This window comes from Phyllostomus hastatus, unplaced genomic scaffold, assembly GCF_019186645.2.
Source record: "Phyllostomus hastatus isolate PE091 unplaced genomic scaffold, TTU_PhHast_1.1 phas_contig_150, whole genome shotgun sequence".
In the NCBI taxonomy this organism is placed as follows: Eukaryota; Metazoa; Chordata; class Mammalia; order Chiroptera; family Phyllostomidae; genus Phyllostomus; species Phyllostomus hastatus.
Genome location: NW_025333611.1, coordinates 32,310,185 through 32,422,641, shown reverse-complemented (window position 1 = coordinate 32,422,641; position 112,457 = coordinate 32,310,185). Strand labels below are relative to the sequence as shown.

The following is a 112,457-nucleotide window of genomic DNA, read 5'->3' as shown; positions in this document are numbered from 1 at the left end:
GGGGGGGGGGGTGAGCAAAGGCATCGGGTCACTGGAAGCCTTAGGGCACTGCCACAGAGAATCCAGAAGGGGCCCACAGCCCCCGACTGCCAGAGGACCGGAGATTGAGCCCGGCCCCAGACAGAAGCTGGGCTGGAGAAACACTCAGACAATTCCCCCCACGGCTCTGTGCCCTGCGGTCAGCTGCCCGGTGGTCAGGAAAGACGGCAGCATGGCAGGCTTCCTTTGGACACCAGCGGAACCACGGCCCTGCCACCGTGCCCCTCCTCACAAACAAGCTGCCGCCCAGAGCAGGGCTGGGGCGCTCCTGGTGTGTCCATTACCCAAAGAAAGGAAGAGAGGCTCTTGGCCACTCGGGTCTCAAAAGGGGCATCCCTAGGATGGAGGCAAGTCAACCTGGTGTGACTCGCCAACTACGAGGTGGGTCCAGAGAGACTTCCGCCGAGACCCTTGACCTTCCTGGGAGCGAACCTCAAAATGGTGCTTGATAACTATTTGTGATCTCTCTCATGTCTGAGATTTTGCTAATTCCAGATGAAATGGGACTACGATTCCACTGTGGAATTTCACTTGCAGTTCCTCTTAGCTTAAGAAAGCAGCATAGAAAATTTCCATTTTGACCCCAGGTGTTTCTCTGCCCATCCACCTGCACCTCACCTTCCGTTATTTCCATCCCCATCCCGTCTCGCTTTCTGACCGCAGGGCTGCGGTCCCATCAGCCGGAGCCCTGTCACTGTGGACGGCGGAGTGGGGGGAGGGCTTCAGTTGCCTTCTGCACCACTATCAGCTTGTCTGTAGGGGTGACTTTAAGAAACATCTTCTGCTGTTCACCACAATGTCCCAAACCCAACTCCACGTTCCAAAGCAAGCCTTACTTTGTTTACTAGGTAACAGACAGAATTGAACTTGGCGTCTAATTTTAATTAAACTGAGATAAGAGGCTTTGTAAGCAGGGGCCCCAACTTTTGTGAATGAATCGAACCCCCAGAAGAACCATTAGCCTTGTGTGAGGACCTTTGTTTTGTCTGGTCCAAGGACTTTGGTCTTTACTCATCAGGATTCTGTGCTGCTGTTCTCACCTTGCAAAGAGGAGGAGGGTGGCCAGTGCCCAGAGGGCTGTTTGCATCGTTTCCTAGGACGTTTCCCCATTCCCAACAAGGTGCTTCTCATACCCTGCTGGGGGCTGTTGCTTGCATTACTGGTACCTTTGGTACAAGTATCAGATATTCTACTTGATGATTATGGAGCTCAATTAAAAAAAAGAGCCAAGTAAACTGGACTTTCTTAGCATTTGTTCCTTCAGTGCAGTTACTATTTCTATCTCCTTAGTTGCAATTCAACAAACAACCTGAGTCCACAGGTAAATCTCGATCTGATGGACCAGCTGTGACAGAGCGGCAGGATGGGTTCTGTCAGGAAGCTAGCTCGTCGCCATTCTGCACGTGGTTCACGGGAAGGCTGAAGGGGAGGCTGTCGAAAGGTCTTATATCTGCATTTAAGTCTCAAAAGGAGCTTTTGATCATCATTACCAAAATGGTTTTTTTCTTCTCTGATTGGCTAATGATTGCTTAGTGTTGTTAGTCTTCAGTACTGTTACGTCACTGCTTCTCCTAAATGAAAAACCCACCCTAGCCCCAGAAAAGGTGTGGAGCTCGTCACAGGTTCAGATCGCTGCCCTGCCCCCATATCTGCTGAGTCAGGCTTTGGTGGGGTTTTTCCTGTGTGTGTGTGTGTGTGTGTGTGTGTGTGTGTGTGTTAAAGCGCCCCAGGAGACTGATGCACGCTAACGGAACCCTGATGGAGGGAAAACCAATTGGTCGCCTTACTTTCCACGTTTCAACAGAGGCAGCGTCGTGGAGGTCCGGCGTCGGTGTGCTCACAGTCGTCGCCAGTCCCACAAGGCAGCGTAACCCTCGGTGCTGCAGCAAAGGTCCCGTGGGAGCCTTGTACACAGGGAAAGTTCCATCATCTTCCCAATTTCAAAGTCTAATGAGTAAAATGAAAATTACAATTGGACGGTTAAAATGGCACTTGATACTAGAGTTTTTCAGAGTCCAGGATGGAGTTTTATTTTTCTACTCCTGACAGTCAAATCTGTAGGTAGGGGGTGAAGGGGTTATAATAGAACATAATAAAATAACATACAAACACAATCCAAGAACATTTACTATCTATTGTATTGACAGTTCTTTGTAAAATATATAAAGGTAAACAGAAACATCTTTCTATAAATTATGCTTAACAATCTGTATACACTGTAAAACAACTGTTGAAACCACACTAAGATGCTCGTGCAAGCAGCGTACAAAGTGCAGACAGGGTCAGTGATGAAGAGTGTATTGCCACCTCACCACGGCAGCACATTCTGCATTTAGCCAGGTCCTGGAGGCCTCACCATGGGAAACACTGATCACTTCGGAGTCTCTTGGCTACATCTGCCCACGTGCTGCGGCCTCAGTGTGGCAGCCGCCTGGGTTCCGGTGAGGAGCGGCACCGGGGACTGCAGCCGGGAACCATGCAGAGCTGGCTGGCCGTTCCCACGTGAACCCTCATGCTTGCTAGTGAAAAGGTCCCAAAGACAACTCGGATGGCAGACACTGTACCCTTTTTCCTCCATCCATTTTTTTAGACTTTTTTTTTACCTCCAAGGAAATTTTTTTATCCTCACCTGAGGACACAGTCATTGATAGTTAGAGGGAGGAAAGGAGAGAGAGAGAAACACGGATTGGTTGCTTCTTGAACCTATGCTGACTGGGGAGAAACCCACAACCCAGGCATGGGCCCCAATCGGGAATCGAACCCGCAACTTTGGTTTACAGGATGATACTCCAACCAACTGAGCCACGCCGCCAAGGGCTTACCTCTAATTTTTTTAAACATTAAACCTAATACTCCCTCCCCTATTTGAAGTACATGCTGAAGAATTCATCCACTCCAGTAGAGGTTTCCAAAAACAGTTCTGTGTAAAATCACACAAAAGCCTTTCCCATTTCTGCCTAATCAGTTTGGGGTGAGAACACCCCTGAGACAAAGTGGGCTTCGCATAAACTTGCTTGCTTGACTGGTTACTTCGGACTCTATTCAAAAGTGTGGTCAAAGCCCCGAACCACCAGTGGTCTTACATGTACCAGCTACTCGATGTTCTAAATTACTAAGACACAAATTAGTTGTTTCAGAACTGCATCTTCGATAGACTGGAGATGCCCTTCCCATGCAGGGATCGTTGTGTCCTGGTGTGGGGTAGGGGGCTGTGTGAGGGTTCGGGACTGGAGACGTGGTTTTAACAAAATCCCTGTCACTTTGCACGGAGGGACAGTCCCACATTACAAGGACTTGTTCTTTTTCACTATTTGGTTACAACGCCCTAATCTGCATTTCGAAAGAAGGGCAATGACAGAAATAACCAGAAGCATCAACAGGGAGCTTTGAGAATTTAGTCTTTCACTGAAGATTTATTGTTTTCTGAATCCATACTTACATCAAAATATAGCAAAGGCTTAGAGAAAACCTCTAATTTCCTATTCACTTTAAATTAAGGAATTTCTATTTGCTACTCTCTACTTTTCATGCTTTCTTGGAATTTTTTTTTTTTTGGAGCTTCACCAACTTTTAAATGTTTAAGATGATCCAAACATTATTCACTAAAGAAAATGAACACAAGACTTTTTGAGAGACTTCCTTTATATTAGTTATTATCAGTGCACTACAGTAAAAAGTTATTTGGCAATGAATTCTTGCAAACTTCAGTCATATACGTGACTGACAAGGCTGAAACGCCACACTGGCCACACACCACTTACAGTCTACAAAACGTGAACTTTTCTCCCAAATCATATTAAGTAAGAAGTATACTGTTTGTGTTTAATCCTCACCAGAGGATATGTTTATTTGTTTTAGAGAGAGAGAAAAAAAACACTGATGTAAAAGTATAGTTTTTAATGGCGGGACTCGGGAAGATGCTGGATTTTGAATGTGGTTGATCAAACCATTTTGCAGAAGGCGAGCAGCACCATCATCAGCACAGCGAGGACCCTGTCGTAGTGACTCATGAGGCGTCCACGTCCTGGAAAGCGCCGTAGAGAAGTGTGAGCCGGCTGAAAACTAAGCCGAAGAGACAACGTTCTGCTCAGACGTTGTGAACCTCAGCACACGTGCGGGGTGCACAGGCACATGGAACTGGAATTTAGATCTGTGCGGCAGTGTCTGAATTCACGCGTGTTTGGCACTCAGAGACACTGGGTTAACTGAGCTGCGGTAAAGAATGTTTTTCATACGCAGTAGTCCCCCCCTCGTATCCATGGCTTCACTTTCTGAGGTTTCAGTTACCAGTGGTCAACCATGATCTAAAAATATTATATAGGAAACTCCAAAAATAAAAAATCCACACATTTTAAACTGCACACCACTCTGAGTCAAGCACCGTGATGAACTCTCATGCCGCCTGCTCCATTGCACCCAAGACGTGAGTCATCCCTCCGTCCAGTGAGTCCACTCGGTACACACCGCCTGCCTGTCGGTCACTCAGCAGCTGGCGCAAGTGAGGGTCAGTGCCCGGGCCCCACTGACCCTCTTTTATTTAACAATGGCCCCGAAGCACTGGAGTAATGGTGCTGGCATGTGGATATGCCAAAGAGGGCCACACAGTGCTTCCTTAAAGCGAAATGCTGTGTCTGTATTGCGAAAACAAAAGAAACACAGCACAGAGGGCTCAGCACCATCTGCAGTTTCAAGCACCCGGCTGTCTCAGAACTTGTCTCTGTGGGGTCAGGGGGCATGACTGTGCTTTAAGAAGTGTCTGTGCCCTGATTCAGAAAGTGCTGTACTCTCCATTCTAAAAAGACTGAGGTAAAGACAACAGGAATCTATCAATTTAACCAGTTACCCCAAAATAAAATTAACAGTAGTCATTGAAATAGGTGTGGGGTTAAGAATCTCTTTAGAAATACAAAAGTGGACTAAGACTTTGTACTTTTAGTTTTAGAATTAAGATTTTAAAACATCTTTTGGACGGCGCCCAGTGTATAAGGAACCAAACCTTCCCCTGCATACGAGTATTAACAAGCCCATTTTCCCACCTTGCAGTGGAGGCACAACATTAATCTGCACCCCCAACAGGGCCATCCATCTTCCCCAAAAGGCGCTCCCCCTCCCGGGCGCGCATGCAGAGTGCCTTCCCCAGTCCCCCAGGTGCTGCACCACGCCCTGCCGCCCTCCTGAGCGCCAGGGCTCGGGGTGAGTGCCCGAGGAGCCTCGGAGCTGGAGCGCCGCCCCTGGCTGGGACGCTGCAGGTCTGTGTCCCTGGCGTTCGAAGGACAGATGTGGCTGCTACATGCAGCTCTTTTTCTAGGGGTTCAGGCCACACATCAACGGGAAAACACCCACAGTTTAGGTACGGCCCACAAAGTGGCTCTGAGTTTCTTTGATCCCAGAGTCAGAACCAGAAAGAAAATTCTGGAGCAAGGTGGTTTGTACCAGAAAGCATTGCTCCCCTCCTGGGGAAACCAGTAAGCTTCTGCCTTTATACCAATTTATGAGACACACAGTTGACTTCTGAAGCATCACAATAGATCTTAGGAAATAATACTTGAACTGAAGAAACACACCATCAACAAGAGGCAGTCACCTTCAGTAAGGTCTAGTTCTGTGTGGTCAGGGCATCAGAAGTGAGGACCTTAACCATATCAGGCCAAATAAACCCAACCTACTTTTCCCATGGTGCTACTGATGTTTCTAAGCAGGGAGGAAGCTGAAAGTAAAATAGAATAGCCAAAGTACTACACCCACGGGTCATGTTCAGAAAGTCCCTTCTGGTCAGGACCCTCAGTCCTTGTCCGCTCCTACCTCCCATCGCTGACGAGAGGACACAACAAACTGATTTGGACAACGGCTACAGAAAACACTAATTTTAATATTTAAATTATCCTTGATGGCATTGGAACAATATATCCTCAATGCAATTGGTTAAATACACTGTAAAATCTTGGCCTGTAACCAACAGAGAAATCTTAAGCTTAAGAGTCTTTAAAGATACATACTTGGCACTTATCTTTCATCTGATTTTACTAATTAGGGGGATCTTAAATGGAAAAAGGACTCAGTGTCTTAGGAAATTAGAATGCATTAAAAAGCTGGCCACACTTTTGTTGGTGAGGCTGTCAGCGAGGCTCGCGAACACGATCACATGACCAGCGTCACCTCTAAAAATAAAAGCCTTTGTGCCACACTGTGAGCAGCTGGCTGAGAGCGACTGAGGAAAAGGACAATGAAACACAAGCATTCTTTTTCTTTCCAACAAGTAAAATATGGCGAAGGATGCAAACGAGGTTTAGGGCAGGAGCAAACCCCTGCAACCTGCAGGACTGCTGCAGCAGGACAGGCTTTGCTTCCCCTCGCGTCCACAGGCTGCACGAGGACCCACAGTCACTTGCCCTGGGAAGTGCCATGAACTATGAACGTGGGGAGACTGGTGCCTGTCACCACGTTTGGTGACGAGGCACAGAGGACCAGCACACTTCAGAAAGAGACAACAGGAACACAGCGACAGGGGCCTCTGCTGCAGCGGGCGCCGTGTTTTCCTCCAGAAGCAGTCCCATGGGGGCTGGGCCACGGACCCCCGTGGTGCTGGGGACGGTAGTGTTGCTGCAAAAATGTACCGGATCAGAGAGAAATGTGGTGTGAGGGACAACCAAGCACAGCCCATCTCCTGGCAAGTGCGGACGTCTCCAGGGCTGGAACACTGCTCTAAGCATCCTGAAGCAGACCTCTTTCTCGACAACTACCTCACATGTATAATGTAAATACTCCAAGTTTCAGAGCACGCTGGCTAGGTAAGACACTAAAACGGAACACCTGTCCAGCAGTGATGCCAAACATGAGGGTCTGTTTTATTGCATGACGTTTGCATAAGAAAAAATACCAAAACCTGTAAGGCATCATGCAATCATCAATAAGCTAATTATTAACTGTACACTCCAGGTAGGTGAGTGTACATAATCTAAAATTGAAAAACTAGTTCCAAAAAGTACATAAAAATTTAACATGATGAGCTTTTAATTGTGGTTTATATTTGTAGTTTCATATTGTTAAAAACTGCTTCAAATGTCCTGCTGGGAAGCTGCTCTTTATAAATGGTGCTGGGGGGCATGTCAGATTACAAAGAGTAAAAACTAAGTATCTTCGTGGAATTAGAAAGCTAACATTGTGATAGTCAAACTTATTTGAATTGGATTTCAATTCTCATTCAAATTAAGTTGATATAATATTAATAATCTAAAAAATATCTGTTTTCTAACCAATGAAAGTCTATTGAATTCAAGTTATGCATGGTCAGCAATCAAATCTCGGAGCAGGCCTGTGTGGCGGCGAGGCTGGACCGGGGCTGCGGCGGGGGCCGTTAATCGATGTACTGGGCCATCCAGCGGAAGCCTTCTCCGTAGCCTTGCCGTTTGAGCACACTGCACATGAAGACTTCTAGGGGCCGGGCGTTCAGTTCTTTCAGAGGCACGTTGCCCTGGAAGAGAAGACAGGCGTCATGCTGGAGACCCCTCATGAAACAAAAGCTCCGCTCCCCAGGAAAGGGGCAGTTCGCATGTCTCAGAACAACAGGTGACAGAGATGCAGCCACGGCTGGCACCTGCGTCCTCTCGTTTTGCTTTAGGACAGATGGGACAGAGGTCGGCCTGTGAGGCACACAGAATGCAAAGTCTTTGACTGGCCTGGAAAAAGTTCAAGTTACTCAAACCGGCTTCACAAATATTAAGGATGAATATTCTCTGAGTCAAGGTTTTATGACAAAACAAGGCATTTCCTAAAATTAATATGGAACTGAGTTACTAAAAGTCCCTCTCCCAAACAAATACTAGTAGAAATGAATGCAAAAAATGCATCTTTTTAAAGCATACATTCAGAAAACACTAAAACACTCCTCCGCCCAAGTTTACTTATGTTCTATTTTTGTCTCTAGTGAGTTCAGGGCCTTAACACTGAACTGGAGGCCTAAATACACTACTGGTATGTTTAAGCATTCAAGCATATTATTTGGTAGTGAATTCTGAAAATTTATTTTTTTAAACTATTTTTAGAGAGGGAAGGGAGGGGGAGGGAGAGAGAGAGAGAGAGAAACAGAAACAGAAACATCAGTGTGCAGTTGCTGGGGGTCATGGCCTGCAACCCAGGCATGTACCCTGACTGGGAATCGAACCTGCGACACTTTGGTTCGCAGCCCGTGCTCAATCCACTGAGCTACGCCAGCCAGGGCTTGAAAATTTATTTTTTTAATAATTTGAAAGCTTTCATTTAGTTTCCTATAAACATATGCTTTGACATTTTTATCACCAAGAGAAGGTCTCATTCAGTGGTAGAAAGAAAGCAAGTGAGGACATTAAAAAAGGCCAAAACATTTCAATGACAGGCATTTTTACTTAAGTGTGGGTGGTATACAATGTTTTATTAGTTCTACTAATGTCAGGTGTACAATATAGTAATTCAACATTTGTATACTTCACAATGTGGTCCCCCCACTAATTCTAGTCATCATCTGTCACCATGTAAACTTATCACAATATTATTGGCTTGTTCCCCTTCACCTTTTTCACCCAATCCCCTGCCCCTCGCCCTCAGCAACCATACCTTTGGTGTCTGTTTCTGCTTTGTTTTGTTTGTTCGTTGTTTTGTTTTGTTTTTTAGATTCCACATAGGAGTAAAACCATACAGTATTTGTCTCACTGATTCACTTGGCACAGCAGCCTCTAGGCTCATGTTGTTGCAAATGGCAAAATTTCTTTTCTAATTTCTGCCTAACACACACACACTGAAAACAGGAGTGTATATATCTTTCCTAATTAGTGTTTTCAACAAATGCAGATAAATACCCAGAAGTGGACTTGCTGGGTCATACTGTAGTTCTACTTTTAATTTTTTGAGGAACCTCCATACTGTTTTCCACAGAGGCTACACCATTTAACATTCCCATCAACAGTGCTCAAGGGTTCCCTTTTCTCCACATCCTTGCCAACACGTTATTAACTTTTTCTTAAAATTAAAAAAAAAAAAGATTTTATTTATTTTTAGAGAGTGGAAGGAAGGGAGAAAGAGAGGGAAACATCAATGTGTGGTTGCCTACTGCATGCCCCCTACTAGTAACCTGGCCTGCAACACAGGCATGTGCCCTGACTGGGAATCGAACCAGCAGCCCTTTGGTTTGCAGGCCGGTACTCAATCCACTGAGCCACACCAGCCAGGACTATTTGTTAACTTTTTGATAATAGCCATTTTGACTGGTGTGTGTGTGGTTTTGATTTGCATTTCCCTAATGATTAGTTATGTTCAGTAAATTATAGTTTTTAAGAAAAAAAAGATAATCAGCTTTTGTAGTTGAACAATAGCAATGTATAAACACATTTTGTTGTACACATGAATCTAATATAATGTTATATGTCAATTATACCTTAATTTAAAAAAAAATGAAGGCAGACTGTACCAATTAGACTAATAACATGATTACTGTTAGGGGTTGAAATAAACTATTTCAGAAGATAAAAATATACTGTTGAATGAAATATTCATACTTGTCAAACTTTTTTTTTACCTTTCCTGTCGTCTGACCGTATAAACCAAACATCTCTCGTAACCGCTCTTCACTGATGGCTTCAGGTCTGTCGATCTTATTCCCAAAGATCAGTATAGGCACATTAGCAATGGTCTCATCTGTCATTAGTGACTGGAAACAATCAACACAGAAAGAAACACAAAATGTCAGCACGAAACCCTCCGAAGGACTGTTCTGACAAGACAACAAATGGGCATGAAGGACTCGTTCCCCGTCACAACGTGCCAGTTTTGCCAACTTTCTCTGGCAAACTCTTCCTCTGTTGAAAGTGAGCTCGGTGAACCACCAGCTCCATTTTTCCGTCTCCCTAAGGCTCCTTCTGTAGATGCTCGCATTGCTTGCTCTGTGCATCAGGAGGTACAGGGACGAGAGCCAACGCCTTGAAAATGGGCAGACTGGTTTCATTTCTAGTTCTGCTGCTTCCAAGCTGGGAGATCTTGGACAAGTAGGTCTCTCTGAGATTCAAAGAGAGTTTAGAGTAGCAGCACCTACGTTATGGAGGTGCTTTGAGAATTAGGATTAAATGAGGTGCTATACGTTGTGTATGGCATCAGGTGGCAACTCAGCAACTCCCTGACCCTGTTTCATGACCACAGAGCCTACCTGGACTTTTCACACGAACAAGAATCTGTGTGCCGGTTCTGGGCAGAGGCGTGGGCAGGCCAACCTTCAGACAAATCATGGGCCTGCTCTCTCTGAGGCCCTTGAAGTAGCACTGGCCTTGCCTGCTGCTCCTGAGCCCCTTTTAGAAGCATCTGATCCAGGGGAAGTAGCTACACACGGCCCTGCTCATTCCTGGCAGAGGTGACTAAGATAGTCTGTTACACCATTTCCAGGTTCTAGCCAACTCCTTAAGAAGCTGGCATCCTAGTATGACCAGGACTCAAGATCAAGCCACTCCAGGAATGGAACGACATGACATGCACTCCGGGGGCACACTGCACAGAGGGAGCGCAAGCCTTCAAGAAGGAAGTCTGCGTCGGCACTTCCTCAGCAGCTGCTCCCTCTGCATCCTAAGTAGTCACCGAGCTCCACCGACTGCCAGGAGGTACACTGGAGACCACAGAAAAGCTGCACCCTGACACCGAGATTGCCAACCTATTTTCTCAGACTTCCTAGCCATTCGACTGTGTTTCATTGTAATCATTTAACTTACATCAAGTTCTTCTTTTGATTCTAACAGCCTTTCATGGTCTGCACAATCCACCAGAAATACAATGCCATTGATAGCAGGAAGGTAGTTTTTCCACACTCTTCGAGCTAACAAAAACAATCAGGAGTTAGATTTCATTTGCCGGTCAAAGCTAGCAGGTGGTCTGATGCAAGTCCGATAAGATACCAAGTGTAACACCCCTTAGCTGCTGCTCCTTCACTATCTACTCGAGTTAGTCTTTTACCCAGTGTTGTCAAGTTCTCTCCGGAAGAAGAAATGTCAGGCTTTCCTTGACTGTGGGCAACTCAACGCTTTACTCTGCCCCATGTCCCGTCTGTTACCAATGGACAACGATGCTTGTTAAGTTCATTGGAGAACTGCTACTATTTTCCTTTGCATATTCGTTTTTTGACATTTCTAGCTTATCAGTTTTTTTTGTTTTTGCCAATGGTAAATTTGGAGTCAGTGGCAGAAGGAAATTAGTACCAGGTGTAGACTTAAGTTAAAATAATAAAAACAAACTGTTCCATTCATAACAGAACTTAAAGTCTATAGCACCATTAGGGTAGTTATTTCCATGGCATTCTTTTCTAGAGGAGAAGAGTTTTTGGGATACCTCAGAGGAAAAGACCTTTTTTCTCTGGCTTCAGTATTATGACATATCTTAAAAACAATATAGAAACGAAGTCTCAGATGAGCTCCAATAGGATCTAATTCCCTCTAAGTATTATATTCCAGAAATTACTTTATGTGTATTTCAGAAATTAACTTTATGAAATTACTTTATGCGTATTTCAAACAATCATTATGTCTCAGATGTGCTTTCACTAACCACATCACTTAAAATCTTTTCCACTATTTCTCATGAGGTTTTTAGAAGGCCCACCAACTTTGTACCGTTCTTCATTTGTGAATTACTATGTGCTGGATACCACCAAATCCTTTTGCAGATAGAAAAAATGAATAGGGTTTCAGTCCCAGCGAGTTTGGGAGAGGAGATAAGACAGTTATCCCAAACTTGTAGACATGCACACAGGCGCCCTCGGAGCTGTGGAAGTGTAGAAGGGAGCACTCCCAGCTGCATGCAGCTCATCGGGGAAGGTAGCAGCCCTCGCCCTGGGCCCTAAGGTGGGTTGCTCATGTGCAGATGGGGGTGGCATGAGCAAAAGCACAGAGGCAGGAGAACACTGGGAGGTTTCGGTTTGGCTGGAGTAAAGAGAATGGAAAGGGGAACCGTAGGAAATAAAGACATAAAAAGTAAACTGGAATTGGATCGTAGAGATCCCAAATGCCAGATCTATGAGTCTGGCCTTTAATTTGTAGGTGAAGACTTAGCCAGTGAAGGTTTTTCATACAGAGCAGTGACAGTCACTGTGTGATGGGACAGTGGGTGAGAGGCGGGTTAGCGCAGAGAGAGAATGGAGGCTCAGTTTGACTCGCTTGCTTCACACCAAGAGCACCTCCAACTTAAACTGACACGGGGTTTCATGAAAAATCACTCTTTACCTTTAAAACATTTATCTGGGGGTAATAATTCCTAAATGTTAAGTCTACTTCGGCCTTGCTTGAGCAGAAGGAGGCTTCATGCACTGGAACATCACGGTCACCTTTTCATTAGGTTAAAATAAAGCCACTGTAAGAGGAACAGAATCTTACCTTGAACATGTCCTCCCAAATCAAAAGTTGTAAAGGTCATGCCAGCAATGGTTAATTCTTCTGAAGCTAAATAATAAAAAATATATTTTTATAACACGAAAATCAGAAATCTATTCATGGCATATATTGTTTAATGTTTGATTTATTTTAATGGCAATTAAGGTCAAACCAAACATTCAGGAACTAATAAAGGAATTCTTGTCGGACTTAGGTGTACTCCAGTTCACAGTGACCCCGTGCCAGCAATGAAGGGGATGTTCAGTGCTAGTGCTCACTGCCTACCACAGATCCACCACTCACGTATCTTTCCTTCCCCGTTTCTCCTGTTGGAAACCTTAATCTATTCAGACAATTATTTTTTGTGAATTCAAGTGACTCTTCCAACCTAACAGCTTTTCCTGCAAGTCGAGTTGGCTTAAACGATGCAGGTGAAATACACGGTGTTCTCTCATGGCTGTCAAATTTTACAGGGGACAGTCTTTAATGACAAACACAAGGATAACAAAAGACAGTTGGCCATTATTTCTTCAAATATTTTTTCCGCTCCCTACCTTCTCCTCCTGGGACTTCAAGAATGGGTCTGCTAGATGGCTTGGTATTGTCCCACAGTGACCAAGGCTCTGTCATTTGTTTGTCAGTCATTTTTCCCTCTGTGCTTCATCTTCTGTTTCTATTGCACTGACTTAAGTTCACTGGCCTTTCCTTCTGCAGTTCTGGCACTAGTTTGCTGTTAATCCCATCCAGGGAAAATTCCATTTCAGATATTCTATTTTTTTATTTCTGGATGTTCCATTTGGTTCTTTTATATCTTTCATTTCTCTCATTATGTTCATGTTTTCCTTAAATACTTGAGCACATTCAGAACAGCTCTTTTAACTTTCTTATCTGCAAATTCCATCATTTTTGTCACTTCTGGATCTGTTTCTACTGATTAATTTTTCTCCTGGGTATGGATTATACTTTTCTGCTTTTTTGCATGTCTAGTAATTTTTTGATTGGAGGGTGGATTTTGTTATATTCTGTTGAAGAAAGTGGCCTTCGTTCTGACAGGCAGTTAAACTGACCGCAGATCAGTTTTTAAGCTTTGTTAGGGCAGATCTAAAGTAGCCTTTACTTTGAGGCTACTTTAACCCATTACTAAGGTCTGATCCTTTTGGAGTTTCTACCAAATGTCCTGTGCATTCAACCAGATCTCTCCATTCTGGCTGATGGGAACATGAATGACTCCTGGGGCCGTGTGAGCACTAGGAACTATTTGGCTAACATCTCCATATAACCTTTCCTCCAGAAACTGTTCTATGGCCACGTGGAGTTTTACCCCTATGCACGCACAGATTGGTGTTCAGCCACAAAAAGTCCTGGAGTTCTTTCTTTACAGAGCTCCTTCCTCTCTGGCACTCTTGCCCAGCAAATGCTAGTCACCTCTGCCTCTCCAAATGCTGGTCTCTGTCTCCTCAACTTGGCAAGACTTCTGGGTTATGTTTGGATGTCCACTCCCTGCACCGTGGTCTGAAATGATCTCCTGTGGTAAAGCTTGACTAAATAAGGGTTTGCTTTCCTTCTCTCAGGAGTCACATATGCTCGCTGTTGTCCCACATCTGAAAACAGCTGTAGTATAGATTTTTGTCCAGTTTCCTAGTTGTTTACAGTGGGAAGGTAATTCCAGACTCTGTTACTCCCTCATGGCCAAAAGCAGAAGTCTCCTACAATACAATGAAAGGTTCAGTGTAATTGTTTACTACTCAGTAACTGCTGAGGCCCCAGAGTAGTTTATCTTGTTAAAAATTCTGTACATAGTGTGCCAACTGAATAAATAGTTAATGCAATTCGTGGGCCAAGTGTGTTCCTTTCCATAAGGAAAAGATAATGCTTGGATGTGGTTTTCAAACTTCCTCTATGGTTATACTCCCTGCTTTATTTAAAAAGTCCCAGTGTGATTAACTAAGATACAGAACACTGTTAACATCCCAGGAGGCTTCCTCTAGCCCCTTGCCAGGCAGTCCCTGCCTCCACTCCCAGATACAACTACTGATCTGAATTCAGTCACCACAGGTTAGTTTGGCCTGTTCTCGAATTTCATATAAATAGGACCATACAGTATGTAATTTTTTTGTAACCAGCTTCTTCCATGCAGTATAATGTGCATTAGTATGTGCATCAGTGGTTTATTCCTCTTTCATATTGACTAGAATTCCACTGTTTACCCATTCTTTTTTGATGAATTTCTGAGCTGTTTCCAGTTTCTGGCTATTACAAATAAAGCTAGTATAAACATTCTTGTACAAGGATTCTGGTGAACATATGTTTTTACTTCTCTTAAATAAATACCTAGTAGGGGAACTGCCAGATCACAAGGCAGATATATGTTACTTTTTTCACGTATACTTTTGGTTAACTGAGAGATAGGAACTGAAGTGAACGTGAGCGCAGGAAGGCTGAGACAGCAACTGTTTCGTGCCCCTGCTTTCACCCCTGGCACTCAGAGCGACGTCTAACATAAAGCAGGTGCTCGGTAGGTGTTTGTCGAATAGACACAAGAGAGCAACATCAAAAAACTAAAATGTGACTTACACCTAATATAGTCTCTTCCAATGCTGCTGTTTTGCAGACAATTTTACAAACTCAATTTCACCATGATCAATTTCACCATGATCGATTTCCTTGAACAGTACTGTTCTTGTATCACAATCTTACTTGCCAAGCCCCACTCTCTCCTCCTAATATAAAAAAAGATTTGTCAATTTTATGAAATCTTCCTTTCCCAACTTCACTAATAGTTTTATAGATAAAATGGTACTTTGTTCTGTCCTGTTCTCACTCCTTATTTTTTGATTATTTACCGAACCATATAACTATCATATTATCTGTTTTTTGGTCCAGTTCTCAATGTTACACTTATTATTAACACCACACTCATTATTCTATAATCAATCTGTGGATTAAATTGTCTTTAAACTCTGTATCTACTTGACTCATAGTCTTTTCAACAGTCAAAGTGAGATTCCAGTTATTGATAAGTTTCTTCGGAATAACTTTGTCAGTTTAACTTTACTTTTTCAAAAGGTGCCTATTATACAACCTCATATACAGGATGGTATGTGTTAAGTCATTGTTCATGCAAACAAGGCTATGGTGACTTATGCAGCCTCAGTGACATCTGGTTGGACAGGCCTCAATTACATCACAGTCCCTGAGACAATAACTTTTTCATTCCTCTAGCTGAAGAAGGGTGTACTAACTGATAAGAACATATGAGTATTGTTTCAAGATTTAAATATATTCCCTGGGAATTGGGTCACCTACTATTTACTATTTAAAAACAGGTCAAATAACCTGATTATAATTTATCCACCAAAAAAAACCCCAAAACAAAAACAGTTTTGGTTGGCATCTACAAGTCAGTATCGCAGACAAGTAACAACACTGCATGGGAGAGGGTGCTTACTGGGATGTAGTGTCGGGACGTGCTGGCCGAGTCTGTCATCTTTTAGCATGTGCAGCAAGGTTGTTTTTCCCGCATTATCCAGTCCGAGAAATACCAATTTACCAGTTTTCTTATATAATCCTGTAGAGAGAGCTATGATTAGTCAAAGTAACATCTGACACAAGTTGTCCAAATAAAATGACCTTCAGTAAAAGTACACTACCAGTTTAGTTATTTAGATACTTTCCCTAATTACTCTAGATTTTTTATAAAGAAACACCTTTTTAGCCCTAACTGGTATGGCTCAGTTGGTTGGGCCTCGTTCTGTGGGAAGAATGGTCACTGGTTTGATTCTGGTCAGGGCACATGCCTAGGTTGCAGGTTAGGTCCCCAGTTGGGGCATGTGCAAGAGACAACCAATTAGTGTTTCTCTTCCTTTCTTTCTCCCTCCTTTCTCCTCTCTCTAAAATTAAACAAAGTGTTTTTTTTAAAAAAGAAAAATAAGAAACACCTTTTGAACTTTTAAGACTTTATAAGCTGGCCTGAATAAGCTTGGATTTGTGACCTAATTTTAGTTTTGAAGAGCTATTTTAAATGTATTATAATTTGGGAATTCAAATAATTATAAAATTAAACTTATCTGCAGTGCCAAAATGCCATCCCCTTGACAATTTTGGGGAAAATATATGTGTCTTCTACTAGAGAAACATTCATAAAGTAGTTGAAATCATGTATTTATGAAGTTAGATCAAAAGAAAAATTAAAGCAAATTTGATGGATGAAATTAGGTATTTTGACAAAAATCAGTGAGTATTTCAGTGAAAGTTTGGTTCATTGTCAAATTTTCCTTAGAGTAAGGTTAAACCATTCACATGATTTCATAAAACTAAGAAAAAACAACAAAAAAGCACATAATTTCAGATGTATCAACTAAGCATTGATAAAGTGATAAAAAAGACAGCAGTGACCAAATTGTAGTAGATGGGCATTTACTGCAAAATTCCACATTGACTTTTATAATTTTTCTTCAAAGACTTTTTGTTTTTAAGAGCAGTTTTAGGTTTACAACAAAATCGAGAGAAAGGCAAAAATTCCCCATATACCTCCTGTCCCCAAATATTATCAATGTCACTCACCAAAGCGATATCTTTTCAACCAAGGATGAACCTCTACTGATGTATCATAATCACCCAAAGTTTACCTGAGGGCTCACTCTTGGTGGTGTACACTCTGTTTGGACAAAGGTATGATGGCACACCTTTGTCATTATACCTCTATAATGTCACTATAATATGATACAAAAAACTTTCAATCCCCTGAAAATCATCTGTGCTCTGCCTGTTCATCCTGCCCCAACCCCACCCCCGCTGTCCGGCAACCTCCGACTGTTTTTGTCTCCATGCTTTTGCCTTTCCTAGCATGTCATGTAGTTGAAATCTCATAGTATGTAGTCCTTTCAGACTGGCTTCTTTCACTTAGTAACATGCACTTAAGAGTCCCTCATGTCTTTTCATGGCTTAATAGCCCATTTCTTTCTTAAAAAAATGATTTTTATTCCATATTTTTATGGAGAGGAAGGAAGAGATACAATAAATCATTAAACATGTTTGTACAACTGCAAAGCCCACACTCATAACTACTGAGTATATTATAAAGTGGCTCTAGACAAATCAGTATTTTTATACATGTAGGCTTAAATGGATAATAGAAATGGGCCAGCATTACCTAAAAACTGTAGCACACTGCTGAAACCGCTGTAAATCCAGTCAAATATAAAGGACATATCCAAATCTTACAGGGTCTGGAAAACAAAAGTGTTTGAATTCAGTAATCAGCGTTACAAGCCAATATACACTAAATACCAACCCTACAACAACCTTACTGCAAAGAATTAAACACTCTTATCCAGGCTAGTCTAACCTAATCTATACTGATGCATAAAAACCAAAATGCCATTAAAATACCAAGGAGAGACCACTTTTCGTCCATCTGAGGAACGAACGTGAAAAAGAATTATAATGACCAGGACGATAAAAGGTGTGGTGAAAGAGGCATCGTTAGAGACAGTATAAATTTCTACAAATATTTCTCAAAACCAATTTGGCAATAATATATCTGTTGATACCATTTGACCCAAGAATTCTACTTTTACAAATTGTCCTAGATATGGAAAAGCTTTACATATAAAGATGTGCATCAAAGTGTTACATAAGAAAAATTTGGAGATAATCTAGTTCAAATTAAAGTAATTATCATATGTATGACCTATGGAATATTTACCAAAATGATGGAGTCGGGGAGGAAGAGCCGGAAAAAGAAAAGAGAAGAAAGTGGATGACAATGAAGTTTCAAAGCCTAAAGGAGTAGGCTTTGAAACCCCTTTTCTAAGGGGCTTCAAAGCCCCTTTTTCTATTTCTTTTGGTCTTTTGGAACAGCTGGAACGAAGTGGTTAACTTCTGGCTTTATCTTTTTGCATGTTTCAATTTTAGTTATATCACTGAATGCTTAAAAAGATCTTAAATCACAGTAGACAATGCAATGTGTAGTTCAACTCAGCATTTGATTGACATGTGCTTGATAAACTAATAATGCTAATATGGATATTAAGAGAAAGAAGCCTCTTGAGAAAAGATCACATACTGTATATAAAAGTATACCTTCAGGCCAATAAAGTTCATTTTCTATAGCCGAACAAAAAAACTCAGGCCCAAAACTTGGACCAAATCCAAAAAGCCAACGGGCTGCACTACTGCTCACGTTCTTAGATAGAGCGTGGCACACAGCACTGCTCTCTCTGCCTGCTTCTCATTCCCGCGGGCTGCCAGTTAGACACGGCCGGGCCCAGCAAACCAGAATTCCTAGAGGGTACGGCGTTAAGAGACCGCATCGCCTGAGAGTAGGAGACAGAGAACAGAGACAGCCTACCCCCATGCTGTGCAGGCCTAGCAGTGTTGACCAGGAGATGCTGTGAGTCCTGGAAACAGCCTCTCACTCTCACTTGAACCAGCATGAGCAGAATTTTGTTCCTGCAGCAAGATGGCTCCTGATTAAGACAGCGACTGGTAAATTATGAAGTTTCATGTGTCAGGATCACAAGAATGAGATCTACAACAGCAACTTACATATACAAAAGTCTAATAGTTCTTGTTTTACTCCAGTTGAAATTATACCTCCTTTTACTATTATCATTCTACATCACGTAGAAATCAAAAATTGTAGGTGGTTGTCTGTCGGAAAAAGTCCAGCCATTGTTAATATAACAAGAACGGTTTGCGAGACAGTGACGTAACCTGGCAGCCAAGGAGAGTGGACTGGAATGTGCATGCATGAACAATGACGACTTCACTGTACTAGGCAGTGGGGACGGTACATGCCACTGTGTACTGTGTGGCTGGAACATTCAAAATGACTCAGTGAGTAGAGCAACAAATCGGCATCAAATTTTGTGTTAAGCTTGAACGTTCCTCCATGGAAACTATTTGGATGATTCAGAAGACCGTAGCTATAGGTAACTGGTGACCAGTAGCTTCATCACAACGCACCTGCTCATGCATCATGTTCATACAGTGTTTTTTGGAGAAACATCAAATCACCTAGGTGACTTAGCCCCACTACAGCCCAGAATTGGCATCCTGTAACTTCTGGATTTTCCCAAAATTAAAGTCACCTTTGACAAGGAAGAGATTTCAGACCATCAGTGAGATTCAGGAAAATACAATGGGGCAGCTGATGGCAACTGGGAGAACTGTGTGAGGTCCCAATGTGCCTACTTGGAAGAGGACTGAGGCATCATTGTCTCCTGTGTACAATGTCTCTTGTATCTTCTTTGGTAAATGCCTCTGTTTTTCATAGTACATGACTACATGACTGGGTACCTTCTGGACACACGTATGCTCACAAGTCTTGCTTGTCTCTAAATCTCCACAGTCCGTTCCCATGGTTCTATGGCGACAAGGAGCAACTAAGGAAGTTTCTTGCATGATGTTTGGCCCAAATCCTGAAGACTGAGTAAGAATTTACTAAAAGTTTGTGAAGGTTATATCATGTGCAGAGGTGCAAAATTAAATGGGGGCAGCAAAAAGTCAGGTATCATTAGACAATATGATTGAGGTTAAACCTGAAAACTGAGAATAAAAATCAATGGGTCCTAATTAGTGAGGCAGAAGCCAAAGTGATAAACAAATGTGAGACAAATCTAGGCATTTGGTCTTCATGTTCGCCATATATATAAAACAACACAGAATCCCTGACTGGTGTGGCTCAGTGGGTTGGACGTCATTCCACACAGCAAAAGGTCACTGGTTTGATTTCTGGTCAGGGCACATGCCTGGGTTGTGGGTCCGGTCCCAGTTGGAAGAAACACCACAACGATGTTTCTCTCCCTCCCTCTCTCCCTTTCCCTCTCTCTTAAAATAAATAAATAGAATCTGAAAACAAAATAAACAAAAGGATACAAAATCAATCTTTCATTTAATATCACAAAGCAAAACAGACAAAAAACAGCTACCCCTTACTGAAACCCCATAAGCATTATAGTCTAATTCAGGGTGTCAAACTCATTTTCACCGGGGGCCACATCAGCCTCTCTGTTGCCTTCAAAGGGCAAATGTCATTTTAGGGCTGTATAGATGAACTACTCCTTAACTAGGGGCAAGGAGCTTGGCGCTGCCGCCCAGTAGAAACAAGGTGGAGGCCAGATTTGGCCCACAGGCCTTGTGTTTGCATCTGTGGCCTAGAGGCTATGAGCAGGGGCTCTGGAGCCACGACGTCACCACTTACTGTCTGCCCTAGGCAAGTTACTTCACTTTCCTCACCAGTAAAGTGGGGAAAAGAGTAGCTACCTAAGGACGGTTGTTGTGAAGATTAAATAAATTACTGTTACACATCCGGCATGGAGTAAGCATTCACTATTAGCTTGCTGTTACTGTTATTCTACTACGTGGCCCACAGTGCCAGGTACTTTACATACGTGTGTCACCACTAACCACCCCAACAGCCTTTCAAAGTAAACACATTACTATTCCCATTTTACAGAAAAGGAAACTGAAGCAAAAATAACAAAAATTCAACTGTTAATGATTGACACATCACAGTTTCAAACCTGGGTCTTTCTGACTTCCAAGTCCATACCCTTGCCCATGTAGCAACACTAAAGCTTACAACAAATAGATTTAAAGGTCAAATTTGCTTAAAGTATTATGTACCATTTTTTAATCTCTTCAGCTCATGACTCTGACTAACATGTAACCCTTCTTCTCCCTCCCATTCCACACCCAGTTACCAACTTCTGTGGAGGAGTCTCAAACTTCCTTTGATTCCCACAGGAGTTGCCGAGTTGAGAGCCTTATGTCACATTTCTAAACTGCTACCTTAACCTCAAAATTTGTTTCTACCCATTTGTATACACCCTCAAGAATGGCTTCATCAAAATGTCATCTTGGGCCCAGACCGGTGTGGCTCAGTTGGTTGGAGCACTATCCCATAAACCAAAAGGTTTTGAGGGGTTTGATTACTGGTCAGAGCACATGCCTGTGTTGCAGGTTTGGTAACCGGTTGGGGGGTGCATGAGAGGCAGCCAGTCAGTGTTTCTCTCCCTTCCTCTCTCCCTCCCCCCTCTCTAACATCAATAAGCATGTCCTCAGGTGAGGGTTTTAAAAAAAGTCATCTTGGCACGGGCCAGTGTGGTTCAGTTGTTTGCAGCACCATAACCAAGGGCTACAATTTCGATTCCATGTCAGGGCACATGCCTAGGCTGTGGTTCAGTCCCCAGTCTGGGCACTCGTGACCCTTGGTCTGGCTGCATGTGGGGGGCAACCAATTAGTGCCTCTCTCTCCAAATCGATATTAGTCTCTCTCCCTTCCCCTCTCCCTAAAAAGTGTCCTTGGGTGGGGATTAAAAAGAAAAGTCATCTTGGACTTGACTTTTTGCATAGTCAGGGTGGCTCTAACTCCCCGTTTGCTGAGGACAGTCTCAGCAGCTATCTCAGTGTAATTATTAATACCGCCTCTTTTCACTATCAAAATTGGTCCTGATTTTGGTGTGAAATTATGTGGTCACCCCATACATGTGGATAGAGAGCCACTGGAGGGTTGTAAGCTGAAAAATGATTCAGTCAAACTCCTAGTCCATTATTCCAGAACTGCCACTGTTTTCCTTCCAAGCTTAGTACATATTACTTCCCTACTTGTAGCTTTTCCTGGGCCAAAGTAAACCACTTGCTACTCACCGCTGGTGACCTATATTTTACCACCTTAAAGCCTCTATGCATTGTCCTTCCCAACATCAGAATATTCTCCCACCACCTCTGCCTAAAGTCCTCCTGCCTTTAAGCACTAGTCAAAGGCTACAGAAGTGAGCCATCACCCAAGATGGCCTCTAAAGGACAGATGGGGTGGAAGAGCCAGCGGAACCCCTGAAGGGTCGAACTATAAGAGGCAGTGGCAAACTGGAAAGGAATTAAGTGAGTACCATCATATACAGCTGCAGAGATGTCATGGCTGGCTTTGGTGACAAGGAGACAACCATTGAGAACATGAGCAGCCCGAGGTGGTGCCGTAGGACAGGAGAGCCTATCTCCACAATTCATTAACTATGTGACCCTGAACCAGTTACAAGTTTCTTCTGCAAAATCTCTCGGGCTGTTGTAAAGACCACATGAGATACAATGCACAAAGTCAGTATTTAATACTTGGTTGCTGTTTTTAAGAAGTGGATGAGATGGAGGTTAATAGATACAGGCAGTGAGGAGAGATTTCTCTTTCAGAATGGTCTAAGTGAAATGAGGGAAATGAGATTTTCTTCTTAAGGAAGGGTGAGGCTCAAGTATGTTGATAAACTGAAGGGAAGAGATTAAAGACGGGAGAGAAGGAGAAGGAAGGAGTTGACCAAAAAGGGCAAAGTTTCAAGAAGAGCCTGGACTGAGAGCACAACGCTTCCTCCAAGATTACAGGAAGAGGCAGGGAATGTATAGTGGAGCTGGCAGGAAGCTGACTCCCAGAGGGAAGAAGGGGTGTAGAGAATTAAAACCGTCAGAGCAGTGCCAACCTGCACTGATTTCCAATCTCTGCCCCACTCCTCCCCACCCTCACTCTCCAGCAATGCTTAACTTTAGAGAACACTGAGTAAAAGAGAATTAGGGACTTTCAGAATAGAAACTAAAAAAAAAAGAGAAAAGGCCTGGCTGGTGTGGCTAAGTGGACTGAGCACTGGCCTGTAAACCAAAGGGTCACTGGTTCGATTCCCAGTGAAGGCCTGGGTTGTGGGCCAGGTCCCCAGTTGAGGGTCAGTGAGAGGCAACTACACATTGATGTTTCTCTCCCTCTCTTTCTCTCTCCTTTCCCTTCTCTCTAATAACTAAATAAAATCTTAGAAGAAAAAAAAGAGACAACAGGAATTTGAAAGTACGAGTGAGACATGAGAACGTGATCTGATCAGAGTTCAGGCTGGGTGGACAAAGGTATAAGGCAGACGGTGCATGGGATGGGGATCAACAGTGGGGTTCTCACAGCACAGAACTGGGGAAGTCTTTAGTGGGAAAGCAGGCCCAGATGCAGTAGAAGAGTGAGGGAAGTGAAAGGTGGGCTACAGCTGTGCTAGCAAAGTGGGGTTCGAGAATTCAAGAGAGGATGAAGTCCAGGTGGTGGCAAGCTCCAAGGCCTGGCGCTGGCGTAGAGAGCCGAGGAGAGCTGGGGGGAAAGATGGGGAAGCCAAACCATAGGATTCGCTGTCCACGCTGATGGGCAGTGGGATCATCTAGAAGAAGACAGGGCTCTGCTACAGAACCCAAGACTGAATCAAGTAGCCAAGTTCTCACTAAAGAGGGCTTTGGTAGATGAGAGCTATAAGGAGGGCAGAATGGGGTAAAACTTGAAGGAAAAAGGTTTTTTTGTTTTTTTGTTTTTCCATAAGGATGGTGGCTATTTGCTGCTGTAAAATTTGTCCCCGGAGAAATAATGTAATAACCTATATTGGGAAACTCTGCTTTAAAAGATAATGAGATACTTATATTTCTATAAACTTGTGGTTTCCAAGAACATTAAAACAAGCTAGGAGCTTTCATTAGTCATTTTAAAATAGAGGTAAAAATGCCCGACTAAGAATAAAAGTTACTTAGCCACAGATACCTGAGCCCTGAGAACAGGTTACACAACACCATGAACACCCTATTAAGACATGTGAAGAGCAAAGGTCAAGAACAAGGAAACACATACACGTCAGCAGATTTATTTATTGCATGGACACCAAACAGGAAAAGGCCTTATGCAGGTTAGAAAAGTGATCTGCTCAAGTAACATGAAAATCAGTGCTAAGGGTGTAATGGCACAGAGCCTCTCGGGTTAAAAATAACTTCCCAAAGCCTCGTTCCATTAAACTTATATGGATAATTCCATTGGTGTGAAATGTCCACAACAGGCAAATCCTCAGAGTGAGTAGATGAGTGTTTTTCAGGAGGGGAAGGGGCAGCCGGCAGTGACTGCTACTGAGTCCAGGTCTCTTCTAAGGGTGATGAAATACATGTTCTGGGGTCACATGGTGGTGGTGGCCGCACAACACTATGAGTGCACGAAGGGCCCTGCACTGGGGTTATAGGGTGAATTTATGACACATGATCTCAGTACAGCCATTATAAAAAAATCAAAGTCAAATTTACACATTTATATGACCTTTTAATATTGACAAGTGTATATAAGTAATTAGGCAGAACCAGTTAGGTATGTACTTTAAGGGAAAAAATACACATAACACAACAGGATACAGATACTCCAGAAAGCACAGCTGGGGGAAACTAAAAGTTAGGGTAGTCTAAATACAATGGATACGATATCAGAGTGGATTATACAATTAATAATAAGTTGGAAAGTAAATAATGGTAGAGCTGAGGTAAAATGGATACAGTACCGATTCTAGAATTTAAAAAATATAGATTTAATGTGTGTCTTTTGAAGTATCAATACTATTATTTCATTCTGGGAAAATCACTCCCCTTGGGCCCCAGTTTTCTCCTACATATAATAAGAACACCATCTGCTTTACAGAGTGGTAAGAAGGATTAAATATGATAGTGCACTTGAAAACACCTTGAATAATATACACTATAAGGTAGTTTAACTCATTCAGACTACATTCAATGAACAAAACTTTAAATGTCAATTTTCAAATTAACTTCAACATTAACAACTTTTAGTATGAAAAAATTTGTAATGATATTCTGATTTTACTTTAAACAACACTGTCATTGACTGGCTCCAAAATAGGCACTAGACTAGTTTCTTTACACTCCAAGTTAAAAAAAAAGTTTCACTAGAAGAGATTAATCATAATTTTCTACATAACTGTATCAGATTTATGACTAAAACATGTACAAAATCTGTAAGATGGGTATACTATCTGTAAGCTAATTTAGGAATTATACACACCTTTCTCTTGAACTGAAATACTAGAAATATAAAGAAGGCCAAAATCTGGCCCTGGCTGGGCAGCTCAGTTGGTTAGAGTGTCCTTCCTATACTCCAAGGTTGCGGGTTCAATCCCAGGTCAGAGCACATATGAGAATTAACCAACAAATGCATAAATAAGTGGAACAACAAATTGATGTTTCTGTCTCCCTCTCCCTTTCTCTCTCTCTAAAAAAAAAAAAGTCAGTAAATAAAAATGTTTTTAAAAAGAGGCCAAAAACTCTTCCTGACCATGTTTTGCAGAATTTCAGCAAGGCCCTGTGTAGATGGTAACCATGTTCAATGTCTCAAGACACTGCTGCTTTATATTCTCCCCTAAAATTGTTAGATTTCCTTCCTATGGCCTTTAAAGCTTTGAAGCAGTGATGCACATAAACTTAAAAAAACATTTTAGTATTGAATGCATAGCACTCACAATAATGGAACAAGACCTTTTGGCTCACGTAGTTAAGAACAAGTACTCAAGTTTCCGATGGGGAAAAGTGGCACTCCATTGAAAGATGGTTAAACCGTTGACAAAAAGAAATAGTAGGACTTTTTTAAGAGGGAAAAAAAAAACTATGTTATGAAAAAAGCTGTGAGTCTGAGTACTGAACTTGCTTATACTAAATTAACAAAACGAAAATTGACATAAGCAACGACAAATTCGATCCTTTAAATACTTTTAATTGACGCTCTAAAAGCTATGCACAAGGAAGAGAAACTTCAACACTGCGATTTGAAAACGATTTGCTTAGTAATGTTTTGCAGAAATAATCTAAATGAGTTTCAGCCAAGAGAAGAGGGTGGAGAAATAATGAATCATTACTATAGAATTTTGATTTGTAAGCTTCAAATGACATGGCAGTGACTTTTATTTCTGATAGCCTAATCTTTTGACTCAATTCTTGCTTGAAATGCAGGGAAAAGAAAGTTAAAGGTACCTTATTTAAACTGCTAATCTTCACAATTATTGAAAACACTCTTTTAACATTTCTAAAATAAAGACAATACCTTCCTTTTCTGCAAACTCAAGAAATGCCCATGAACTACATAATCTTAAAGTTTTTAAAGTTCAAAATATTTTGGTGACAAATGCAAATCCACTAAACAATATTACAAATTGCTTTGATAATCACCACTAATCATTGACAAATTGTAAGTCTTCCTTTACTCCTCATCTGTGAAATAGAAGTGATACTACCACCTTCCTTAGTGGATTGTTGTATGTGTAGGGCCTTACACACAGTCAGTGTTCCTTTCTTTTTCTTTCATTTGTTTCAATGTGACTTACTCTTAACTCATACTTAACACTGGACACAGAACATTCTTCAGAGTAAGACATGTAGTAATACAAATCTTGATATAAAAACATGCCAATGATACTAGTCTTAATTTTTCAATATAAAAGGATTTCTATCTTCACCTGATTTTGCCCCATGTACCAAATACCCTAAATTTCTGACGAGTGTGGTTCTTTTAGCCAACGGTGTCAGAGTTTTCGCTGCTGTCAAAACAAATTTCTGTCTTGTTGTAAAATCTTGGAACAATTTACAAATCATTACAGCTTTCCCCGGTAGTGTATCTTTTCCCCGCTAAAATGGGAGTTGGCTATGGGAAGACACTAACTGGGGGACCTGAAAACAACACACCATGTCACAGCCTCTCGAGCCGTCAAAGGTTCCCGCCGCCCTTACCTCGCCTGGGGAGGAAACTGAGGCCGAGGGGAAGAAAGGGCTTGCCTGCAGTTCAGAGTCATCTCGTTCTTCCTGAAATAACCTGCGGATGGACAGCAGCCGTGTCCTGCCAGAGGACCATCACAGTGGCCCCGCACATCAGAAAAGGAACCCATCCTGCCTCGCGCCGCCTGATTCCGGGGCGGAAAAGGGGCACCCCTCCACGGGCAGCGAGGCTGGGTGGGCCCTGACCCCCCAAAAGTCGCCTGCCTAGAGATCTACAGCTGCTGCCCGCCGGTTCTCCTGGGAGGAGAGGCCATCACTCACCTGCGACTGGAGAGAATGCAATTCCTTAGTTTGGTGTCGAAACCGAACCTCAAAGCGCGGTGGCTGATGGCTGCCAGGGACCAGCTCGCGTCAGCTCCTTCCCGACCGGCAGGGTGCTTCACTCTTGATTGTCCGCTGGACTGCGGCACCGCCCGGCCGAAGTTCCGCCTCGAAAGGGTTCCGCGCCAACCCAGGCTGAGCACGCCCCTGTGAATGGGGGAGTGCCTCCCTGCAGCCTGGCCTTCCCACACTGGGCCAAAGGGGCTTCAAGGGCCAACGGGCCTAAGCAGAGAGGGAAATACCAGTCTCTAACTTGGGGAAATGATCCATGCCATCATTTTTGAAGAATACACTTTTAAAGTATACCTGTTCCTTGAATCCACAAGTGATTTACATAATATAGCTAAGTGCCAGGCAATACATTGGATGCTGGATATTGAGCTTTAACAAGACTATCTTGGCTCTGCAGTTCATTGCTTATAGATTAGTGTTCTGGTACCTTCCTTGGATGTGTGTAAAATGGGAGTATTTGGGTGCCTTGCATGGAAGGTGAGATGACAGTGCTTCTAAGATTGATCTTGTGACAAGGTCCAAACTTGTATTTTTATATAAATTTATTTGAGCCAAACAGGATACAACCAGAAGCAAGTTCTCAACAGACTGATGAAAAAATGCTTTCCAGAATGACAGTTCAGAGTTTCTTTCCTGAATTTGGAATTAAGAAGGGAACATAAGGAAGATTAAATGAAGGTGGGAGAAAGCAAGGTGGGGGTTGGATTACAGGGTAGTTAACAAGATTCTGCGCTCCCTTGAGGGTGATTATGCCTCCTAGTTGTCTGAAAGAAAAAGGATTACTCTGGCGTTTTAAAAATGTGTTAACCTAGATATACAAGAACAATGTAGAGCAAACAAAATGCCTTTGCTTGCATAAGGCAAAGAGTAAACCTTATATTAAAGAGGTTATGTGCCTGGGGCATGACTACCCACCATGACCTTCCCAGTTAGGAATTTATGATTACATCACCCTATGAAATTACTTTCAGTAAAACCCCTTTTTTATCCAAACTTTCAAGCCTAGGATTCTAAGCTATGAGAACAGAAGGAAGAGCTGTTTGGAGACCAAATCACATTATTCAACAGATTGCCAACAAGGCCTGTAACTGGCTCTGATGGAGTTTCCCCTTTCTGCTCATCTCAGGAAATGCCTCACTCTATGCCTCCTCCCTTCCCACTCACCATTCCTTCTGCCAGAAAGGTTTCTCTAGGCTTCTCTCCACCTAGCGAACTCCTGAACACTATTCAGCTCTCAGCACAGACAGTCCTCTCTCATCTAAACCTCTCTCTCAGACTTGGTCAAGTCTTATTTTACAGATTTCCCTAGCACCTGGACAACTTTCCTCATCCTTGAAATTATAATTGTACATCTAAGTACAGTCATACCCCCGCTCATTGCATTTTGACAAGAAGAAAGAGGTTTCAGTACTTAGCGCTTGCTTGGGACTCATCACACTTGCTAGAACTTGTATGAGTCATGACACCACCCTGCCAGAGAAAATGCTTCATCAATCAGTACTCATCACTTTTGGCACTTGTCACTAGTTCTGGAACTTGTCACTAGCTCCAGAATGAATTAACGATGAGTACCAAGGCACCACTGTATCTAGGTTTATTTATATAAACCTCTCCCTCAGCAAACATTCTGTAAGCTTCCTGAAGTAGGGACCCCATCTGCCTTTCCCCCTCCTGAACCTATTGTCAGAGTCTGGCACACAATAGGTGCTCAGTACATATGAGCAAGTGATTCTTCATAACATGAAGGACTCTTAGGTACATTTTTGTCCTCAAGGGGTAGAAGAATTTTCCGAGAGTCCACTGATCTGAGTTACAGGATCCTGTTGTTCTAGTCTGCCTTCCCTCACCTACTTTCGAAGTCAGTTTGGGTTCATAGGTGGCCTGAGGCACTTCACTGGGCTTCTCAAGATTACTCTGTAGCTCTTATCTGGATGGCCTCTCTTTCCTGACATTTCTGGCATTTTAGTCAGCCTTTAAAAAATCTAAATTATGATTCATATTGGCTTCAGCCACATATCATACAATAATTGGGAACGGAGGAATGTGACAATAAGCAAGACATAGTGTCATCACTCAAGGACATTTTGGTTTGGCAGGGAGGTATGTTAGGTCACAATCATGAAAGAAGACGGGGGAGAGAAAAGGTAAGAAAGTACTGAGTGGTGGTAGGGGTGAGAGAGAGCAGAGGCAGGAAATGCCAGTACTTGAGGAAAGCCTTAAAGGATACATGGGATATGTTCCCCTAATCATTTTTATGATTATTGTTTGTTATAAAAGTAACATATGGTAATTGTAAAAAGTTTGGAAAAACGAGACAAATAAAATGGAAACAAAAATCACCCCCAGTTATATCTCACAAATATAATCAATTTTATAAGATTATAATTATATTATACATAGTTTTGCAACACATTTAAAATTCAAATTTTAATTATTTAAGATGGGCATTTCCCCATATAATTAAGTATTCTTCTAAATATGAATTTTAATGGCTGCATTTTTAAATAGAGTATAATAGTTAAGAGTACAACCTCTAGCTTGAGACTCTGGTTCTAACATTACTAGGCACTCAGAGTTTCAGTTCCTGTATATGTAAAATGGGAATTAATATGGAGAAAGGGTGATGTATTCTAATGAGAGAATAACACAGGAAGGAATAGAGACGGAAAAAGCACCAGGTTTGACTGGATTTGGGCTGAACTCTCAGGGACCTTGACTCCTAAACTATTCAGCCTTTGGGGGATTTTGAGCAGAACAGAAACATGGTCAGAGTTGTGGTTTTTGAAAGTTTGCTCTGGCAACATCGTGCGGGTTGAATTGGAACAAGTCCAGACTGAAAGCTGAGGTTGGCAATGGGGCTGCTAGTCATGCAGGTGAGAGGTTACACGGACCTGCTTTGGGTCACTGGAAACAGAGACATAAGGAGTCATGTGTGAGAAAGGGTAAAGGTTGGAACCTCTAAGATTTTATGATGGAGTGCATGTTGCTAGAAAAAGTAAAGGAGATAGTAAAGGTCAAAGTTTTAACTTGGATTAGAGAGTCCACTGTTTCCACTATGCACTTTACCACAGACCATTGTTGGCTCTGACTTGGGTTACAACTCTATTCTTTGCCTCCCAATCAATTATTCTCACAGCTATGGACTAAGTTTTGAAAAATGGATTCATCTTTGAGCGTGAGTTGGTTCAATTCCTCCCCTTACACTGCCTTATAAGGCTCTCACTGCTCCGCCCACCTCTACTTCTTCAGTCATATCTCCTGCCATTCTGCCTTGCTCACCACAGCAAGCTCAGTGCTGCCTCTGGGCCTTTGTAGATGCCGTTCTGTTTGCCAGATCCCTCCTTCTCCCCATCTTCTTTGTATAGATAGCTAGCTTCCCTCTCTTTTATTTAAAATTTTTTAAAATTTATTAATGAGAGAGAGGGGGAGACATCAATTTGTTGTTCCACTTATTTATTCATCATTGGTTGCTTCTTGTATGTGCCCTTACTGGGGATGAAATCCACAACCTTGGTGTATCAGGGCAATGCTCTAACTAACTGAGCTACCTGGCCAGGGCTCAGCTTTCCCTTACTTTAGATTGTAACTTAAATATCCTCTCCTGGCCTGGCTGGTGTGGATCAGTGGATTGAGCGCCGGCCTGCGGACTAAAAGATTGCTGGTGATTGATGTTTCTCTCCCTCTCTTTTTCCCTCCTTTCCCCTCTCTCTAAACATTTGTGAACAAAATATTTTTTATTTTTTTAAAGATTTTATTTATTTATTTATTTTTAGAGAGGGAAGGGAGGGAGAAAGAGAGAGAGAGAGAGAAACATCAATGTGCGGTTGCTGGGGGCCATGGCCTGCAACCCAGGTATGTGGCCTGACTGGGAATCGAACCTTTGATGCTTTGGTTTGCAGCCCATGCTCATTCCACTGAGCTATGCCAGCCAGGGCTCTGAATAAAATATTTTAAAATTAAATAAATATCCCCTCCTGTCCTAACTATCTTATCCAAATCAGATTTCTGCTTGCTAGTCTCTATCTTAGTACCAAATACCTCACTAGCACTTACTGATTTTAAACTTAAGATATATATTAATTTACAGTTTAATTTCATTTCCTCCAGTGTAAACTCCATAGAAGGAAGAGACTCTGTATGTTCTATTTTGATTTTGCTTGGTATTTAGCACAGTGCCTGGCATAGAGAAGGCATTTAGTCAATATTTGTTGAATGAATTAGTTAATCAATGAATGAAAGAAAGAGCTGGTGAGGACATTCAGCAGAAAATATGGGGAAAGATAGGTTTAGAGGGGAAGCTGCATTTCAGATCTCTGCTATTAGGGTGCCAGGGTGCTCATAGAGGAGGTGGGGGCAAAAGGATGAATCTTGGGTTAAGGGAGAAAAAGGATCGGCTTTTGATATTGTACCTCCGGTGCCTCCCAGGGAAGACGGGCCTGACCAGAGGTTGACACTATTTCAATTACACTACTAGGTTTGCATCAGATGGGACACCAGGTAGCATAATAATTAAGAACCTAAAAGAATAAGAGACTAACATAGTTTAGTAACAAGTGCTGGTGATGTGGTTTAGCTCTAAGTGCAATACGACCTTATAGTAGTTAATGAATGAAGGTCAAAATAGTCAGAATGGAAGATTAGAAGAAATCACACTTTAAATTTATTTATTTAAAAGTGTTCATAGAACACCTGTGAAGTTTGGGACCCCAAACCAAGTGCTGAGAACACAGAGGTAAAGATGACACAGTCCCCGGCCTCTACTCCGTAACATCTAAACAAGGAGGCAGATGTGAAACCACAATGATTCCTGTAGAATTGACAGGATATGTATATAATTGTATTCCACTGAAGAAAGATAAACAGAGATTCAAATATATAACAATAATTAGAAGTGCTATGGGGGAAGCAAGATAAGGGGAATAGAGAGTGAGCAGGGAGGGTATGCTGTTGTCTAGGGTGTTCAGAGACGACCTTTTCGATAAGGTGATATTTGAATAAAGGCAGAGGGGTTGAGAGATCGAATTACATGGGTGTCTTGGAGAACAGGGATCCCAGATAATGGAAGTAAATGTAAAAGTCAGGGGCTTCCAGTCAAGATGGCAGCGTAGGCAGACATGGCTCACCTCTTCATACAACCACATCAAAATTACAACTAAAATATAGAACTGCCATCACTCAGGAATGTCAGAAATTGAGTTGAATGGAAGTCTAACAACTAAGAAATTGAAGAAACTACATCCATCCAGACCAGTAGGAGGAGTGCAGACATGAAACGGGCTGGTCCCACACCAACATGGATAAAAATTCAGAAGAAATATCTCAGGAGCAAGGAGTCCCAGACCCACACCAGGCTCCCCAGCCCAGGATTCCAGTGCCAAGAAGATAAGTCCCCACAATGTATGGCTGTGAAAACCAGTGGGACTGAGTCGGTGGAGGAGGCCACTGGAGCCCTAAGCAGTTCCTCTTGGGGAACCCACACATGGACTCAGCAGCCCCAGGGTGGCAACTTGAAGGGCACCGGTGATATATAAGGAGAGACTGAAGTGTCTGGCATCAGGGTGAGCAGAGGACATTATTGCTTTGCCGAGCCTTCCCCACGGACAGAGCCAGTAGGCTGGTGCCATATCTGAGACTCAATCAACACTAACACTGGCTAACACTGTGTGATCCAGCTTGGAAATCCACGGAGGTTCTAATCCACCCAACTTACCTGCCCACCCAAACTGCTTTTCTATATGAATGGCTGGCCTTGGTTCCTAAATCCTATCAAACAAGCAACAGCTGGCTTCAGTGAGCCCTAGTGTCAGCCAGAGTAGAGTCACAGCTTGGCTTCACCTGGGAATCTCCAAGCCCTGCACAAGTAACCACAATCTCAGATTGCTTTACAACCCAGACAATGTGGCCCAGGCAAAACACAGATGGAGGTTGACCTTGGCCTGAACCATCCGACAAAACCCAGGGCCAATGCACCCAATGGATAGTTACCGACCATGTTGGAACACCACCACCCTGCCCCTGCACAGCTGACCCTCCACAGAGGGCAGAGGTTGGTGGTTACTGTTCACAGCTACTCCTTGCAGCTGACTGGTCTGGATAAATCCCTCTGATTGATCTGTGAACAGCAACCAAGGCTCAACTACAAGAGGAGGGTGTACTCAGCCCACACAAAGGGCACACCTCAAGTACTCAGCTTGGGTGATAGGGGAGGCTGTGCCACTGAACTCTACAGAACATATACTATATGAGACCACACTACCAAGACATAAAGTCAAAGCAGCTCTACCTAATACATAGGAACAAACACAGGGAGGCTGACAAAATGAGGGGACAAAGAAACATGGCTCAAATGAAAGAACAGAAAGAAGCTCTAGAAAAAGAACAAAACAAAGTGGAGATAAGCAATCTATCAGGTGCAGAGTTCAAAACATTGGTTATAAGGATGCTCCAAGAACTTAATGAAGGCCTCAGCAGCATAAAAAAGACTCAGTCAGAAACAAAGGATACACTAATTGAAATAAAGAACAGTTTACAGGGAAACAACAGTAGAATGGATGAAGCCAAGAATCAAATCAATGATTTGGAACATAAGGAGGCAAAAGACAACCATGCAGAACAATGAGAAAAAAAAAAAGAGTAAAAAAAAATGAGGATAGTATAAATAGCCTCTGGTACAACTTTAAGAGGTCCAACATTTGCCTCATAGGGGTGCCAGAAGGAGAAGAGAAAGAGCAAGAAATTGGAAATCTATCTGAAAAAAATAGTGAAAGAAAACTTCCCTAATTTGGTGAAGGAAATAGACATGCAAGTCCAGGAAGCACAGAGAATCCCAATTATGATGGATGCAAAGAAGCCCACTCCAAGACACATCATTATTAAAAGGCCAAAAGTTAAAGATAAAGAGAGATTCTTAAAAGCAAGAGAAAACTTAGTTACTGGAAGGTTGCCAGATGGGAGGGGCAAGGAGGAGAATGAGTGAAGAGGTAATGGGATTAAGAAATACAATAGGTAGTTACAGAATAGCCATGGGGATGTAAAATACAGTATAGGAAATGGAGTCACCAAAGAACTTATACACATGACCCATGAACATGCAAAATGGTTGGGGGATGACCTAAGGGGTGCTGGGTGGAGGGGCGGGGGAAGGGAAAAATCAGGACAAGTGTAATAGCATAATCAATAAAATATAGTTTAAAAACACCAAAAAAACCCCCCAAAAGCAGGCTTGAGTGGCAAGAGAAATAGCAAGTGTGTCTGGAGTGGAGTGAGTGAGAGGTAGGGTAGAAAAAGATGAGCACAGAGGAGTAGCAAGACCAGGTCATGTGGGGCCTTGAAGGCCATGGGTAGGACTTTGATTTTCCTTAGAATGAGATGAGAAAGACCATGCAGACAACCTTTAACTTGATGGAGCAGGCACATGGAGCAACAGATTTTGGGGTACAGGAAAATAAACAGAATCAGTATTTAGGAGTTCAATCAACATGTAGGATACATCAAGAGAGGGAAACCAGAAAGGCTATCCCAACAGTTCAAGTGCAAGATGAAAGCAATCAGTGGGCAGAGAGAAAGGCGAAAACTACACAAAGTTGAGGTTTTCAAAGAAAGCAATAGGATTGACTGGCATGGTGTGAGATGAGTGTACTTGTCCTGCAGCTTTGGAACTACTGACTTCAGATACAAACAGATGTCCTGTCAGGGGCAAATGAAGCTAAAAGAACTGTTCCTAAAACAGAGCCACAAGAGTTTCAGAACAAACCTGTTGTTTGTAATTGAACTCATTGTTTGCTTGTTTGAAATGGAACAAATGTTTAAAAGTAATTAAGACCAGCCCTGACCAGTGTGGCTTAGTTGGTTGGGCACTGTCCTGCAAAGAAAGGGTTTCTAGTTGGATTCCTGGTCAGAGCACACGCCTAGGTTGCAGGTTCCATCCCCAGTTGTGGCAGGGACAAGAGGCAGCTGCTCAGTGTATCTCTTGCACATCAGTGTTTCTCTTCTCTTTCTCTCTCCCTTTCCATCTCTAAAAATAAATAAAATCTTTTTTAACAAAATAAAATAGTTAAAGGCTTTAAAAAAATTTTCCCACTCTGTTTATCAGCTGACAATTCAACAGTCATGAGTGGGCAGGCAAAGGGGCCCTGCTGTGAGCCTAAGTCCACTTCCATGTATCAGTGACCTCTCTCTCTCTCGTCTAAATAAAGAATCACCTTTAATGGAATGTTCTTTGCATAGTGCTGTCTCCTGACTCAAACACTTTGATGTCACTTTATTGTTTATTTTCTTTTTTTATTGATTTGAGAGAGAGAGAGGGAGAGGGAGAGAGATGGGGAGAGAAACATTGATTTGTTGTTCCACTTATTTATGCATTCATTGGTTGGTTCTTTTTTTAAATTCCTACCTGAGGGTATATACTTACTGATTTGAGAGAGAAAAACATTGATGTGATAGAGAAACATCCATGAGTGATCAGTTGACTCCCATATGTGCCCTGCCTGGACCAGGGATCCAACCTGTAACCTAGGTATGTGCCCTGACCTGGGATGGAACTCCCAACCTTTTGGTATATGGGGTGACACTCCAACCAAGTAAGCCACCTTGTTAGGGCCATTGGTTGATTATTGCATGTACCCTGAGGATGGAATCCACAACTTTGGCATAGGGCAGCATGCCAGCGAACTGAGCTATCCAGCCAGAGTTGAAGGCTCTGAAAATAATGTACAGAAAATCTGACACATATGATATATATGAAGTGTGCAGATGTGACAGAATGGTTCTGTTGTTCTGGAAAATAGGATAAAAAAGTTGAATGTATTACTAACATCAGTTTAGAAAAGTGTATGGTAGTGTGGGGTAGAATAGGTAGTTGACCAAAGAAACATCAGTACCCTTAACAACTGGTAATAGCACTACAATTTTTTATTGATATTTGTGTGACCACATTTTAGACATCAGAGAAGGATTTGACAATGTGTGGACAATACTAAACTTTAAAAATAAGCTGTCTTACCTCAGTTCCTTAAACTTAACTTCCTATTGTCCCTGAGGATGACAAATGCTGCTTTTCTTCTCAGTATTTTAAAGGTGACTACATTAAAAATGTAAACAAGAAGACTATACTTTCAGGGATCATTTCTATAGTTTGTTACTAAAAATGTAAACAAAAAAATTAAGGAACTTAACTATAATTTTGGGAGGAGTAATAGCAACATGGGTAGAACAAATTTTAGGAAAAAAAACATTGTTTAATTATTAGCAAATTATTTGTATATTTAACCTGATTTAACCAATGAGGTTATTTACTTTTTTAAATGGCTAATCCTCTCCATCAGGTTTTTTTTTTCTTCCCTCTGAACACAGATACTGCTTAAACAGAACAAAGTTCAAAGAAGCTTGATTTAGTTAAATCAAACTCCTGTGCCAAGGTCAAAAAAACCAAGATCATTAAGGAGTTACATAAAAATGAGAAAGAAACTAATGCAAATTTGAGACCAGAATTAAGCATTTGCCCATTTGAAGAGTCACTTGATTTTCTGTCTGACCTCAGGAAGGTTGCTTCTCTTTGAGGTCTGTTTTCTCTTTAAAAGACTGAGACGTTTGAGCTTGTGCATCTTTTTAAGTGTTCTCAGGCTGTATGATTTGGGAGTTTGTGATGGGGCCGTATGATCAACACAGTGTGACGGAAAGTGTCACCTTTATCCTGAAGAAGACTTAAGACTTTGTAACTTGCACAAAGGAGTTGTGGAATGGCTCACAGAGCACACACATTTTTAGTAAGGTTCTCAGGCAAATGATTGAATAGGGTTAGGATAAAATTTAATATGTTTGAATTCATACTGTTTGCTTTTCAGATCTGTACAGCGGTTTAGGGCTTGCTCATTGTGTATGTAATCTAACATTTTATAGCAGGCATTTGATATTTAAGTAAGTGAGATGTATTTCAGGGATTGCGAAAACTTTGACATTGCATTTTAATCAACAGTACAAATCTGTAGTTTAAAGGACTTAATTGTTAGCACAGAGCAGGATAAACCTACCTAGAATGGAGATAGCTAAGTTGATTATTGAGATCATCCATAAAGTATATTGACTCATCATTCCAGTTTCTATCTCACTTTGGCTGGAGGGGGGGAAAAAAAAGTCTACTCGCCCAGAAAGGAAGTTTGAATGTTTTACCTTACTGTAAACTCTTAGATGAGGAAATAAAACTGCCATTTAAACGTGCTGATTAGTGTACTATTAATGAACTTTAGCGTGACTATGCTATGAATCAGCGAGTTTCACAATTAAAATTACTTCTGAATTCTCAGGTCAAAAAGCAAAGGTTTCTCCACAATGAATACACGTTTAGGACATGTACGTAATTAACTACCTCTTTCTAAAAATTCCCTTACAACTTACATCTGGAATATGATGACTAAATGTGTAATGAAATACTGCGATGAACATTGCAGCTACCGGAGATATACTCTCAACAGAGGACGATGACGTCTACAATCTCAGGTAATCTTCACAAAAACCCCAGGAGAGAAACTGTCAGTCCCAGTCCACGAAAGCAGCCAGTGAAGCCCTGACTGCGCTAAGATCCTGACCCTGCCGGCAAGATGACGTTTACTGTGGGGATTTCCGTAGCAGTGACACACGCTACTTCCGGCCGGTGGGAAGAGTCAGTGACGTGGCAGGCAAGGCCAAGCACAGTCCTTAGGGCTAGGACACCCGGTGCAGTCAGGTGGCCCCAGGGCAGCCCTACTGGGAGAGTACTGAATGCGGCTGCAGTCACCAGCCCGGAGCCGGAAGTGCCACGTGTCCTCACTGCGCCTGCGCAGCCAGCGGCTGACAGGCACTTCCGGTGGGGGCCTCTCCCCTCTCTCAGCTTGGCTGCTTCCTTCCAGCCCGGCGTTCTGGCCCCAAGTCCAACTCTCTACCCTCAGCTCCCAGGCCAACCGGTGGCCGCCGGTGGACTGGGGACAATGTGGCGCTAGGCCTAGGGCTTGATGCACCCCCGTCTCTCTCCCAGGCCTTCAGTACTAAGTCCTTAGTTCTTTCCCTTCGCTTCTAGCAGTCGTCTTTCACCTTTTTGTTTGGAGCTGTCGGCAGATCCCGACCATCCCCTTCCAACCCGATAACCACCGATAACCACCGTCGTCATGTCCCAGCCGGGGATACCAGCCCCTGGCGGCGCCCTAACCGGCCTCCAGGCTCAGAACGGGGCCACCTCGGCCTCCGGGTCTCCCTACACCAATGGTAGGTGCCGCTTGGGGGCTCGAGGAGGGCGCAGCCTGGGGCCAGCTCAAGCTGAATCTTGGCTGCTGCCGCTGCCTGAAGCGAGAGGAGGAGAGGGTAACCTTCCGACCTGGGGCCAGTGGCGGTGGGCCGCTGGGCCACGGGGACCCAGGCGAATACGCATCCGCAACCCCCGGCTCGTCTTAGCGTTTCATATTTGTTTGTTTATTTATTCATTTGTTTAGCAGACAGCACTTGCTGTAAGCAATGCCCTGTATATATCTGGGTGAAAAATAGATTCGGTCCATACCGCAAAACTCTCAGACAAAGCTCATAGTTGTTTGTGTACCTTCCCACTCCTTGCCACCTCGTCTGTCTTCTAGAGATCAGAATTTGGAGTCTGATTCATTTCGATCCTGCAGGGCCTGCACTGAGAGGGGGGGTCATACTCAGTCTGAATTTACGGAGACGAATGAATGATTGTACTTTCTGGAGATCCTTTTAGGGCCCGCTCACCTTTCCTAGAACTTCCCTGGAATTGTACTTGGGCCACCTGTTCAGTAGTTCTGCTTTGGAAGAACCACGTAGAGGGGAGTACCTCCTGTTTGATTTCCAGAGGTCTTGACGGCAGGCACTTGGAGAGTGGTTGGGCACAACTTTCCGAACTTCTGACGAGTGTGCATGTGGCACTATAATTTGTCATTTGGTGTCATTTGTTACCTCTTCTAGGACTTTAAAAATTGTCCTGTGTTGCGATTTTATTATAATTGTTATAATAAAGACGGACTGTCTGCCAACATCTTTCCAAATTACCAATTTACCTATAAATTTTTAGTTCATGGAAACAAAAGTAGAGTAATACTAAAATACTTAAATTGCCCTTGGAAATCTAAAATTGCTGTGAAGTTCAAGAAGATAGCCAATGACTACAATAGCTAATTTACATTATTTTTAGGGAAGATTGCTGTCTTTTTGACAAAGAAGGCTCTAAAAGACTTTTAAAAATGCATGAGTGGGCAGAAGCAAGAATAAGTAGGGGTAAGCATTGAAGTGGCATTAAATTGAATCAGTTCTCAAATTTATGGTAACATTGTGTAAAACTACATTTATTTTAGACTATTCACTAACATTTATACTGAGGATAAAATCATTTTAAGAAATTTCCTTTAAGGTAAAAAATAACTTAAACAAGATACCATGACTGTGGCTTTTTTATCTATAAATTACAATTTTACATGCACTTTAAATGGCAAATACTGCAAGTATGCTTGTAAGCTGATATGAAAGTATAGGTCTGTTAATTTTGAAATGTCAAAGGAATGTAGCCACTGATATGTGTGTTGGAGATGGCACTACCGTTGATTTGATACAGTCCGACAGACGTTTGTTGCACACCTTCTAAGTTCTGTCCTTGGGAAAATAAAACCCAAGGTACAGCCCGCTCCTTGTACACAGGTTGCCCAGAGACTAATGGGAATTCATATAGGGAAGGAAATCATAGAACTGCATGAATACATACCTTTTAAAAGCTATAACTGACAGTCTTTTTATATGTCCCATTTCTAAAGTTTTTTGTAGTGGTAGTCTCAGTAAAATGGCTAATGTCCTAGATTGGATTCCTTTTTTGTACATCCTGGTAATAATAAAGAGAATACTGATGTGGAGAATTGGAAGGGAAGGTATTTTTCTAGAAGGTGAAAAGAAGTTCAATGCTATAATGTAGTTGTTTTTTTTTGTTGTTGTTGTTAACTCTTTCAAGGCAGTTATTGCTCCTTAAATAGTCTATTAAATACTCTTTTTTAAAGTTTTTTACTTATTTATTTATTTTTAGAGAGAGGGGAAGGAAAGGAGAAAGAGAGGGGGGACATCAATGTGTGGTTGCCTCTCACATGCCCCCAACTGGAGACCTGGCTCACAACCCAGGAATGCACCCTGACTGGGAATTGAACCTGTGACTCTCAGGTTTGCAGGCCGGCACTCAGTTCCCTGAGCCATACGAGCCAGGGCAAAAACTCTTAAGCTTTAGATGTAATGTAGCTTGCTTAAATGACATATTATAGTTCAGTTGGATCTTCAGGTATTTTTAGATTGTAATCAAAACACCAAATACAGTAGTCCCCCTTATTCATGGGGCATGCCTTTCAGTGGACCCAGGAAGCTGTGGATAACACTGAACCCTGTGTATGCCATGTTTTATCCTACACACACGTACCTATGAGACAGTTTAATTTATAAGTTAGGCACAGTAAGAGGTTAACAATAATAACTAGTAATAAAGTAGGACAGTTAAACAATATACTGTAATAAGTTACAGGAATATGGTCTCAAAATATCTTATACATACTCACCCTTCTTTCTGTGATGATGAGAGATGATACAGTGCTCACAGAAGATGAAGTGAGGTATTCTGAACAGCACGGAATTTAAAACTTATGAATTTTTTATTTCTGGAATTTTCCACTTAATATTTTTGGGTTGCGGTTGACCAAAAGTACCTGAAACTGCAGACAACGAAACTGAATGAGGGGGACTACTGTAATCACCTTTTTCACTTTTCTGTAACTTGCGTTCGTATGGTGTTGGTATGGTGTCTTTATATTACAAAATTCCTCACATATGGAGACATTCTCTCTGTGGTAGATTGTTACATTACATTATAATTTTAAATTGTTGAAACAAAAAAAGGAAAAAAAAGAAGAAAAAATAAAATTGTCGAGACAGGTTTTTCTAAGTTCCTGTGTAGATTTGTGTGCACATATTTCCTTTGTAAAAATTGATAGTGAAACTAAGACTTATTTAAACTGGCAGATCTTCATCCGACTACCATGTAATATGGCTAAAGCAAATCATAATTCCTACTGTTAATTAGCTGCTTTATTTTGACTGTTTGAATCCATTTGCCAAGGCAGTTAGAAACTGCAGTTTTAATAAGTTTATTTTGGTAATATTTATGTAATACTCACTTTCCCATGTAGATTAGGGGTGAGAAGAACATTCTCAACCCTCTCTTCTTCCCAGATTCTCATTATATTGTAATTTTATATAATAATATCTGATTTGCCGCTAGACTATAGATCCTTTGAGGGCAAGAATATTTGCTTTTACACATCATCCTCTCCCTAGTTCCCCCCATGGTGTCTTTTAGGAGCTACTAGTTTTATTGAATGTAAGTTTTAGATTTGGGTATTTTGTAATTTAGGTCACTAAATATGTATTGATTTATTCATTGTAAGTTTGGAGCTTACTTCCAACTTTTTTTTTTCTGGTGAATATTTCTGTGAATTTTTGAATAATACTGTCAGCAGAAACTCAACAGAATATGTGTGCGAGGGGGCTTAGTCATCAGTTTAAATGCTAGACTTGTACTCATACCTGTGTTCTAGGCATGATAGAAGTATAGCTCTGCTTTAGTTTCACTGTGATGTAAACCATGTTTATGAATGTATATTTAATATAGGAAATCTTTAGTTAAGATCAAAGCAGGCTGTGAATAAAATTGGCGTGTGGTCTGTAACACTGATTGTTGTGACTGTTTTCAGTGGGACAAGTAACTTTGGACTCACAACCTTAATACCATCTGTAATGTTAGAACTTCCTGCACTGAACTTCTCTTTTGTCTCTGCTGGTACACTGGGAGCTCCTGAAAGAGAAATGGTAGCAATAAGAACCAACATTTACTGTTTACTTACTCTATGGCCAGTTGCTGTTCTAGGCTGCATTATATGCGTCATCTCATTTAATCCTCACAACAGCCCTCTGAGGTTAGAACTGTTATGACCCTGGCTGGTGTGCCTCAGTGGCTTGAGTGCTGGCCTGCCAACTGAGAGGTTGCCGGTTTGATTCCCTTCAGGGCACTTGCCTGGGTTTCAGGCCATGACCCCAGTTGGGGGTGTGGGAGAGGCATCCGTGTGATTGATGTTTCTTTCCCTTTTTCTCTCCCTTCCCTTCTCTCTAAAAATAAATTAATAAAATCTTTTAAAAAAGAACTGTTATGTTTACTGAGAAAAATACTGAGATGAGTGGTCAAGCAGCTACTCAAGGTCACACAGCTAATAACCGAGATTTGTGGAACCTAGATTTAAACCTAGGTAGTCTTACTTAACCACTGTTATTCAAAATATCTGGTGGTTATCTCTCAATCCCAGGACTTAGCTCCTTGAATGAGTGCCTGATCAAGGGTCTCTTTGATTTCTTTTTGTTGTTGTTGTTGTTGTTGTTTCTTTTTAAAGATTTTATTTATGTATGTATGTATGTATTTATTTGAGAGGGGAAGGGAGGGAGAAAGAGAGAGAGAGCAACACCAATGTGTGGTTGCTTCTCATGTGGCCCCCACTGGGGACCTGGCCTACAACCCAGGAATGTTCCCTGACTGAGAATCGAACCTGCGATGCTTTGATTCTCAGCTCACTGAGCTATGCCAGCCAGTGTTCTTTGGTTTCTTTATGTGGATACATATAATTACAGAAAATGTTGGTTGGTATTTTTTGAAATTTTCACCTAGCTTATTTGGATTATAATTAATACATGACCCTAATTTTTCTTAATATTTAGTCCATTTCTTTGCTGTTTCAGCATCACATTTCGTAAATGTCTTGTAGATCCTGAAATTGCCTCTTAACTCTACTTTAATTCCTTCCATGTTTTTTTTTATCCTCACCTGAGGATGTTAAAAAAAAAAAGATTTTGCTTATTTATTTTTAGAGAGAGAGGAGGGAGGGATAAAGAAAGGGAGAGAAACAGCAACTGGTTGCCTCTTGCACGCCCCCAACTGGGGACCTGACCCACAACACAGGCATGTGTCCTGACCGGGAATCGGACCAGTGGTCTCAGTCCACTGAGCCACACCAGCCAGGGGAGGACTTTTTTTTTTGGGGGGGGGTGGCTTTTAGAGTGAGAGGCAAGGAGAAAGCGAAACATCAATGCAAGAGAGAAGCATTGATTGGTTGTCTTCTGCATGTGCCTAGACCAGGGATTAATTGAACCTGGCCTGGGGATTGAACTGCAATTTAGGCTTGTGCCTCCACCAGGAATTGAACCTACAACCTTTTGGTTACAGGTTGACACTCCAACCAGCTGAGCCATACCAGCCAGGGCCATTGCTTTCTTAAAGCCCTTATTTTTAGTGACTGAGTCACAAATTGTACTCATGCAGTGGCATCCATTTGTTGTATTTATAGTTTTAGTTCAATTCTTTAAGAAATCAGAGATTTTGATGTGTGAAATGAAGTGTTAAATCAAAATTTTTTTCCTAATTGGGTTTATTAAGTGATTCATGAATCGAAAGCATGCCCTCTAGCAACTGACTAGAAGGGTGCTCTCCCTAAATCGAAATTTTGTCTTCCCATCTGGACTGTGAGGAGGGATAGAGTGGATTTATCTCACCTTTGTGTTTCAGGAGATATTTAGTAAAATTTGTCTTTTTAATCAGGGAAAAATAGAATGTTTTTAACCATTTGGAAAAAAGTGAACAATTAGCCTAAATATAGGATCAGTCTTTTTTTTTTTTTTTAAGAGAGGAGAAGGGAGAGAGAAAGAGAGGGAGAGAAGCATCAATGTGTGGTTGCCTCTCGAGCACCCCCTACTGGGGACCTGGCCTGCAACCCAGGCATGTGCCCTGACTGGGAATCGAACCAGTGACCCTTTGGTTCACAGGCCAGTGCTCAATCCATTGAGCCACACCAACCAGGGCTAGGATTCATCTTTAATTAAATGAAAGACTAGGAAAAAAAACATTAGTTCTGATGAAATTATTTGGTTTACTGGTAATGGAAAAATTGGTAAATGCTGTAATTGTTTAAGAACACAAATATGTGTTTTTTAGGTGATGACGGTAGCAGACACTTATTGGGTACTAACAGTAAGAGAAACACCATTATAAACATTTCACTAAATCTCATTGTCACATTGTATTAGTTTCCTATTGCTGCTATAACAAATTACCACGAACTTAATGACTTAAAACAACACATTTATCATCGTATAGTTATGAGGTCAGAAGTCTGAAATGGGTCATCAGGGCTGCTTTCCCTGTTGGAGGCTCTAGCAGAGAATATGCTTTTTTGCCTTTTCCACCTCCTGGAGGCTGTATTTGTTCCTTGGCTCCTGGACCCCCACCATCTTCGAAGCCAGCAGTCCCTTCTGAAGTTTTTCTCACCTGGCATCACTCTGACCCTGACTGTCCTGCCTTCCTCTTCTGCCTTTGCAATCACATTGGGCTCACCCTGACTTCCCCTCTCAAGGTCAGTTGATTGGCAACCTTAATTCCGTCTGCAACCTTAATTCCTTTTTTGCCCTGTAAACTAACAAATACAAGTTCCAGCGGTTAGGACATGGACATATTTAGGGGCATCATTTTTCTGCCTATCATACACATCGGCACTGTAGTATATAGGTCCTATTATTATTCCCATTCTGTAGACGAAGCTGAGGTCTATAAAGGTTAAATATCTTGCTCAAGGACAAATAGTTACTAAATTTCGAGGTCAGAATTAGATCTCAGTTGTTCCAGTCTGTGCTCTTAATCACACGTTTATAATGCCTCTTTCTATAAACATTTCATAGACAGCAGTGATTTTCAACCCTTTTCATCTCATAGCACAATAAACTAATTACCAAAAATCTGCAGCACACCAAAAAATGTTTTTTCTAGCTTGACAAAAAAATAGGTATAATTTTGATTCATTCACACCTTACAGCTATTTTGTGTTGTTATTTTTTTATTTGACAGTCCAAGGGAAAAGAGGTCAGTGCCCCTGACCAGTCAAATATTGCATGTTTTAAAAATTCTTGTAGCACACCTATTAAAAATCCCTGATATAGAGTGACCTTGTACTATCAAGAAGTTTATTGCGTAGGATTTATGTCTTTTCTGTTTAGATTTTATTTATTTATTTATTTTTAGAGAGAAGGGAAGGGAGGGAGGAAGAGAGGGAGAGAAGCATCAATGTTTGAAAGAGAAATGTGCGAGAGAGATACATTCATCAGCTACCTGTCACACGCCTCCAACCCAGGACCTTGCTTGCAACCCAGGCATGTGCCCTGACTGGGAATCGAACCGGTGACCTTTCAGTTCGCAGGCCAGCACTCAATACACTGAGACACACCAGCCAGGGCTGTGACATTTTTAAAGATAGTGTTCTATAGTTAAGTCCCAGAAATCAAATATGCACCACACTATGGCATTTGACTATATAGAAAATGACTGAGTTCAGGGAACTACATTGATTTGTGTGATGGGGAACAAGTTGCTTAGCTGCTTAAGCCTCTGGTTTCTCAGGGTACCAGAATCTTTAGATGCTATATTTCATTTATTAGTGTTTGATAAATCATACATATATAAGCAAAGTATTCTTAGAAAACCTAAGTAGTTAATTTCCCAGAACACATATATACCTCTGATTTGATGTTTTGTAGATCAGTGAAATACAGTTTATTTATGGTTTCTCTCTCCTTCCCTACTCAATGTGTTCCAAGGATTCAAGATGACTGTATAAATGTTATGTCAACATCAAGGGGGTAAAATTTAGGGAAAGTGAAACCTTTTAAAATCTGTGTATATGGTAAGATAGTCACATTGTTCAGCTGCTTTCTGATTATATTGAAGAGTAGGGTCAGTCTAATGGTACCCAGAATGCTCCCTCGTTTCTATGTACAGTTTTAGACACTAGTCAGGCGGCTCAGTTGGTTGGAGCATTATCTTACAACAAAAGGTTGTGGGTTCACTTTACAGTGTGGGCATATACCTAGGTTGTAGGTTCAATCCCTGGTTGGAGTATGTCCAGGGGGCAGCTGATTGATGGTTCTCTTTCACATTGATGTTTCTCTCTCCCTTTTCCTCACTCTCTAAAAATCAATGAACGTATCCTCGGGTGAGGATTTAAAAAATAAAGTTATTAAAAATAATAATAAAATAAAGTACAGATTTAGCATTTTCATTGGTGGTACCATTGAATAGTAGTCTCTTTCTCTCTAGCCAGTCTTCTAGTCTGCTTATTGTAAAATGATTCCAGGCCTAGGGTTACTATTTAAATACTTTGAACACTTTTCCATTGGATTATTATGTCACCATTCACATTTTATAAATATGTTGCTTTCTTCAGAGTCTTTAGACAAACCTAATATGGTTTAGAAAAAAAGCCAATTAAGCCCTGGCCTCATGGTTCAGTTGGTGGGGGCATTGTCCCTTACACACCGAAAGGTTATGGGTTCTATTCCAGTCAGGCACATACCTGGGTTCTGGATTCTGGGTTCTGGTTTTGGGGTTTCCAGTCAGGGTGCATGCAGGAATCAACCCATCGATATTACTCTCTCACATCGATGCCTCTCTCCTTTCTTCTCTTTCTAAAAGCAATAAAAACATTTCCTTGGGTGAGGAAAAAGAAAACCTAATTAAAATAGAAAGATTAAGAAATTAACCTGAAACGTCCTTAGTAGAGACAATGCATTTGCCAGGAGCCAGAACTGAATGACTTTAACTGTCCCTTTTGGTCCCAGTGGGTTTTTTTCCCTCTTATTTGGACAGATGACTGTGATTCTGCCAGTCTTTGATTTTCTGACCTTCTGTAATCCCCTAAATATATTTTTTTCTGTATCAGTACTTCCCTTTCATGACCAAATTAATACTCCATTGTATGGATATACCACATTTGTTTATTCATTCATCAGTTGATAGATATTTGGGGTAGTTTTTACCATTTTCTTTTTTTAAGGCCTTTTTTAAAAAGAATTTATGTATTTTTTAGAGAGGGAAGGAAGGGAGAGAGAGAGAGAGAGAGAGAGAGAGAGAGAAACATCAATGTGTAGTTGCTGGGGGTCATGGCCTGCAACACAGGCATGTACCCTGACTGGGAATCGAACCTGCGACACTTTGGTTCTCAGCCTGCGCTCAATCCACTGAGCTACACCAGCCAGGGCAGTTTTTACCATTTTCAGTTCTCTTGGATATATATAGCTAGGAGTGGAATTGATGGAGCATGTATGTATATTTATGTTTAACATTTTGAGAAATGGCAAACTTCCAAAGTGGCTACAGCTCCTTACCAGTGATGTATTAGTGTCTAGTTTCTTTACATCCTGGTCAACACTTGTGTATTATGTCAGCCTTTGATGACAGCCATGCTAATAGGTGTGAGTTGGCATTTCATTATGGTTTTTCACATTGACCTTTGACATCAGTATTGTCAGTACTACTAGAACAGCTTTCCAGAGTATATAATTTTCCCTTGCTTTAAAGTCGTTTGAAATCCAATGAACACAATAATCTGACAAACAAGATAGTAACAGACAGCCCTGGCTGGCGTAGCTCAGTGGATTGAGTGCGGGCTGCAAACCAAAGTGTCGCATGTTCGATTCCCAGTCAGGGCACATGCCTGGGTTGCAGGCCATGACCCCCAGCAACCACACATTAATATTTCTCTCTCTCTCTCTTTCTCCCTCCCTTCCCTGTCTAAAAAATAAATAAATAAAATCTTAAAAAAAAAAAAGATAGTAACAGACGCTTACATACATAGAACAGACTGACAGACTGACCGCTGTCTGAAATGAGGCGGAGGGAGGGTGATGAAAGATGGTGAGGGGTTAACCAAAGAACACTTTCGCACAAGCCATGGCTCGGACTACAGTGTGGGGGTTGGCGTGGGCTGGGGACAGGGCGGGCTGGGTGAGGGAGGGGGAGGGGAGAAAAGTGGGAACAGCTGTAACAGCTTAAACAATCTAAATAAATAAGAAATAAAGTTGTTTGATATACCACAGTTTGAGTTTGGGTAAGCTGCTGTCTTTGGAAATTTTGCCCTAAGCCACTAAGTTGTTAGTAGCTTTTCTCACTTATTAAGTAGATGTGGTTTGTAGTCTCTACGATATAACTACTTAGCATTGCTTTAAACATTTTATTTTGGAATAATCCCAGATTTATAGACAAGTTGCAAGTACATTACAATGAAATGTTTTTGAATCATTTATTTGAGAGTAAGTTGCTCACAGGATATTTCATCACTTCCAGATACTTTGTTTGCATTTCCTATGGATGAGAATGTTTTTTAAAAATAACCACATCACAACTATCAAAATAGAAATCTAACATTATACCAATCCTCAGATCCCCATTCAGGTCTCACCAGTTGTCCTAATATACTCCTTTGTAGCAAAAGAATCCAGTCCAGAGTCACAATTAACGTTTAATTGTCATGCCTGTTCAGTGTCCTTCAGTTTGGAACTGTTCCCCAGTCTTTCTTTAACTTTGGAGAGTTACAAGCCAGTTACTTTGTAGTGTCTTCCTCTATTCTGATTGTGGATATTCCATCGTGATTAAGCTGTGCTGGGTAGCAGGACTGCTGCAGAAGAGGTGCTCAGTTCTCATCACGTCCTCTCCAGTGGTGCCTGGTTTAGTTTTTTTTCCGTTATTGATGATGTTCGCATTGATCACTTGATTAAGGTGGTATCTGCCAAGCTTTCCCACAGGAAAATTTGTTTTCCCTTTGTAATTAATAAATATGTTATGGGGGTGTACCTTCAGACCACATAAAAATCTTATTTCTTGTTAGACTTTTATTCATTTATTTACATTGGTATAGACCCTGTATTCATTGGGTTATAATTCATTGTGTGTTTTGATGCTTGGGTCCCAGATTGGGCCTGTGGGTCCCCCTTCTAGCTGCCTTCTGTGTCCTCCTGTCATGTATCATCATTTTTTGGGCACTTCCTTGCTTTCTGGCACCATAAGGTGTTGCAGGCTCATCTTGTACTTTCTGAGCTTAGGAATTAGCCATGATCCCTTTTAATGGAACATAGTATTCAGAAACCAAGATTTCTGTACTACATATGATGAGCGCTATCAGCATGTCTCTGCTCGCAGTCTCAGCAGACAGATTTCGGGAATCTACTTATTTATATGGAAATCCATGAGTTTCGATTGTAACCCCTAATGCAGGCCCACCACCACTAGGTTCATTCTGTTTTTTTCTTCTTTCCATGTTTGTAACACTGTTCTCTGAGAGGGAGAGGCCTTGTTTCCGTTGTCCTGTGTATATTTGTTTGGTCAGCTCCCCTGCATGTAACCATTCTCCCATTGCTGGTGCTGCCCCCTTCACCCGACTCCAGCTTCCCCCAGTTTATTGGTAGATGGTTGTCCCGCCTCATGTCTTCAGGACTGAATTGTTCAGATAAGAGACTGTTTTGCTCTTTTAGTTTATTTAAAAGTCTTGCTTACAGAAATATCCAACATTATGGTTCCGTTCTGCAAAATCATGTTAAGGAATCGCATTAGGTGATTGCTGTAGCGGTTGAAATGAGCCTTTATTCAAGCTGATTCTCACTTTTCCCCAGCTAGTACTCTATTGTTCAACATGAGAGACTGTGCTATAGTCTTTATTCCTTGACTCATTCAACAAACATTTATTGAGCACGTTTTAGACACTGAGTAATGAATAAAAAGTCCCTTCCTTCATGGGGCTTATGTAATAGTGGGGTAGACAGACTATAAATAAATAATGTAGTCAGATAAACACTGGAAAGAAAAATAGGGCAGGGTCAGAGGGGAAGAGAATGAACATGGTGCTATTTTAGATATTTAAGGCAATGCCTCTTTGAGGAGGTTATTTCTGAGAGGGACTTGAATGGGTAGAGTGATAATATCTAGGGGAAGAGTGTTCTTGGCAGAATAAAAGAGTCCTAAGGTGGGAGAATATTTAAGCTTCTTTTTTTTGCTGTTTTTATTTTATTATATTTTAATTGTTGTTCAAGTACAGTTTTCTGTCTTTTACTCCCATCCCAGTCCACCCCCATATTTAAGCTTCTTGAAGGAACTATAAGAAGGTGAGTGTGGCTGGAGCTGAGCAGAGAGAAAGGGGAGTAGGAACTTCTTTGAGTACTTTGCTAGTAAAGGCTTTTAGCCATTAAATGGAGTAATTGATGTCATTTGACACAGTGACCTTACTGTAGGCATTTACTGAACTCAAAGAAGAAGGCTTCCATCGTACATTCCTATTTAAAAGGGACTTTCAGTCTTTGGTAGAAAGTATTTTACTAAGCCATTTTATGTTGTGTTGCAAACTGTTAAAAGGTAGAATTGTAAAGGTGTATATTTGTTTGGAACTGCAAATCTGCTCCAAGTTGGTTTAAGTGTCAGGGTGGCCAATGATGCGGACTGTGATGCAGAGAGCAAAGTTTTTTATTCACTTTCCAAGAGTGGAAAGGAGCATGGTATGGAGAGAGACACCAGCTTTGAGCTTTTATTGGATTGTAAAAGTGGGGGGAGGGTGCTGTTGTGTGGCTCCTGGGCTGTTGGACGCAATGTAACACAAGAGGTATCAGTTTGTTTTGCATAAGCTATACTTTGCTCCAATGTTATCTTCTGCCTCTGGCTGTGGGAAGTGGGGAGAGTTGGTTAGTCCCACTCTGTTCTTGCTTCCCAGTGATTTCCAGGCCTGGGGACACAAGCTCCAAAGAGTAAAATGGCAGCTCTGTTCAATAAGTTCATAGGTTTGCTAGGCAAATGGTGCCACAGTAACATATGGCATTGGGTTTATTCTTTAACACAGCCGCATAGCCACCGCTCCAGAACTAGAGATTCGAAAAAGAACTCCATGGCCTGTACAGATGAACAAATATTAACTGATAATAAAATCAGATTGGAACTGGAGGAACCTAATAAGAGAAAAGCCATGTTTGATTAGTATAACAAAGATAGGTTGAGGGACTTTGTGGTTTAAAACATTGGCCACTTTCTTGTCTGAGTTGACATGCACTGTGTTAAACCTAACCTTACAGAAAAATTGAACTTCACACTAAAATTTCCTAGAGAGTAACAAACAAATAGAGTCAGAAGAATATAGTATACTTACTTCCAGATCAGAAGGAATGTACGTATTATTCTGGCACTATTTAATACTATTAAATATTATCCTGGCACTATTAAAATAAAATGAATATTTAAAAAAAGAAAGTAGGAGATGAGACCAGAAAAGCAGCCATAGAGGGTCGTTTAAACTAAGATAAGGACTTGGATTTTTTTTTGTTTTTTAAGATTCCATTTATTTATTTTTAGAGGGAGGGGAAGGAAGGGAGGAAGAGAGGAAGAGAAACATCAGTGTGTGGTTGCCTCTCAAGCGCCCCCTACTGGGGACCTGACCCGCAACCCAGGCACGTGCCCTGACCGGCAATTGAACTGGCAACCTTTTGGTTCTCAGGCTGGCACTCAGTCCACTGAGCCACACCAGCCAGGGACTTTGGAATTTTTGAATAAGGGAATTAATAAGATTTTTAAAAAATCGATTGATTGATTGATTTTAGAGAATAAGAGGAAAAGGGAGAGAGAGGGGGGCATCACTTTGTTATTCTACTTATTTATGTGTTCATTGCTTGATTCTTATATGTGCCTTGACCAAGGACTGAACCTACTACCTTGATGTATCAGGATGATGCTCTAACCAACTGAGCCACATGGCCAGGTTGATACATGGACTTGTTTTTTTATTAAGGTTTTATTTATTTATTTTTTAGAGCGAGGAGGGGAGGGAGAAAGAGAGGAAGAAAAACATCAGTGTGTGATTGCCTCTCATATGTCCCCTGCTACATACCTGGCCTGCAACTCAGGCACATGCCCTAGACTGGGAATCGAACCAGTGACCTTTCACTTTGTAGGATGATGCTCAACCCACTGACTCAGGCCTGTGAGGGCATGATCTGTGTTTTAAAAGTAAAGTGTAGCCCTGACCCTCTGGATCAGGGAGTTGGGTGTCATTCCGGAAATGGGAAGGTCCCCAGTTGGATTCCAGGTCAGGGAAAACTCCGGTGTTGTGGGCCAGGTCCTGGGTTGCGGGGTGTGTGAGAGGCAACCTGTCGATATTTCTCTTGCACATTAATATTTCTCTCCCTCTGTTTCTTCCTTCCATCTCCTCTCTCTAAAAATAAATAAATAAAACCTTAAAAAGTATCTGGTAAAGTGTAGCCCTGGGTTGCTCAGTTGGTTGGAGCATCCTCCCAATGGGCCACACCAAGGTTGCAGGTTCAGTCCAGTTCAGGGCACATACAGGACTCAACCAATGAATGCATGGATGGGTGGGGCAACAAACCCATGTATCTCCCCCCACCCCCGTCCCCTCTCTAAAATCAATAATAATACTTTTTAAAAAAGATAATATGTAAAAAGATGCAAAGGGAATAAATCATAGAGTGGTAAGGGAGGACTCAAGGTCTCAGTGGTCATGTGGCTTTCAGACTGTGTAATCTATAATAAAAATATTTTTAAATTGTGACCTAGTGAATATATTCATATATATATTTTTATAGATGAAACTATACAATATTTGCTCTTATTGCATGTAATGGGCCATGATAATTTTCATTCTTAACTATCTTCTGTCTCACTGCAAAACAAATAGTTTGTAAGTCATTAATTTCATAACCTGTTAATGGATTGCTGCCTACTGTTTGACAAAGTGTTAATCCCTTGTGACAAAGCATTCTTGTATAATGAAAATCTTTGTGCAGACATATATATTATGACTTCTTTTTTGAGAAATAATTTTTGAGGAAAATCTTACCTTATAGTTGGACATTGATGATACTTTGAATAATTAATAGTTTTTTCTTTTAATTAGAAATGAAATTAAGTATTCTATTCATACTATTCACAAGCAACAAAATGCCAAGAAATTAATGAAATTTAATTTAAATGAAGTATGACATCTTTATGAAAAAAGCATGAAATATAATTAGAAGATATAAGTTTCTACTAAATGAAGAACTATACCATGTTTCTAAATGTATTCTGTCATAAAAATGTCAATAATCCAAAATTAATATATAAATCAAATGCAGTTTCATTCAACATTTCAATTTTTTGTGGGAGATTCCTTTAAGTGATCTTATACTTTTGTGTGTGTCTGAAATTTTTCCTAATAAAAAGGTTTATGAGAAAGGTATCATAATTATCTCTGTAACTTTCTCTTTTCTCTTAATATTCTTTTTGTAACTTATCCCTGTTGGTAGATGTACATCTTGTTTATTCATTTTATTGACAAAGAGTCTATTTTGTGTGACTGATCTACAATTTAATCTACTATGGATGGATATTTCATTTGTTTCCAGTTTTTCATCATTATAAATAATGCTGCAGCTAACATATTTGGATCTCTTTCTTTTGTCCTGGAAGGATACCTTTTTTTGAGAGAGAGAGAACAATGTGTATAGACTAACTCTCTCCCTCCAACTTGCACTGTATATCTACATATGCTTTCGTGGGCCTCCTAAGTTATCTCTCGCTATATATACATAGGCTTGTGTATGTTTGTATAAGCATTGTATAGTTATGAAAGCATTGGGACTAGTCTGATGACATTTGTACATTGGTTGCATGGACTGAGACACATTGATTTGTTGTTCCACTTATTTATTCATTCATTGGTTGATTCTTGTGTGTGCTCTGACCCAAGATCAAACCGACAACCTTGTCGCATGAGGACAGCAGTCCAACCTGGCCAGAGCTCTAATTGTGTTTTTTTTTTTCTCTAAACATATGATCGATATTATGTTATTTTTCCATTACCATTTGGTCCCCTTGTACCCCTCTCCCCCCCTCATTGTGGTTTTGATTTGCATTTCTCTGATGACTAGTATTGAGTGTTTTTTTGCATCTGTTTACTGGCTATATAGTTGTATATGTCTTTGGAAATGTGTTTGAATGTCTATTTAAATACTGTGTTCATTTTAAAATTAGGTTATTTTTTATTGTTGAGTTGTAAGAATACCATGTTTTATTGTATTTTTAAAGTATCATTTTATGTTTGCAAAAATGAGGTTTTTTTCTCTTCTAATTGGAAGGTCCCATCCATAATGAACTGATGTCTTCACAAGGATATAATTCTCAGCTTCCAGGATCCTACTCTCATCTAATACCAGCAAAGACTTTGAATCCAATCTCTGGACAGTCTAAATATAGTGGTTCTCAGACTGTTTCTCCATTAAGTAATTATCAGGGACCTGGGCAGACTCTTCATAGACCACCTGTGGCTTCTAATCCCGTAACACCTTCACTCCATAGTGGTCCTGTTCCCCGGATGCCACAACATGCATCTCAGAATCCAGCTGCTACCCCAGTGCCTTCTGGTAGCTTTCATCCTGGAGCCATTGTATCACCACCTTCGAATTGGCAATATAACTACCCATCCACAGGATCACAGACAAACCATGGCCCTCTTGTATCATCCGGACCAGCTATGTCTGGGAATACAAATTTGACAACAAGTCATCAATATGTTTCTTCTGGAGATCCTTCCCTTCAAAACAACTTCATAAAATCAGGTAAGAGTTTTCAAAAATATAGAAATGGGAAACTTTTTCTTTTTTTCTTTTTTAAAGATTTTATTTATTTATTTTTAGAGAGGGAAGGAAGGGAGAAAGAGAGAGAGAGAAACATCAATGTGCGGTTGCTGGGGGTCATGGCTTGCAACCCAAGCATGTACCCTGACTGGGAATTGAACCTGCGACACTTCGGTTCGCAGCCCATGCTCAATCCACTGAGCTACGCCAGCCAGGGCTGGAAACTTTTTCTTATTCAGATGTTTGAATTAATACTTCAAGCCTTAAAACCGTATGGAAGACTATTGATTTTTTTAAACCATTGTTAACGTTTAAATAAATTATTTCTCTAACCTTTAAGTTAACTTAAAATTATGAGTTATTTCTGCTTTGTTTACTCTGTTTCTTTGAGTCACTTTCGATATTTCAGGGATTGAGGTATGCATGCAGAACTACTTCCTTAAGGACTAGTCATCACTTTTCACAGCTGGGTTCTATCTTATATTCCAGGGAAGCTCAATCCCTGTGGTCTCTCTTTCGTCTTGATCTGAGGCTTGGGTTATCTTTTTGTTGTGGCATAGACAGTTTTTGGCCCTAGAAACTGTAGGATCATGGATGTCAAAACAGGTAATACTTTCAGAGTGAGAAGTGTTATTGAGGACAGAGACTTGTCTGTGTTTTCTTCTAAGAGTTTTATATCAGGTTGGTCAAAAAGTCCACTTAGTAGTCCACTTTTTATTTCTGTAAAATAAAAAGACATTTTTTATTTTCACCAATAACTTTATTGATTTGGATATTTTGACTATGTCAGCTATCTCCCACTATTAGCTTCTAGTTGATCAAGGCCAGGGGTGCTGCCAAACATTTTCTATTGCATATGACAGCTGCACAGCAAAGAATTATTTGGTCAGAATGTCGCAAGTACCAAGAAACTTCACAAACCACGTTTGATCAGTCACAGCACCTTCTCCAAAAAGAAAACCAATCTTTTTTTGTGTTACAGTTGCATTTTTACCTTTCATAAAATAATAAAGCATAATATACTCAAATGTTGTATATCTTCTTCCATCTTCAATATTAAAATGTCTGCGTACAAATTCACCAATTTTGATAAGTTTTTTTTAATGCACGCTGATATGACAGCTGTAACAATACAGTCTAACAAAATAATTTTGAATGAAGTTGAAAACAACTAAGCACTAGAGTCATTGTATAGAAAAAAAAAACTAAAGGGACTTTTGGGTCAGCCCATTAGTTTTAGCTCCTACATTAAAGTCTTCAATCAATTTTTTAAGAAATTTTATTTGTTTTGTTATTTATTTTGTTATTTATTTATTAGAGAGAGGGGAAGGAAGGGAGAAAGAGAGGGGGAGAAACATCAGCTGGTTGCCTCTCCCATGTGTCCCAACAAGGTCCAGGCCTACAACCCAGGCATGTGCCTTGACGTGGAATCAAACCGACAACTGTTTGCTTTGTGAGACATTGCTCAACCAACTGAAACATGCTAGTCAGGGCTCTTTGATCAGTTTAGAGTTAATTTTTGTGTATATTGTTAGGTAGGAGTTCATCTTGTACATGTGAATATATAGTTGTTCCAGGATTATGTGATAGGCCATTCTTTCTCCCATAGCATTATCTTGGCACCGTTGTTGAAAATCACTTGATCCTAAATGTACGGGTTTATTTCTGGACTCTGAATTCTATTTTATTGATCTATATGTCTATTTTCATACCAGTACTACATGTCTTTATTATTGAGGCTTGGTAGTGAGCTTTGAATTTGGGAAGTGTGACTCTACCAACTTGCTTTTTCTTCTTCAAGATTGATTTGGCTGTTCTGGGTTCCTTGCTTTTCTCCATAAAAACTTTAGAATCAACTTGTCCATTTTTTGGGGGGAAAAAAAAGACAACTGGGATTTTGACAAGGAAATATGTTGAAACTATATCAGTTTGGGAAGAATCTGTATATTCTTGGATTGACTTTGATCTTTTTATTTTTAACCTCAGTATTTGGTCATATCTCGTTCAAAAGTAGGGTTATTTAACTATTAAAATTTGTCTTATACACTTACCAACATTAATAGTGTTACTTTGAAAAGCATTTAAAATCCTATATTGGGATTTGCATGTTGATTCTGCTCAGCAGACATCCTTGAGAAAATGAACTAGTGCAAGCATCCAAGTTAAATAGTAATATAAATAGTTACCTTTTTATACTCATGTGTATTTCTGCATCTATATACTATATACCCTTCATCAGGCTTGTAGTTTGTTAACGGCTGAACTACTTATTTTTCTTAACTCTTAGCTTCCTGACCAGCCATTGACCCTGGTAAATGTATTTTGGCCTTGTAAAGATCAAGGCTAATTCTAGAAATTTAGTTTCTTTGTAGAAATCTTTTGACCCACAATTGTTAGCACCAGATTCTTCTGGTTACTTTTATTCTTATTCATTTGACACCTTGAGTGAGCATCAATCACTTAAAATCAATGAATATTCACTTCATTATTAATAATTAAAGGTAACATTTATTGAATATTTATTATTTTCCAGAACTTTACCAACTTTTTATATGTGTTATGTTACTTAATTTTCACAACTGTCTCTTTTACAAGCAAGAAATCTAAGGCTTGAATAATTTACCCAAAGCCACAAAAAAATAATTTGGGAACAGGTACTCTCTAAAAACTACTTAAGAGTAGGTATAGCTTCTTGTATAAATGCACATGACCGATAATTTGAAATATTTTTGACTGTGACAGAAACTCTCAGGGAGAGCGCCCTGACTACAGCACAGGTGTGGTGAAAGAGACATAAGTGCCAAACTTATTTACGAAGGTTTCCATGTAAAAGAAGGAGACAGATATATAAACTAATAAATGAACCTAAAATAAATGTATGACTACCCTTTTTCATTATAAGACCTCTAAAAAAGTCCGCATTTTTTAACCAATCATTGATAGTAGGTGCCTGATTGATTTCAAAACTGTGTATCTAAGTTACACTAAATTTCTAGTTCACATATTAAAATTCTTTTTTTCCTCATCCTTACTTTAGCTGTAGGGATCTCAGAAGGCAGGTTCTAAAACTCTATTTATTAGTGTTATAAATAAGATTTATGCAGCTTGAAAAAATGTCTATTTTATTAAATGTAGCATATATTTGGATTCAAAAATACTCTTTCAAAGCTTGAGAAATCTCTGTAAGTGCACTTACATGCTGTTAAACATTAGGTTGTTACATTTTTATGGCCAGATGTATCATACATTCTTGTTCATGTTGAGTTGGTAATGTACCTTGCCCTTTTGTTCCTTTGACTTGTCTGTATTGCCACAGATCTGTGTGGGTGCTTCTCTGATAAGGGAGTTACATGGTAGTAATCTTTGTCTTCACTTTTGTCAACAGGGCACTGATTAGTCTTGTTAGGAGCTCTAAGGTTTAGTAATATGATAGTTTTTCAATTCAGCCCTGGAGAATTGAACACTATTGAAGAAGCATATTGAAAATTTTTGGTTTTGCCTGTCTTTATTCCTTTAGTTTTGCAAAATACAGAATTAACTATAGAATATATTATAAGTAAAATTTACTATCTATTTCATTTACAAATTGAGAGGATAAAAAAATCTTGGGATGAAAATTAAATCACATACTTATCAATAGTGTTTAATCTAGTTTGTAGACTTTGTTTCTCCTCTTTGGCAAATGAGAATTTGGAAACAATATATATTTTTTAATGCTTCTTCATTCTTTTTAAGTTTTTATATTTATTTTATCTTTTTTAAAAAATATTTATTTATTTTTAGAGAGGAAGGGAAGGACAGAGGGAGAGAAGCATCAATGTGTGGTTGCCTCTTGTGTGCCCTCTACTGGGGACCTGACTGGCAACCCAGGCATGTGCCCTGACTAGAAATTGAAGCACCGACCCTTGGGTTCTCAGGCTGGCGTTCAGTCCACTGAGCCACACCAGCCAGGACGGAGTGTTCTTAATATAGTATTTAAACTATTATTGAAAGTAAACTGCTTTTTTGTTTCCTTTTTATCGAATTTATTGGGTGACACTGGTTAACAATTATATAGGTTTCAGGTGCACAAATCTAGGCCGCATCATCTATACCCTGTATTGTGTGTTCGCCACCCCAAGTCAAGTCTCCATCCATCACCATTTATCGCCTCCCCCCTCTGGCAATCACCAAGCTGTTGTCCATGTCCATGAGTTCTTTTTTTCCCTTTTTTGTTCAATAACCACACCCCCTCCAACTGTTAGCCTATTCTCTATGAGTCTGTCTTTATTTTGCATTTTAGTTCATTTTATTAGATTTCACATACAAGTGAAATCATGTGGTATTCATCTTTCTCTGACTGGCTTATCTCACTTAGCATAATGTTCTCCAGGTCATTACCTGCTGTCTCAAAGGGCAAAATATTCTTTTTTTATGGTTTAGCAGTATTCCACGGTGTTAATGTACCCTAGCTTTTTTAAGGACTAGGTGGAGGGAGGGAGAAAGAGAGGGAGAGAAACATCAATGGGTGAGAGATACATGGATTGGTTGCCTTTCACACCCCTGCAACTGGGGACCTGACCTTCATGCAACCCAGGCATGTGCTCTGATTGGGAATCAAACTGGTGACCTTTTAGTTCACAGACCGGCACTCAGTCCACTGAGCCACACCAGCCAGGGCAGCCATAGTTTTTTAATCCACGAATCTACTGATGAACACTATACCTGCCCTATAAGTGATTTGATGCTGAGTTCATAGTCGTACTGCTTTAATAATTGAGAGGTAAGAAGCATTGTAGGAAAGAGTTTCAAATGTGTAAAATACACATATAAATTAAAGTCATAAGCCTAGGAGGTCAACATATTTCTGGTAATTTGTTGGTGATTATAATTAAAATGTAAATTTTGAAGTTACTCAGATTTGGTAAAGGGCTGTTTTGGCCTTTGTCTGAAGTTCTTAAGTAATGTGTGAAAACTGATGTTTCCATAGGTTCTGCACCCCCCTTAGTGAATTCACCTCTGCCTACCACTTTTCAACCAGGAGCTCCTCTTGGGCCCCCTCCAATGGGAGGACCACCTCCAGTGAGGGCTGTCACTACTCAGAAATCATCACAGGGGGCTGGGCCCCAGTCCTTATTCAGTTCAGCTGTCAGCCGAGAAGGTAAGCATGGCAAAACCAAGTCAAGTCCTAGAGTTTGACTTAGGTTAGGAGGATGAATGTTACCTGAAATCTGTGCATCCGTATCATATTTTTCCAGAAAATTTAGTTGTTTTAGTTAGGGTTGGTCTTCAGAAAATTTTTTTTAAAGATTTTATTTATTTATTTTTAGAGAGAAGGGAAAAGAGGGAGAAAGAGAGGGAGATAAACATCAATGTGTGAGAGATACATCACTCATACATCACTCAGTTGCCTCTTGTACGTCCCTAACTGGGGACCTGGCCTGCAACCCAAGTACATGCTTTTACTAGGAATTGAACCAGCATCCCTTTGGTTTGCAGGCCAGAAGTCAATCCACTAAGCCACACCAGCCAGGGCTAAATAAAGATTTTAAAGCATTGTCTTAAGATGTAACTTTAAAATGTTTATTAGTTAAAAAATATTTTGTAAAATAAGAAATTTGATTTTAGCAGTAATATAACCATTGCAGCAAGATGTGGAAATAGGAAAACAGAAAAGGAGGGGAAATCCATTGTCCGTATCCTACTACTAAATACAATAAATATTATCATTTTTCCTTTAGTATTTCTTTTTTTTTAGGAATTGAAATGGGGGATAAAAAAAGACTTGTGAATAGTTTGAAAAGAATGGTATTAATAATAAATGCCAAAAGGATAAAACAATGTCCCACTGATTGCCACATTATTTAAAATTTTAACCAACTAAAAATATACACAAGTGTTTTTGTTTGTTTCTGCAGTTTTACTAAGTTTTTCTTTATCAACTCATGGCTAAAATGATGGTGGTTCTGAGAACTGGAAAGCAGTTACTGTCTTTACTGAAACCATTAAATTTATGTATTTGGTGTTAAAGTGACTGTTAACGTTAGCACCTTTGTGCTTAGGTGCTAGAGGTTGATGATGTTCACTGATTTTAGATTCTTCTGTACCTGAAGTAGAGCTCATAAATAGCATACATACCTAGGAATAAATGTTTACTCTTCATAAGCAGATGTTTTTGACATTTAACTTGAAGTCTTTAAAATGGGGTGAAGACAAGATTTTTTAAATTGATTTGAGAGACTGGAAGGGGCGCCGGGAAGAGAGAGAGAGAGAGAGAGAGAGATCGAGATCGATTTGTTGTTGCAGTTATTCATTCATTGGTTGATTCTTATATTGCCCTGACTAGGAAGCGCACCTGCAACCTTGGTGTATCAGGATGACACTCTAACTAACTGAATACCTGGGCGAGGCCAAGAGTTTTTTATTTTATTTTATTTTTTTAAGTTTTATTTATTTATTTATTTATTTTTTAGAGAGGGAAGGGAGGGAGAAAGAAAGAGAGAGAGAAACATCAATGTGCGGTTGCTGGGGGTCATGGCCTGCAACCCAGGCATGTACCCTGACTGGGAATCAAACCTGCGACACTTTGGTTCACAGCCCATGCTCAATCCACTGAGCTACGCCAGCCAGGGCTGTGAGGCCAAGAGTTTTTTTAAGCGGTTCTGTAGATTAAATCAGTTGTTCTAATTAGTTTATGTCACCTTCAAATTAATTCTAAATATTACTTTGTTTCATATTTTGAAAACATGTTATTTTTTTATCCTCATTATTTTATTTTTAAATAGTATTGATTTTGGTGATTTCTTTTTCTGTTTGTACTGCTTTTTAGAGGGTTTTTTTTAAAGATTTTCTTTCTTTCTTTTCTTTTTTTTTTTTTTTTTGAGAGAGAGAGAAGGGAGGGAGAAAAGGAGAAATGTCCACGTGCAAGAGAAACATCTATCAGTTGCCTCTGTAACACACCCACAACCCAGGCACGTGCCCTGACCTGGAACCAATGACCTTTCAGTTCTCAGGGTGGTGCCAATCCACTGAGCCACACTAGCCAGGGCTCTTCAGAGGTTTTTAATGCTGCTCTCAGAAATGCTGAAATCTTTTAGATAGTCTGTAAATTTATAAACTGCACAGAGGACCATCCTTTTTAGAAGTTTATAAAGTTATTTGATACTTTCATGTATATTTAAAAACTGTCATCGTTTGAAATTTTTATTTCAACATTTGACATTTTTCTTTGGCTGTGGTTTAAACCTTATTTGTCATTCATAAAGTTATCTGAAATTAGCTTCAGTCTTGCAGATATCGTAACAATGTTCTAATGTAAATATTGGTAAACTTACTTCTTAGGTATTACATCAAGTACCAATAATGGATCTATGGTGGTTCACAATAGTTATGATGAAATTGAAGGCGGTGGCTTCTTGGGTGAGATGCTATGAAAGTTTTTTTCCTCTCTAAGTATGTGTTCATTCTTGGAAACAAAGAAGTCTTCATAATCATGTTCCACAGCAGTACCTACTCTTAGCATTCTTTATCTCCGTGCATATAAATTTTTATGTTAGTTTTTCGCCTTAGAATTGGGATTGTGGGCTTTATTATTATATTATGACTATAGGATATTTTTATCAATTAGAGCTATTGAAATTTATTTAAGCAATTGAACGTTGAGTGTTTTTTTTTAAGATTTTATTTATTTATTTTTAGCGAGAGGGGAAGGGAGGGAGGAAGAGAGGGAGAGAAACATCAATGTGTGGTTGCCTCTTACATGCCTCCTACCAGGGACCTGGCCCACAACAGAGGCATGTGCCTTAGACTGGGAATCAAACCAGTGACCCTTTGGTTCTCAGGCTAGCGCTCAATCTACTGAGCCACACCAGCCAGGGAAATATGTTTTCATTGAAGTTGTTTTAAATTAGAATTTTCTTCTGAATTCAAGGTTTAATACATATAAAAAAATTAACTGTACCAAACTTATTTTTGTTTATAGCTGTAATCTACATTAAATAGAATGTAGTCATTGCTGTTACTTTGTGACTAGTGTTTGTCTTCTTTTACAAAACTAGTAAGTGAAAGTCTTATATTATCATTTGTCTTATTTTACAAAACTAGTAAGTGAAAGTACTATATTATCCAAAGGATTTTGGAGTTATAATTCAGTGGCTCTATGTGTTGATTTCAACTATTCTGGAGTATAAAATAGAACTTAAAAGTTACCTTTTTTCTAGCAACACCACAGCTTACTAATAAGAATACTACTGTGAGCCGAAGTGTCGGATATTCATATCCCGCCTTACCACCCGGTTACCAGAACACCGTGCTACCTGGCACAGCCGGAATGCCGCCCTCTTCCCTGAGTTACCCAAGTGGGCCACAGGCCTTTACTCAGGTAAACTCTTTGCTTTTGTTTTGTTACTTATTTTTCATCTTTTGGTTTAAACTGTGCGTACATGAAAAAGTTTTAGGAAGTGTATAATGAACATTTTTAACCAATTAGAATAATAACAATGATTATTGTTATAAGACTTTTCATAAGACATATTGTTATAAGGTATTTCATAAGACTTTTGTTCTGTTACATATCTCTAGAACCAAAAGGTTGACCAGAAAGTCTAGATTGTGGTTTTATTTAGAGAGAGATTAAGTAAGTCCTTATAGACTTTTCTTTTCAGCAGAAGACATTATAAAGGCTGCTTACTTTGAAATTATATATCTTTAGCCTCCCTTAGGTGCTAATCATTTAACTGCAAGCATGAGTGGATTAAGTCTACATCCAGAGGGGCTAAGAGTTATTAACCTTCTTCAAGAAAGAAACATGCTTCCATCAACACCTTTGCAGCCTCCGGTTCCAAATTTGCATGAAGATATCCAGAAGCTCAACTGTAACCCAGAGTAAGGTTTCAGTGTGTTCTTGCTAAATATGACTTTTTACTCATTCTAAAAATTTCCTAGATTTTTTGGGCCTCATATATTATGAACAAGTTGTACAAATACAGTAATTTATTAAAATGGTTCTGCATGCATAAAACAACTCTGTTAGTTGCTTACTTAATGGACCTTTGAAATGTCCTAAGTCCAGAAATAGGTTTGTAGCCTTGAGGTGATTGCCACCCTTATCACCTCTAATGGGAGTGGTTCACTGTCATTACGGTAGCTGTATCATTTCTTCAGCACAAAGTACTGGAGATTTGATTCTATATAATCCTTTATTTGCTCTCATTTTAAATTGTTTTCTTAACACATATAATTATAATACTCTTTTTCTCCCCTAAAGTTGACCACATAGGTTTAAATGTATGTAGTGAAGATGTTCTGATAAATTGAATAAATTGTAATAAATAGTCTTTTAGAACCTTTAGCAGAGTTGAACTTTTCATTAATAAACTTAACTTGCATGTACATATTTGGATTATCACCTTGTTATTTCAAGGTAATCTAGATTTATATCAATAAATAGGTCATTTGATAGTCTAGACTCTCTTACACACAGCAGAGAAGAGACATTCCTTAATTATATAACAGAGATTGTAACCATCTACCCTTTCTTTCTGAATAGGACTTAAATATTTAACTGGGATAAAATTTGAGAGGGCCCATTGAAATATTTTCTCTGTAATCTGATCCAGTGTTAAAATGCGTGCCTTTTAAATTTTTTTTCTGTTGTTCAAAAATGATCATAGCAACAACTGACACATCATTTTTACTTCAATGTAGGTTATTTCGATGCACACTGACTAACATCCCCCAGACTCAGGCCTTATTGAATAAAGCCAAGCTTCCTTTGGGACTGCTGCTTCATCCTTTCAAAGACCCAGTGGTATGTTTCACTACTGAAAGTACTTGTCTTACAGAAAATTGTCTTGGTGATGAGGAGTTTTCTATAGTAGCGCATGAATCACATATTGGCGTAGCTCAGTGGATTGAGCGTGGGCTGCGAACCAAAGTGTCGCAGGTTCGATTCCCAGTCAGGGTACATGCCTGGGTTACAGACCATGACCCCCCAGCAACCGCACATTGATGTTTCTGTCTCTCTTTCTTTGTCCCTCCCTTCCCTCTCTAAAAATAAAATAAAATAAAATCTTAAAAAAAAAAAAAGAATTTGTTCAAATCCTTTAGGATTCAAACTATCTCTAGGAATTTGACCGTTGACAAATTTTTTTGTTTGTAATTCAACCATTTTATAACCAAACTCTTTTGAAGTATGGTAAAATAAGCATATTGTTGAAGAATCCAAGAGGTACTGAATAGAATAAGAATATGAAAAGCAAATAAATAAATGAACCATATCATTGAAAAAAGTTATAAAATTAAGCCCTGGCTGGCGTAGCTCAGTGGATTGAGCGCGGGCTGGGAACCAAAGTGTCCCAGGTTCGATTCCCAGCCAGGGTACATTCCTGGGTTGCAGGCCATAACCCCCAGCAACCACACATTAGTGTTTCTCTCTCTCTCTCTCTCTCTCTCTCTCCCTCTCCCCCTCTATCCCTTCCCTCCCCAAAAATAAATAAATAAAATCTTAAAAAAAAAAAAAGTTAAAAAAAAAAAGTTATAAAATTATTTACCTATTAATATACTTTACCCATTCTCCCATTCTTGGAGTAAAATTTGTTGGTTTAAGAAGCTGTTAATTAAGCCCTGGCTGGTGTAGTTCAGTGGGTTGAGTGCAGGCTACGAACCAAAGCATCACAGGTTCGATTCCCAGCCAGGGCACATGCCTGGGTTGTGGGCCAGGTCCCCAGTGGGGGCCACATGAGAAGCAACCACACATTGATGTTTCTTACTCTCTCTTTCTCCCTCCCTTCCTATCTCTAAAAATAAATAAATAAAATATATTTTTTTAAAAAAAGAAGCTGTTAATTAAAGGGCTGTTTTTCAAATCCTTATCCGGGGCACTTTTTCATTGCTGAGAGAGGGAAACCGATCGGTGGCTTCCTGGCTCGTGCCCTGACTAGGGATTGAACCTGCAACCTAGGTATGTTCCCTGACTGGGGATCAAACCGGCAGCCTTTCGGTTTACAGGACAATGCTCCAACCAAGCCACATAGGCCAGGACAAACCTTTTCACTTTTGACCTAAAGCTCTGGTACTTTGACATATGGCCACATATTCTTGAGAGGATCAGTGCATAAGTAAATTGATTTTCCCCAAACAAATCCCCTTTTGATGGTATTGCCTTTACTGACTTTTTTATATGAAGACTTTACAACTTTTAATATGTAGGATAAACTTTAAATAGGAACATAATTGCAAAATTTAATTGAATATTTAAATATGACTCTTCTTTCATGAGAACTTAGCCTTGTAATGTAACAAGAAGAAACTTTGAAATAATTGCATTGGTTCTTTGTTTTAGAATGTTGATCATTCCTTTGCCACCCATCTCAAAAATACATTGTAAGTTTACTGCCCTGGCTGGTGTGGATCAGTGGACTGAGCACTGGCCTGTGAACTGAGAGGTCACTGGTTTGATTCCCAGTCAGGGCACATGCCTGGGTTGGGGGGTCAGGTCCCCAGTTGAGGGAGTGTGAGAAGCAACCAGTAAATGTATCTCTTGCACATTGATGTTTCTCTCCCTCTCTTTCTCACTCCTTCCCACTCTCTCTAAAAGTAAATAAGTAAAATCTTTTTTAAAAAATTTAGTGTGCTGGTTTTGCAATGTAAATGTTTAATAAGAAAGTAAATACTAGCCCTGGCTGGCGTAGCTCAGTGGATTGAGCGCGGGCTGGGAACCAAAGTGTCCCAGGTTTGATTCCCAGCCAGGGTACATTCCTGGGTTGCAGGCCATAACCCCCAGCAACCTCAAATTGATGTTTCTCTCTCTCTCTCTCTCTCTCTCTCCCTCCCTAAAAATAAATAAATAAAATCTTTAAAAACAAAAAAGAAAGAAAGTAAATACTTATTAAAAGGTAGATTTTAAACCCTGGCCAGGTGGCTCAGTTAGAGTGTTGTTCTGATACACACAGGTTCAATCCCTGGTCAGCACATAAAGAGGCAACTAATGAATGCATAAACAAGTGGAACAACAAATCAATGTTTCTCTCCCTCCCTCTCTCCCTTTGTCTGTCTCTCTCTCTAAAATCAGTTTTAAATATATATATTAAAAATAAGTAAATAAAAGGTAGACTTTAACAGATTAGTCCTGAAGAAAAGCAATAGGTTTTTTTTTTTTTAAGATTTTATTTATTTATTTTTAGAGAGGGAAGGGAGGAGAAAGAGAGAGAGAGAGAGAAACATCAGTGTGCGGTTGCTGGGGGTCATGGTCTGCAACCCAGGCATGTACCCTGACTGGGAATCAAACTTGTGACACTTTAGTTCGCAGCCCATGCTCAATCCACTGAGCTACGCCAGCCAGGGCTGCAATAGGGTTTTAAATCATTACATTTCTGCTATGTAATTTTTGTGTGTGGCAATTTGGACATATCTTCTTACCTTAGGTTTTTTCTCAAAAAGTTGTAATATCCCAACCATAATTTGGAATGTATGATTAATGCTTCACCTTTAGCCATGATGATCGCTGCTGCTAAACAATTAACTCTGTTTCACCAGCAGCTGCCTGTGGTCACCTCCAGCACAATTGTGAGATGCCGTTCGTGCAGGACGTACATCAACCCTTTTGTCAGCTTTCTCGATCAGAGAAGATGGAAGTGTAACTTATGTTACCAAATCAATGATGGTATGTTTTTTTAAAACATTTAAAAGTTTCTACTTGCACTGTAGGGAAATCAGATAATACAGATGTGAAGTGTTATCTGATTTGAAAACCAGATGTGAAAGATGTGAAAACCAAAAAAACAAAACAAAACAAAAAAACCCTGTCTTGTTTACCTATAATTATTCCACTTAGAGTTAGCTTCTGTTAACTTTTTTATGCACTTATACTTACATATAAATAATTATATACTTTTTAAGCAAAACAATGGTAATATTACTTTGATACCATTTTTTAAATTTATTATATAAGGTATATAATAAGTGACATATTTTATAGTATTAATTAAGCTGTGATTTAAGAAATTTTTATTTAGTATGTTAAGTAAAATAAGCCAAGTGGTGAGGGACAAATACCATATGATCTCGCCTTTAACTGGAACATAATCAACAAAAGAAGAAAGCAAATAAAATATAACCAGAGACATTGAAATTAAGAACAACTAACAATAACCAGAAAGGGGGGGTGGAGGGTTTTCAGGAACTACTATAAAGGACACATGGACAAAACCAAGGGGGATGGTGGAAGCAAGGGAGGGAGGTGGGTTTGGCTGGGATAGGGGGGAGTGATGTGGGGAAAATGCAGACAACTGTAATTGAACAATAAAATAGTTTAAAAAAAATTTTATTTAGAAATTGTCCAATGCCTTTACTCTAGGGCAGCGATTTTCAACAGGTGTGCCACAAGAATTTTTAAAACAAGCAGCACCTAACTATTGAATCAGGGGCACTGACCTCTTTTTCCTTAGACTGTCAAATAAATAAATGATAGCAGCCAACACAACAATAGCTGTTTGGTGTGAATTAATCAAAATTATACCTATTTTTTAATTAAACCCTCAAAATATATATTTTTTGATGTGCTGTAGAATTTTAGGAATTAGTTTATGTGTGCCATGAGATGAAAAATGTTGAAAATTGGTGCTCTAGAGTAAAAGAAAATAAATTCACAGAATAGCTGCCATTAGCTTCATTCGTTGCTGTATGAAGGGATGTGTAGGCAGTGTTAGAAGGTTAGTTGAATGTAGTTTTCTCAGTAATTGGGGAGGAGATCTCTTTTAGTAACTCATTATTTATTTTTAAAATATATTTTATTGATTATGCTGTTATAGTTGTCCCATTACCCCCTCTTCATTCCCCTCCACCCTGCACACCCTCTCCCACCCACATTCCCCCCTTTAGTTCATGTCCATGTGTCATAAGTTCTTTAGCTTCTATATTTCCCATACTATTCTTGCCCTCCCCCTATCTATTTTCTACTTATCATCTATGCTACTTATGCTGCCTACCTTTTCCCCCTCTCTTCTCCTCCCATTCCCCTGTTGCTAACCCTCCAGGTGATCTCCATTTCTGTGGTTCTGTTCCTGTTCTAGTTTGCTTAGTTTCTTTTGGTTTTGTTTTAGGTGTGGTTGTTAATAATTCTGAGTTTGCTGTCATTTTACTATACATGTTTTTTTTTTTATCTACTTTTCTTAGATAAGTCCCTTTAACATTTCATAAAATAAGGGCTTGGTGATGATGAACTTTCCTTTAACTTGACCTTATCTGAGAAGCACTTTATCTGCCCTTCCATTCTAAATGAAATCTTTGCTGGATAGAGCAATCTTGGATATAGGTCCTTGCCTTTCATGACTTGGAATACTTCTTTCCAGCCCTTTCTTGCCTGTAAGGTCTCTTTTGAGAAATCAGCTGACAGTCTGATGGGCACTCCTTTGTAGGTTACTGTCTCCTTATCTCCTGCTGCTTCTAGGATTCTCTCCTTCATTTTTACCTTGGCTAATGTAATTGTGATATGCCTTGGTGTGGTCCTCCTTGGGTCCAACTTCTTTGGGACTCTCTGAGCTTCCTGGACTTCCTGGAAGTCTATTTCCTTTGCCAGATTGGGGAAGTTCTCCTTTATTATTTGTTCAAATGAGTTTTCGATATGTTGCTCTTCCTCTTCTCCTTCTGGTACCCCTATAATTCGGATGTTGGAACGTTTAGAGATGTCCTAGAGGTTCCTAAGCCTCTCCTCATTTTTTTGAATTCTTGTTTTTTCAGTTCTGTGTGGTTGTTCTTTCTTCCTTCTGGTCCACTCCGTTGATTGGAGTCCCAGTTTCCTTCCCAGCACTATTGGTTCCCTGTGCATTTTCCGTCATTTCACTTAGTGTAGCCTTCATTTTTTCATCTAATTTGTGACCAATTCTGTGAGCATCCTGATCACTAGTGCTTTGAATTGTGCATCTGATAGGTTGGCTATCTCTTGGTTGCTTAGTTGTATTTGCTATGGAGCTTTGATCTGTTCTTCTGTTTGGGCCTTTTTTTTTTTTTTGGTCTGATTGTGCCTATTACATATGAGGGGCGGAGCCTTAGGTATTCACCAGGGCGGGTCAACCCAGTTGCTGGGTCATGACGCTGTATATGGGGGCGGGGTCCGAGAGAGAACAATGGCTCTTGCTCTACCCTCTGTCAGATTTCAGTCCCCTCTGCCACTTCCCCCAAGCAAACTGGGCCTTTCTAGTGCTAATTCCCACGTGGGTGGGTTTGTGTACATTCTAGGACCCTGTGGGTCTCTCCAACGAACTTTCCTGTGAGTCTGGGAGTCTTTCCCGGCACTTTAGCCTCACAGGTGTTTTCAATCAGTGTCCCGAGGCTCTATTTCCCAGCTCTGGGACCCTGGGTTGCTCGAAGTGCCTTGCTTTACAGTCGCCACCTTGTTGGGTCTGTCAGCCGCCGCCTGCATGCCCAGGGTCCACCCACTGCAGTCTTGCACACCTAGGATGCCTTACGCATCCAATCCCACTGCTCTTTGTGCCCAGACCTCTCCTCCTGGCTGCCCAACTCTGCCCCTCCTACTGGTCTGGATAAATGTGTCTATTTTAACTCCTTGGTTGTCCGACTTCCATATAGTTCAATTTTCTATCAGTTCTGGTTGTTATTCTGTTTCTAAATTGTTGTTGTCCCTATCTTGGTTGTGCAAGGAGGCACAGTGTCTACCTATGCCTCCATCTTGGCTGGAAGTCACATAATTTATTTTTGAGGAATATCATCTAACCAACAGCACTTTAATAGGATTATGAAAGAAAAAGGTATGCTGATATCCACTGCAAATTAAGTTTCTGGTCCTGACCTGCATGGCTTAGTTGGTTAAGCATCGTCCTACAAACTAAAAGGTCACTGGTTGGATTCCAATTCAGGGCAAGGCATATGCCTGGGGTGCAGGCCAGGTCCCTGTTTGTAGCGTGTATGAGAGGCACCCAATTGATGTTTCTCTCCCTCTCTTTGTCTCTCCTTTCCCCTTGCTCTAAAAATAAATAAAATCACAAAGAAAAAATAAGAAAAAGAAAATTAAGTCTCTGCTTGAAAGGAAATTTCATTAAGCATTGGGAAATAAGGGAATTTAAGATATTTTTAAAAGCCAATTTTATTATTTGTATTTTTTAAGAGTAGAGGAAAGTGCCCTGGCCGGTGTGGCTCAGTTGGTTGGGTGTTGTCCCACAAACACAAAGGTTTCTGGTTCGATTCCTGGTTAGGGTATGTGCCTGGGTTGTGGGTTTGGTCCCTGGTCAAGGCCCCTATAAAAGGCAACCAATTGATATTTCTTTTGCACATCAATGTTTCCCTCTCTCCATTCCTTCCTCCTCTCTTTAAAAAAAAAAAAAAGAGTAGAGGAAAGTGAGGATAGATTGAGCATTCATTTTTCTCTATAATAATTCATAAAATATGTATACAGTGTTTAATACACCTTTAAAACCTTATGTGTATGTGTTTCAGTATATGAAGTGAAATTGTAATAAAGGTCGAAATCACTCTTATATGTAGCCCAGACCATTTATGGCTTACATAGGAATTTTAATTTCTAAATAGTGGGAAGATAGATGTTATGATAATTCATTTAGAAGATACTATCTGAGCTCTATCATAATAAGTGATGGGCAGCTGACGTTCCACAGTGGTCTCACAAATTGGTGAAATTCAACAAACCCTTAGACTTTATAGGAGCAGTTAGAGTCTGCATACATGAATATTGTATGTCAAATGTGAATGTCCTTGTACCATTGAAATTTAAGACAAAGTTTAGTCTTGCATTTAAGAAAATAATTGGCATTTAATGAGTTTTTATCATTTTTCAAGCTATTTTAGAAAAGTTGCTATAGCAAGAATTAAGACAAAGAGGATACTAGAAGACACTTAGAAAGTGATTTAGTTACAAAAACAAGATAAACATAGGGCCATTCAGTATATGCGGAATTTGAATGAATCTTCAAAACAAGGTGTATGTGTTACCCCTTAATATTTAGTTTATATTGGAAGTATTTATAAATTAATAAATGAAGACAAAAGCCAAATGCAGGGTTTAATAAACTTAATCTTTTAGTTTTATCATTATATGGTGTTTACTTACATAGTTCCTGAAGAATTCATGTACAACCCTTTGACCAGAGTCTATGGAGAGTCTCTCAAAAGACCTGAAGTTCAAAATGCTACAATTGAGTTTATGGCTCCTTCAGAATACATGGTAAGTTTTCAGTTTTTAATACGGCTTATTCGTCTGATAATACTGGATTTTAAATGAAACAATGTAGTGTCCTTTAACAAAATTTTATGGTTTTAAATTTATAAAAGTAGCACGCTTGCCCCTTTTCCTTCCTCCTTTTTTTCCCCTCAGGTGTGCATCTCCATGAGACTTGCAACTAGGGGAGCAGTGGGCAGCGGTAGCTCTTCCCAGGCAACCTCCCCAACCTGTCTCCAAGGCCCCTTTCCTCTGACACTCAAAGCAGCCTTGCCTCTGCTCTCCTGTTGCTTCTATCCTAAGCCCCTCCTTGTGTCAGTGGCCCCAGCTTTGATACACGTACTCTCAAAATGCAAAAAAAAATCATAAAAGTTATACTTGTTTGTTATAAAAATACTTAATTAGTATATGAGGGTAAGTCTGAAAAGTGTGTGTAAAGTTCCACTTATGTTTCTTGTGTGTTCATCCAGAAATTTATAATATCATACTGAGACTGTATTTACTTCTAAGTCACTTCCAATTTTTTTTGGAAGATATTTTTACACAGAGGGGAAGGGAGGGAGAAAGAGGGAAACATCAATGTGTGGTTGCCTCTCGAGCACCCCCTGCTGGGGACCTGGCCCACAACAGGCATGAGCCCTGATCTGGGAATCAAACCAACAACCCTTTGGCTCACAGGCTGGTGCTCAGTCCACTGAGCCACACCAGCCAGGGCTTATTACAAATAATGGTATGATGAATATCCTCTTGCAAGTACTTTTATATACTTGTGTAAGTATCTGAGGTCTTGCATTTTAAAAATAATAATGCCTAATGTTTTATTAGCATTTCACATCTCACAAAGCACTATATTTCTTTATCACAAACAACTCTCTGAACTAAGCTAAGGAAATAAAATTAGTCCTATTTTACAGATGTGTAAAGAGACTAATTATGTTAAATGTAGATTAAGTGACTTGCTAAATAGCATTTGATAAGTAGTAGAGCTTGCATTAAATTCCAGGTCTTTTGATTTGATTATTCTTTCGCCATGCCATAATTGCCTGTAAGGAAAGGGGAGTATGAAGATAGGCCTTAACACCAACTTTTAATGTTTTATTTTAGTATGTTTTTGTGAGGTAGTCTTTCTGTACCTGAGCAATTGGGGCCATTTTAGTATAGAAATTATGAGGGTTCCGTATGTTTTCACCGCAGAGAAATTTCAGCGTAGAAAACATTGTTGTGACACTTACGTGGTTGGTAATAGCTTTCTGCAGTGTAGCTATCCCTTGGCTGAATGAAACCCAAAAGATGCAGAAGCATTTGTTCTTTTGAATTGGCCTTTCTGCGTTTCTTTTCTTTTATCTTACAGGTTTTGCAAAAATGGCTTTGTTTAATTTTGGGACTTGCCTGTAGCAAGAGGTTTTACTTCTTCCTGGCTTACCTCTTGGGCAACAAATTCTGTTATTCCACAAATGAAATATGCAAAAAAATAAAATAAAAGTTAGTATAGTACACTATATGCCCAGTTCTGGTTGTGGTTAATTGATGCTCTTAGTTGAACTGAATACAGATCTTTGAATTCGGAAGTTTAAAAATATAGTCGTACATTTTTATGAAACTTAGCTGAAATATGTTGGTTAAGTAACCAGCTGAAACAATTTAGTAATTTATACCTTTCAGAACTGTAATTCCCTTAAATTCTGAAATATAATGCATATACAGAGAATTCTATAAAACATAAATATATAGGATACCAAATAATTATAAATGCTCTGTTAGCACCACCCAGGTCAAGAAATTGAACGTTGCTAATGCCCCCGAAGCCCCACTGAGTACATTTCTGCCCCTTCTGTCCTAGAGAAAACATTCTTTTTACTTCCGGCAGTCACATCCTCTTTTTTTCTAAGTGTGCGTCTGGAAGCAATATAATATAGTTCTGCCTGTTTTTTAATTTTTTCTCTGCTTGTTTTTAAAACTTATGTTCTTTTTATATTATTTTCTTTATCGGTTGTTTATTATAGTCTCCACTCAGTCTGTAAATAATGCTTATTTTATTGTTTTGCTGTATGTGGACATGACAAATGTTAAATTTAAACTTATCCTATTAAGTGTATTTAATGAGATCCCTTCTTTCTTCAGTTACGACCACCTCAGCCTCCAGTGTACCTCTTTGTATTTGACGTGTCTCACAATGCAGTTGAAACTGGATACTTGAATTCAGTTTGCCAGAGTTTGTTAAACAATCTGGATTTGTAAGTATCTTAATTCGGTTTAAATTTGAAACGAACAGTGTTTGCAAAATGCATAAGTAGTTTCAAAATACAACAAAAGCTATGTGATTATGTTCTAAAAGCCTACATAAATCAGTTGTGAACTTTAGGCCTTGCTTTCTCTGAGAAACTTCATTTTAACTTTTTATTATGGAAAAAGTTTAAACGTATAGTAATACATTTTATAGTAGTTCTTCCAGATATCCATTCCTCAACTTCAGCATTTTTAGCAATCAGCTGTTCTTGCTTCATGTAATCATACACACATACTTAACCCCTCTTGAGTATTTTAATGTAAATCCCAATCAGCCTGTCATCTTACCTGTAAATACTTGGAACTGTTTTTAGCCTTAACTAAAATACAAGTATCATGTCAAACAAAATTAGCAGTAATTTCATAATGTGAACTTAAACCAGTTTAGTTTTTGTTCCTGGTTGTCTCAGAAATGCTTTTCTACTGTAGCTTTGTTGGAATAAGAACCTAACTGGGTTCACACATTGAATTTGGTTGTCATATCTCTTAAGTCCCTTAAAATATCTGTACTTTACACGGTGCTTAGGTACATAATGTAACTTATAAAAGCTTGTGCGACCTTTTAGTGTAATGAATTAGTGTTCTGTGTTGAATGGAAGAATGTGGAAAACCAAATCTCATCAGAAGCAGACTAACTCCCTCACCTTGCTGATAAGGGGCATCCTTGTTCTTGCCAGCACTTGCACTTTCATGTTGCAGGTTGTGCGTGGGTTTTGTCTGTTGAGGCAGAGTCCACTGATTCACCCAGGCATGGGTAAAATTTTTAACAGATAAGCAGTACCTAAATTTATATTACATTTTAGAGTGGGCGTATAGTAATTTGATCATGTATTTTTATAAATTAAAATCATCTACAAAGTTTTGGATATGCTTTCCAGTGTTTTCGTATGCCATTTCCCAAGTGATTATATAATTTTGTATAGATGTATTAAGTTTTGAATTGCTATATTATTGCTGGGTTTTTTTGATTGGTTTATTGTAATGTTTTCACTTTGAGTTGGGTATGTTTTCATGGTGATGAAACACTGGGTGGGTCAGACATTTATGTTGAGGCGATTCATATAACGTGAAAGTAGATGTTTGCATGTAACTGTTAGCAGATGTTTAATATGTATATACGTATATGGGAAAACTTGATAAAATAAACTTCTAAATTTATTTTTAGGCTTCCTGGAAACACTAGGACAAAAATTGGCTTCATAACATTTGATAGTACAATCCACTTCTACAGTCTGCAAGAAGGTCTCTCTCAACCTCAGATGCTAATAGTTTCAGATATTGAAGGTATGTATTATATACTTGGAATTATTGAACTATCTTAGTCATTTTCAATTCTAGAACTATTTCATGACTGTTTGACAAATTAGAAGTATATGGTATAATTCCACTATATTGAGGAAAACCTTGAGTGTGAAATTATAAGGCTGTGGAATTGCAAGGGTCCTTTAGTCAGTCCAGCCCCTCATTTAATAGAGAAGAAAACAGGGAAGTAAAGTGAATTCTGAACAAGGCAACGAAAACATCTATGCTAAAACTCAGGTTAGCTCTTTTTCTCTTTTCCTTTATTCATTCAGATAGTATTTGAGGATGGACTTAGAGCCCAGTGGAATAGAGGACCCAGAAATAAACCATTACATGTATGGTCATTCAATTTTTGACAAGGATGTAAAAACATTCAATAGGAAAAGACAGTCTTTTCAACAAGTAGTTCTGGGAATAATGGATATGCAAATTAAAGAAGTTGGACCCTTACCTTAAACCCAGATGAAAAGAATTAGCTCAATGGCTGAAAGACCTAGACTTAAGAGCTAAAACTATAAAATATAAAACTTTTAGAAGAAAACATAGGGGAAAATGTTCATGACACTGGATTTGGCAATGATTTTCTGCATATGACAAGGCAAAGGCAACCAGAAGAAAAAACTAAATTGGACTTCATTAATATTAAAAACTATTGTACATCAAAGAACACCATCAAGAGATTAAAAAACGACTCACAGAATGAGAGAAAATATATGTAAATCATATATCTAAGGAAGGATTAATATCCCAAACATCTAAAGTACTACTCAACAACAAAATAACACATCAAAAATAGGCAAAGGACTTGAATAGACATTTCTCTAAAGAATATATAAAATGACTAATAATGAAGAAGTACTTAATGTTATTAGTCATTAGAGAAATGCATATCAAAACCACAATGAGATACCACTTCACATCTTCTAGTATGGCTGTTATCCACAAATTGAAAGTGACAAATGTTGGCAAGGATGTGGAGACATAGGAGCTGTTGTGCACTGCTCGTGGCACTGCTGTTGTAGCCACTATGGAAAACAGTCTGGGGAGTACTCAATGAATCAAAAATGGAACTGCCATCTGACTTAGCAATTCCACTTCTGGATATTTATCTGAAGAAAACAAAACACTCATTTGAAAACACATATGCACCTCTCTGTTCATTGCGTCAGTACTAATAATAACCAAGATATGGAAAGCAAGCTAAAGAAGATGTGATGTGTGTGTGTGTATACATACATGATGAAATATTACTCATCAAAAAAAGAATGAAATCTGACCATTTGCAACAACATGCAGTAACTAAGAGGGTATCAGGCTAAGTGAAGTAAGTCAGAGAAAGACAAATAACGTGATTTCACATATATGTGGAATCTAAAAAAACAAAACAAATGACTAAACATAACAGAAACAGATCCGTGAAACATGGTGGGGGAAAAGGAGGACTTGCGTCAGATGATGGTGTAGGTAAACATGATACTTGCCTCCGACAACCACAAAATAACAACTAAACTACAGAACAACCATCATTCAGAGCCACCTAAAATTGGACTGAATGGAAGACTTACAACTAGAGAATTAAAGAAGACACATCAAGCTCTGGCTGGGGCGGCTCATGGATTGAACTCCAGCCTGGGAACCAGAGGTTCCCCGGTTTGATTCCCAGTCAGGGCACATACCTGAGTTGTGGGCCAGCTCCCCAGTAGGGGGCCTGGTGAGAAGCAACCACACATTGATGTTTCTTTCCTTTATCTCTCCTTCCCCTCTTTCTAAAACTAAATAAATTAAAAGAAGACACATTAAGACTGGTAGAAGAGGTAGAGACACAGAATGGGCTGGGCCAACACCCATGTGTAGCAAATAAAAATCAGGAGGGATATCTCAGCTTCAGAGATCCCACCTGAGGCACAAAGGGTCCCAGCCCCACACCAGTTCCCCCAGCCCAGGGTTCCAGTGCCAGGAAGAAAAATCCCCATAGCTTCTCACTGTAAAGACCAGTGGGAATTCAGGCTGGAGGAGACAGAGGGCTTGTGGAGACCCTGTTAGTTCCTCTCAAGGGGCCTGTGTGTGGACTTACTTGAACTCTCCCTCAGAGCTGCAGTGCTGGGACCTCATCTTGAAAAGCACCAGAGACATACAGTGAGGAACTGAGTTGTCTGGCATTAGGGCGAGAGCTGGGGGCAGGGGTAGCTTTCTCTCAGACAGAAGTGCTGACAGAGGCTGTTGTGTTTTTGGTGAGTCCTCACCCCACAGATCTGGCAGGTGGGCTTCATATCTGAGACTCCATCTACTTGGCTTACACTGTTTGCTCCCTCCTGGTGATTCCCTGAGGCCCTACCCCACCCAAAAAGCTGGCCCATCCAAGCTGTTTCTAGTTGCCTTTTCATACAAATGGCCTGCCTTGGCTCATGCTTCAGATTTTCCTGAAATCTCTCAAACAAGCAGCACCTGGCCTCAGTGTGCCCTTTACCTCTCATTATGTCACGTCAGGCCTGGCACTAGCAATAACAGGCTTTGGCCTCGTCTGGGCACCTCCAAATGTAGCACAAGTAGCAGCCATCTGCAGATTGCTTTATAGCTTGTGCCAGGTGGCCCCAGGCAGAGAACACAGGTGGCAGCTGACCTTGGCCTGCACCTCCCATGAGGCTCCAGAGCCTTTGTACCCAGTAGATAGCTTCAGATCACATACCACCCAACCACGTCCACCAACAATCTCAAAGGACAGACTCAGTAGGCACCAGTGCCCCAGTGAACTAAGTCCTGCTCTGCGTGGTGGGCCCCAGCACAGCTGATTTCTCCGTGTTGTTTGGAGGTCAGTGGTCAATGGTTGCAGCCAGTCTTTGCAGGTGATTGCCCTGGGAGCGTATATCCCTCCTGTTCCTGTGCCAATAGCAATCCAGGCACAACTACAAGAGGAGTGCGTACACAGCCAGCCCACTTTGAGTGCCCAGCTTGAGTGATGAGGGAGGATGTGCCACTGAATCCTATAGAGCAACAACTACATTAGGCCACCTACCAAGCCTGGGAGATGTAGTAGCTCAACCTGATACATAGAAACAAACACAGGAAAGCCATCAAAATAAGGAGACAAAAGTGTCCTAAATGAAAGAACAAAACTCCAGAAAAATAACAAAATGGAGATAAGCAGTCTTCTAGATACTAAGTTCAAACACTGGTTATAAGGATGCTCAGTGAACTTAATGAGAACCTCAACAGTATAAAAAAGACCAGTCAGAAAAGAATAATTTACAGGGAATCAACAGTAGAACAGATGAAACAGAATAAAATCAGTGATTTAAAATGTAAAGAAGGAACAAATAAAAAATAAAATAAAATAAAGTAAAATAAATAAAATAAAATAAACAAAATAAAATAAAGCAAAAAGCACCCAACCAGAAGAGCAAAAAGAAAAAATAATTCCCCTCAAATGAGGATAGTGTAAGGAGTCTCTGGGACAACGTCATGTGTATAATTTTCTATCATGGGAGTGCTGGAAGGAGAGGAAAGGGAACAAGAAGTTAAAAACCTATTTGAAAAATGACAGAAAACTTCCCTAACTTGGTGAAGAAAATAGACATTCAAGTCCAGGAAGCCCCAAGAGTCCCAAACAAGATGAACCCAAAGAGGCCCACACCAAGACACACATAATTAAATTGCAAAAGGTTTAAGACAGAGAACCTTAAAAGCAGCAAGAGAAAAAGTTACCTACCTGCAAAGGAGCTCCCATGAGATCGTCACCTGATTTCTCTCAACAGAAACTCTGCAGGCCAAAAGGGATTGGCAAGAAATATTGAAAGTGATGAAAAGCAAGGATCTATGACCAAGATTACTCTACCCAGCGAAGGTATTGTTTAGAATCAAAGGACAGATAAAAAGCTTCCCAGATGAGAAGAAGCTAAAGGAGTTCATCACCATTAAACCAGTATTATGAGAAATGTTGAAGACTCTTCTTTAAGAAGAAGAGAAAAAAGAGCCCTGACAGGATTGCTCAGTTAGTTAGGATGTTGTCTCGATATGCCAAAGTTGTGGGTTCGATCCCCTGTCAGAGCATGTACAAGAACCACCCACTGGGTGCATAAATAAGTTGAACAACAGATCAGTGTTTCTCTCTCATTTTCTGTCTACCTGTCTGTCTCCTTTCCTCTCTAAAATTAATAAGATGAAAAATTTTTAAAATACATGAACAAGAAGATGGCAATAAATAATATGTATCTATCAATTTAATCTAAAAAAAACAAAAACAAATGAAGAAGCCGAATAGAAATAGACTCATCGGTATAAAGAACATTTTGATGGTTGCTAGATGGGAGGGGACTTTGGGGGAAGAGTGAAAAAGGTTGAAAGGATTAAGCAAGACAAATTTACAGAATAAGTAGTTACAGAATAGTCATGGGGATGTAAAGTACAGCATAGGGAACATAGTCAATAATCTTCTAATAACTATGTATGGTGTCAGTTGGGTGTGAGATTTTTGGGATGATCTCTTAGTAAGCTATGTAATGTCTAATCACTGGGCTGTACACCTTAAACTAATATAATTATATATGTCAACTGTAATTGAAAAATAAAAATTATTTTAAAATAGGGATAAAAAGGATAATAACAAGTATTGCAAAGATACAGAAAAATTGGAATTCTCATACACTGCTAGTGGGAATGGAAAACCGTTCAGCCTCTATGGGAAATGGTCTGTCAGATCTTCCAAAGTTAAAGATAGAGTCACCGTGTGACTCAGCAGTTCCACTCAGTAGGTATATACTCAGGACAATCAAGTACTGTCTACTCAAAAATGTATACATGAATGTTCATAGCAAAGTAGCCAAGAAGTAGAAACAACCCAAATGCCCACCTTTTGATGAATGGATAAACAAAATGTGGCATATCTACAGAATAAAAAGAATAAAGTACTGGTAAATATTTCAACATGGAGGAACCTTGAAAACAAATGCTAAGTGTAAGAAATCAGTCAAAAAGGACCTCATATTGTGACTCCATTGATATGAAATGTGCAGAATAGGCAAATCCAGACACAGACTGGAGGCTGCTTAGAGCTTTGGGAGTTGGCAGGGAAACGAGGAGTGACTGCTGATCAGAGAGGGTTTTCTTTCGGGGATGATGAAAAGGATCTGGAATTAGGTAATGCTGATAGTTGTACAACTCTGAATATGTTAAAAACTGCTAATTATGTCTTCTATAAGGGTGAAGTATATCTCAATAAAACTTATTTTTAATTTTAAAGAAGGGGAGAAATCTAAACAGTAGAATTTTTGTATGACAGCTAAAGTCAGTATATAAAAATTCAAATTATTCATTGGTCTATTTTTTATAAACATTATAGTAAACCTTAATTATTTGTAATAAATAACAAACAGAACACTGATGCATACTGAGAGCCCTCATAATCCTCCACCACCACCACATTTCCTTTCCAGTTCGCTTCCTTCTAGGAAAGGAATTTAATTCCTAAGCAAGAATAGATTTGAATCCTGAGCAGCCCATGATGTGGTGGCCGGTCAGCATACTTCTGATTCACTTGATTTTGTGGTTCCACAAATAGAGGCAATGGTGGGGGCCTTCTTTATGAGAAAGCACCTGCTTTTTGAGTGACAGTCTGCCAGTGGACTATGTTATGTTTATATAAAGACATAGTATTCTTGTATGTTCTCTGAGTCAACCCTATTTTTTTTTTGTTTGTTTTTTTTAATGAATGTTTCTTTGAATGGCTTCCAGGGCTAAGCAAGAACAGAGTAGGATTCTGATTTGTTGTCTTTAACCTAATAAGCAGCGTGTGCAAACCCTTATGGAGTGCTTATAGATCAGTATTTTCTGATTGGGAGGCTATTTACCTTTACACAGTGACAGTTAAATCAGTGCTTTGGTGGTCTCTTTGAACATATGTAGACAGTGCTATTATAGTGGAGGAAGGGCTTTTCTGTAAGTATGGGCATGGTTACTTATATCAGTCTTACATATTTGGAACACCTTTAACAATTAAGTTTTGTTTAAAAAATATTTGTTTCTTCTTTCAGATGTTTTTATACCTATGCCAGAGAACTTATTAGTAAACTTAAATGAAAGTAAAGAGGTAAGGCACGTTTTCCTATCTGACATGTCAAATTGCAGTATTGAAGGAATATATTTTTGCAATGACATTAAGTAAAATTTTGCTTTTCTGTGACATTTCTAAGATGTGTAGTATTTTATATTTTGCTGTTAATTAAAACTCATCAGAAGAACCGCTCTTGAGTTTGCCCTTGAACTGATTGCTTTTAAGTCTAATGTAGCAAGTTATTTGTAGTAGGGTAGAAGATGAGCCTACTCCATTAAGGAGGAAAACCTGAAGGAAACCTGCCTTGCCAGCCATTTGGGAAATTGGGAGGGTTGCTGAGATAGCTTCTGCTCGCTGCATAGAAGCACTTTAGCTAGGCTGCTTTCAGTGCCCTTTGCTTTTCTGATTCACAGAGTGTCATTGGGGTCAGTTCAGAAGAAACTCTTATTACCTGCCTGGAAATTGCCATGACATAATACAGTGAGAGGTGAACAGAATGTGTCTGAAGGGGGGATGTTGTCTACCCTGTACATGCATATATGCCGTAGGGGTAACATTTTAACTAGCAAGTCTATGGTCTCAGCTGTTGGCAATGGTGACTTCGCCATGGTGCGATGTATTTTTTTCCCATTAACTCTCTTTATTTGTACAACCTAACCTGAATAGGTAGTTGTTTTTCGTTTTGTTTTTCTTTTGTTGTGATTATTACTAGTTGGCAAATTTACTGGATGTCTTAGATTTTGTAATAGGGAAGAGTTAAACTCTCTTTGGAACTCAAAAGAAAACAGTGTGTAGAGGTGATTGAGAAGGCCATATTTCATGGCATTAAAATAAATCTCTAATCTGTGATGGTTCTTTTAGATACATTTTGGACTTATAGTCTTGCTGGACTACTGCATGTGCAAGAACTATAAGGCCCCAATTTTTGTCTTGCTTGCCAATTGATAATGTTTATTTGAAATAGCTTTCTTGTCATTTGACCAACCTCATTGTTTACTGTACTGTCCGTACATTCTCTGACCATCATCATGACTCAGTGTCTTGTCTATTATATTAGTTGTTGTAAAAAAAATTTTTTAATTGTAACTCTCTTGCATTTTCTTGCTTTATTTCACAAGCTTGTCCAAGATTTGCTGAAAACTTTGCCACAAATGTTCACCAAGACCCTGGAGACCCAGAGTGCCTTGGGTCCTGCGCTTCAGGCTGCCTTTAAGCTGATGTCCCCAACTGGTGGTCGAATGTCTGTCTTTCAAACACAACTCCCAACTCTAGGTGTGGGAGCCCTGAAACCACGAGAGGAACCCAACCATAGGTCATCTGCTAAGGTTAGAAGGTCATCAAATCCATGTTAAAATTTATGCTGGCACTCTGTCTCTTTGACCAAACGGCTTGTTTTTTATTTATATTTCAGTTGCAGAGAGGAGGGAATATGAGGAAATAGATAAAACATTTCTTTTTTATGTAGACTTTTCTATTTTATTACATTATTTTCTACCTTATTCACTCTTGCCTTATTTGTAGATCTTTAGCAGGCCATTAGCAATGCAGCCTGCCTTGGATGAGAAAGGTAGGCTGAGAGAATAAGCTTAGTAGGGACCAAGTAGAACCTAGGTGACCACTACAAAGTACTCATAGTTTAGTATATTGACTGCCGTGGATTGCTTTTGAGCACCTTGTGTCTGTAAGCTTAGTTTGAGATGTGTATTTCTCAAAAGATTATGAGAGGCCATACATTATGATTGTGGTGTTGGTCTTAGAGTCAGTCTGCCCCAGTTCTACTGCTTTTTAGATGTATGAGCTTGAATAATTACTTAATTCGCCCCTCTGTTTCCTTATATTTATAACGTGAAAATAGTGATAGTTCCCACCTATTAATGGTAGTCAAAAGGACTAAATAGATATTACCTGTGAATTGTTTAGAACATTTTCAGCATACTAAGAATTTAACTAGATTATTGAAATTAGTGTAATAGATTTATTTCTTTTTAAAAGTCAATCAAAAGAAAAAATTTTTAAGCCGTATGTGTCTTACCAAAAACCCAAAAATATTCCAAAGCAAAAGTATTTTGTAGAATTCCCAAGGATAATTGTTAACACTTGGGTATATATAGATAGAAATTTAAATTTTATGACAATATAATGATTTAAATTTTTTTCTCTTTTTAATTTATCATTAATAGGACATTCACTTGACACCATCCACTGACTTCTATAAGAAATTAGCCTTGGACTGTTCTGGTCAGCAGGTGGCCGTTGACTTATTTCTTCTCAGTGGACAGTATTCCGATTTGGCTTCTCTGGGTAAGTTTCTCCTAATGCTTATTTCTTTCAAGTGAGTGTCAAAATGCTGTTTGTATAATGGTATTCTAAATAGAAGACAAAGTGAAAGTAATTTTATTTCCTTGGGAGAGTTAGTCAATTTAGTTTGATATAAACCCTATAGTCTTCTACTTTAAGAATTTATGGTAGAGAGATTTCTGTACTACAGTTTATTTTTATTTTTTAAAATATTTTATTTATTTTAGAGAGAGGAGAAAGGAGGGAGAAAGAAAGGGAGAGAAACATCAATATGTGGTTGCCTCTCACATGGCCCCCACTGGAGACCTGGCCTGCAACCCAGGCATGTGCCCTGACTGGGAACTGAACCAACGGCCATTTGGTTCCCAGCCCATGCTCAGTCTACTGAGCCACACCAGCCAGGGCTCTGTGCTGCTGTTTAAAGAAATGAAATAGTCTATTTGACAGTGCCTGGGGAAGTTATAGAAAGATTGATTCAAATGTCTGTAGTTACTTTGGTGTAGTAATAGTAGTTAATGGCAGAATTTCAAAGGCGTGTGTGTTCTCTTCCAGGTTGTATTTCTCGGTATTCAGCAGGCAGTGTCTATTACTATCCCTCTTACCACCATCAGCACAACCCAGTCCAAGTACAGAAATTACAGAAGGAGCTACAGAGATACCTCACTCGGAAAATTGGCTTTGAGGCAGTCATGAGGATTCGATGCACCAAAGGTGGGAGCACTATTTTTTGCATTTACATAGAGTGAATTGCTTTTGATACCACCAGTAAATATACATACTTTTACCTAGTCTTATCTCAAAATTTGCTCTTCTAAGATATTTTTCTCTGATAGAATATGCAATTAGAAATAAGAAGAAATAGCCCTGACTGGTGTGACTCAGTGGATTTAGCACTGGCCTGTGAACCAAAGGGTTGCCAGTTCAGTTCTGTTAGGGGACATGCCTGGGTTGCTGGCCAGGACTCTGGTTGGGGGCACACAAGAGGCAACCACACAATGATGCTTAAAATAAATAAGAAGAAATATATTTTTTAAAAGGGAATGTTTTGAATATACTAAAAACCACTGGATCGTATACTTGAAAAGGTGATTTTTACTGTATATGAATTATATCTCAATGAAAAAAGATCATGTCCCCAAAGGAAATAAAACATTACTGATGGATTTTTGTTCCACTTAAACAATTATTTTTTAAATTGTGGTGAAACATACATAACATAAAAGTTATACCATTTAACCATTTTTAAGTATACAATTGAGTGGCATCGAGTCCATTCTCATAGTTGGACATCCACTACCATCACCCATTTCCATCAGTAGGAGACCTTTTCACGTGTGCCCTTTTCACCCTGCACCTGCCACTGACACGGTGTCACAGTGTTGTTTTGGAGTAGTGTGACAGTTTCAGAATGTCTGTGTCTGGTTTATTTCTCATAAATACTTTGTGGCTGCTAAATGATAACTGTTTTATTATTAAAGTAGGAAATTATAATTCTTGATACTTCACTTTTCCACATTTTCAACATGGTCCTGATCTTTTATTCAGATTTTAAAATATTGCATAGAAGAAGGTATGAAGCAATAATTTTTTTAAAGTGGAAACATTATATGAAATATGCATTAAAAATAGATACCAAAAGGAGGGAGAAAGAGAGGGAGAGAAACATTGATCAGTAGCCCCTCTCATGCCCCAGAGTGGGGACCTGGACCACATCCCAGGCATATGCCCTGACCAGGAATCGAACTGGTAACTTTTTGGACTGCGGTCCAGCACTTAATCCACTGAGCCACACCAGCCAGGGATGTATTTTTTATTTTAACCATCGTAGTGGATTTGATGTGGTATCTCATTTGTGTTGGAGCTTTGTCCAGCAGAGCCCCTCTCCCAAACATAGCTGAGAATAATTCTACCAAGACATGATCTGCTCAGGGAGGAAAGGTGGCCAGTCTCTCAAAGGAGAAGGGCCTTGAGCCTGTCCCTCAGTGGGCTTTTATTGGGTTTAATTTGTGTAGGAATATGGGGTATATAAGTAAAGCTCGTCAGTCATTGTCAGGGAGTAATGATCAAACAATAGATAACATTCAAAGAACTCTGAGGGCTTATTCTGAGTTAGGGTCAGATAGTTAGAGGGCCATAAAACTTTGGGAAACAAAGTCATTTTATGCTTGGACCCATATCATTTAAATTGAGGGCGTTCTCAGGGTTTCACAGGATTTTATGCATTCTTTTCTTGGCCTTATTAACTAGAAACCTACCCTTTCCAGCACAGGGCCCCACCCGCCTCCAGCATTGTTTCAGGCCTAAGTCAGGAAGGGGAAGTAAGGCAGCCAAGAGATTAGGAGACTTCTTGCAGACAGAATGAGGACTCAGACTATGTCAAAGCCAAGCCAAGGGGCAAGGGTCCATCACCCCTTTTTTATAGTCTCCCAAGTCCTTCCCTGATGGCCCCTTCGTGACCAAGCCTGTCTTAGGTCATGCCTCCCTTGAGGAATCTTATCCATTATTGTCTAACCAGTCATCCACCCAGGGCCAAGCAGGATGAAGTAAAGGGGGCAGAGGTGGTGCCCCTGCCGGCTAGATAAGCTTTGTTTCTTAGTGGCTTATGGTCCCAAGGTCTTTTTACTCAGCCTTAGCCATGGGGGGGTTACAGTTTCTGAAACCAGGCAGGGCGGTTCCCAACACTCATTGAGGTTTTTATTTATATTTCCCTAGTGATGAATGATGTTGAACATCTTTTCCTAGGATTATTGGTTACTGTATGTCTTCTATGGAGAACTATCTATTCAGATTAATTTCCCATTTTAAAATTTGGTTTGTCTTTTTATTACTGAGTTGTAGGAGTTCTTTATGTATTTTTAGATAGAAGGCTTCTATCAGATATATGATTTATAAAAATTTTTTTCCATTTGGTAGGTTGCCTTTTCACTTTCTTAATGGTACTCTTTGCAGCACAGTTGTTTTTAATTTGATGTCCCATCAATTTTTCCCTTTTTCTTTTTTAATGTTTTTGGTGTTATGGCATTAAAGCACTGCTAAAATTCAAGATCATGAACATTTTATACTTTTGCCATCTCCTAAGAGCTTTATAGTTATACTTCTTATATTCTAAGTCTTTGATTTACTTTGGGTTAATTTTTTTTTTTAAGAGAGAGAGGGGGGAAGGGAGGGAGAAAGAGGATGAGAGAAACATCAAAGTGGTTGCCTCTCACATGCTCTCAACTGGGAACCTGGTCCTCAACTCAGTCATGTGCCCTGACTGGGAATAGAACCAGTGACCCTTTGGTTTTTGGGCCGGCGCTCAATCTACTGAGCCATAGTAGCTAGGGCTCTTTAAAAGATTGTATTTATTTATTTTTAAAGAGAGGGAAAGGGAGAGAGGAAGAGATGGAGGGAAACATCCATTTGCAAGAGAAACATCAGTTTGTTCTGTCTTGCACACCCTCAACTGGGGACCTGGCCCACAACCCAGGCATGTGCCTGATTGGGAGATGAACCAGCGACCTTTTGGTTTGCAGGCCGGCAATCAATCCCCTAAGTTGCACCAGTCAGGGCTGCTTTGGGTTAATTTTTGTATTTTATTTGAGGTAGGTATTTGACTTCATTCTTTTGCATGTGGATATATAATTCTTGCAGTATCATTTATTGAAAAGACTATTTTTCCCCCCATTGAATTATCTTGTGAACCCTGTCCCCTTGTTAAATTCAGTTGATCATAAATGTGAGGGTTTATTTCTGGGTTCTGATTTTCATTCTCTTAATTTATATGCCTGTTCATACCCAATTTCAAACTGTCTCAATTATTGTAGCTTTCTAGTCAGTTTCAGATTGGGAAGTATGAGTCCTATCAACTTTTAAATTTTGTCCCAAGATTATTATGGTATTCTGGATCTCTTGTATTTCCATGTTAATTTTAGGTTCATTTTGTCAACTTCTGCAAAATAACTAGCTGGGATTTTGGTAGGGATTGCATTTAATAGGTAGATCAGTTTGGAGAATATTGCCATCTTAACAGTATTAAGTCTTCCCATCCACAATTGTGGTATGTCTTTCCATTTATCTATGTCTTCTTTAATTTCTTTCAACAGTGTTTCATAGTTTTTGGAGTATAAGTTTTATATTCCTTTAAATTTATTCCTGAATATTTTTGATGGTATTATAAATGGCATTATTTTTAAAATTTCATTGCTACTTTATATAAAGAGAATTAATGCTTTGTATACTGATCTTGTATCCTGTAGCCTTGCTGAACTTGTTTAATAATTTGAATAGTTTTTAGTGTTTATGTTTTAAAGGGCCCATTTGTTGTGTTCCATTCATTCAAGATTGGTGGACCTCAAAAATGATTTATTCCTACAGGTACTGGCTATACATTCCTGGAAATGTATATCCTAAGGGTGCTTTTAAAACGTTTTCTGTTTGTGGGACATAAGTTATTTTACATGTACCTAATTTTGCATAAAGAGCTTGAGAGTAGGCCAGCATACCAACAGTTTGCCTTCTTGCCAGAGTGCTTAATTTAATACATTTTTGTTCTATTTGGACCATATTTCATTGTCTCCTCATTTTTGCAGCCTCCCTGTGTTTTTTTCTGTGTATTAGGTAGAGCTGCTTTGACTCCCTGTCTTAGTAGTGTGGCTTATTGTAGAAAGCATACCAGTAAATTGATGTGGTGGAGCCTTAGCAAATCGCTGGGGTGGGGCAACCTGTGTTATCGCTCTGTGGGTCTGTGTGGGGGAGGGCTCACAGAGGGGACAGTGCCGCTGCCTAGCCTCTGAAGTTTTGCCCGGGAGAAAGATGTCTCCCAGTTCTCTCCCTGATGCCAGTCACTTCAGTTTCTCCCCATATGCTTCTGGTGCCCTGCCAGCTGCTGCCCTGGTGCTAAAGCCCAGAGGCAGTGACTCTGTATAAGTCTTAAGTCTATTGTGGGCCATTTAAGTGGAGACTCCTGAGAATCCCGAAGTTTCTTCTGCCACCCCAACCCCTACAGGTTTTTACAGCTAGAAGTTACGGGGACTTATCTGCCTGGTGCTGGAATCCTGGGTTGGGTGCTCTGGTGTGGAACTGGGGTCCCTCATTCCCAAGGTATCCCTCCCAATTTTTATGCACCATACATGAGTGTGTGATTGCATGTTCCTTGTCTTGGCCCCTCCTACCCATCTGGATGAATGTAGTAGCTTCTTTAATTCCTTTGTTGTCAGACTTCCATACAGCCCGATATTCTGATGATTCTGGGTGATGTTTGGTGTGTAGTCTGATTGTAATTTTTGCTGTGCTTGTGCAAGGAGGCAAGACATGCTTACCCATACCTTTATCTTGTGCATCTGTTCTTGTAAAAAGTAGTAACTTCCTTTTGTAGAGTAATAACATCATTGTTAAAGCTGAAGTCCTCTTGCATTAGCTTGTATATGTATGTACTTTCTTTTGAGATGATCATGTGGCTTTTTCCCTTTGTTTTGTTAATGTATTACATTACATTTATCATTTTACTTTTTTTAATCATATTTTATTGTTCATGCTATTACAGTTGTCCCAATTTTTTTCACTTTTGTCTCCCTCCACTCAGCGTCCCCCTCACACTTCCTCAGGCAATCCCCACACCACTGTCCGTGTCCGTAGGTCATGCGTATATTTTCTTTTGCTACTCTATTCCCTGTGCTATACTTTACATACCCATGACTGTTCTGTGACTACCAATTTATACTTAATCCCTTTACCTCTTTTGCCTGTTTCCCCAGCCCACTCCCATCTGGCAATTATCAAAATATATCTGTGATTCTGTTTCTCTTCTGCTTTTTTGTTTATTTTGTTTTTAGATTCAGTTGTTGATAGATGTATTTGTTGCCATTTTATTGTTCAGTTTTGATGATCTTAAAGAGGATCCTTTAAAATTTCATATAATGCTAGTTTTGTGGTCACATACTCCTTTAGCTTTTTCGTGTGTGGGAAGCTCTTTATCTGCCCTTTGATGATAGCAATCTTGGCTGCAGGTCCCTGTTTTTCATGACTTTGAATATTTCTTGCCAATCCCTTCTAGCCTGTAAAGTTTCTTTTGAGAAACCAGCAGACAGCCTTAGGGGAACTCCCTTGTAGGTAACTAACTGGTTTTTTCTTGTTGCTTTTAAGATTCTCTCCTTGGCATTTTAATAATGATGTGTCTTGGGGTGGGCTTGTTTGGGACTCTCTGGGCACATGCCTGCCCCTGGAAACAGCTCTGCTGGGCCTTAAGTTGGGTGGAGCAGGGCCTCAGAGAATCACCAGCATGAGACAGTGTGAGCCAGTTTGGTGGAATCTCAGATACGGTGCCCACCCATCAGCTCTGTGGCTCTGTGGCTCTGTAGTGGCAGGGCTCAGAACAGGAACATTGGCCTCTGCCAGCACTTCTGTCTGGGTGAAAGCTGACCCCCAGCTCACGCTGTGATGCTGGACCCTTTAGTTCCTTCCCCATGTGTCTCTGATGTCTTTCAGTCTGCTGCCCCAGCGCAGGAGCCCACAGGGAATGGGTCTAGGTAAGTCTGTGTGTGGGCCCTTTAAGAGGAACTGCCTGAGATTCTAGAAGTTTCTGTCTTCCAGAGCCTCATTCCCCACTAGTTTTTAGAGCCAGAAGTTATGTAGACTTACATTCCTGGCACTGGAACCCTGGTCTGGGGGGCCTGGTGTGGGGCTGGGACCTCTTGCTCCTGAGATATCACTCCTGATTTTTATGTGACGTTGTTCATGTTTTCAGCAAATCTTGAAGATCCATTAATACTCATGTATATAGATTTCTCTCATTTTGTTAAATTTCTACTAGTATTCAGTAGAATGTACAAATCACAGTTTAGTGTTTTACTATTGATTGGCACTGAGGATATTTCTGATTTTTCATTATAACATAAAAATAGTACTGCTTAATTTTTTTTAAATGTATAATTTGGCACTTGAATGAGTGTATCTTTAGGATAAATTCTTAGGTATGGAATTACTAGGGTTAAAGTAAGTATTCATTTAGAATTTTGGTAGATATTGCCAACTTACCCTTCCAAAAAGTTTTTTGAAAATTTGAATCCTTGCCTTCATTTAAGAAGATATCTCTTAGCCTTCCCTCACCCTCACTAAATACTGTGTATTCCTAATACCATTCTGCTCCCAGTTCCAATGTGTGGGTTGGTTTTTCCCATACCACCAAGCAGTTGCCTCAATTCTGATACCATCTCCCTGAAAATAGCATCAGATCCCAAAGGTTAAGGCCCTTGAACTCCCTCACCGAAATACACACATACACTTCAGAAGCTAATTTTGAATCCAGGTTGTTGCCTGTGCTTCTCATTGTCTGGTAATAGATTGGAAGTTTCGATGAATCCCTACTTAGGTTCCATTAATTTGCTAGAAAATTATTGGCTATTGGTGATTGATTCAACCTCCAGCCTCTTTACCCTCCCTTGGATGTGTGTTGAGCGAAAGGGGTCCACTTAAAGTTTTGGCAACCAGCCCCCCCACCTTAGATGATATGGGTGCTTTCTAAATGTCACCTCATTAACATAGCAAAAAACACTTTTATGACTCTCATTACTTGGGAAATTCTAAGGGTTTTAGGAGCTCTGTGCCAGAAATGGGTAAAGACCAAATATCTATTTCTTATTATAAACCACAATATCATATCTAAACTTTTTTAATTTATTGTGTGCCAGTTTGATAAGTGACCAAAGTAAAATGTAAATACCCATGTGTAGTGTATATAAATCATTTTGATATTTTTTTCTTCTAGGTCTTTCCATTCACACTTTCCATGGGAACTTCTTTGTTCGGTCAACAGACTTACTCTCCTTGCCCAACGTAAACCCCGATGCTGGGTATGCGGTGCAGATGTCTGTGGAAGAGAGCCTTACGGACACTCAGTTGGTGTCCTTTCAGTCGGCGCTCTTGTATACGTCCAGCAAAGGTGCGTTGTTGGGCTTTTCATTGTACCAAAAAACACCCACCATGAGACCTACCTTCGTAACAGATTTTTAAGTGTACAGTCCAGCATTGTTCACTGTAAGAACGATGTTGTGACAGAGGTAAGTTTTTTGATTTGGTCCTGTATTCTATGGCTTGTGTAAACTCTCTCTTCTTCGGAGGTAATAGTATGTTATATAGTGATGTTAAGTAAGGAGAACTAGAAAGCAAGTTAATGTGTTTTGTCCTAAAAATGATGTGAAGGCTGGCTAAATTTAATTTTTTATGTTAAAGACTTACCACTCTCACCTACTGTTTTACCTCCTTAAAGTTTCAGGAGTATTTTCATGCTATGTCTACTCACATTTATATCCCCTCTAAAATCAAAACAGCACACCATAAATATAAAAGATAGATTTCTATCTCTTGATATCATGTTTATATGAGATAAGGACGTCCCAGTCCCTTTTCTGCCTATTGATTGTCCAGAATTTAAGAAGAACTCAGACAACCCTCCTCATGTTTTCATAGTCAGCCTCTCTCCCACCCCCACCTCCTGGCAATCATTGATCGGTTTTCTGACCCTGTAGTTGGTCTTTGCAAGAATGTCGTACGAATGGAGTCCTACAGCAGGCATCTTTTTATACCTGGCTTCTTTCACGTAGCATAGTGTATCCAAGGTTCCTCTGTGTTATTCACCAACTAGTGGTTTGTTACTTGTTATTCCTAAGGAGTATTCCATTGTACCCAGTTTGTTTGTTCACTTTCCAGTTGAGGTCCATTTGGGATGTTTTGAGTTTTGGGCAATTTCAGATGTAGCCCCTCTAAATATATATGTACAGATTTTGTGTGAGCATGAGTTTTTATTTCACTTGGCTAAATAGCTAGGGGACAGATTGCTGGGTTGTGTGTTAAGTATATGTTTAACCCTGAGAACCTGCCAAACTGATCCCAAAGTGGCTGCACTATTTTGCATTCCCACCGGCAGCATGCGAGAGCTTCAGCTGCTCTGCATCCTCACCAGGATTTGCTGTTTTCAGTGTTCAGGCTTTCTTTTTTTTTTTAATTTGAGGTTTTTGTTTTAATCATTTAAATAAAGTATAGTATCTCTTTTAGTTTTATTTTGTGTTTCCCTAATAACTACTGTTAGGTATCTTTACATATACTTATTGTCAGAGGCTTAGGTTGTTTTATGAAAGTGTGATTATGATTTATATGTATGTACACAGATCTGTTGTTTGTAACAATTTCCCTAAGATGGATTCCTAGAATTGGAAATACAGAATGTAGAGATGAACTGTCTAAAAAATCTTGGTATTGTCTGATTGCTATTAAGAAAGATTTTACTGATTTGTATCTCCCTCAAGTGCCCATTTCATTTCAGCCTTTATCTAGAATAGGAGCTCTAAACAGTATTACCCTTTTATGCAGACATTTCTTCTCTTTAAAAGTGATTTATATGAGTTTCTCATATGTATATTTTCATTAGTCTTAGATTATAATTTTCATCTCTAGGTTTTTGTTCTTTTCTCTGGTGTTCAAGGTCTTGCTGATCAGAAAGTTTTTAAAGGTTGACATAATGTTTTATATTTGATGGTTGTCAAAAGTTTTTCATTTTTGTTTCTTGTATTTGTTGATTTTTGTTATGGTTAAATTATCAGAGAGAAAGTATTATGACTATTAGTCAATTTTAAATTTTTTTCTTCTGTGATTAAAGAGAAAGTGTAAGATTTATTTCTGGACTTTGAATATCAAAACACAGACTCAAGTCTTGGCCAGGCAGGGTCACTGGTTCGATTCCCAGTCAAGGGACATGCCTGGGTTGCTGGCCAGGTCCCCAGTGAGGCAAGAGGCAACCACACATGTTCTTTTCTCCTTCCCTTCCCCTCTCTCTAAAAATAAATAAATAAAATCTTAAAAAAAAGAATCTACCAATGAATGCATAAAGTGTAATAATAAATTGATATATCTCTCTAAAAATAAATAAAACAACAGCTAAAAAAGACACAGAGCACATTTTGGAGTAGTGTTGTCATATATATTTGCATGTGTATATAGATATACACACACTCAATTTTTATTACAAAGTAGATAAATTAACAAAAAAAGTTCAGAAAAGATTTTTTGAAAGCTAGCATGTTACCATCATTTGAATACCATCTCTGTTGTCTTTTCAGCAATACATTAAACAAAAAGAATTTCATAGTAAAAAATAAATCAAACTTTAGTCTTCACATTAAAGTTTTGATACTATCTGTACTTACTATTTATCCCTATTTGGTTTTAGATCGAAAAGAAATGACTTTAATATAAACTTTTAAAATATAGCTGTCTCTTACTATCATTTTTGTGTTTCCCCAAAGGTGAAAGGAGAATTCGTGTTCATACTTTGTGTCTGCCAGTAGTTTCAACTCTGAACGAGGTTTTTCTTGGAGCTGACGTTCAAGCAATTTCAGGGTTATTGGCCAATATGGGTAAGAATTGTTGTCACCTATTGTAAATGTTTTGCAGATAAATTTAAACAGCTTTATTGGGATACAATTTATATAATTTATCATTTAACCCAATTTAAGTGTACAAATCCATTTTTTTTAGTATGTTTACAGAGTTGTGTGGCCATCACCTCAATCTAATTTAAAAATATTTCTATCAGCCCCCCAAAGAGCCTTGTGTGTATTGACAGCCCACTTCCTCCTCCTTCCCCCATCGGCCTTAGGCAGCACTGAACTGCTTTCTGCCTCATAATCTGTCTACTGTGGACTTAAAGTAACCATTTTTCACATCATGTCTGGTATTAGCAGCTAGTAGCTTTTTTAATGAGCTCCATAACGGGTTACAGAGATGGCACTGTGAAGGTCACCAGCCTGGAGCTGTGGCACCCGGGCTGCACCCCCACCACTGTTCCACACGAGTGTGCGGCTGTGGCCAGACCCTGTGGGCCCGCAGAAAATTTGTTCATATCTTCACGGTGGTTGCCTTCCTGCCTTTTTTCTGGTCCCTTTCTCAAACACACAGAGCTTAAAATCATTTTAGTTCTTGCTCTTTTTCTCCTCCAGGCAAGTCAGTGAATACATTTGCTTCAAACTTAGATCTGCCTATAATTGGTATATTAACCCATTTTTTTTTTCATTTCTTACCGGGAAATTTTTTTCTTTAATGGAGCCTGGGTAAAGGGTCCAAACCAATTTTAGTATTCTCATATATTGTTAAAAGTTAAAGATTCTGACTGAAGGAATTTGAGAGTCACTGCATTTATTTTTTAACCAATACTTTTCGGTAACAGTATTATCATTATAAGTATCTTTATTATTATCACCAACAACTATAATATATTATCAGACAGTATTATGGATTTTTAAAAAAATCTTCATAACAGTTTTCTTCACTGTTACTAAATTTGGTTGACTCCAACATGCACATTTTTCACATTTTATCAAAATCAGGTTGTCTTAAATGGATGAAGTCTTAGAGTTATTGTTGACAGGTAACAGTAGTCTTCACCCTTTCTTGCGCTGTGTACAAATTTGGTCTTAGTAGTTAATAATATCACTTAATTGGGTGTATTTTTGGTACCACATGAATTGAGTTTAGTAGTAGTGTGAGAGGTTTTCCAAACAAGTGTAGTGTTTTTCGTGTTGAGAAAAACTTTTGAGTGCGCAGAATGTGTGTATATAGAATAGCGTGACAGATGATGAACACAAGTAACCCTTGAAGAGTTCTTTCAATAAATGTAAGAAAAATTTTCTGTATTGAAAAAGCATGTATGTTTGGCCCTGACTGGATGGGTCAGTTGGTTGGAGCATTGTCCCAACATGCCAAAGTTGTGGTTCTGATCCTGGGTCAGGGCGCATACAAGCATGAATGAATGAATGCACGGGGAAGTGGGACAACGAGTTGGTGTTGCTCTGTCTCTCCAAATAATAAGAAGAAGTAAAAAATAAAAATGCATGTATATTTAATTGCAGAGTTTTTCTTTCTCAGTGGTAAATAAAATAGTGGATTACAATGAATAACATCTTAGAATCTATGAAGTGCAGTTTTCCTACTTTACAGATAAAACAACTGAGGCTTATGAAGGTTAAGTTACTTGCCAAATTGTCATACAGCTAGGAAATAGCAGAGCAGCATTTCTACAGACTTTGGCTGGATTCTCCAAAGTATCTGTTTTTCACTGCTACGTTTGGCTCCTCGCATACGTGATAAATTGAAGAGAGAATTTGTATAATTGAAAACAGGTTTTTCTGTTTTGTGGGGGAGTTAAACTGCCGTTTTACTTTTCTCTCGTTCCTGCCCCGCCTCTGCTAGCTGTGGACAGGTCTGTGACTGCCAGTCTGAGCGACGCACGGGACGCCCTCGTGAATGCCGTCATCGACTCCCTCTCAGCCTACCGCTCTTCTGTCCTCAGTGGCCACCAGCCCGGGCTCATGGTTCCTTTTTCTTTGCGGCTCTTTCCACTCTTTGTGTTGGCTCTCCTTAAACAAGTAAGAAAATCAAAACTGGAAATTAACGCAGTGAAAATGTCAAAAGGCAAAATATTTATCCACTGAGCCCTGTAAACATTGCACATATAACTTTTTGCAGCTAAGTTTTCTGAGGGCAAGGACCCTAACATGCACTAACACCTGACACACTGTGTTTTGCTACTTACTTCTCCCTTACTAGGGTTTTTGTCCATGAACACAGGGTTTTTATCTTTTTCATTCATCACTTTGTCCCAGCACTTAGAACAGTTCCTAGTACATGGTAGGCACTAAGTAAATATTTTTTGAATGTATAAATGAAACTCTCCTTCTTCCATTTTCCATAGTACTCTTTATTTTTTGTCAGTGTCTATCCACATACCAATTTAAAATATCCTAAGAGCCTTTTAAGGTCTCCTGTATTCACAGTTAATGTGCTTGTTTTAAGGCATAATTTCATTATTGTTATCTCTCCGCCTCTTTTTATTCCTTTCCATCACTAGGAATGCTTAAAACCTTACCTCAAAATTTCATTATTCTCTGCCCTGCCTGGTGTGGCTCAGTGGGTTGGACGCCGTTCCGCAAACTGAAAGACTGCAGTTTGATTCCCACTCAGGGCACATGCCTGGGATGTGGGCCAGGTCCCCAGTTGTGGGCTTGCGAGAAGCAACAGATCAGTGTTTCTCCTTGCACATCTGTGTTTCTCTCCCTCTCTTTCTCCTTCTCTTCCCTTTTCTCTAAAAAACAAATAAAATCTTTGCCAAAAAATCCTTCATTATTCTCCATGAAGCTAATATATCAATTAAAACTTACAATTACCTATTAAATTCTATTCTGATAAGCAGTTGTTCTTATGTGTATTATTATTTTTCCTGGTTTGTATGTAAACTTTGTGCATTGTTTAATTTCTCTAACTGTGAGAGAAACAAGGGAAGTTAACCACCATTGGTTTTCACCCTGCATTTATAGACCATGTAGATCTTTGGTTCTTCATATATGTATTTATTTTATTTTCACATAGGTATATTTAGTTTGTCATCTGTAGTGCAACGTTACCCTTCTTGTGTTTGTTTTTATGTCATTATCACTACATGATAGATAGAGTCTTTAGATTTATTTCACTGTGATTAGGAAACAGACACCAGAGAGATCAAATGACTGCCATGTTAGGTCATTAATTTCTCAAGACTTTTAGGTGGGAACAGTACCTGTGTGCGTCTTCTCAAAAGATATATTTCAAAGAATGATTAACAGCAAATTTGCTGATTTTGTCTGAAGATTTTTTTTTAACAACTGATATTTGCAACGTTTTACAAGTATTTTTTAAATACCTATTTTTTGGTTGGGTGGTTTTTTTGTTACAGAAATCATTCCAGACTGGGACAAATGCACGTCTAGATGAACGCATTTTTGCTATGTGTCAAGTGAAAAACCAGCCCTTGGTTCACCTGATGCTCACAACTCACCCCAATTTGTACAGAGTTGACAATCTTTCAGATGAGGTAAGATTAATTCATTTTTTAGTGGCCTTGAAGGCTTATGAACCTAATTATATTCAGTCCAATGCAGAAATGAGCAAAGTGTTTTTAAGCTGTTTATTTTATTCCTTTACTAGGTCTATGAAAAGAAATTTTGGTTTTGGGAAACTCCTGAAAATGGTGCCTTTATTTATCTCTAGAGCCAGATCTAAATAAATAAAGGGATTGTCAGATTGACCAGAACAACCTAGGATTCATTTCTGTAAACAGATTTATCTAAAAGGAGCATCCTGAGAATCCAAATACATCTAAACACCCCAGGTCAATGTTCAGTGTAACAGTGTTCTTAAATTACAGAAAATTTTCTTATCTAAGTTGTGACATTGTCCGCAGTAGGAAATTTACCTGAGTTAAAATCCCAAGCACAAAAATATTAAGTTATAAACTTTCTTTTTAAAATTGTGATCAAATTAGGATGTTGCAAGCAATATTTTGGTTAAAACCCTTCAAAATTTAAAGAATTTAAAATATCTTGCATATAGAAGGGAAAAAATGCCTATGAAACTTGTGGTAACTTTTGGCAAATGAGAGCTGTTGAAAACACTATTAGTTTGTATTACAGAATAATAACTCAAGATTAATCCTGTGTTTGACAAGTTCAAATAGTTGGGCCTACTTTTTTTCACATTAGAAATGGCAAGTTAACATAAAAATATAAATGCGATATATTGTATGTCTATAATATGGAAGCCACCAGAAGGAAGGAGGAGAAAAACACCCAGTAGTTGCATTCAGAGACAAGCACCATTAGCATGTCAGCGAGTGTGTGTCTGGCCAAGCTTCTGGAGGATAGCGGCCGGCGGCGCTCAGACACAAACCACGGGAGCTGGCAGGGTGGAGCTGGTCTCAGGGTTGGCTCCCACTCAGTCTCTCTCTGTGTTACCTCGTTCTTTCAGATCAGCCCTCTCTCTACATGACTAGAAAACAGCCACTGATGTCTTCCCTTCTCTACCACCAGAGAGAGAAAAGGCCCTCTTTTCTTTTCTTTTTTTTTTTTTTTTTTTTAAGATTTTATTTATTATTTGTAGAGAGGGAAGGGGGGGAGAGAGAGAGAGAGAGAGAGAGAGAGAAACATCAATGTGCGGTTGCTGGGGGTTATCGCCTGCAACCCAGGAATGTACCCTGGCTGGGAATCGAACCTGGGACACTTTGGTTCCCAGCCCATGCTCAATCCACTGAGCTACGCCAGCCAGGGAAAAGGCCCTCTTTTCTTAGTTCATGTTAAAAAACCTAGGGGGAATTTCTGATGGGCCATATTTGGTTTACAATCTCTCCTGCTCCCCACAAGTCCTGCAGCCAGAGGTCTGACAAATAGATAGTTATGAATATTTAAAGGTGCGTGTGTGTTTTCAGATAACAGTATTATAAATGAGAAACTTCCATTTCTGGCCTCAATAGATAGTAGACTATTAAACTCTTGATTGTGTTACGCTCTTATCTTCCCACAGGATGTGCACATCCCCAGGCCAGGTTGTCCGCCGTGATCACTAACTAAATTCCAGGCTTTCTGTGAATCTCACCAATCATTTTCTTTCAGGAAAATGATTATCCTGTCCAAGATACATGGATATCGATTGCATTTATTGTATTAGTTTTTAAAATAATAGATCAGAAGCTGTTGTATTGGCTTTATTGGGGTTTCACAGTGGCTTTGTTTCAATAAGTGATAACTATCTTCCTCACCTTTTTTTATATTTAAATATGAATGATTGTGTAAACATTTTTTGGTTAATTGTGACTCCATATTACAATTGAATCTAAAAGCTTTAATTCTGTTTCATTCCTCAGGGAGCACTCAACATCAATGACCGAACTATACCTCAGCCGCCTATTCTTCAGCTTTCAGTGGAGAAGCTGAGTAGGGACGGAGCTTTTCTCATGGACGCCGGCTCTGTGAGTAGCCCGTCTGATTCTGAGCCTTCGGTCTGTACTCTGCCGTGCCTTCATGACCCTTGATATCTGTCTTCCTGAACAGATTATATGCTGTTTAATCTATATATTTTTTGTATCAGCCACCTTCTCCTTCCATAGCCTCCTGTCATACTAAGCATAAAATGTCTCATCTTGGTCAATAGTTATTAATTAGTTCAGATGAAGGCTCCACATTATCACTAAACTTACTAATCATTTTGATCTTTTAAAACATTATCGGTGGGAAAGATGAGTCAACAACTCACCCTTAATCTACATCTCAAAATGATTTTCTTCCTGTCCCCAGGTGCTGATGCTTTGGGTTGGAAAAAATTGTGGACAGAATTTTCTCAGCCAAGTTCTGGGAGTTCAAAGCTATGCATCAATTCCACATACTATGGTAAGACTGTCTTAGAATGATTGTAATGCACTTAAAGGGCATTTCAAACGTGGCAAAAAACTCAAATAGTCCATTTCGAAATCATAGCATAATACTAAAGTTTTTCAAAAAAGAAAATGTCCTCACAGATTCTCTTTCAATTGAAAATACTCATTTTATGTTTTAAAGGCATTTTATAGGTTATTTTGATCATTGACTTATCTTTTTTCAATTTTTAAAATTTTTTCAGTTATAGTTGACATACAGTATTATATTAGTTTCAGGTGTACAACATAGTGATTAGACATTTATCTAATTTATGAAGTGATCATCCTGATGACTTATCTGCTGTTATGTGTCTGGTAGTACACTATTTCTTCAGAGAAAGTAATGGATTTCATTGATGGCAAAAAGAAAAAGAAATAGCTTGCTGCTATTAGCATCAGTTCATGGCTTTTGCTGTTGTTTTTTTTGTTGTGCGTGTTTCAGGCATGAGATTTCATTGTTCTTCGACAGGGTTCTTTCAACTGCTGCTTTGCAGTGAGAACTAAGATAATTGCCACATAAGCAAATGACTTGTGATCAGTGTCAATTGGATCACTATTGATTATTGAAGAAAGTAATAATGGACTCTATCACTAGCTCTGTGACCTTGGACAAGTAACTAACAGTCTCATTTGTAAATTAAGAATGTTGTTGCTTAGAGAAGAGTAATTGAAATAATCCATGAGAAGTCATTTGTTAAATTATATTGCATTTGGATAGTTTTAAATTGAAAAGTGAGAATTAATTATAACATGGTCTTATTTAGTGTTGTATTTTTTTAGTTCCTACTAGTTTGTCAGCAACTTTGGAGTATGTGTTTTATGTCAGCATTTTTTCATTTTTATGGGTTTAATTCCATTCAGAGAAGTCATAAGGAGATTCTTGTACTTAAAAAAATGTCAGGCCTTGGCCAGATACCTCAGTTGGTTGGAGCATCATCCCGATACACCAAGGTTGTGGGTTTAATGCCCAGTCAGGGCACATACAAGAAACAACCAATGAATGCATAAATGAGTGGGACAATAAGTCGATGTTTCTCTCTCTTTCTGAAATCAATAAATTAAAAAAATTAAATTAAAAAATATGTCAGGATTATAGCTAGGATTAGCAGGAGCTTTGGGCTTTGAGTAAAACTAGTGGCCTGAATGACTAGACATTTTAATGAGGAAATAAGATATTGTTGTATTTGTGACAGCTGCCCGAAGAAACCAGTTAGTTCTAAGTGTCATAATAAAATGAAGAGAAGAGTTAGAATGTTCTTCTAGATGAGGGCTCAGCAAACTATGCCCAAGAGGGCCTGCTACTTGTTTTTTGTTTTTTTAATTTATTGATTTTTGAGAGAGAGAGGAAGGAGGGGAGAGAGAGAAACACTGATTTGTTACTACACTTATTTATGCATTCAGTGGTTGATTCTCGTATGTGTCCTGACTTGGGATTGAACCCACACTTTGGCTTTCAGGGTGATGCTCTAACCACCTGAGCTACCCGGCCAGGGCCCTGTTTTGGTAAATAAAGTTTTCTTGGAACATAGCCATGTTCAGTCACATGTATATTGTCTGGCTGCTTTAGTGGAACAATGGCAGGGTTGAGTAGTTGCAACAGAGACTAAACAACCTGCAGACCTAAAGTGTTTACCATCTGGGTCTTCAAGAAGTTTATCCACCCCTTACTAGAAAATTGTGGTATGCAGAACCTCAAGCTCCTCTCCAGACCTCCTAAATCTGTATCTGTAATTTCAGTAAGATCCCCAGGTGCTTCGATACAGCAGTCCCCCATTTATCTGTGGTTTTGCTGTCCACGGTTTCAGTTACCCACAGCCAACCATGGTCTGAAAATATTAAATGGGAAATTCCAGAAATAAATTTAAAACAATTTATAAGTTTTAAGTTGTGTGCTGTTCTGAATTGCATCATGAAATCCCACACCATCTCTCTTCATTGCCTGGGATGTGAGTCATCCCTTTTCCAATGTACCCACGCTGTATGCGCCACCTGCCCAGTAGTCACTTGGTAGCCGTCTCAGTTATCAGATCGACTGTCAGGGCATCAGAGTGCTTGTTTTCAAGGAGCCCATTATTTTACTTACTAATGGCCTCAAAGTGCAAGAGTAGTGCTGCTGGCAATTTGGATATGCCAAAAAGAAGCTGTAAAGTGCTTCCTTCCTTTAAGTGAAAAGGTATGTATGTGTGTATGGGAAAAACATAGGGTTCAGTACTATCTGTGATTTCTGACATCAGCTAGGGGTCTTGGAATGCATCTCCCATGGATAACGGGGTACTACTGTACATGATAAAATTTGAGAGTTACTGTAGGTGATACATATGATTAGAGTGAGCTGAATGTTGCTGGTTTCTGTTTAATAGACAGACCTTCCGGAACTTGATACACCAGAATCTGCCAGAACAATAGCTTTCATCTCTTGGCTTCGAGAACAAAGACCATTTTTCCCAATACTTTATGTAATAAGGTAAGTTGAATTTTCATTTGCTAATAGTAAAACAGTTTGTTTGACCTTGCAAATACTTGTTTTGAGTCATAGATATATGTGACCTATTGCTTAAATAAACCCTTTAGAAGAATATAGAAAAAAATAAAAAGACTGTTCAAACATTACTGAATTATGCTTTATATCCAGTTGTTAAGTAAACAGTATGTCATAAGCATTGTGACAAATCCTATATTTATTTTACTATTATATTTTATCTAATGTATATAAATATTTTCCTTTTATTCCTAAGGGATGAGAGTCCAGTGAAAGCAAACTTCCTCCAAAACATGGTAGAAGACAGAACAGAATCTGCATTATCATATTATGAATTCCTCTTGCATATACAACAGCAAGTGAATAAATGAACAAGTGAAGGTATTTGGCTTAGTTATTTCTAAGGAAATACCTTCCTCTTCTGTGAGGTTTGTGGACTGATGTGATGATTACATGTTCTCACTGTGATTTCAACAAACTATAGCAAATACAGGACTATAGCAGAGAATCGAACATGCAACTCTGAAATACTGTACTCCAAATCAGAATATCCCTAAATACGATTGGATACCTTTTTTCTTTGCTGCCAATTATGTTTGAGTTGTTAAGGATTGAAATAAGATGAGACAATATTGCAGAGGCAAAGAGCATTTTGTGAAACAAAGACTTATGTGTTCCAAATGTATATTTTTTTCTTTCTCTCTCTCTCTATTTTCTCAATTTTTGGCTGCTGCATTTAAAACCTCACAAGACTACATGTTGCAGGGAAGTTACAAATCAAGTGATAATGATCTTTCTAAAGTAAAAAAAAATTGTCAGAAGTAAATAGTATATAGAAAAACTAGAATCTATTTCCCCATACCTGTTTTATTCTTAATTAAGGAAGAAAAAGGATCATCATGTTAACTGAACTAAAACTAGAGTAAACTAACTCTGGTCTAGCTTGAAAAGAAGATTATGAAATAACAGTCAAGCTTTAAAATTTGTCAGTATTCTCAATACTTGAACAAAATCACCTTGATTTGATGTGAAAACTAATTCAGTGGTTTTCTGATTTGACTGCAGAAGAGTTGGAGACACTATCTTACTCCGCAGTGAAAAGAACGTGAGCTGTCTTCAGTGTATATGCTGGGACTGGCAATGACATAAGGGAGATGAGAAACCTTAGTTTCCTTGATCCTTTGAGTGGGTGGTGTTGTCTGCTCTATGATATATAATAAAAGTGTTATATTGGTGAAATGAATATGAATGAGAGAAATTAAAAGTTTTCTTAAACGCTGTCTAAAATACATCAGTAACATTTTTCTGAGGAGTTTTAATAATGAAATTGAAAGCCGCTCATAAGATGTTTATTCTTGGATAGTAAAACTTCTTAAAGCATGAATACTGCTGTTTGATTTGATGGGTATTAAGATTACACAAATTCAGAAGATTGAAGTTATGAAAGAAACTTGATTTCTGAACATGCTCAAAAGACTGCTTTTTTGATTCAGCCAGAGAAATATTATAGTCAAAACCATTAAAGTGAATTTTGTTTACAAATAGGTAAATTATACATCTGTATATTTAAAGTGCTGTGAGGGAATATCTTTAAAAGAGTTTGGCCCAGTTTTCACAGATATATCTTGAATATGAACTTATTAAAGATGTTCATATGTAATACTTGATGAAAAGATTTTTGTTTGTTTTCATGGGTTAGAAAAATGTGTTTACAATCTTGGTCTCATATGATCACCAATGAAATAACTATCAGGTTTACAGCAATATGAGCTGACTTAAATGAGTTGTTTGGGATAGGGAAAAAGCAGGTCCCACTAGAGTATACACTACTATTTATTAGCAGGACAAGAATAATTAATTGTGTTTTATAAAGATATCATCTCCCTTAAGCAGTGTTATGATTAATTTTTCAGTATGCAAGTTGTACATTGAACTGGAAATATTCTTGAAAGCTGCTTCATTTATTAGGGAGCAGTTTTCAAACTGTAGCAAATCAAAATTTACATTTCCCCTCTTTGAAAGAAACAGTCATTATTATGCACTGATGTTTCTTAACTAAAATTCTCTTCTTAATGTGAATTTTGAATGTTGATATTTGTAGGTCCTTTCTTAATTGTAGTAAAGAACGTCCAGAGGGAAAAGTTTGTGCTTCTAGGGACAGTAATCTTCCTTGTGCCTCACTTCATCCCTGTGTGGGTATGGCTCTTGTTATTGCTACATGCTTTGTTAGTATATTTCACAAATTTACTTTTAAAATTTTACTTTAAAAATTTATTTTAGATATTGTGTAACATGTGCAATCTAGAATAATTTTATAATAGCCAGGTCATTAAGAACCATGACTTCAGTTAGGATTCACAATATTTGTTCTCTAGATAATGAGGGAACAGATGAACCTTTCGGAGATATTGATATTAAGCAATTATTTTTTGCAATATTGAAGTGCTTTTTAGTTAGGGTTTTTTTTGTTTTTTGTTTTTGCAGAAGGGCACTTATGTCATCTTGTATTACTTTTTTATGCAAAGCAACTAATTTCCACTATGCCATATTTTTTTTTATTGTAGTTGTAAATTATGAAAGATCCTTGAATTTTCTACAGATCTACAACTACTAAAGTAACAGACAAGGGCAATCTTGGTATTTAAATCAGAGTATGGCAGTTCGACCGTAAAAAGTACTCTATTTTTCTAATTTCTAGGATTTTTAAAATAACATTTCTGTAAGTCTGACATATTAATATTCACTCAAGCTGTACCATTTATTTTAGTTGGCACTGTTTTGCTTTAATGTAATGTATTGAGTCTAATAGACTGTTTTACAATAATTAGAATAAAAGATTTATTTCTTCTAATCAAAGATTCATAACAGCTATTATCTAGGGGACCACCAAATGTGATTTCAAGATTTTGTTAACTATTACAAATATAATCCTTATATAGAAATTTTAATTTTGTAAAGTAGTGTATAATATTGTAACATTAAGTTCTTGTTCTCAAATTCAAATATGTATTGATCTTCAATGTGCTGTGTTAAATCTTGCTCCTCTGAAATGGCAGAGACAAGATTTGTCTTTCTTTTTACAGTTTGTAATTTTCACAATTTTATTCCTGTAAAAAAAAATCATTTGTAACCCATGCAAACAATCGTTTGAACTGTGCTAATTTAATCAATTTGCCTATTCAATAAAGTTAATTGAAAGAGTTTACATACAGTGACTAGTTGTTTAAAGTGACGTGAATAATTTTTTGAAAGTTTTATTTATTTTTAGAGAGGGGGGAAGGGAGGAAGAGAAGGGAGAGATAAATTGATGTGAGAAACATGTATTGGTTGCCTCTTATACGTGCTCTGACCAGGAATCAAACTGGCTACCTTCCGCTTTGCAGGATGACACCCAACCAACTGAGCCACGGCAGTTGGGGCGAAGTGGTGTCAGTGGTTTGCCAGTTGTTGAGTAGTGCTGTGTCGTGCATCCCAGTTAGTGGAAAACTGTTACTGAAGGTGCTTTAAATCTAAGTTGCTGTCTGGGAGGTTATGAACCGAATTCTTGATGTTACTCCTCAAGGTTAGCTGGGTTTAAAATTCTATATTGAAAATTTTTTTTAAATTCTAAATATGTTTAAAGTACTACATTGACTTCTAGAACCCTTTGTTACTGATAAAATACTGTCAGTCTAATTGTTTATTTGAAAATAATGATAGCTTTTAAGATTTTTCTTTTATCCTTAATAATCTATAGTTTTACTGCTTTGAGTTTATTATTTATCCTCTTGTTTTTCAGAGAACACTTTAATTCAGCGATCCTCATGTCTGTCTTCAATTCTGGAATATTCTCAGCTACTTTACTTTTAAATACTTTTAGTTATATTTTTATTATGCTATCACAGCTGTCCTTACTTTTCCCCTTTGCCCCCCTCCAGCCAGCACCTCCCACTCCCTCAGGCAATCCCTCACCATTGTTCATGTCCATGGGTCGTGCACATGAGTCCTTTGGCCACTCCATTCTATAATGTACTTTACATCCCCGTGACTATTCTGTGACTCCCTGCGGGAACCCCGTTCCGCAGTGTCCCCCAGGCTTTCGGATGGAATGAGACTACCAAAACGGTCTGTTTGGGAAGAAAAGACTAGCTAATCTCAGAGAAGAGCCCTCAGCATCTTTCCTTGGGCTTTTATTGAGTTTAGCTTGCAAGGGGATACATATCAAAGAAAGGAGGTATGGTTTACAGAAAACATTTCTGGGATCAGAGGGTCCTTTTGAGTCAGAGTCTGGGAGACAGAGTGATGCCAATTGGCCATGAAACCTGGGGAAACAAACTCATTTTGTGCTTGGACCATAAACATTCAGTATACATTACTTCAGGGCATTCTTAACAAAGCAGGTTTCACAGGATTTCATGCATTCTTTCTCAGGCCTGATTGCCCCTGGAAACTGCCCTTTCCTGCATAGAGCTGCGCCTGCCTCCGGCATTGTTTCAGGCCTGAGTCAGGCAGGGGGAGCAAGGCAGCCAAGAAATTAAGAGACTTTTTACAGACAGAATGAGGACTCAGGCTATGACAAAGTCAAGGGGTGAGGGTCTTTTGCCCCTTCTCTATAGTCCCCTAAATCTTTCCCTGGTGGCCCCTGAGACTGTGCCTTAGGTTATTCTTCCTTGAGGAATCTCACCCATAATTGGCCATCCAGCTATCGTCCAGGGGCCAAGCAGGGTGAAGTAAAGGGGACAGAGGCTGTGCCCCTGCCAGGAGGGTAAGTTTTGTTTCCTTAGTGGCTTATGGTCCCAAGGTCTCAGCCCTAGCCATGGGACGTTCTCGCCTGTGGTGAAGTTACAGCTCCTGAAACCAGGCAGGACGGTTCCTAACAACTACCTACTTGTAATTCTTAATCCCCTCACCTTTTCATCCATTCTCTCCTACCCTGCTCTCATCTGGCAATCATCAAAATGTTCTCCGTGTCCATGATTCTGTTTCTGCAAACTCATCCCTGATGAGGGTACATACAGGAACCAATCAGAGCGTGCACAAAAAAGTGCAACAACAAATCAATTGATGTCTTTCTCTCTCAAATCAATCATTCACTAAAACTAATTTTTAATTTTTTATTTGGCTTCTATAGGCTCTCCCAAATTAAAAAAACTTTTTTTGAAATGAAAAAATCTTTTATCCTGGAACTGTTATTTGGTCTTGACTCATAAGGATTGAACTTCGAGTTTTGCCCATTTGTTACTCCTTAACAATTTGTTCAATTGTAGAATTTTTAAAAGACACAGTCTGAGTCTCAGAGAGGTAGGTATGTTCAGCTATGCATGGGAACCTCTTTTAATGCTTTAAAATTATAAACTAGGGATGTTAATAGCTTTATGCAATCAAGGGGGAAAGTTGTGCTTATACTTGAGCTCCTTATATGATTGAGTCCAAAAGGTAAATTTTGTTTTTTTACACTTTTTTCTCAAACCCCTTTTTGGTCTGGGGCAGGGTTAGATAGGACTGACAGTTATTATATCATTTTATTACTTCCTAAAAAATTTCACCTGCTTGCTACTTTTGAGTGTGATTGTGCAGCTGGCTTCACTGCAGGAGCACACTAAGCTGCTTCAACCTTTGCAGTTTGCCAGCAAGTTTGTTACAGGGTACAGCCAAGAAGGGTACCCCAAAGAGGGGTTTGGAATGGGGTCCAGAACTCAAGGTGTCCAGGAAATATTAGGATGTCCTCACCCCTTCCTGTACAGGTGTGAGTTAGGGGAAGGGACACATGGAGCAGGAACATGCAGGGGGCTGTTTTGTACAGCAACAGCTTTGCAGCTAATCCATGGCATAGTCATTTAACACATGTATAACCTTTAACTGGTTGCATAGATACGTTAAATAGCTGTGGCCTTGCTTTGAGCCAGGGAGAAGGGAGTGACTTCCACCTAAGATGTAAGTGGGGAGGCAGGTCCCCCTGATTATAGCACCTTTGTGAGAGCTTGGAGGTGATTGGCTCTACACCATGGGGCCACGCCTGCCCAGACCCATTATGGCAACCCAGTAAAGCTGGAAGGATGTGGGAGTGCTAGCAAGTGTAGGCGATTGTGGGAGGAGTTGGAAATGGGGCTGTAGAGAAAGATTAGCTCAGGGATTTAAACTGAGACTCGGCAGCCATTAAACAGAACCGTGCGGTTTTGACCAGAGTGGGGACTCCCGCAGCTTGGGTGGGGGAGATCCACGCAGCTTCACCAGAGTGCAGACCCCCACAGGCCTGTCAGGGAGAATCACTATGTGGCTTTAGCAGAGAACCGCCACTCGGCTTTGGCAGAGTGGTAACATCCCCCTCCCCCAGCTCCCTGTAGCCCTATGGAGAAGAACCTTGCAACCTTGCAGTTTTGGTCAGAGTGGGGACTGCCGCAGCTTTGGGGTGCTCCCTTTGGCCACGTGACCTGGGAAACAGGAGAGATTTTGCCTGGAAAATGCGTACAAAGAACTCTTGCCAGTAGGCCATGAGAAGGTGCCACATGGTTTTGGATTAATTAGAGATCCTGCCTGGATGGCGACACAGCTGATGGGTGTCAGGAGCCTGAATCACTGACGTTTGCTTCTTTTTCTGAGATATGGTACCCCAAATTAGGGCAGGGGGAGAAGGAAGCACTGTGGGCATTTGTGGGTATCCAAAAAGACTTTGATATTTTAATGAAGACATTAGGTCACTACTTTAAGTCTGTATAGCTTTAAAAAACATTTCCTTTCCTTCTCACAAATCTCTAGCATTGAGAGATGTCTTCCTAATGTGACAATCGAACCTAGTGGGGGGTCCTTTTGGTAATAGTATATCGTCCCCCCTTGGCCTTGTGTGTGGGTGTGTTCTGTAACAGTTTTTGGTCCCTGGGTGGGCCAATAGTTGCACCCACTGTTACAGGGTGCAGCCAAGAGGGGGGACCCCAAATGGGCATTTGAAATGGGGTCCAGAACTTACGGTGTCCAGGAGATTTTAAGATGTCTCCAAACCCCCCCCACCCCCCCAGGGTGTGGGTTGGGGGAAGGGACAAATGGAGCAGGACCATTGAGAGCTGTTTTGCAGCTAAGCTCTGGCGTGGTCATTTAACATATCTATAGCCTTTGGCTGGTCGCTTAGATATGTTAAATAGCTGTGATCATCTCTGAGCCAGGGGAATGGAAATAACTTCCCCACCAACACGTGACTGGGGGCAGATCCCCCAAGCTACAGCGCCTGCGTGGGAGCTCGGAGAAGATTGGCTCCAGGACATGGGGCCACACCTGCCCAGACTCAAGATGGCAACCCAGTAAACCTGGAAGGATACGAGTTCTGGCATGTGAAGCCGAGTGTGGGAGGAGTCGGAAATGAGGCTGCAGAGGAAGATTGGCCGAGGGGATTCAAAACCCAGACTTGGCGGCCATTAGGAGAGAGAACCACGCGGCTTTGGCAGAGTGGGGAGCTCTCCCCTTCCCGCAGCCCTGAGAAGGAGAACCATGCGCAGCCCTGGGCAGAGAGAACCGTGGTGCTTTAGGAAGGAGAACCATGCTGCCCTGAGAAGGAGAGCCATGTGCAGCCCTGAAAAAGGGAACCACGCGGCTTTGGCAGAGTGAGGACTCTCCCTTCCCGCAGCCATAGGAGAGAGAACTATGCGCATCCCAGAGAGAGAGAGCCATGTGCATCCCTGAGAGGGAGAACCATGTGGCTTTGGACAGAGTGAGGACTTTCCCTTCCCGCAGCCCTGAAAGGGAGAACCACGCGGCCTTGACAGAGTGGAGACTCCCACAGCTTTAGAAAGGGGAACCACCACCTGGTTTTAGCAGAGATCCTGGTGACTCAGCCGAGGGTGCTGGGAACCCAGAGAGGTCTCCCAGTTGAGAAGGAGGACTAACTAAGAACCAGAGGACTGTCTGAGCCATGGACTTCGTTTTCCTTCCCTGAAATACGGTACTCTGGACTGGGCAAAGGGGGAAGGAAAGAAGGACTGTGTCTGTTTGTGGGTGTTTTGGGGGACTTTGGGGTTTTTGATAAAGACATTAGGTCACTACTTGAAGTTTGTATAGCATTAAATAAACATTTCCTTTCCTTTTCACGAATCTCTGGCATTGAGAGACGTCTTTCCTCGGGCGGCGGACATAACGGACCCGGGGCCTTCTTTCAATAATAGTATATCGTCCAAGGCCCCCCTTGTTCTGTTCTGTAACACCACCTCTGTCTGTTCTGTAACAAGTTGACAGGGAATTCAATTCCTTCCTTCATTTACTCATTCACTTAGCCAATACTGGGGCTCCAGGGCTGTGTTGGTAGGCCCTAGGCAGTTTGTTTTTGTGGCCTCTTGCCTCCATAAAACTCATGCTCAAAACTGTTTGTTACGACTGTGTTGGAATAAGGACCATAATCCAGGCTGGATCCATTAAAAACAGCCCTGGCCAGGTGGCTCACTTGGTTAGAGTGTGACCCCACCTGCCAAGGTTTATGGTTAAACGCTGAAGATTAGATCTCCATCTCTGGTTGGGGCACACACAAGAAGCAACCAACCAATGAATGCATCAATAAGTGGAACAATAAATCACTGTTTCTCTCCTTTTTTCTCTCTCTCAAATCACTATCAATAAATACATTAAAAAAAAAGAAATTTAAAACATTTTCTTTGGTTCCTAAGACTATTGTGGGCCCTCAACACTGCATAAGAAGACCCTGCTGAGCAATCGCGCTGACCTGAGTTTCAGTCATGAACAAAAAAAAAAAACCACAAGGCTTATCTTCATGGAGAAACAGTAAACAAAGTAAGTACAGTGTTTTTCGGACAATAAGACGCATCTAGGTTTTAGAGGAAAAAAGACTTTGAAGCAAAAAATGTGGTAAAATATTTAATAACAAACAACGTAATATTTCACCAATGTAAATGTAAACAGAACTCAATAGTAGCATTAACAACCATTATTCCTCCCAAATTTGGGGGGGTGGTGCGTTTTATAGTCCGGAAAATACATACAGAAATTGAGTTTGGGAGTGGGCTGTAAGTGTTGAGCAGAAAAAAGCAGATAAGAGAAGTACTGAAACCAGAAAAGACACCGGAGTTCGGGCTGCCTGTCACTACCAAACCCAATAAGCAGAGACAGGGATTGAATCTTTATGGGCACTTTATTCAGATGGCCGGCGTTCTGGGAGGATAACAGGTTCATATCCTAACAGACCAGCTAGTCTTTTTTTTCCAGGCCAAGGATTTTATAGCAGAGAATAAACAAGGTGTGGTGAGGGGTTTTGAAATTCAGGGAGGAGTTAATTGGATTTAAAAAAAAAACCCTCCAGCATTCTTGTCCTGGGCGGTGGTCTTAAGCTGTGCCCCAGGCAGTGGTCTTTACCTGTGTCCTGGGTGGTGGTCATCTCACCCTGGAGGACAATGGCTCAGATACCATCTTGAGTTGCTTGCAGTCCTCCTGAGGAACAAAGGTGGAACTGCTTATGGTCTCCTGGAGTCAGGGTGGGTCATACCTTCAGTTCCTGGAACAAAAACTTTTACATGCATTGATTACTAAGCTTATTGGCTATTACTGAAACTAGAATTTCCCAACTCTTAAGTCCCCTATCAGTGCTAGACTCATGGGATTATCACTTCATAAATCATGTAAATATTAATAACTACAAACACCGGAGGCATGTAATATTGTATGTGAACTAATTAGGAAATAAAAAATTCGCCGTGACCAGTGTGGCTTAGTTGCTTGGGCGTCGTCCTGCAAAGTGAAAGGTGGGGGTTCAGTTCCCAGTAAGGGCAGGTGCCTGGGTT

General features: G+C 39.7%; 2 protein-coding genes and 1 pseudogene across 6 annotated transcripts; 2 read left to right on the top strand and 1 right to left on the bottom strand.

Annotated features, from left to right (window-relative positions):
• Positions 1-5,888: 5,888 nt before the first annotated feature.
• SAR1B (secretion associated Ras related GTPase 1B) lies at positions 5,889-27,415 on the bottom strand. Of its 2 annotated transcripts, none has more exons than XM_045821362.1 (7): positions 27,279-27,415; positions 17,566-17,641; positions 15,862-15,981; positions 12,417-12,482; positions 10,764-10,867; positions 9,587-9,718; positions 5,889-7,510 (listed from the first exon to the last, which is right to left on the bottom strand). In XM_045821362.1, the coding sequence occupies exons 2-7, from the start codon at positions 17,621-17,623 to the stop codon at positions 7,394-7,396; spliced, it is 597 nt and encodes a 198-aa protein (XP_045677318.1). In that variant the 5' UTR covers positions 17,624-17,641; positions 27,279-27,415; the 3' UTR covers positions 5,889-7,393. The 2 variants fall into 2 exon arrangements, with proteins under 2 accessions (XP_045677318.1, XP_045677328.1); XM_045821372.1 differs by lacking the exon at positions 27,279-27,415 and adding an exon at positions 26,973-27,028.
• A 9,036-nt stretch (positions 27,416-36,451) lies between these two features.
• LOC123813279 lies at positions 36,452-36,560 on the top strand (annotated as a pseudogene).
• Positions 36,561-38,194: 1,634 nt separating this feature from the next.
• SEC24A (SEC24 homolog A, COPII coat complex component) lies at positions 38,195-105,910 on the top strand. 4 transcript variants are annotated; one of them, XM_045828713.1, is made up of 24 exons: positions 38,195-38,585; positions 54,381-54,860; positions 59,848-60,018; positions 62,199-62,276; positions 63,077-63,237; positions 63,568-63,740; positions 64,563-64,665; positions 67,392-67,518; positions 71,942-72,051; positions 74,167-74,279; positions 75,497-75,615; positions 81,660-81,715; positions 82,798-83,004; positions 83,860-83,980; positions 84,530-84,688; positions 91,722-91,895; positions 94,255-94,365; positions 96,197-96,372; positions 97,716-97,853; positions 99,678-99,782; positions 100,108-100,200; positions 102,587-102,690; positions 102,962-103,086; positions 103,771-105,910. In XM_045828713.1, the coding sequence occupies exons 1-23, from the start codon at positions 38,489-38,491 to the stop codon at positions 103,074-103,076; spliced, it is 3,291 nt and encodes a 1,096-aa protein (XP_045684669.1). In that variant the 5' UTR covers positions 38,195-38,488; the 3' UTR covers positions 103,077-103,086; positions 103,771-105,910. The 4 variants fall into 4 exon arrangements, with proteins under 4 accessions (XP_045684669.1, XP_045684678.1, XP_045684673.1 ...); XM_045828722.1 differs by having other exon boundaries at positions 59,899-60,018; positions 102,962-105,910; XM_045828717.1 differs by having other exon boundaries at positions 67,395-67,518; positions 102,962-105,910.
• Positions 105,911-112,457: the final 6,547 nt, after the last annotated feature.

Bases quoted from the DNA above. Each gene is read 5' to 3' on its own strand.
- SAR1B (XM_045821362.1), bottom strand. From the start codon at position 17,623: ATGTCCTTTATATTTGACTGGATTTACAGCGGTTTCAGCAGTGTGCTA. The intron at 9,719-10,763 runs GTAAGTTAAATG...GATTGTTTCCAG, and splicing joins AATCAAAAGAAGAACTTGAT to TCACTAATGACAGATGAGAC. The intron at 7,511-9,586 runs GTAAAAAAAAAG...CTTCTCTTCCAG, and splicing joins ACGGTCAGACGACAGGAAAG to GGCAACGTGCCTCTGAAAGA.
- SEC24A (XM_045828713.1), top strand. From the start codon at position 38,489: ATGTCCCAGCCGGGGATACCAGCCCCTGGCGGCGCCCTAACCGGCCTC. The intron at 64,666-67,391 runs GTATGTTTCACT...CTGTTTCACCAG, and splicing joins ATCCTTTCAAAGACCCAGTG to CAGCTGCCTGTGGTCACCTC. The intron at 102,691-102,961 runs GTAAGTTGAATT...TTTATTCCTAAG, and splicing joins CCAATACTTTATGTAATAAG to GGATGAGAGTCCAGTGAAAG.